The sequence below is a fragment of the Physcomitrium patens genome, chromosome 10 (assembly GCF_059467195.1).
Source record: "Physcomitrium patens ecotype Gransden chromosome 10, ASM5946719v1, whole genome shotgun sequence".
Taxonomy (NCBI): Eukaryota; Viridiplantae; Streptophyta; class Bryopsida; order Funariales; family Funariaceae; genus Physcomitrium; species Physcomitrium patens.
The window spans coordinates 8,139,897-8,284,075 of record NC_143419.1 but is presented as its reverse complement, the minus strand read 5'-3'; the positions used below and the strand labels follow the sequence as shown (position 1 = coordinate 8,284,075).

At 36.1% G+C, this 144,179-nt stretch overlaps 5 protein-coding genes and 1 long non-coding RNA gene across 11 annotated transcripts; 2 read left to right on the top strand and 4 right to left on the bottom strand.

Moving 5' to 3' along the window:
* Positions 1-76,707: 76,707 nt before the first annotated feature.
* Positions 76,708-80,598, bottom strand: LOC112287371 (uncharacterized). Of its 3 annotated transcripts, none has more exons than XM_090253664.1 (3): positions 80,303-80,598; positions 78,495-79,636; positions 76,708-77,774 (listed from the first exon to the last, which is right to left on the bottom strand). In XM_090253664.1, exons 2-3 carry the CDS (start codon positions 78,748-78,750, stop codon positions 77,080-77,082), a joined length of 951 nt encoding a protein of 316 aa, XP_090109790.1. In that variant the 5' UTR covers positions 78,751-79,636; positions 80,303-80,598; the 3' UTR covers positions 76,708-77,079. The 3 variants fall into 3 exon arrangements, with proteins under 3 accessions (XP_090109790.1, XP_073392910.1, XP_073392909.1); XM_073536809.1 differs by lacking the exon at positions 80,303-80,598 and adding an exon at positions 80,203-80,288; XM_073536808.2 differs by lacking the exon at positions 80,303-80,598 and having other exon boundaries at positions 78,495-80,263.
* Positions 80,599-81,119: 521 nt separating this feature from the next.
* On the bottom strand, positions 81,120-87,975 carry LOC112287643 (uncharacterized). Its single transcript, XM_024530858.3, has 10 exons — positions 85,576-87,975; positions 85,120-85,288; positions 84,518-84,756; positions 84,288-84,351; positions 83,722-83,939; positions 83,279-83,392; positions 82,900-83,005; positions 82,481-82,692; positions 82,163-82,275; positions 81,120-81,974 (listed from the first exon to the last, which is right to left on the bottom strand). Exons 1-10 carry the CDS (start codon positions 87,466-87,468, stop codon positions 81,821-81,823), a joined length of 3,282 nt encoding a protein of 1,093 aa, XP_024386626.1. The 5' UTR covers positions 87,469-87,975; the 3' UTR covers positions 81,120-81,820.
* A 26,444-nt stretch (positions 87,976-114,419) lies between these two features.
* On the bottom strand, positions 114,420-117,150 carry LOC112287410 (uncharacterized). 3 transcript variants are annotated; one of them, XR_002971251.3, is made up of 5 exons: positions 116,414-116,981; positions 115,816-115,953; positions 115,183-115,377; positions 114,874-114,942; positions 114,420-114,711 (listed from the first exon to the last, which is right to left on the bottom strand). XR_002971251.3 is itself a non-coding variant. In XM_024530353.3 (5 exons), exons 1-5 carry the CDS (start codon positions 116,827-116,829, stop codon positions 114,604-114,606), a joined length of 810 nt encoding a protein of 269 aa, XP_024386121.1. In that variant the 5' UTR covers positions 116,830-117,148; the 3' UTR covers positions 114,420-114,603. The 3 variants fall into 3 exon arrangements, 2 of the variants coding, with proteins under 2 accessions (XP_024386121.1, XP_024386123.1); XM_024530353.3 differs by having other exon boundaries at positions 115,299-115,377; positions 116,414-117,148; XM_024530355.3 differs by lacking the exon at positions 115,816-115,953 and having other exon boundaries at positions 115,299-115,377; positions 116,414-117,150.
* A 394-nt stretch (positions 117,151-117,544) lies between these two features.
* Positions 117,545-120,734, top strand: LOC112287411 (uncharacterized). Its single transcript, XM_024530356.3, has 8 exons — positions 117,545-118,025; positions 118,540-118,686; positions 118,867-118,964; positions 119,286-119,358; positions 119,654-119,714; positions 119,853-119,938; positions 120,060-120,149; positions 120,321-120,734. The coding sequence occupies exons 1-8, from the start codon at positions 117,840-117,842 to the stop codon at positions 120,381-120,383; spliced, it is 804 nt and encodes a 267-aa protein (XP_024386124.1). The 5' UTR covers positions 117,545-117,839; the 3' UTR covers positions 120,384-120,734.
* Positions 120,735-121,227: 493 nt separating this feature from the next.
* On the bottom strand, positions 121,228-125,360 carry LOC112287409 (uncharacterized). 2 transcript variants are annotated; one of them, XM_090253662.1, is made up of 3 exons: positions 124,618-124,753; positions 122,524-124,312; positions 121,228-122,081 (listed from the first exon to the last, which is right to left on the bottom strand). In XM_090253662.1, exons 2-3 carry the CDS (start codon positions 123,949-123,951, stop codon positions 121,962-121,964), a joined length of 1,548 nt encoding a protein of 515 aa, XP_090109788.1. In that variant the 5' UTR covers positions 123,952-124,312; positions 124,618-124,753; the 3' UTR covers positions 121,228-121,961. The 2 variants fall into 2 exon arrangements, with proteins under 2 accessions (XP_090109788.1, XP_024386120.1); XM_024530352.3 differs by having other exon boundaries at positions 122,524-125,360.
* Positions 125,361-127,993: 2,633 nt separating this feature from the next.
* LOC112287928 (uncharacterized) lies at positions 127,994-129,452 on the top strand. Its single transcript, XR_012218403.1, has 3 exons — positions 127,994-128,037; positions 128,233-128,613; positions 128,948-129,452. It is a non-coding gene; the product is annotated as an uncharacterized LOC112287928 (long non-coding RNA).
* The last annotated feature ends 14,727 nt before the right edge of the window (positions 129,453-144,179 follow it).

The window sequence follows — 144,179 nt, the reverse complement described above, 5'->3', positions numbered from 1 at the left end:
GTCTTTTGGATTGAAAAATGCACCAATTGATCTTTAATACCTTATGAATGATTTTTATCAAGAGTTTTTAGATGATCTTTTAATCAATTATCTAGATGATATTTTAATTAATTAAAAAAATATAAATTCCATATTTATTATGTATTATAAAAAATTAAAGATACATAATTCTATGTTTAGATAGAGAAGTGTATATTTCATACTACTCAAGTTGATTTCTTAGAATACATTATTTTAAATGATAGTCTTATGATGGATCTTAAGAAAGTTTAAACTATCAAATATTAGAAGATTCAAAGAATAATAAGAGATATGCAATGTTTTTTGGAATTTGTATCACGAATTTAGAATACTGACCGGAACTCTAAACAAGAAGCTTAAGAAGAATCGGCAAGACCTAGATTAATCAAATGAGTATAAGAACAATACTAGAGATGTGAGCTAGAGCTCCAAGAGGTGTGTTGTCAAGACTGAGGATCTTCTCAGTCTCGGCTCCTATATATACTACAAGCTAAGAAACTTCTCAAGTAGCTTCTACAAACTAGGAAGCTTCTCAAGCAGCTTTCACAAGCTAAGAAGCTTCTCAAGTAACTTCCACGAGCTTGAAAACTTCTTAAGTAGCTTCTACTAACTACAAAGCTTCTCTAGAATCTTCTAAAATCTTCTACAATTTTTTAGTGTATATCCTTGACATCACCCCCTTTTAGCTTTGAGGTCTCTGAGAAGCACTCCTATTGCGAGTCAGTACCAACGTAAGAAGTTCAAAATTTGTTGCATAGTATTTATAATATACTCCAATTGTTGTTTACGTGGCAAGTAATTCATTGGTCCTAGTAACCAACGATAGTGTCCTATGCCTTCGATTTTTGATTAGGCATGAACTTCAGTGTCTTCATTGTAAAAATGCCCTGCAAACACTTCTTCAGGAAGATCACCATAGGCAGGTTCTACCTCAAATACAATCACTAGCAACGTGTTACTAGGTATCATCTGTCGTCTTTGTGGTATAGGCAGTTCTTCATCTCGAGGTCATCTTCATGAGATACATAGTTGAGAGGATATGATTGATATGGTATCTATCTCTAAATTATCCATATCAGACAAAAAAAATAAGAACTAAACATGGAAGAATGGACTCAAGTTACAAATTTATAGTCTCTAACTATATCTTTTAGAGGTTCCTTCTCCTTCTTCTTTGTAAGGCCGAGGATTAAGAGGCTTTAAAGAGAAGGAACTTCACTGAAAAACTTTCATCGAAAGGGCTTAGGTTTCTGAGGATAGCATTGATGAAACTCCTGTACCTTTTACAATACATTGATAAGATTTTTTGTTGGTTTCCATGTGCACTCATTCATATCATAGCCGCTGTAATGCACTAGGTATTCTAATTTTTTCCACTTATGTCGTGAATCTAGTATCTTTTCCACTTTGTATTCCTTGTGGTTTTCAATTTCAATATTAAGTGGCAGACATTGTACTCTTTTAGAAAAAGATGACTCTTGATAAGGCTCCAACAAAGAAATATGAAAGATTGGATGTACCTTCATAGCAGCTAGTAATTCCAAATAGTACGCCACTGGATTGATTTGCTTCTAGGTGACAAATGGTCTCAATCTTCGGTAGTCCAACTTATCACATGACCCATTTGGTTTTAAAATTCCGTCGAAGCAGCTATACTTTATCTTCAATTTTGAAAGTAGGTGCCTGATTCCAAAATTTGTTTGTACACGCCTTATAAGCTTCTTGTGCGGTTTGTAATTCAAGCTTCATGTAATTTGAAGCTCCAGTAGTTGTTTCACAAATCCTTCAGCTGTTGGATTATTATTAATTGACGGACTCAACAAATCAAGCTTCGGATGATACGCATAGTTGAAAAAGAATGGTGTTTGTTGAGTCGATGCATGAAAGATGTTGTTATATGTAAACTCGACTAACGATAGATATGCAGTCCAATCATCTTGTTGATAGTTGATGCAACATCGTAAATACTACTCAAAAGTTTGATTCACCCGTTCCGTTTGGCCGTCAGTTTGAGGATGGAAAGCCGAAGAAAGCTTGATATCCACCTTTAATATCTCAAAGAGAGATCTCCAGAACTTTGATATGAATTAGATTCTTCGATCTAACATGATATCATCTGGTAAACCATGATATCGATACATACTATCAAAGAAGAGCCTTGCTGTGTCTTTGCTTGATGATATTTTCTTACAAACTACAAAGTGTGCCATCTTTGTAAGTCGATCTACCACAACAAATATGTTGCCAAATGAATTTGATGGTGGCAGGTTCGTAATGAAGTTCATGGAAACTAAAGACAATGGTCGACATGGAATAGGCAATGGCTGAAGAAAATCATAAAGATGATGTCGAGGATTCTTGGATCTTGAACAAATGTCAAAGAAGTGGAAAAAAATCCTTGACATCCTTTCACATTTGGGGCCACCAAAAATCTCGAAAAATAAGTTTCAAGGTCTTATTGAATCCAAAATGTCTCCCAATTAGAAAGTCATGTCGAGATTGGAGAACTCGGAGTCGTGCTGGTCTCTTTGGAATATACAACTGTTCTTCAAAGTATAAAAGATCTCATTCCACCTTGAACTTGTCATTATTGACACGTTGTGTGATATTGAGGGCTACAAAATCTCCAATAGTCGTAGTACATACCTGGTTGAGGAAGTCAGCATCAATTGGCATTATAGCAGAGCAAAGCTTGAATTATTTCAACTTCAATAATGTTGTAGATTGTTGATCAAATGTTGCTTCTCTTGTCTTTGGTGCTAGATACAATCTCCTTGACAATGCATCAGATAGTACTTGTTGCTTCCAAAGTCAATAAGTAATAACAAAGTCAAACTTGGATAGCAACATATTCCATCAAGCTTGATGACGATTCAAAACTCGAGCCGACATGAAATACTCCAAATTCTTATGATCCATGTATACGGTCACCGGATGCGAAGTTCCTTCGAGAAAATGACGCCACTCTTAGAAAGAATCCACTATCCCAAGAAGTTCTTTATCATAGATCTCATAGTTGATCTCGATAGTAGAAATCTTTTGAGAATAGAATACAATCAGATGAAGCTTCTCGTCTATGTCTATATGCAAAAATACAGCTTCCATAGCAAAATCTGAAGCATCGATCTCCAAATAGAAGGCCTTTGCAAAGTCCAGATGTATCAAGATTGGAACCATAGCAATTGCCATCTTAAGATCTTGAAATGCTTTTTCCACTAGAGGTCCCTATTCGAGCTGGTCTTTACATGTTAATCGAGTGAGCGAAGTAGTAACTTGAGAATAATTCTTGATGAAGATTTGATAGAACTTAGCAAAGCCAAGAAAGCATTGTATATCTCTAATCGTCTTTGGAACTTCCCATGATATGATTGCTTCCACCTTCTTAGGGTCCATCTTTAAGCCTTCTATAGTTGCAATGAATCCCAAAAATTCTATCTCAGTTTGGTTAAACAAGTACTACTCCAACTTGGCGTAAAGTCCTCGCTCATGGGGTTTTTTAATGACCAAACGAACATGTTTTTCATACTCTTCTATATTCTTGGAAAATATCAAAATATCATCTAGATAGATGACAACAAAATTGTTAAGGTGCTCCCAAAAGATATCATTCATCATGTGTTGAAAGATTGCCGGAGCATTGATAAGACTGAAAGGCATGACATTATATTCAAAATCGCTATACCATGTATGGAAAGTTGTCTTCTATTCGTCTCCTTCTTTGATTTGCACGAGGTAGTAAGCTCCCCTTAGATCAATCTTTGTAAAGATCCTTGCATGCCCAAGTTGCTCTAGAAGACCTGATATCAAAGATAATGGATAACGATTCTTCTTTGTCACCTTGTTGAGACCTCGATAATCTACGCACATCTCTAGGGAGCCATCTTTCTTCTTCACAAATAAGATTGGTGCCTCAAATGGCAACTTCAAATGACAAATGAAATTCTTGGCTAGATTCTTGTCAATGTACTTTCGTAACTTCACTAACTCCATTTGCAACAAATTGTAGATTGGGCCAAAAGGTGATTGTGCTCCTAATTGCAAGTCTATGGCACAATCGTATGGTCGATGCACTAGTAGGATGTTGGTATTTTTCTTTTGAAATATGTCTTCAAAATCCTCATATTGCTCCAGTATATTTGCTGTCAAAATCTTCTCTCCATTAGTTAGAGTCGCATAAATGATAAACGGTGTGCCATCCTTGGACGATGTTACAAACACTCTTGCTCCAATAAGTAAGGATTTTTTGATTTGGGATCTTCTAATAGGCTTATTTTTGGAATGTTCTATAGAAAATGTCATCCTTCATAATCTCCAATCTATGGATGGATTATGCATTTCTAACCAAGAAAGACTAAGAATAACATGGTTTAACGGGGTTCTAAAAATATTGAAAATAATATAACTACTATGGTCTTTAAACGTCACCTCTATAGGTTCTGATTCATGGGTGACACTACTAGACAATAAAGGTCATCTATCTATTACTTCTACGTGAATGGGTTTAGGTTTATATAGTAGAAGAATCTCATAACGCTTAACAAATTCTTCATCTAAAAAGTAAACAGATGCTGTTAAATCTAATAACGCTAAGGTTTTTAGTTTTTGAGGGCCAAAAGATAGAGAAATGATAAAGCAATGGGCAAGTTGAGCCAAAAGAGAAGAACTTGATTATTGTTGTGGTATTGAATCGTTCAACCGCATGGTCCCTACTGTGGCTGGGCATCTTCATTTTCTTAAACAAACGCACCTTTAGTCTTGACAATGCGTCGATTTTGCTTCTTCGAGCATTTTTCAACTTTGTGGCCTTCTTCACCACAATACAAGCATAGTCCTTCTTCCATACGCTATTTTTTTTTTTCTAAAGTTAGAGATTTAATATGTATCGTGTCAATTTACATGTCTTTTATCTCTGAATGTGAATTCAAGCTGCGTGTTGATATACTTGGAGCAAGGCAAGCCGTATATTATCTTAAGTGTTGGTTTTGGTGATGTTGGAATAAGCGGTTATCGTACTTCACAGCTTGACTAATAGCTTTGTTGAGCATTCGCGGATCAGGAAGAGATAATAACAAATCCTTCATATGGTCCCTCAAGTCCCAATAAAATTGACTCGTCAATGCTTCCTCATCCTAGTTGATGTTGCATGCTAATTGTCTAAAATTTGATACGTAGACTGACACGGAGCATACTTCTTCTCATAGTGATCAGATCTTTATTGTAGTCCATCGCGCCTTATCATATTTACCAAATGCTTCTGCAAATGCCTCCAAAAAAGCTTTGAAGTTTTTAGAAATTGACAATCCTTTTTCAAACAAAGCAGCAAATCATGATAGAGCTTGTTCCATGAGCAAAGTTCCAACCAGTCCAACACGTGACTTCTCCGTTGTTGTATTACGTGCTTTCCTGCTCGAGAGCGCATCGAGCGTCTGGCTGTAGAAGGTAGTATGGAGATTCACCAATAGTCAAGCAGTCTATCAGTTTTTGACTGCTGGAATATAAATGACTGCAAGAATACATCGTAAATCTATACGGATGCCCTTTGACTGCTTGTCGAAGTCTTTTTTGCCCCAACCGGTAGGTCTCTAGACATTACACAAAACCCCGAACAACCCAAACTGTTAATCTTCAATACCGCTTTATACTTACAATTTTGTATCCACTGACTGTCTTGTTAGATTAACCCAATAAATTTCATTCACTCTGCATATTCAATCCTATAGACACCCTTTTAACTCTTCATCACAGACGTAACTCGATCTCACAAAAAAATCAAGAGTAATCAAACCCACTTCATTAAAAAATCCCGATTCACCATTACAACACTGACTTCAGCAACGATTGCTTCAGTCTTCCCAAAACTCTATGAAGAAGAAAAATCCAATTCTCCGTCTTTTCTTCCCCGACCCGAAGCATGAAGCTCCTCTCCAATCCCCTTGATCTTCAAAAACCTCCAATGAAACCGAACTAGTAACCTTGAAAAAGCTTGAAGCTAGCTCCTCCATCAAAAAAAAACCCCCCCAAAAACTTATTCTCCCCCTAACCTTATGCTCTGAATTTCTTCAATCTTTCGTCTTGGATCCGGAATTGGCTCCGATCGTTAGAGCTTAGATCCAAAATTTGCTCCCGTCGTCAAAGCTTTTCTCCTCCGTTTTTACCTTTAGGAGATCCATTTATCGAAAACAACGTTCCCTGAAACGGCACAGAGAATAGGATAGCATGAAACAGAATGGAAACCCCGTACTCGGGTCCACATTGAATCGCCCGACCAATTCAGGTCTCATATTGGATAAGAGTCCAGTAGGAAGACCCGGATTTCCTCATAATTAGACTGCATTGGGTTGCCCGACCAATTCAGATCTCATATTGGGTAAGAGGACCCGGATTGGATTCTCGAAATTGGATCCAATTGGCTCTTCGAACCAGGCTCACCCGTCGCGTGAATTGGTCCTTTTCCTTCCTGCTGACTCCCGTTATTGGAATCGAATGGAGCATTTCAGTATGCCCCGGTTGACTGTAAAGAGGTGACTGAACCTGGCCACTCAGTATTTGTACTGGAGTTGGTCGTTGCTCCCAATATTCGAGGTAACTGAACATTAATAAAAGTCCCATTTTTTTATATTTTCACGGTATACTCGTGTTACAACACGACATCGTCGGATAGCGTTTGGACTGTAAAGCTATTATCAATCTAATTTCATTGAGAAAACCTCAAAACTTAGAACGTGTACCATTGAACTTATTTGGAAGGCTAATTAGGGGCTCTTTTTGTTGTAAAACCAATGGTCTTTATTGAACTAGAGGCAAAGTTGCTTCTCTTGGTACTGAAGGTTGAGGCTGGTGAATCCTCGATTGTGCCATCCCTGATGCTCCATCATTATAAAGTCTTGCAATGACTCCTTCAATCTCTACAATTTTTTGTAATAATGTAGCAAGAACATTCATAATGGCGTCCAACTTGGACTCCGAACTTTCAGTCATACTAATATCTTAACCTCCGGCCATTCTAAGAGAAAGAAAGAAATGACTCTATAAGAAAGTAGTATTGATTTAAAAGAGGGTACTCTGCAACCTCTAAAATATCTTAAAACCTTTAAGAAGAAGAAAAATCCACTCTCTCCAAGAAAGATAAGACTCTAATATTATAATAGAAGAAATATCAATTTAGAGGAAAGTAATCTGCAACCTCTAAATTGCCAGCACCTTCAAGTAGAGGAATAATCCACACTCTAACAAGAAGGAATTAGCTCTGATATGAAAGATGAATGCAGTCTCGACAAACTGTCACAAATTTAGAATATTGACTGGAAATCTAAACAAGAAGCTCAAAGAGAATCAGCAAGAACTAGATTAATCAGATGAGTACAAGAATAACACTAGAGAGGTGAGCTAGAGCTCTAAGAGGTGTGTTGTCAAGACCGAGGATCCTCTCAGTCTCGACTCCTATATATACTACAAGCTAAGAAACTTCTCAAGTAGCTTCCACAAACTAAGAAGCTTTTCAAGCAGCTTCTACAAGTTCAGAAGCTTCTTAAGCAGCTTCCACAAGCTATAAAGCTTTTCAAGCAACTTCCACAAGCTTGAAAACTTCTCAAGTAGCTTCTATCAACTACAAAGCTTCTCTAGAACCTTCTAGAATCTTCTACAACTTCCTAGTGTATGTCCTTGACAATTTGTCAATTACTATTGAATCTTTATTTAAAACTTTTTTCAATTATAACTTTACTTATGCATTTGATTTGTAAAATCAAACTTGAATAAAATAAAGAAACATATGTATTACTTAAAGTATTGAAGGTAGCTTTTACTTTCATATTAATCTAATATTGTGTCAATTTTTTTTAAGATATATACTTTTTATAATAGATGCATCAATCTTTGCCTTAGATATAATATTATTAAAAATTAAAGCAAATAATAAACTTCACTTTATTTCTTTTATTTCTTTTAATTTTTTAACAACCAAGATTAATTATAAGATTCACAATTAAAAAAGTCTTGCAATTTTATATTTATATTAAAAATGGTGCTATTATCTAGAAATTACTTTAAGTGTAATTCATGTTTATATTAATCAAATCACTTCTAATATTATATGACAATACATATTTTAAATTATTACCAAACTTATTAAATCATACTTTTATAAAAGTTTGAATTCAAAAACATGTGTTGGCCTAGAAAACAATAATTTTTTTTAAATGTCTTTTTTCAATATTCTTTCCTTGCACTAAAAGAAGGAGATGTATCTTTTGATCAATAATAAATTATTTTTTTAGATCCAAAGTAATTTTTCTCTTTGAACAATAAAATCAATATTAATTATTGCTTCAATTTTTTTTAAGCAAGTTTAATTAAGTATGTCTTCACATCTTTTTATTTATGATATTAAGAACAATCTTTTTAAAACTTATAATACTTCTAAGTTTAAGTTCAAGAAAAATCTATTCTTTTTAAAGAGACGCTTAGATATTTCAGAAGATAAAGCACAATTATGCGCTTTTAAAGCTCATTATAATTTGTAAATTTTAGAATATTTTAGATACAATAAGACTTTAGAGATAATATCTAGAGATTTTTGTTTATTTAGAATAATACATATGACCATTTGTTTCTATTTCTTTTAGAAGGCTTTTATAAATAACATTTCTAAAAGACAACTAATAACTATCTTTGGCTTTATATGTACATATTAAGTTTTTTTTATTAAAAATATCTAATATATTTTAACAAAGTCTTTATCTAAAAAAATTGAACCTCCAAAATATAACTAGGCAAAGGCTTTATAATTTTTTGGTTCTAAATAAACATCTATTATAAATTAAGAAGAAGATTCTTAGAAAAGAATATGATCTCTATTAGATATTATATAAGATTCTTACCAAATTATTCTTATTATAGGTGGATAAATTTATTTTCCAATATATTATCTTCTTTGACAACTATACTCTTTATTTTGTAATTGGATTGTTTCATTAAATAATATTAAGAAATATATTTATATTTTTCACAATATAAGTTCAAACCTTCTTTAATAACAAAAAATCTTTTTTTACACAATAAGAAGTTTAAAATATATTACATCAATTTGCATGTCTCTTACTTTAAAATATATATGTTGAAAAGTCATTGGTGTTGCCATTGATTGTAAAAACATTTAGGCTTACTTATGCGTCTTTGAGATTAAAATTCAAAAAGTCAATTATTTTACTTTATATCAAAGTTGATTGTTTGACTCAATGTTTAAGAATGAAGTAAATTTAACATCAATTTCTTAACTTCATATTGTAATCCATAAAAAAATTAGTTAATGAATGCAACATCATTTCATATGATATTAACTGCAAGTTGTTAAATTTTTAAAGCATATAATATTACTAATTGATTTTATTGTCATAAAATATAATTTATATTGATTGGAATAGAAATTATAACTTATTGTCCATATATAGAGTAAATTTTTCCAAAAAAATCTTCTAAATTACCTAATGTCGGATCCTAACATTCAAAAAATAAATAAAAACCATGATAAAGTAAAATTTAAAAATAATATTCTAATAAAATATAACTTGTGATTATAGATGTAAATGGCTTTGAGGTTGAAGTTCAATGACTAGTTGCATTTGATTAAAGAATCCTTTAAACTTTGATCTTATGCTATCAAACTACTCAAGCAAGGCAACTCTTGGTTTTCTAATGCTTGAATAATATTTGACCATATACGAAGTAATATGATTTAGTATAGATGTTGAAGTAGCTTCAATCATCTTTGTATCTTTACTTCCTACCAATCTCATTACTATATGTGGTAATAAATTGAGTTGATTGATTATAAGTATTAATTCTTTCATTTGCTATTATATTTGTGTCATTGAATTCTTTACTTTAACAAGCTTTTTCATGATAACACAATAGAAAAAAAGATATCTAATATGAGTTAAGACAAGTAAATAAAAGGACTTGAAAATAAAGAAAATTCTAAGAATAATACAAGTTTAGAAGTGGATATTCCAAAACTTCTAATTTGCTTATATCTTATCAAGATAAAAGAGTTATTTAAAGTTAGTAAAGAAAAGATAAAGCTCTAAGATTGTAAGTGTAATCTTATCAATCTATCAAAGATAAAAACTTGAAAAATATAAATAAATAAATAAGTGAGATGTTTTTTAAAGAAAGATATATATATATATATATATATATATATAAAAGAAAAAAATTTGGAATAGCTATTGCCAAAGACTTAAAAACTAGAGACTCTTGAAACTAGATTAGAAATAAATAAAGAAATTAACAAGAATGAAGAAGATTTCACTCTTGTTTTTATATATACTATTTAACTAGAGGCTATGTGGTGACATTCTATAGGACCTCTAACACATGTTTATCTTATTAAGAACAAGTCTAATTTGTAATACAAGTTTCTTATATATACACCACATATCTAACTTATACTAAGTAGTCAATATTTGCAATATAAGACCAACTTTTTGGCCAAGTTCTCAACCTAGCAATCACCTATAGACATGTATAAAGATAAAGCTTTTAAGAAACTTTTAAGAAGTGTTTTTACAAGATATTATCAAATTATCTATTACTACTTAGTTCTACCTACTCATATTATTTGGATAATTATTGGAATAAAAATGTATATATGTGACATGTATTCACTTCAAATATGACAAGATATTTTGTAAATTAATGTCTAAGGTTAACATATTTTTTAAAAATATTTTAAGAAGTAAATTAATAATAATAATTTTTAATTATAAAAATATAACTTATGTATTGATTACTTGATGTAAATAATAAAAGACCCAAAAACATAGAATGATATATCTAAAGTGATTAATTATAAAAAAATTGGCTTAATGATATTATTTTAATAAAATAAATATTATTTCAAAAAGAAATTTTTTTATCCATTTTTAGATTCAATAATTTTAATTATTTTATAATTTAAAAAAAATCTTTCAAAAGAATCAAAAATCATATTTATATAGAAAGAATCTTTAATAACATTCTTAAAATAATCTTATATATATATATATATATATATATATATATATATATATACTATTTTCTATAAAAAATCTTATAATCATAATCTATCATAAATATACCAATTTATATAATGATATAACAAAAAGTATTATAAGAAATTCCAAAAATAAGCTTTTTAGCTTGATTTTTGGTATTCTTGCCTCTATTGCTTATATGGCATTACACAAAGTGTTTGCAAGTTTGTCGTTACTATTTTTCTTTTAAAAGCTTCTCCATTACTTTGAAATATTGCACATGCTTCTCATTTTCAATCATATTTTATTCAATGCTGACATTTTTATTATAAAACATATTTATTATAAAAATTTAGATAAAAATAAATCATAAAAAAGCAAGGAAATTTAAGTTGTTATTAGTCATCTTCTTTACAAGTATATTTTTTTTTGGTTCCAAACGTCAATTTGCCTACTTCTTACATCACATTCATAAAAGTCAAAATTCCAACATATTAAAGTTTAATATGTATATATTTATGATAAAATATTTGACATAAAAAATATAGAAATTTATCAATCAATGAAAATAAGAAAAAATATAATAAAATAATATGAATTAAATCTTAAGTTTATTAGTATATATATATATATATATATATATATAAAGAGAAAGAGAGAGAAAGAGAGAGAGAGAGAGAGAGAGAGAGAGAGAGAGATTAATAGCATTTATAAAATTTTAAAAAATTAATATATTATTATTTTTTAATTTAAAAAGAAAAATACTACTTCAAATATACTATTATTTTTCTTATTTACCAAAAATAAATTCTAAAGATAAGAACATCAACATTCATTTTATAAAATCAACTTATTTCAGTACATATTAGCAGACATAGAAAATCATTTTAATTAATTAATTTGATTGTATATTATTAGATGAAATTCAAACTAATTGGTATAGTTTTTTGATTTATAAGAATTATTATAAAATTAATTTAAATTCATTTGATATTGAAAAATTTTAAATGATTTTATTAATATTATTATTTATCTCTACCAAAATTACATACCAATACCATCTTCAAACCAAATCTTCAAAACAAAAATATTTGCACTTTATGCAATAAAGAATTAGTAGTAAAAGTGATTTTAGTTTTTCTAAAATGAATGATAAAAACCTAGATAAAATATGATAATTTTTATTTGATACATTAATAGAAAGATGAATTTAGACAAGATAAAACATAGTAAAAGAAGAAACTATAGAAATAACTATTGATCATAAAACAAAATTATAATATTTGATTTAAAAAAATTTCTATTAAAATATATCATATATGCTATTTATGAATATCAAAATAGTCTTTTGTGATGAAGTAGTTACATTGATAATGAAAGAGTTTTATATAATTAAAAAAAATATTGACTTGGATTGGCATGGTATTGACTTTTAAAATATTATCAACCATCTATATAAATACTTCGATATAATTTAAAGAATATCAATTAACAACAATATATTAAGATAAATAATTTTTTAATAAATATAAATTAAATATGTAATTAATTATAATAGAATAATTTTATTTTAACAAAGGTTTTTTTTTTTAAAAAAAATTATTAAGATTAAAAATAAAGAGGTAGATTTATATCTATCTATAGCCCAAAAAGCCTAAAACTTTTAGATCTTATTTATTTAATATTTTTAGTAATTATCACATATCTAAAATTGAAACAGTCAAATTTCTAAATACAAAGAATTGATTAGTTAATATTTGGTTCAATAATCTCAAATAATCATATACATTGATTTGAATTACATCTTCAAAATAATAAGGATAAATAGATTTTTAACTTTTTTTTAATATATATTTATTTAATCATGTAATTCCTTATTTTGATAGATTTTTTTTTGAAAAAATATTTAAAGTTACATTTGCTTAAGTTTTTGAACAGCTACATTATTTTAAAATTCACATTTCTAAAAGTGGATTGGATCATAATATATACTACAAATGTTTTTAAATAATTTGAAATAGAAAAATTAAACATGATATGCATTAAAATAATTTAATATTGATCCAAAAATTAAAATCAAGTATATTCTAAATAGGCATCTACATTAGTAATATACTTGTATAATTATGCATTTTTGAGATAATATTCAATCTATTAAGGCTGATTGGCTAAGATTTAATTTAATTTATATATATATATATATATATAGATATATATATATATATATATATAGATATATATATATATATATATATATACATATATATATATATATATACATGCATATATTTTTATTTAAAATTAGTTGTATATATTTTGGCACATCTACTTAATTTTTACTTCACTCACATTAATAATACAACAACAACCTTTATTTCTTTGATTACTCTAAGATACTTTTAAGGATCCATTTATTATTTATAATTAATTTTGTCATTTCATGTTATTTTTATAAATAGAAATAAAATTCAAAAAAATTAGATAAATAATTTATAATATTGAATAATTCTAAAATATATTAAATATTATACATATTTCTTAAATTTTCATTATATATATATATATATATATATATATATATATATATATATAATTTATTTAGAAATTAATATTTAACATATAGTATTCCAATTTTTTCACTTAGATTATGTGAAACATGTAATTTTCTATCTTAGTGTATAGTCTTAGATCTCAATAGTTTTGTAATACAAGGCAAGCATGTTATTTACATTAGGTATAAATAAGATTTTTGTCTAAATAAGAAGAAAAAATTCTACTTAGGAATTCACAAATTATATCATTTATTAAGATTTAGAAGAGAAATAGAATAATTTTAAGCTCAGAATACATGATATTATATTCAGAATGGCCAAACTTGATTTAGAATACAATCTGTCATTCATTTCTTTTTAAAATGAGTCATATATATCTTCTTCTTTATAGGTCTATTTTAGTGTATATCTCATCATTATTTAGTTTTTTAGAAAGCTGTTATATCTAATACTAAGGATTACTAGTCTTGATGATGAATTTGTTGAGACAATAATAATCTAGACATATTTATAAGGATCAATATTTTTTTTCTTTACAAAGTATATTTAGGTACATACAAGAGATTTTGATTATCAAATGAAATAATTTTAAAGATTTATTCAATTTATTTCTTAAAAAATATTATTTTTCTAATAATAAGTTATACACTAGTCTATATGGTCTATTAATATTCTTTTGAGAATCAATTATATAATTACAAAGTTGATATTTTGATATTATATTAATATATAAATATAAATATATATATATATATATATATATATATATATATTGATATTTCTTATGTTGTTTTAAAATTTTGTTATATTTTCTATTTAAATGAAGAATTGATGTAATATAAATAATAAAAAAAAAAAAAAATTTTGCAACTTATATAAATGTCTTAGTTCCAATATGTAGAGATTTGATTTTTCCAGATAAAAATTATTTTTTTTGGTGTAATTTTAGGAAAATTGAAGAAAAATTCAAGTTTAAAAGATATCCAATGTATGTATAGATTATATATTTTTAACCATGATGATTTTAAGATAACAAGATTGGTTTGAAATTTTATAAGATTTAATATTATTGTAATTTCATAAATTTTCAAAATTGCTTCTACTAGTAGGATTTCATGAGTAATATCTTCAAAACATAAATATTATTAATCTGTAATTTTTACATGTATAATTTTGATTTATTTTACCCATAAATTTTTATGATATTAAAAAAAAGATTATTAATAAAACAAGAAGAGGTACTAAAATTTTACAATTCAAAGGATTTTGGATTAAGGATTGAAGATTCTAGATAGATTTCTACTAAATGAATAAAAAATAAAATAATACAAGCCCTATATAAAATAATGTTGTATAAGAGTTTAGCCACATGGTCTTTAATACTACAAAGAAAACTTGTTTTGTGCCAGATTATTCTTTTTACGAATTCTATTTCTTCTTGTGTAATTTTGCTTCTTTACACGACAATAATATGTAGTATGTTTGAATTCTCTATAATATAAGCATAATTTTTCTTATTGGCATTAGTATTATTTTAAAATTGATGTATAAATTGCATCATGCTTTCTATACATAAATTCATTTTTTTTTTTTTTTTTTTTTTTTAGTATTTTTTTTGTATTTTCTAAATAATTTTTTTATATATAAATTATATTATGCTTTCTATACAAAAAAAATACATATAATCTGTCCGATATAAGATCTTATTGATCTAAAATGATAAAAAAAACTAAGAACAAACAGATTTATTGATAAAATTTCTACTAAATTTGACTAAAAATATTGAGGTTAAATAATTAAAAGGATGTAGTTTAATATAAAATTATGCTTGATAAATGAATTTCTAAAATTTGGATCTTCTACTAATAAAATGATTTAGAAGAACCAAATCTTTATTTCTTAGTTAGTGCAATTAGATTTGTATGAGTTATTTGAAGTATTGCAATTGTTGAAGAAAGTCTCATGATTTCTATATCTTCTTAATTAATTGATTTTGATTTTTATTAAGATGGTATAAAAATTTGATGCTTTACAAGTATCAAATCTTTGATTTTTTTATCTATTTATATTATAGAATTCTTTATCTATTAAAATTTTTAAATTTTTAAAATATCTACATAAAAAATAAAAATAAATAAAAAAAAAGAAAAATAATATTAATTTAGATGAAGATTATATAAAAAAATTTAAAGAAATTTTATTTAATTAAATTTTTTTAATCTATTCTTTATTAAAATAAAAAAATATAAAGATCAAGTTATAATATTATGGATGTTAATCTTGTCAAACTATCAAAGATGCAAATCTAAATAAATTTTTTAAAAAATAATATTTTTATATATTTTTAATTAAAAAAAATAAGAAAAGAATAGATAGATACAAAATATAAAAGAAGTAGAATAGATATTATCAAATATTAAGATATTAATTTTTTTAAAATAAATATTAAAATAAAAGAAGTATATTGATAAGACTAAAGATAGATTCAATCTTCTTTCTATATATACTAGCTACCAAATTGGTATTATTAAATATTTCTAAAAACTTCAAGATTTATAGTTCAAATGTTAAATTATAAATAACTTTAAATGTAGTTTCTTAATAAAAGAAACTTATAGAACTAGTTTTAATATCTACGTGGCATATCCATAGGAATCTAAGAATTCAATCCACATCTAAGAAACTCCTTCAAAGTTTTTTCATGAAGATATTATCCACCTTATATGTTTATATCTACTTCTACTTACTTTTGTTTATTTAAGTAATATTCTCATCTATTACAATAAAAGTAAATAAAATGAATTGAAGTCTTATAGAAACCTTTCAAATTAAAGCAATTAAAAGTAAGTATAATGTTGAAATTCAAGAAAATATAACAAATAAGCACCAAACTATTGAGAGCATTAAATCTAGCAGGCGCTTTTCAAAATATTTATTATAGTTTATAATAAATATTATAGCTATAGTATTTGGAATGTACTAAAGAGGAATTGTTTATCTTCTTCCCTTCTCCTCTTATATATAAAAAACAACCAGATCAATAGACTTTTGTATGAAGCTCTCTATCTTTTTAGAAACTCTCTTGTAAATATGTATTACTTACTACTACTCTTGTGTCTTTCTAAACATTTTCAACACATTATTAGTACGATTCTCTTCTATATACTATTACAATTTTTTTTTTTTTTTTTTTTTTTTTTTTTTTGCTCTAGTTTTGACTCTTCAAACCTGAACCTATTCTTCCTTCCTATGTAACTTATGCTCTTGCTGTACTTCTTGCTTGCTCTTCATGCATTAGCTGCGTGCTTAGAGTACTTGCTCCACTCCGTGCCCTACTTACTTAGAATATTTGTTTGAGCCTAGCCTCCCAACTGCGCCATGTGCCTAGCCTCCTAACTGTGCCAAATTATTGCCAAATTATTGTTGTTGCTTGTTGCTGATCCTATCATTGATATTGTCCTACCACCATCGTTGATCGTTGATTCTGCTATTGACTGTCACTATCACTGATTGTCAACTGCCACTAATGCTATCGCTGCCTTGTCGCCATTGACTACCACTACCATCCTATTGTTGCTCTACTGTCACAATCCACAACCTTGTTTAAAAAAAATAAATAAAAAAAATAAATTATTAATTAATATTTTTGATTTCAAGTTCAATTTTATCATTTTATTTGACTTTGTATTTCAAGGTACATTTTATTCAACTTTTCTACTTGATCTTATATTTTCTTTACAGATTTATTTATAATAAATGCTTCAACATCTTCAACTGCTTCTACCATGGTTCCAACTATTACTAGTACATTCCAATATTTTCAAGCTCTTTTATTTCTACCATTAATTATGGATGGAAATAATTATTTATTATGGGCAAAAATAGCAAAAATAAATTTATTTGTAAAATAAGTCTCAGATGCCATTATGTTTGAAGAATCTTCTACAATAAGTATTTTTATTCTTCTTGCTATCCATTGGAAAGCACTTCTTGTTCTTTTTCATCATCTTGTACTTATATTACAACATCAATATTTGGAAATGGAAGATCTTATAGAACTTTGGAAGAATCTTAAATCCAAGTTTGATCATCAAAAGACCATTTTCCTTCCATATGCACGTCATAATTGGACATATTTACGTGTCTTGGATTTTCCAAATTTAAATGCTTTCAATAGTGAAATTTATAGTATTATTTCACAATTACAATTGTGTGGATAAAACATCTCTGAAGAAGAAATGATTGAAAAATTTCTCTCTACATTTCCTCTTGTATTTGCTGTCCTTGCACAAAAATACAAGAATATGAAATTTTAGAGTCATTCTGATTTCAAGTCCTATCTATTTCTTGTGGAGAAGAAAAATGAGTTACTCTTATGCAATGCAATACCTCATCCTATTGAAACCATAGTTCCAAAATCTCATGCACTTAATATTTTAAAGTCTAAGAAAAAAAATATATAAACATGGAAAACGTGCTCATAAGTATAAAAGTAGTTATAGTCATGACCATTTCTACCTATATAGAAAGAATAAACGTTCTACTATTAATTTTAGTAGAAAAAAAAATCAGAGATGTATTTTTGCCATAAATGTGAAATAATTGGATATTTAACACATGCATATCATATTTCAAAATATTTTATTAAAATATTCCAAGAAAATAAGAAACTACGAGCTGAGGCTCGTGAAGTTTATACCATAGATGCGTCCATGGATTCAATTGGTGTTAATGATTTAGAAGCTTATATGAATGATAAAACCTCTAATGATGAATTAAATGATGTGCTCATTGATTCTGCAACAACACATATTATCCTGTGGGATAGATGATTTTTTATTGAAAATTCTTCAACTTGAAAAACTAAAAATATGATGACCATGATTGGAGGAAATGCATTTTGTTTCCAAGAGGGCACATTGATGGTAAAATTACCTGCAAGTTCCATCATAAAATATAAACATGTGATGTTTGCACCCTGAGCACCTCGGAGTCTGATCAGCTACTCAGATGTGCATATCAATGGTTATCACCTCTCGACTACCATTTTAAATAAGAAAGAGGTTTTGATTTTGATAAAGAATTATAAATCTATTGAAAAAACTTTTGTTATAGAAAATGGTTTATACCAAATTATGATTCAACCTCTCATTATATTTAATTTTGCATCATCTATCACAGAGAATCGTGCTTCTCTCTAGTATGGACGATTGGGACATCCAAGATTTACATTATTTAAAAAGATCATTCAATGTATAACTGGGTACAATGAACTAAAAGATAATGGATAAACCAATGAAATCCGTGTCAAAGAAAGAGTGATAAAATAAAAATAAGAAAGTATGTACATAAGAAGAAATTGGAAAGGCTTATTGTTAAAATACAAGAAAACTAGAGACCCTTGAAACTAGACCAAAAGTAAGAAAGGAGTTGATAAGAGTGAAGAAGGCTTCACTCTTCTCTCTATATATACTATCTAACTAGGGGCTACATGGCGGTGTCGAAATAGAGAGAGTTTGCCTCAAAAAAACGCTGGGCTTCTGGCTGTCACTAATTATTCAATCAAGCTCGAAAATAAGGGAAGTCCTAATTTTATATATAAATTTTTCCTTTTTGAGCAATTACATCAAATACACAAACCTCAAGTAACCAACAACACTCAAAATATGATAAAATCCTCTAAAACCTTGTATATTCTTATGTGGAGTTTTTTTTGAACTTCAATACCTCATATCTCTTAATCCGACCGTCCAAACAAACTCAAATTTTACATGAGGTACTGATATATTCTTATTAATTTCTACAACAATTTTCAAATGCAAATTCGTTGCAAATCTTGAGATATCTTGAACACCCTAATAGTCACTTCAAACCCTTGTCTTTATATATCCGCATGCAATTTTCTTTATATCTCACAAAATATAAGCTTAAATGCCACAAAATTTGTATGTATAACTTTTTAACACAATAATCTACATTCTCCAAAAAGTTTGAGCCAAAAATTTGTCCGAATACTCAAATTATGGCTCCAACCATTACTACAAACAAAACCACTTACTTATTGCCTTTGATTTGAAAGCGCCACCTTCAACTCCTTCATATGAACTTCAAAAGCAATAATTCTTTTATAAAAAATGTAGGCCTTGAAATTGCCATTCCAATCGTACCTTCCGATCTTCAAAACCTGCTGTAAAACTCCTTGTATCCTCAAAAGAGTAATGGTATGTCTTAAATTAAGACCTTAACTTCAAATAGCTATAACTTCTTCACCCTAAATCCAAATCCTCTAATTTTTGCACACAAATTGTATCCCAAATCCTAAACTTTACAACTCTAGCTTGTAATCTCTGAATGTCCTCTTTGAAGTCGCCGAAACCCTTGTTAAGGTCATGGGCAGCCTCGTCAAAGCCCATTGGGCATGGTATTCGATCAATAGGGATAAAGTTCCCCATTCCTTGCCTCATCCAACCATGCCTTGCTTTCACCCCTCTCAATTAGCCTCCTACTAGTTTAGATTTTCATCCTTAGGTTTCCACCTTCTTCTAAGGCTTCATACTAAAAATTTAGGTCCTATATATATATATATATATATATATATTTTTAATGTCAAAATCAAAAGAAGTAAAGAAATAAAGTAAAGTTTTCTTAAAGCAACTCCTTTTAATTTAATCTACTAGCCATTCTAACACACATCTAGATTTATTTACATATAATATGTTTTAACTAATTTTTACATATTATAAGCATTTACAGTATGACAACAGTATTCTATAGGACCTCCAATATGTGTTGACTTTGTAAGATACATACCTTGACTTACAAGGGAAGTTTTTCTATGTGTAAGCTACATAGTTAGTTTGGCCTTCAAGCTAACAACATGTGTGGCCTATGGCCAACTTTTTGACCACGTTATTAATCCAAAAAATCAATTAAAGACATCGTTAAAGTCAAAGTAGAGTCTATAAAGCTTCTAGGAAGCTTCCATAGAAGATATTATAGAATTAACTTGCTTTTATCTACTTATACTTACTTCTTTCTATTTGTACAGGTAATTACTAGCTTACATGCATATGTCTGTGACATTATCCTCCCTTCTAGGAACGAGTTCCACAAGGAGCAGTTATCATATGTTGAAGAAATCTATGATGCGACAAATTATATTCGCCACATATTGAAATTTATTTTCTTTAAAGATGGTTGAGAGGGCCTTTCAACCATTGATAGTATTCCATGCTAGGCGAAAAGATCACCCTATTATCTGATTGTTATTGAGGCCTTCTTAACTTTCTTCAAATAAAATATTTAGAACACCGTCAAGAGTGGTTCCTACTTCTAATAAAATTACCAAACATCGGGAGTCTCTTCCTAGGTCGTGATCTTAAATGAGTTGTATCTCGCCATCTATTTGAAAAAAAACATGGTATTCTTGAGGATCTTCATCTCAATTGCGTCGTCTTGAAGATTGTGACAATCACAATGTCTCATTCGACAGATCAGCAAACAAAGGCTCTTGAGTCCAATCTACTTGTTATTGGTTCTCTATCTCCTCAACATCACAACTACAAAGAAGCTACAAATAAGGATTGAAAGTAGAATGTTATCTTGCCTAGATCTTGTTTCTTTTATAAAGAAGGTTTTCATCTTAATTTTGATAGATGTCATCGATGAAAAGCCTCCACCGCCTTTGATGCATTTATAAGATTCTTTACTGGCTTCCATGTGCATTCACTAATATCATATCCATGCCAATGGACAAGATATTCTAATTTATTTTGACATTGCCTTGAATCTAAGACTTCTTTTACTTCAAACTCTTTATTATTATCCACTTCTATAAGAGGAGGTAGAACTTATCTTCTTCTTGATATGTCCAATGTCTTATATAGTTCAAAAAGAGATATGTAGAATATTGGATGGATTTGTATTGACTCCAATAGGTATAAACGATATATAATTGGATTGATTTATATAAAAATAGAAAATAATTCAAGCTTTTGATAGTCCAACTTATCACAAGGACGAGTGGTTTTGATATTGTGATAAAGTAACCATACCTTGTCATCCATGTGGAATGGTGGTTGTCCTTTCAATAGACATCCACATTCATCTTTTGTTGTTCTTGAGCTTCTTTTAATTACACCTTCATTGTTGCATGTAGATCTGACAAATCATTTGCCAAATCTTTTGTCACAGGATTATCAACTTTTGAAAAGTCAAAAGTATCAATTCATGGATGATAACCATAATTGACAAAGAAAGATATTTATTTTGTAGAAGAATGTGCCATGTTATTATAAACAAACTATATTAATGGCAATAGAGTTGTCCAATCATCTTGTTGGTAGTTGATGATATATCTTAAATACTGCTCCAAAACTTAATTAACACACTCCGTTTGTCCATCAGTTTGAGGATAGAATGTCAAAGGTAGTTTTATATCCACTTTTAAAATCTTGAAAAGAGTCCACCAAAATCTTGATACAAACTGAGTTCCCCTATCTAATATAATATCTTTAGGTAATCCATGATAGTAATAGATATTGTTAAGAAAGAGCTTAATTGTTTCTTGACTTATGATAGATTTTGTATATAATACAAAATATGCCATCTTGGTAAAATAATCTACTATCACGAATATAAAGTCATAAGAACCTGAGATTGGAAGATCTATGATGAAATCTATAGAAATAGAAGACCATAGTTGTTCTAGAATAGGTAATGGCTAAAGAAGTCCGTAAGATCGATGACGAGGAGTTTTTGATCTTGAACAAATATTGCCAAATCTTTTGTGGCCACTAAAAAAGCTACTAGGTGAAGTTTATCATCTATTCTCATTTGTGATAATACGACATCCAAAGCAAAATCTAATGTGTCTATTTTCATAATAAATGCCTTAAAAAAGTTGATGCAATATAAGATTGGTGCAAAAATAATGGCCAACTTCAAAGTTTCCAAAGATGCTTCATCTTCTTTGCTCCACTCAAGTCTATCTTTGCAAGTCGAACGTATAAGTGGAGCTACAATTTGAAAGAAGTCTTTGAAGAAGATCCGATAATAATTGGCAAAGTACAAAAAGCATTAGACATGTCTTACCTTTTTTGGAATCTTTCAATCCATAATCGTTTGAACTTTCTTAAGATCCATCATAAGTCCATCATTTGAAATGATGTATCTTAAGAAGTCGACTTAATTAGTATAGAATACACACTTTTTTTATCTTGGCAAAGAGTCTTGTATCTCTTAATTTTTGTAACATACAATGAACATAAAGTTCATCTTTATCTAAGTTCTTAGAATAGATCAAGATGTCGTCCAGATAACAGACAATAAAATCGTCTAAAAAATCTTAAAAAATATCATTCATTAAATGTTGAAAAGTTGCTGGTGTCATATTGTAACACAACTATATAGTAAAAGATGATAATATGGATCTTATTATAGAAGAATCAAGTTAAAAGATAAAATAGAAAAATATGGATAAAAGATAAGAAGGTAATAAAATTTTTAGTAGTACTACTACTTTTTTATAAAAATAACTTCTATTTACTTTATAAGGCCATAAATAATACAAAATAAGATTGATTGAAAAAATAAATGATATAAGTATCTTTAAGAGGAAGTTAAAAGTAAATTCTAGCAAAAATTACTTAAAAAAATTAGATATTGATATTCGAAGAGGGCCAGTTAATAACCTGGGTCAAAATCAGACCCTAAGGCACAAAATTGAGTACCTATGGTAAGTCATGGGTTCTTTTACAAATCAAAGAATAGGATTAGAGAGAAAATTGAATAAAGTTTCTATGAACATTATTTTTAGGAAATTTGGATTTGTAATTACTTTGTAAGAGCTTTACAAAATCAAGTTTGTTTTCAGATGACTTCGGTTTTGTGAAATAAAATAGGATTGACATTTCTAGTAATTTTAAGATTTTTGTAATAAATCTACAAGTGATATTTTATAGATTAATGGTCATAGTTGTACTTAATATGTGTTGTGAATCTTAGCTTGATTTAATGGTTGAATTGAGGATTATTGAGGTGTAAATGGGTCAAGGTCTTAGAAAGTAGAATTTTAGGTCCAGTGAGAGTTTTTAAGATTTCTTGCAATCTACTAATTGGATTGGAGTAAAATTTATGTGTGAAGATATTAGACTTGTTTTCCTATATATATGAGAATTTTGAAATCAATCGAATGGTGAAAAAGAGAGATATTGTCTCTGAAAGATTAGCAATAAGGTTGGAGAAGGAGGCTAGCGAATATCCAAGCACGTTTTTGAGGCTATCATCTATTTGGTAATTTCAATCCTTTTCAAATTTTTTTGTATTTTTTTTCAACTTAATTGTTAAAAAATATGCAAATTTTGAATTAAGATCAATAGTTCATTTATTAGTAATTGAGGTTTAAATCTATTATAGGAATTACTAGAATTTGATTTAGGATTTAGGGTTTGGTTAGGATTTGATTTAGAGTTTGATTAGGATTTGATTTAGGATTTAGGATTTGGTTAGGGTTTGATTTAGGATTTAGGATTTAATTAGGATTTGATTTAAGATTTGATTAGGATTTGATTTAGAGTTTAAGATTTTATTAGGATTTGTTTAGGATTTAAGATTTATTTAGTTTTTTTCCTAAAGTTTGAATGAAGTCCAATAAGATTTAACTTGGATTAAATTAAGATTGAATTGAAATATATTTGAGATATATTTGTGATCATTCTGATATTTCTTTAAGATTTTTTATTATTTCTTTGTAATTCTTTTGAGATTTCTTTGAATTTGATTAAAGCTTGCTTAGCATTGTTATGGCTTAATTAGAGTTTAATTAGTATTCTATTAGAATTAAGATTTTGTTGCTGTAATTTCCATTCTACCTTCTACAATCAAGTATCTGGAATATTTTTAAGCAAGACTTCACATATTACAACACCAATATATTTGTACGTTGTCGTATTACGTGCTTTCCTGCTCGAGAACGCACCGAGCGTCTGGTTGTAGAAGGTAGTATGGAGATTTGCTAATATTCAAGCAATCTATCGATTTTTGACTGTTAGAATATAAACGACTGCAAGAATATATCGTAAATCTATACGGATGTCCTTCAACTGCTCACCAAAGTCCTTTTTGCCCCAGCCGGTAGGTCTCTAGATGTTACAAAGAACCCCGAACAATCCAATCTACTAATCTCCGATACCGCTTTATACTCACGACCTTGTATCTACTGACTGTCTTGTTAGATTAACCCAAAAATTTTCATTCACTTTGCATACTCAATCCTATAGACACCCTTTTAATCCTTCAATCACAGACGTAACCTCGATTTCAAAAAACAATCAAGAGTAATCACACCCACTTCATTAAAACTCCAAATCACTAATACAATACTGACTTCAGCAACGATTGTCTCAGTCTTCCCAAAACCCTATGAAGAAAAAAAAAAAAAAATCCAATTCTTTGTCTTTTTTCTCCGTCCGAAGCATGAAGCCAGCTCTCCGACCCTTCTAAAACTTATTCTCCCCCCTTCATTTCTTAACCTATCCTCCCCTTTAATCCTAATTCTCTCCTCTTTCAAATCCTAGCCTTTGAATTTCTTCAATCTTCCGTCTTGGATTTGGAATTGGCTCCACCGTCAGAGCTTTTTTCTCCATTTTTACCTTTAAGAGATCTTTTTACCGAAAGGACGTTCCCGGAATGGCACAAAGGACAGAACAGCGTGAAACGGAATCAGAACCCCCGTAATCGGGACCACATTGAGTCGCTCGACCAATTCAGGTCTCATATTGGGTAAGAGGCCTATAGTAAGACCTGGATGTTCCCGTAATTGGACCGCTTTGAGTTGCCCGACCAAGTCAGGTCTCATATTGGATAAGAGGCCCGTAATAGGACCTGGATTGGATGTCTTGAAATTAGATCCAATTGGCTCTTCGAACCAGGCTCACCCATTGTTGAATTGGTCCTTTTTCTTTCTGCTAACTCCCATTATTGGAATCAAATGGAGTATTTCAGTATGCCTCAGCTGACTGTAACAAGGTGACTGAATCTGACCTCTCAGTATTTGTACTGGAATTGGTCGTTGCTCTCAATATTCGAAGTAACTGAACATTAATAAAAGTCCCTTTTCTTTATATTTTCACGGTATATTTGTGTTACAATACGATAACGTCTAAAAGGCATGACGTTGTATTTAAAATGCCATACCTAGTTTGAAACACAGTCTTCTAATTATCTCTTTCTTTAATACGTACTAGATTATATGCTCTTCGTAGATCTATTTTTGTATAGATCTTAGTTTGATTCAATTGATCAAGAAGTCCAGATATCAAAGGTAGAAGATACTTATTCTTGATGGTGATCTTGTTGAATCCTCGATAATCAATACACATCTGCAATGACCTATCTTTCTTCTTCACAAATAAGATTGGAGCTCTTGTTGGTGATTTGGAATGGCATATAAAATTCTTGACCAGATTTTCTTCAATATATTCCTTGAGTTCAGCCAATTCATTTTGTAATAAACTATAGATTGGTCCAAGTGGCGATTGAGCTCTTTTTTGAAGATCAATTGAGCAGTCATAGGGATGATGTTTAAAAAGAGTATCTATATTTTTCTTCTCAAATACATCTTAAAATTCTTGATATTGACTAGGAATGCTACTTAAAGTCTTCGCATCATTAGAAATAGGTGTGGCATAAATGACACAAAGTGATCCTTCTTTTGTACCATATAAGAAAGCTCTTGTACCATATAAGAAAGCTCTTGCACCTACAAACATAGGTTTAATTGCAGTAGACTTATGACTTTTTATTGGATTAATTTTACTCTTAATTATGCTTTTAGAGAAGTCAAGAGTATGAGAAATCCAATCTATGCAAAGATTATACTTTTTTAACCATATTAAACCTAAAATGACTAAGTTAGAGGGAGATCTAATTATATTAAAGATTATGCAACTCCTATGACCATTTATTTCTACATCTATAGGAAGTATTTTATGAGTAACATCTCCAGAAGTGTCACGGACACAGAAATACAGGCTCGAGATCTAATAAGAAGTTCAAGAAGAACTGACAAGAATTAAATTAATCAGATGAATACAAGAACAACACTAGAGAGATGAGCTAGAGCTCCAAGAGATGTGTTGTCGAGACTAAAGAACTCTTCAGCCTCGATTCCAATATATACTCGTATTTAGGAAGCTTCTCAAGCAACTTCTACCAACTAGGAAGCTTCTAGCAGGTTCCAGAGACTTACTTCTAGAAGGTTCTAGAAACTTGTCTCTAGAAGGTTCTAAGGATTATGTTCCTAACATCACCCCCTCCTTTAGCTTTGAGGTCTCTGAGAAGCAATGTTGTTGTTAATCAGTACCAACACAAGAAAATGAAGATCTGTCGCATAATGTCTGCTATGAACTCCAACTCTTGTTCATGAGGCAAGTGGTTCATTGGCCCTTGAAGCCAACGATAGTGGCCCACGCCTTTGACTTCTAACCAAGCATAAACTTCAGTGTACTCATTGTAAAATTGTCCTACAAACACGCCTTTTGGCTGACCATTGTAAGCAGGCTCGAACTCAAATATAATAACTAATGCTTAGTTACTCAGTATCCTTCGTCGTCGTCATGGTGTAGGCAGTTCTTCATCTTGGGGTCGCCTTCGTGAGCTAGTTGGTTGAGATAATCTTACTGGCATAGTATCTATCTCTTGGCTATCCATATCAGAAGACCAAACTATGGCTACTGAAAAAATTCTACTTTATCTTAGAGAAAATAACTACATCAACTACGAATTTTGGTGGTGCTCTCTCCCTTTCTTATATTCTTGTGTGAGCAAGCTTCAGAAGGAAGCTATCATTGAACCGGCTTAGGTTTATGAGGATTGTGGTTGATCGTTTTACTTATTCCGAAAGGAACCTCCCAGAATAAATCTGTATAGGGGAATTCGAACACGGGGAGTGACTAGTTGCTTAAGCGTTCACGTTAGGGTCACACAATTAATTACCTCCAATGTATCGTCTCTATTTCCATTGTCTAAGCACACAAGGAAACTATAATCTCTCCTTTCATCTTATCAATCTCTTCCTTACAATAATTCAGTCATACCAATAACTGTTATTTCCACCAATATATCTTCACTCTTATAATCTCTAACTGTAATACCGCAACATCACAGCTTCAGCACACAATTATCTTCATTCCAATTACTGGAATTCTTTACACAGAACTACTATTCACATTATAGTATTTCACACAACCACAGATTCATTCTTTCTGCTGAACTACATTCAGATTTCAGCATTCAATCTCTCTTCTTCTCATTCAATAACATATAATTCCAATCACACTTTCATTCCATGATTCACTTCACAATATTCAAAAACTCTCAATACTCTTATTTCAAAGAACATAACAAAAAAAAAAAGAGGTAGCACCAAGCTTACCTCGGCTCACACTATCACAGTAATGGCCGTTTCTTCCTCTCTCTCATCCTCCTTATCCTACCACGAGATACCAACTGCTACATCTCTAATGAAAACTGCTTTTCCTAACTATTCATCCATTTTAACTACTGAACTACCTTTCCAACAGTCATCTATCCCTATTTATATTATAAACTAAGTATCTAGAAATCAGCAAATAACTACTTATTCTATATAGCCCCACTCCTAACTGTGCAGCGTCCTCGCAAACAACTACTTCGAAACAAGAACTGATGACTCCTTAACATTGTCCATACTCATAGCTACTGATTACAATTCTAAAGTCACTTCTTCGTCTTCCCCGTCTGATACATTTATTGGTACTATGTTCAATTTGGCTGTTAAATCTTCATTAAGTGCTCCCAATTCACGGACTTGACTTTCCAATTACAGAATTCGGGTGTCTTTCGCCTCTAATTGGTATTATTGTTGCTTCACCTTCTGTTTCAATTCGCCAATTGAACCTTCAATTGACCCTTGTGGCCGTCGAACGCTGACTAATTCTTCCTCCAATTTCTTTGCAACCTCCTTCAGAGTGTTGATCTCCCCTTGCATTTCCTCTGTTTTCACTCTGAATTGGTCACTCATCATCTTCTTTTCCTGTTCCAAAGTTACCATCTTTGTCTGGTTCAATTCCAATTGTTGCTTCATTTTTTCAACTTCCAGTTTTGAATGATTGAGAGAATTGGAGAGTTCTTGTTTCTGATGCGCCATTCCTTGGTGAAGGCGCTCTCTTTCCTTTTCCCATGCTTGCTGTTTTATTCTAAGGGCATGCTCCAGTCTCGAATTGGCTTCTTTGGTGGCCCTATTCACCCGATCTTGTTCCAACAGTTTTTGACGTTGTTCTACCATCTCCCTCTTACACGCCACCAATTGCTGCTTAAAATTCGTGTGATCAACCAATTCGTTTGCCGTCTGCTGCAATTGAGATAATTACACCAAAAATCGCTCTTTCACACTGTTCTCCTCTGGTGTTCGATGTTGAATGTCCACTGGCCTATTGTCTCTCTGAACCATTGGACCCCTCTCCCGAACACTGATTGGTTCTCCCGCTTGCTGGCTTGTTTCTCCTGGTCCCCGTGGAAGTGCCAATAAATTGCTCATCGGTTTTGGTAGTACTGGAGCTGCTATCGTCTTCCCTTTCTCCGGCAACGGTTGACTCAACTCATAAGCTATTGCAGACTGTATATAATTCGAATACAGAAGCGTTGCAATTCTACCTGACCTGCGCTTGTAACTCAACTCTGCATGAATACTGGTAACCACGTACGCTGCCCAATTGAACACCATACCCTCGAAGGAGCCTATTGTCGCATATAATAATCGTTTAGCTATATACGTCGTATGTCTATTTAATCCCAACCTCTTCTGAACGAAGCGCATCCACTCCATCAATTCTAGTGTAAGTGCATCCGTCGTCCGCCATCCTTGATTCCTTTCTAGTAATGTCATACCTCCTTTAAAATAACTCCCCAGATTGAAGTCTGAAGACTCTTCTGCGGCAACCGCTAACTCTCCTATTGGTAACTGTAATGCCTTATGCAAGGTATTCTCATCAATTCCCAAAGTCCTCCCTTTTACAACACTCGAACCATCCTCAGGATCATAGTTCGTCAAGTATTCTTCCAATAGTTCTACATCGATTGATGGTAAATTATCTGCCGCTCGCAGAAAAGGATATAGCTGCACACTTCTAAAGTCCTTCTGCTGTGTTGCATTCCAGCAAATTTCTAACCGCATGGGTTCCATATTTGTGAGTATACAAAGAGAAAGCTCATCCATATTACTCCTTGACCTCATCCTTCTACCCTCTTCCTCCTTCTCCGAGGCTCTCTTCATCTTCTCCCTCGACATTATAAAGCTCTGCGTATTTGCACTAATACTATGATTTGCTGTGAACTCTCCTCTAACAAACTATGCTTCAACAATTCTAGACAAAATACTCAAGGCAGCTACACAGAGTGCCTCTCTCCTCACTATTTAACCAATTATGAAACAAGAATCCCTAATCTTGATTGCTGATGTTCTAATACACTAATCAACCACCGTCATTTGCTTCTGATTAGACACTTATGATGGTAGGCAAGTCATCATGAACGGCACGTCTGCCCCCTCCAATCTTGATAAACCCGCCCCCGGGTTTATGTATAATACAAGCGTAGTCGGTTTCCATTGATACGGGTTGTGAATTTGGTTCCCGTGAAATCTTCCAATTGGACGGAACCATTGGGAAAGGCTGCCAATACGCGATAGGGTCCATGCCACCGAATTGAAATTTTCCCGGGATATTGTGAAAATGGCTATCGTACAGCAGGATAAGATCACTAGGCATAAATGATTTTGTGCGGAGTTTACTATCGTAATAACTCTTCCGACGGCGCTGAATAGCTTCCATGGTCATCAAAGTCGAAGCCCTAATCTCATCCAATTTTTCCAATTCTATTAATCGATATTGGAGAGATTCTTTGTTACCCAACCGTTCTTCCAATGCAATTCTTAAACTGGGAACCTCCAATTCTATTAGTAAGATGGCTTCCTGCCCGTATACCAATTGAAAAGGTGAGGAATTGGTCATTACTTTATACGCAGTTCGATATGCCCACAATGCTGCAAATAATTTAATATCCCAGTCGGTTCCCGCTCCTGAAATAGTCTTTGTTAAGATTTTACAAAGGATACCGTTGGTCTTTTCGATCTACCCATTGGCACGTGGATGATAAGGGGTAGTTTTTTGATGCTTGATCTCATACTTCGTTGTCAATGCTTCAATGGTTGCATTAATAAAATGGGTTCCTCGATCACTAACCAATTCTTTCGGACAACCAAAATGAGTGACAATGTTCTCATATAAAAATGTTGCTACAGTAGTGGCATTATCAGTTTTTATTGCCGTAGCCTCCGCCCATTTGGTGACATAATCGGTGGCTACTAAAATATAACGTTTTTGTCCATTTCGAGAAGCAGGTGCAATTGGTCCGACGAAATCAATACCCCATTTTTCGAATGGTGCCTGCGCCAAAACTGGTACCAATGGCATTGCAGAAGTTCCAGTAAGTCGACCAATTCGTTGACAAGGGTCACAACGACGAACATATTTGTGAGCATCCAAAAACATTGTTGGCCACCAATAACCAGCCATTAAAGCTTTATGCGCGGTGCTATCACCTGCAAAATATCCTCCACAGCTATCCAAATGACATCCTTCCAATATGGTACACACTGCACTTAGAAATATGCAACGTCATAAAATACCATCCCGTCCTTGTTTGTATAATGCGGCTCCAATCATGGTATATGGCGCACTTCTTATAATCAGACACTTCTTTAATTTTTCATTATAAGAAATTGGAAAAGTCTAAAATGTGAGATATTGGATCAGGTCACCATATTCGTGTGTAATAACCTCCACAGCGAATAATTGTGCATCCGAAAGGGCGTCGTTTATCGGCTCGTTATCCAGTATATTAGATAAACGGGACAAGTGATCTGCATTAGCATGTGTCTTGCCAGGGTGAACATTAATTGTAAAATTGAATTCCTGGAGAAGTAACATCCAGCGAGTAATTCGTCCACTCAATTGGGGTTTATTTATCATATACTTAAGCGCATCATGATCAACGTGGAACACAAACGGGTAGCCCAGTAGATAATGGCAAAATTTCTGTACAGAATAAATCATGCCGAGGGCTTCTCGCTCGGTAGTATTATAATTACCTTCGGCCATAACCAATTATCAACTAGCAAAATATATTGGATGATCACAGTTATTGTCATCCTTCTGACTCAATATTGATCCAATCACGATGTTGGATGCATCGACATAAACCTGAAATGGTTTCGTCCAGCATGAGGCAACCAATATTGGTACAGATACCAATTTTTGCTTTAAGGCCTCAAAGGCAACATTGCATTCTGCCGTCCAAACGGGACTAGATCCATCCAATAGTGGTTTCTTTAGCAAATTTGTCAATGGCTGACATAGTACCGCAAAGGAGTGAATAAAACGCCAATAATAGCTGACATGGCCCACAAAGCCACGTACTTCTAACACCGTTTATGGCTTTGGTAAAGCCAATATTCGAGTTACTTTATCTGGGTCCGTAGCAATACCGCGGCTGGATACTATGTGGCCCAAGAGTCTTCCAGAAGGGACCTCAAATTGACACTTCTCTGAATTCAACGATATACCGTTGTTGTATTACGTGCTTTCCTGCTCGAGAACGCGCTGGGCGTCTGGCTGTAGAAGGTAGTATGGAGATTCATCGATAGTCAAGCAGTCTATCAGTTTTGATTGTTGGAATATAAACGACTGCAACAATGTACCGTAAATCTATACGGATGCTCTTCGACTGCTTGTCGAAGTCCTTTTTGCCCCAGTCGGTAGATCTCTAGACGTTACAGAGAACCCCAAACAACCCAAACTGTTAATCTTCAATACCGCTTTGTACTTACGATCTTGTATCCACTGACTGTCTTGTTAGATTAACCCAATAAATTTCATTCACTCCGCATACTCAATCCTATAGACATCCTTTTAATCCTTCAATCACAGACGTAACTCGATTTCACAAAACAGTCAAGAGTATTCAAACCCACTTCACTAAAAATCCCGATTCACCATTACAATACTGACTTCAGCAGCGATTGCCTCAGTCTTCCCAAAACTCTACGAAGAAGAAAAATCCAAATTCTATGTCTTTCCTTCCCCGACCCGAAGCATGAAGCTCCTCTTCTCTAATCCCCTTGATCTTCAAAAACCTCCAATGAAAACCGAACTAGTAACCTTGCAAAAGCTTGAAACTAGCTCCCCCCGATTCTCAGAAAAAAAAAAAAATCCCCCTTCAAAACTATATCCCCCTAACCTTATCTTCTGAATTTCTTCAATCTTCCGTCTTAGATCCGGAATTGGCTCCCACCGTCAAGCTTGGATCCAAAATTGGCTCTCGCCGTCAGAGCTTTCTCCTCCGTTTTTACCTTTAAGAAATCCATTTACCGAAAACAACGTTCTCTGAAACGGCATAGAGAACAGGACAGCCTGAAACAGAATCGAACCCCATAATCGGGACCACATTGAGTCGCCCAATTAATTCAGGTCCCATATTGGAAAAGATGCACGTAATAATCTGGATGTTTCCATAATTGGGTCTGCATTGGGTTGCCCGGCCAATTCACGTCTCATATTGGGTAAGAGGACCCAGATTGGATTCTCAAAATTGGATCCAATTGGCTCTTCGAACCCGTCGTGTGAATTGGTCCTTCTCTTCCTGCTGACTCCCGTTATTGGAATTGAATGGAGCATTTCAGTATGCCCCGAATGACTGTAACGGGGTGACTGAACCTGGCCACTCAGTATTTGTATAGGAGTTGGTCGATGCTCCCAATATTCGAGGTAACTGAATATTAATAAAATTTCCCTTTCTTTTTATTTTCACTGTATACTCGTGTTATAATACGACATCCACCCCCTCTGAACCTGTGCATCCTCAGGTATGCACAAATTTACCCAATTGCTGTTTGATTCAGAATATATCCTCTATGTCTTTGTCCAGTTTGTCTTCGTCACCTTCATTATCCAAATCACTTTCATCTTCTTGCTGCGGAATCTCTATACCTTCATTAAGGTCTTCCATATTCATCTCTGCGTGTCTTCGTTTAAATATTTTTACTCGCTTCCCTACAATTGGTATTTTCAATTTTGTACCATCTAACTCCCGTAAGTCGCATTATCATGAACTGTTGTTACCACATATAGTCCAAACCAACGTTTTGAGAATTTCCGCAAAGTACTATGTTGATTATCCAGACTATTGTCATAAACAAGTACCCAGTCACCTTCCTCGATTGCTTTTGGTCTCAATCGATGTTGCTTATCGAATCGCGCCTTGTTTTGTAACCTTGCTCTTTTTAACCTTCCCAATGCTATCTGGACATCTTCCGTTCTTTGCTCCAATTGTCGAATCCTAATAGCCAGAAGTTCTTCTCTTGTCAATCCATCTTCCCATGGTAGCATACTCCAAATAAGTACCTTTTCTTCAATCGGCATAATTGATTTTTGACGTGTCTTAAGTTTTACTGGCATATATCCTGTCACTGAACTATGTGTTGTTCGATCAGCCCATAATGCAAATGACAATAGCCCTAACCACTCTTTAACTTTCCTATTACAAGATTTAACCAATGCTTTCACAATCGGTGGGTGACCACGTTTGCTTTTTGCATTCCCTTCTGGATTATAAGTAGTAGTCAGTGATAGTTTAACTCCACATCTTTCAAAGAACTTACGAGCTTCTTGTGCATTTAATTCTCCACGATCCGCAGTGATTTTTCCTATGCACCCGTAACGGCAAATGATATCTTCAAGCAAAAACCTACAAATCCCCTCTGTAGATTTTGTCCTCAATGCTCTTCCTTCTACTTGATTTGATAAATCTTCACGAGCTAAAACCAAATATCTCATCTGCCATAACCCAACTGACATAATAACCAAATCAACAACCCATTTAAAATGAATAGCCAAAAGATACGTAGGATGAAGACCATCTCGATGTCGGATATTAGAATACGATTGACAGATTTTACATGACTCTACAAATGAGAGCACATCTCGATACATATTTTTCTACCAATATCGTTCCCTGAGTTTAGCAAAAGTAGCCCAGATTCTTCTATGCCCTGTCCATAAACTATCATGAAACTCCTTTAATAATTTTAGTTTTTCTTCCCTTTTGCCTATCACTCGTTGTGGCATCCTAATTCCTTTCTTCGGTCTCTTCCATAAGAATCCATCTCGAAGAAAAAATCCATATGCTTTTTTTCTTATTTGTTTGAATTTTTCTGTAGACCAATTCCCTTGCTTAGTCAAGGTATTCAAATAATGACCAATATCCAATAATTCTCCTTCATAAGATTCTTCAAGAAATAGCTTGTCTTCTCTATTGAGATTTGATATTGAATAGAATTTCAATCCGACATCATCAATGTCTTCAACCATTTTGTCCTCCCTCTCCTATCTTGCTCGAGATAGCATGTCTGCTACTAAATTGTCCTTCCAAGTAACATGCTTAAATTCCGAATTTAGTGACTTAATATAAGCAATCCATCTCAACATTGCAATATCTGGCGTTGAACAGTTAATAATCATTCCAAGCAATCGCAAGCAATCTGTTTCAATTACTACTACTACTCCAATCAAATAGTCCTTTTCAGCTTTCATAGCCGAAACGACTCCCCAAAGTTCTCTTTTGACTTGCGAATAGGCACGCTGACGAATACCTAAAACTTTAGCCCCAAATCGAACTGCAAATCTACTCCCATTTGAATCATCTTGACCTACAGTCCATCCAACGGCAATTGGATTAGCGTCCACAGTAAGAATCACTGGTCTATTGCACTTATAATCAACCTTCCTCAATATTGGAGGTGACATCAATAATTTCTTCAATCTTTGCATTGCCTGAATATGCCTTTCTTCCTATTTAAATCGGTAACCCTTGCGTAACAGTTCATATAATGGATCCGCTATATGAGCAAAATGAGGGATCTAGATTCGATAAAATACACATGCACCCAAAAACCTGCGAACCTCTGTTAAAGAATCACAATCCTCTTTCATCCTTCCAATTGCATCAACTTTAGTTGGATCTGGTTTTCTTCCGTAGGATCCATATAAATGTCCAACAATTACAACCTCTCGTACTCCAAATACGGACTTCATACCCGATAATGTAAGATGAACTTCTCCAAGCCGAGTTAAAATCTTTTCACAATCTTGTATATGATCAACAACATATCTGCGACACCCCCTCGTATCTAAAGTTTCATCCTTGTCTCCTTCTCTCTACCCTTTTATAAGAACATCATCCAGAAAAGGCATAATCTTTTCCGGAATAAAATCTCTCAATACCTTATTCATCTCATTCATCATATGCGCAACTTAGTTGGTCACGCCTTGAGAAAGAGTGCACATTCTAATCAATCCAAGTCGTGTCCTCATTGTTGTCATATCTCTACTTCCTTCGGCAAGTTGAAATTGATCATAACCTGAATACAAGTCACCCATTGAATAGATCGCCCTTCAGCAAACGCCTCAGCAAATTCATCCACAATAGGTCCAATTCCTGCATTCCTGACAGTTATTGCATTCACCGGTTGCATATCTTGAATAAACCGTAGTGACCCATTCTTCTTAGGTACCGTAAACCATTGACTAGAATACGGCGCAAATGAAGGTTCCAATATTTTCATCTTTATCTTTTCTTTTAATAGTTCCACCAATTTAGGTAAATGTGCCCTCGGTACTAGAATCGGTCTTAGATTCCAAGGTACATGCGGTACAGTGAAGATAACCATAGGTGTTATAATATTTGGATCCACACACCCAATTTCATGAGATTCGAAGGCAAACGATCTACTTGTTTAGTCAACATCTTTTTGAAGCAAGTAATTTCCTCCGGCAATAAAGAACCATCAGAACCAATCTTCAATTCTTCAAAAGTCTCTTCAGTAAACTGATGTCCAATACTCATTGGATCTCTTAAACTTGCTTCTTTTGATGCTTCTCCCATTTGTTCTTTAGAATCCTCTGGTAATGGTCTGGCAACAGGCTTTACCTTCTTATCTGCCATTTTATATCTCGTCTCTACTGTGACTTCTGGTGCTTGAAAAGATTCAAGCATGGTATAAACCACTCTCGAATGAATCTCAACAATCTTATCATTATCCCCTAACCCAATAGATGTAATCAATTCCAATGAATCTTCCAGTCCATTTTCTTCATAAACACCCAAAATCCTTTCATCATCTTGCAATGTACCTAACTTGTGTAATTGTCCTTCAATATCATATAATCTTTTTCTTTCTTTTCTTTTAAAATCATCAACTTTCTTATACATAATATTTCCATTCTCCAATATACCAATAAAACTCGCATCAAAGGCACCTTCATCTCGTGAGAGTAACTCCTCCTTTGTACCTCCATAATCTCGTTTTACAGTGGTACCTCCCCAAAATCCTTAAATCCTTCAACAATCTTTGGCAATGGTTTTTCCCTCAACCTATCTCGATTCCGTTCATGGTTAGGAGGTACTGTTAGAAATTGTACAGCTTTCCTCCCATCTTCGCTCCGTACCCTTGCATAAGCAGAACCATTGTCAAGTACTTTTGTTTCCATCCGTGTTGCCGTGATATAAGGTTGTCCTAAAATCAACGGATAAGACGTTGTATCTTGAACGAAGAAATATTGCTCTGTCGCAACATCCCTAATCCGAATTTTGACATTTGGACAAGCTCCATATAATTCGCCCCGTGTGTTATTAGCTGCTCGTATTGCCCATCCATGTTCCATATCAATTGGCTATTTTTGCTTCTTATAAAGATCTTTAGACATGAGATTTATTTCAGAACCATGGTCGACCAAAGCAACTATTGGTTCTTCTATATCTGCTACCTTCACCAATACCTCAGTAGTTACCCTTGCCCAATGCTTTCGAGTATAATGGCTCAAAGTTTCTATTTCCTTGTCACTAGAATCTTCGAAACGTACTCATTAATTATACCCATTCTTTTCATTTGTTGGTTGCTTGTAACCAATATCAACCTCTTCTTCATCTCTACATATTCTTGCATCAATAGCATGACTCATTCTAGTTTCGCCCATTAATTGCCTCTTTCGCTTAATGTTGTCAATGATAACATCATGAAATTCCTTCTTTGCAATTCTCAAGACTTCTTTCAATGTGAATTCCACCTTAGCGTTTAATATACGTTCTTCCAACACCCCTTTCAAATTTGTTGCCGCTTCAATGTCAGAAAGTAGTTTATAAGCAATTGATTTGCCCTTATCTTTTGTCTCCTTTGTTTTTTCTCCCAATGATGCTGTGGTATCCTTTACAGGCAATTCTTGTGAAGCTGCCTCCCGAGCCTTGTCTCCTCGAGTTTGCCTCTTAAAAGAATTTCCTTCTCTAGTATCATCAAAATTTCCTCGTCTTTTTTCTTCCATCAAAGCTTCATGTTGGCTATTAGCAATATATGCATGAACTGAAAGAGACTCAACAGGATCCTACCAACCTGTTCTACCTCATATTGTAGCTGCAGTTCTCAATAGCACTTCTCGAGGTAATTTCCCTTCTTGCATTGTAGAAACGGCAGAAGTCCAAAACTCACTAGTTTCCGTACTTCCACCAATTTCATCATCTACTCTAGCACCATAACTTGCACTTTCTCGTGCTACTGTTTCATGCTCATTTAAGTAATATTGAACCAATGCTCTCATTCCTCCCTTGCCAAAATTGGTTTGAAGAAGATCCTCTCTATTTTTCAATGCTATCTTCCCATCTTTCCAGCAAATAATTCCCTGCCGTATCATATTATTAAATTCATTGCAATCTTTTCTAGTGTGTGAAGCATCATCACACCAAATGCATCTTTGTACATATCCTTGTTTTGAAACATTCTTCGAATTGTTTATAGAAGTATTCTCTTCAAATCTTGCTAATTTGATTTGAAGATCTCGCATTCCTCGTATAATTTCTTCCATACCCATATCTGCTTTCTTTGATAAGGATGTCGAAGGTTGAACTGTAGGCATTGTTGGTAGTATTGTACGTACTGGAACTTTGGGTGCTTGTACTATTTTCAGAATATTGCTCCTATCCTTCTTCCTTTCTTTTTTTGTAAGCAACCCCACCACATCTTCAACGTTCTTCCACTTCATTGTCAATCCTTCATCTTCTTCTTTGTCTTCAAGAAGGGGTTCTAATTTCTCTTGCAATTCTCCATCAGCAGCTTGAAGAAATAGATCAACTTTGTTCGGCTCCAATGTCAATTTTTCTACCTTCGATAATTGAGAGTACTGCCTCTCAAATTCCCTTAGTAGCTCCGTTGCTTGCAAATTCTTATTAGGCCGTTCAATCCATCCCAGAAACAGCTTCTTAGTAACGCGATCAGCATCTTTCAAGAAATATTCGTCTTTTAATGCATGTGAAAAATCCTCCCATGAATTCCCATAACGATCCGTAATCGATGTAATATGGTCTCTTATCTTCGGTATCGTGGCAAGTCCAAATAATTCAACCATTTTCTTCTCAAAAATCTGATTTAATTCTATTTTATGAACATAACATTTTAAATACCTTGAAATATTCCTCCCATCAAATTGATCAATTTTATTGACCACTGCTTGCAATGCTTTGGTTGCCAAAGCTTCCTTTCCATCATTGCTTTGCTCTTGCTGCATTGACAATGAGAAGGCTTGAAACAAACTAGCAATAGACGGATCCATGTGCATACCTTGTCCTTTAGAAGACTCCCCACTAGAAACTCCTCCCAAAAATCCTTCAAAATTTTTATTTTCGTTTTCCATAAAAATAAAGATAAAATCAACCGAAATCCAATACCTTCCACCTCAAGCTTTCACGTCGGGTTCACCACTTTTTATCGTATTACGTGCTTTTCTGCTCGAGAACATGCCGGTCGTCTGGTTGTAGAAGGTAGTATGGAGATTCGCCGATAGTCAAGCAGTCTATCAGTTTTGACTGTTGGAATATAAACGACTGCAACAATGTACCGTAAATCTATACGGATGCTCTTCGACTGCTTGTCGAAGGCCTTTTTGCCCCAGCCGGTAGGTCTCTAGACGTTATAGAGAACCCCGAACAACCCAAATTGTTAATCTTCAATATCGCTTTGTACTTACGATCTTGTATCCACTGACTGTCTTGTTAGATTAACCCAATAAATTTCATTCACTCCGCATACTCAATCCTATAGACATCCTTTTAATCCTTCAATCACAGACGTAACTCGATTTCACAAAATAGTCAAGAGTATTCAAACCCACTTCATTAAAAATCCCGATTCACCATTACAATACTGACTTCAGCAGCGATTGCCTCAGTCTTCCCAAAACTCTACGAAGAAGAAAAATCCAAATTCTATGTCTTTCCTTCCCCGACCCGAAGCATGAAGCTCCTCTTCTCTAATCCCCTTGATCTTCAAAAACCTCCAATGAAAACCGAACTAGTAACCTTGCAAAAGCTTGAAACTAGCTCCCCCCGATTCTCAGAAAAAAAAAAAAACCCCCCTTCAAAACTATATCCCCCTAACCTTATCCTCTGAATTTCTTCAATCTTCCGTCTTAGATCCGGAATTGGCTCCCACTGTCAAGCTTGGATCCAAAATTGGCTCTCGTCATCAGAGCTTTCTCCTCCATTTTTACCTTTAAGAAATCCATTTACCGAAAACAACGTTCCCTGAAACGGCACAGAGAACAGGACAGCCTGAAACAGATTCGAACCCCGTAATCGGGACCACATTGAGTCGCCCGACCAATTCAGGTCCCATATTGGAAAAGATGCCCGTAATAACTTGGATGTTCCCGTAATTGGGTCTGCATTGGGTTGCCCGGCCAATTCACGTCTCATATTGGGTAAGAGGACCCAGATTGGATTCTCAAAATTGGATCCAATTGGCTCTTCGAACCCGTCGTGTGAATTGGTCCTTCTCTTCCTGCTGACTCCCGTTATTGGAATTGAATGGAGCATTTCAGTATGCCCCGAATGACTGTAATGGGGTGACTGAACCTGGCCACTCAGTATTTGTACAGGAGTTGGTCGATGCTCCCAATATTCGAGGTAACTGAATATTAATAAAATTCCCCTTTCTTTTTATTTTCACTGTATACTCATGTTACAACACGACATCGTACTTATTGCATTGGTCTAGACATCGTCCCAGGCAGTTCAAATGATCGGTTGTCGTACTGAACGTGCAAAAATCATCTAAGAATATTTCCATTGACACTCGTAAATAATCTTGAAAGGCCTGTGTCATCACTCTTTGAAATGTAGCTGGTGCATTGCATAATCCAAATGGCATCACTTTATATGCAAATGTACCCCAATCTGTCGTAAAAGTAGTCTTGGACTGATCTTCCTTGGCAATTTTGACTTGATTGTAACCCGAAAAACCATCCAAAAATGAATAACATTCGTGTCCTGCTACGGCATCCAATATACTGTCCGTAAAAGGTAGAGAAAAATAGTCCTTCTTGGTAGCACCATTGAGTTTTCGAAAATCTTGACAGATTCTAATCTTGCCATTTTTCTTAGGTACCATTACCATTGGTGAGACCCATTCGCTATACGGAACTGAATAAATGAATCCCATGTATAATAATTTGTCCAATTCCTCGTTTACCATCAAGGAATATTTTGGGTTGAGACGGTGTTGTCTTTGACGAACTGGTGTAGCATCCGAAACCAATGTAATACGATGTTCACACACCGTTTCTGAAATACCCTTCAGATCTACATACGTCCAAGCAAAGGACGATTTATGTCGGAGGAAGAATGCTTTCCATTGACTCAATTTGTTACCTTGAATACCCTTGTATATCTTTATATTCTGGGGCGCGTCAGGGGTGCCTAAGTTCAGAGTTTGGAAAACAGGTTCTTCCACAGCCGCCGATTTAAAATTGCCTGTTGGCCTGTCGTTGTGCAAAGGAGACTGCAACTGCTGGTGACTCATGTCTGACCGTATTACACTCACATAATTGACATCATATTGGGTCATCCATTCGGTAATAACATGATCTGAGTTAGAGGCATCCTCCTGATGCAGTAAATATTCACCGGGGCCACCACATTGGTAGACTCCGCCCTTGGTTGTTGAAGGAGTTTGACCTGCCCCAAATTGCTGTGAAACTACAGCATCGTCATCTTCCTCAATCGAATGACTCTCGTTATCTGATGTAAATTCTGATTCGGGCAATGGGGTTTCTCCGTGATATTGTACCGGATACATTTGTAGAACAATCTGATCACTGCCTTTTCCAATTGTCAATGTGCCACGGCCCCAATTGTTCTTAGCCTTGGCTTGATACAATCAAGATCTGCCCAATAAAATGGGATACGATAACGTAGAACTCTGTAACCGAAATACAACATAATCAATTTTGTATGTCAATTCCGTAATTACAGTGGCAATATCGCGTAAGATTCCCATCGGCTTAACTCGACTATGATCTGCCATTTACAAAACTAATGTCGTAGGGAGCAATTGCTTTAGATCCAAGTCTTCTATTATATCAGCGTTCATTAAATTCACACTGGAGCCACCATCGACTTGTACTCCTTGAATTAAAACTCCATCGATTGATACATCGATTGTTGGTGCTTCCCGATCTGGGTTTAAGCTAACTTCATGTATTTCTTTAGTGCGGGATCTTCACCGTACTAACGCTAAATTCAATGTTGATCGATATTCCGGTGCTACAGCCAAAAGTTGCTTCATTGTAATTGAAGGCTGGATAACATCCAAATCCTTCAATATGTCGTAGGATTGCATATTGAGAATAACTTTCAATGCTCTTTTGCGTTTCATTAGTTTCGTTTTGACTCTGTTCGGCAGCAATTCCTTCCTCTTAGTCTACTCTTCTACCACTAAAGGTTCCTTCAATAGGTAAGAGCTTATATTGGGTTGTGCGGGTATTGGGACGTTGTCATTTGGAATTGATCTTGATGTCCCCGAAAAATTGGTACGTGAAACTGAATTGGGTTCCTCGTCCTATTGAGGTCCCAATATTGGAATACGGTCGAATATCAGTATTGGTTCGGTTCGCCTCATGGACGGCGCTACTGTTGTAACTTCGATTGGGTCATCCAGGTCCTGAATTGGATTCTTGCCTTTTTATTGGCCCCTGGTAAGCACTGCGTTCACCACCTCGATGCGATGTACTGGTGAGTCCCATTGAACAGGACCTTTGTCCTCCGCCGACTGGCTTGTTTGCATCTGCTGGTCACGGTTATTATAATTAAATGCTGCGTTGCACTGTTGATAAGTATGACCAGACTGCTTACAATTTCCACATATTTGGGTATAATCATCACTTGCTCTTGGATTAGGACATTCACTCGCATAATGTCTGATTTGTCTGCACCGATAGCAACGAAGTGGTCTTCTGCCAGCTCCTTCAGGGATATTGGGTGTCTCTACTGGTATATAACGACTCGGACTATTCCATGTCGGTTGAGTGAAGGATCCTGGTTGACCCATTGGTACTGTAGATTCTGGCATTGGCTTCTGCATGGTTGAATATTGATGATATCCTTGTTGATTCAGCCCCAAGCCATGGGTATTGGATACACCTTCTTGGTGAAATTTAGAGTTTTAGAAATTGGAATAATTCTTGTTTTGTTTATTCGCTCGATTTCCATTCCAGCCGAACTTATTATTCGTTTGTACTTGATTTACATCCCACGAAGTTGGTTGACTCATGGTCTGTTGTCCGACTTGTTGTTGTTTCCTTAAGTTCCAACAATTGGCAGTGGTATGCTTACCCCCACAAAAAGTACATAGAACCATCATTTGGAGTGGTGAAGAACATTCGGTTACCAAATGACCTTGTCCCTTACAATTGCTACACCAAACATTGGGTCGCATATTGGTTGGTTTATGCCTTTTCTCTTTATCCTTGGCCACATTCACAGCCAATTCATCCATTTTCTTCGTTAATGTTAACAGCAATGACTCATTGGGTCCCTTGATATCAATTCATTGGTCAATTCCTTCGTAGGTATTGGTTTTTGATACACGGAATAAGGCACATACAGTTGTGACGATGATGGTAGTATAGCTTGCAATGGAACGACATTCATTATTCCCTGTGGAATTGTACCATAATCACTCCTTCCCGGATAACTTTCCGATGCATCATTCCAATTTGTCATTTGATAATCGCCTTGCGATAGAATCATCGTGGCACCAACGATTAAGTGCTGGTTGTAATGACATTCCTCCCATACTTTTACTCGCTCAAGAGATGCTGCAATGGTAGCTAATTGGGCCTCCTTTACAAACATCTTCAATTCAGGTGGATGTAATCCATTAACCAATATGGACAACACAAACGATTCCGGTATTTGGTTATTTGGCCATTTCCGAAGTATATCTGCTACACGACCATAATATGACTGTACCGCTTCCCTTGGTACCATTCTGCTGTTCATTGATCTTTCTTGAAGATGTTCTTCAAAACCAATTGGTCGGAAATGGGCTAAAAATGCCGTTTTCAATGCCTCCCACTTGATAAATTGACCTGCAGGTTGGCGGTTATACCACTCGAACGCTGTGTCTTTTAGTGTCGTTGGCAACCATCTCAACCAAATGTCTTCTGTCCTTCCATTATTGGCTACACACGCCGTCAAGAATTGAGACAAATGTTGATCTGGGTCCACACCTGGCAAACCACGAAAAGTAGGTAATGGTGCGACGCTAGTCGTACGATCGCCCAAGGTACCCATTTGAACTACAATCGGAACGGCTGGTCCTCCTGCCGCCATTGAATTTTTTGTTCCTCTGAAATTTGTTTTAAAATAATCTCTGCTTTCCCTTACTCTAGTTACCGAGCTCTCAGCGGTCCTTGCTTTACTGTTATTCTCCGCAAATAGTTTTGTTGGTTGACTTGCAAGTGAAAAAGTCGGATTTTGAAATACGATATAGTTGCCTTTATTGGCGACCAATTCATGCCAATCTACAGAGCCCCTATTGCTCGTTTCAGCGATACCTCCTACTAAAAAATTACCCAATGGAGTATCAAATACTTCTATGCCTCCTTCTCTTTCAGTTAAAGGCCTCAAGATTTCCACTAGAATGTTAACAAAATTTCCCACGAGTGTTCTTGGCAGTTTTTCTAACGGTACATATGACTGCAGAATTAACAGTCTGTCCTGTTCTTGATATGTTTGGATGCGCCGACAAGCTTGCAACCATGGTTTAATCCAATTCTGTCGATGCTTCCTTTTAAGATTACGTTCTTGCTCCTCTCTAAGCAAGTTCCTTCCTTGCGCTCTTCCCTGTCTTTCTCTCAACTGATTTAATTTCCTCGATGCAATGCTCTCGTTCTTATTAACCATAATCTTTCTTCAAACACTACTGAAATTGTCTTCCATTGCCCATTTTTTCACACGTTTGTAATTAATTCCTAACACTCAAAGCTATTATCACTCTCCGGCAGCGGCGCCAAAATGTGGTTCCTCGTTTTACTTATTTCGAAAGGAACCTCCTAGAATAAACCTGTATAGGGGAATTCGAACACGGGGAGTGACTAGTTGCTTAAGCATTCACGTTAGGGTCACACAATTAATTACCTCCAATGTATCGTCTCTATTTCCATTGTCTAAGCACACAAGGAAACTATAATCTCTCCTTTCACCTTATCAATCTCTTCTTTACAACAATTCAGTCATACTAATAACTGTTATTTCCACCAATATATCTTCACTCTTATAATCTCTAACTGTAATACCGCAACATCACAGCTTCAGCACACAATTATCCTCATTCCAATTACTGGAATTCTTCACACAGAACTACCATTCACATTATAGTGTTTCATACAACCACAGATTCATTCTTTCTGCTGAACTACATTCAGATTTCAGTATTCAATCTCTCTTCTTCTCATTCAATAACATATAATTCCAATCACACTTTCATTCCATGATTCACTTCACAATATTCAAAAACTCTCAATACTCTTATTTCAAAGAACATAACAACAAAAAAAAAGAGGTAGCACCAAGCTTACCCCGGCTCACACTATCACAGTAATGGCCGTTTCTTCCTCTCTCTCATCCTCCTTATCCTACCACGAGATACCAACTGCTACATCTCTAATGAAAACTGCTTTTCTTAACTATTCATCCATTTTAACTACTGAACTACCTTTCCAACAGTCATCTATCCCTGTTTACACTATAAACTAAGTATCTACAAATCTGCAAATAACTACTTATTCTACAAGGATGTTGTTGATGAAACTCCTATACCTTTTGCGGTGCATTGGCGAGATTTTCAGCTGGCTCCCATGTTCGCTCATTAATATCGTAGCCGCACCAATGAACAAGATATTTCAACTTGCTCCACCTTCGTCGTGAATCCAGCACCTTTTCAACTTCATATTCCTTGTGGTTCTCGATCTCAATACTAGGTGGTAGACATTGCACTCTTTTAGGAAAAGACGACTCTCGATAAGGCTCCAACAGAGAAACATGAAAGACTAGATGTACCTTCATAGAAGCCGGTAATTCCAGATGGTACGCCATTGGATTGATTTGCTTCTGGATGATAAATGGTCCCAATCTTCGATAGTCCAACTTATCACATGGTCGCTTGGTCTTGATATTTCGTCAAAGAAGCCATGCTTTATCTCCAGTTTTGAAAGTAGGTGCTTGATTCCAAAATCTATCTGCAAATGCCTTGTAAGATTCTTGAGCGGATTGTAATTGAAGCTTCAATGTATTTTGAAGCTCTAATAGTTGTTTCACAAATTCTTCAGCTGCTGGATTGTTATTTGTTGACAGTCTCAATATATCAAGCTTCGGATGATACCCATAGTTAGAAAAGAATGGTGTGTATTGAGTCGACGCATGGAGGGTGTTGTTATATGCAAACTCGACTAGCGACAGATAAGTGGTCTAATCGTCTTGCTGATAGTTGATGCTGCATCGTAAGTATTGTTCCAAGACTTGGTTCATCCGTTCCATTTGGCCATCAGTTTTAGGGTGAAAAGCTGAAGAAAGCTTGATATCCACCTTTAGTATCTCAAAGAGAGATCTCCAAAACTTTGATACGAACTGGGTTCCTCGATCTAATACGATATCATCTGGTAGTCCATGATATCGATACACATTATCGAGAAAGAGCCTTGCTGTGACTTCTCTGGATGATGTCTTCTTGCAAGGAACAAAGTGCGCCATCTTTGTAAGCCAATCTACTACGACAAAGATGCTGCCAAATGAGTTTGATGATGGCAGGTCCGTGATGAAGTCCATGGAAACGGGAGACCAAGGTTGACATAGAATCGACAATGGCTGTAGAAGTCCATAAGGGCGATGTCGAGGATTCTTAGATCTTGAACAGATGTGACAGGAGAGGACAAAATCTTTTACATCCTTCTACATTTGGGGCCACCAAAAATCTCAAGAAATAAGCTCCAAGGTCTTGTTGAATCCAAAATGTCCCATAGTTGGAAAATCGTAGTGAGATTGAAGAACTCGGAGTCGTGCTGGTCCTTTTGGGATATACAACTGCTCCTCAAAGTATAAAAGATCTCCCTCCACCTTGAACTTGTCGTCATTGGCACGCTACTTGATATCAATGGCTACAGAATCTTCAATGGTCACGGCATGTACTCGATTCAGGAAGTCAGCATCAATTGGCACAATAGTAGTACAAAGTCGAAATTGCTCTGGCTTCAAGAACATCATATATTGCTGATCAAATGTTGCTTCTCTAGCCTTTGGTATAAGATACGATCTCCTTGATAAGGCATCAGATAGTCTTTGCTGCTTTCCAGGTCTGTAAATGATAATAAAATCGAATCTAGATAGCGACATACTCCACTGAGCTTGATGTCGATTTAGAACTCGAGCCGACATGAAATACTCCAAATTCTTGTGATCTGTGTGTATGGTCACTGGGTGTATAGCTCCTTCAAGAAAGTAATGCCATTCTTGAAAAGAATCCACTATAGCAAGAAGTTCCTTATTGTGGATCTCATAATTGATTTCAGCAGCAGAGAACTTTCGAGAATAGAATGCAACCGAATGGAGCTTCTTGTCTTCTCCCATTTGTGAAAGTACAGCTCCCAAAACAAAATCCAAAGCATCAGTTTCTAAATAAAAGGCTTTTGTAAAGTCTGGATGTACCAAAATTGGAGCCGTAGTAAATGCGGTCTTCAGGTCTTGAAACGCCTTCTCCGCTAGGGGTCCCCATTCCAGCTTATCCTTGCATGTCAATCGAATGAGAGGAGCAGCAACTTGAGAGTAATTTTTGATGAAGATCCGATAGAAGTTGGCAAAACCAAGAAAGCATTGTACGTCTCTAACCGTCTTCAAAACCTCCTAGAAAACGATTGCTTCTACCTTCTTGGGGTCCATCTTCAAGCCTTCTGTAGTCACAATGAAACCCAAAAACTCCATCTCTATTTGGTGAAATAAACACTTCTCCAACTTGGCATATAGTCCTCTTTCGTGTAGTTTTTTCAAGACCAAACGAACGTGCTTTTCATGCTCTTCCTCATTTTTGGAGAATATTAAAATATCATCCAAATAGATGACAACTAAATCATCAAGGTGCTCTCAAAAAATGTCATTCATCATATGTTGAAAGACTGCTGTCGTATTACATGCTATCTTGCTTGAGAATGTACCGGACCTCTGGCTGTAGGAGGTAGTATGGTGTTTCGCTTGTACTCAAGTAGTCTATCGGGTTCTTGACTACCCAAATACAATCTATATCGGATTGCAATGTAAAAGCTTAATTTCAATATAAAACACCTAGAGATCCTATATAACTTCAATCTCTTTTGTTATTTTTATTTTATTTATTTATTTTATGTTTTTTATTTTATCTTTATCGTTAATTACCTTAATCCTAGACCGTGAACTTTGACAAGTTGTGATCCTCAATCTGCCCTTCCAACTTGTTGTCAAAAACATCTATCGCTAGTGTCTCTACAAGCCCTTTCGAATGCTCAAGAAGTCCCTGTTCAACCTCGCTTACAGATTGTGAGGCTATGCTGTAATTTATACCGATGTCCCTTGGTCGCTCGTCGATATTCCTCTTATCCCTATCGGTAGGTCCCTAATTATCATAGAAACCCTAAACAACCTCCGATTTGCCAACTCCCAATACCTCTTTAAACTGTTGGCAGATATCCTCTATCCGTTCAGTCAGATTAACACAACCACACATGCATTCAACATACTCAACCTTCTAGACAACTCTGAATTTCAACCACAAAAGTATCTTCCATTCCATCAACAATCAAGAGTATTAGCCTTTCCTCTCTTACGAAAAAATCCAGTTCACCAATACAACACTGACTTTCAGCAACGATTGCCTCCGTCTTCACAAAATCCTATGAAGAAAAAAAAACCCCAATTCTCTGTCTTCTTTTTTTTGAGCATGAAGCTAGCTCTCCGTCCCTTAAAACCTTGATTTTCTCCTTCCCATTTCTTAACCTATCCTCCCCTTTAATCCTAAGAAGATCTTATTCTTCTACCTTAGACTCCTCGACTTGGAATAGCCAACGGAGCTTTCTCCTCCATTTTTGCCTTTAAGAGAACTTTTTACCGAAAGAACGTTCCCAGAACGGTACAAAGAATGGAACAACCTAAAACGAAATCGAAGCCCGTAATCAGACCATATTGAGTTTTCCGACCAAGTTAAGTCTCATATTGGATAAGAGGCCCGTAATAAGACCTGAATTAGAGGTCTTCTGAAATTAGATCCAATTGGCTCTTCGAACCAGGCTCACCCATCATTGAATTGGTTCTTTCCCTTTCTGCTAACTCCCGTTATTGGAATCAAATGGAGCATTTCGTTATTGGTAAGTATGCCTTAGTTGACTGTAACGGGGTGACTGAACCTGGCCTCTCAATATTTGTACTGGAATTTGCCACCGCTTCTAATATCCAAGGTGACTAAATATTAATAAATCTTCTTCATTTATATTTTCATCATATAGACGTGTTACAACACGACATCCACCCCCTCTGAACATGTGCATCCTCCGGTATGCATCAATTAACCTAGTTGCCGTTTGATTCATAATATATTCTCTAAATCTTCGTCTAGTCCATCTCCACCATCCCTGCTATCCAAATCAATTTCATCTTCCCATTTTGAAATATCTATGACATTATTAAGATATTCTATATTTATTTTTGTATATCTTTATTTAAATAATTTTACTCTCTTCCTTGCAATTGGTATTTTTAATCTTGTACAATCTAACTCCCGCAATGAGTAAGTCACATTATCATGAACAGTTGTTACCACATACTGTCCAAAGCAACATTTTGAAAACTTCCATAAAACGCTATATTGGTTGTCAAGAATACTATCATAAACAAGTACCCAATCACCTTCTACAATTGCTTTAGGTCTCAATCAATGTTGCTTATCGAATCGCACCTTGTTTTGTAACCTTCCTCTTTTTAACCTTTCCAATGCTATTTGCACATCTTTTGATCTTTGCTCCAATTGTCGAATCCTAATAGCTAAAAGTTCTTCTATTGTCAATCCATCTTCCCATGGTAGCATACTCCAAATAAGTACCTTTTCTTCAATCGGCATAATTGGTTTTCAACCTGTCATAAGTTCTACTGGCATATATCCTGTCACTGAACTATGTGTTGTTTGATCAACCCATAATGCAAATGACAAAAGCCATGGCCACTCTCTAACTTTCCCATCACAAGCTTTAACTAATGCTTTCACAATCGGTGGGTGACCACGTTCCCTTTTGGCATTCCCTTCCGGATTATAAGCAGTAGTCAGTGATAGTTTAACTCCATATCTTTCAAAGAACTTACGAGCTTCTTGTGCATTTAATTCTCCACGATCTGCAGTGATTTTTCCTAAGCATCTGTAGCGACAAATGACATCTTCAAGTAAAAACCTACAAATCTCCTTTGTAGATTTTGTCCTCAATGCTCTTCCTTCTACATGATTTGATAAATCTTCACGAGCTAAGACCAAATATCTCATCTGCCATAACCCAACTGACATAATAACCAAATCAACAACCCATTTAAAATGAATAGCCAGAGGATACGTAGGATGAAGACCATCTCGATGTCGGATATTAGAATACGATTGACAGATTTTACATGACTCTACAAATGAGAGCACATCTCGATACATATTTTTCTACCAATATCGTTCCCTGAGTTTAGCAAAAGTAGCCCAGATTCTTCTATGCCCTGCCCATAAACTATCATGAAACTCCTTTAATAATTTTAGTTTTTCTTCTTTTTTGCCTATCACTCTTTGTGGCATCCCAATTCCTTTCTTCAGTCTCTTTTATTAGAATCCATCTCAAAGCAAAAATCCATATGCTTTTTTTCTTATTTATTTGAATTTTTCTGTATACCAATTCCTCTGCTTAGTCAAGGTATTTAAGTAATGACCAATATCCAATAATTCTCCTTCATAAGATTCTTCAAGAAATAGCTTGTCTTCTCTGTTGAGATTTGATATTGAATAGAATTTCAATCCGACATCATCAATGTCTTCAACCATTTTGTCCTCCCTCTCCTATCTTGCTCAAGATAGCATGTCTGCTACTAAATTGTCCTTCCCAGTAACATGTTTAAATTCCGAATTTAGTGACTTAATATAAGTAATCCATCTCAACATTACAATATCTGGCGTTGAACAGTTAATAATCATTCCAAGCAATGGCAAGCAATCTGTTTCAATTACTACTACTGCCCCAATCAAATAGTCTTTTTCAGCTTTCATAGCCGAAACAACTCCCCAAAGTTCTCTTTTAACTTGTAAATATGCACGCTGACAAATACTTAAAACTTTAGCTCCAAATCGAACTGCAAATCTATTCCCACTTGAATCATCTTGATGCATAGCCCATCCAATGGCAATTGGACTAGCGTCTACAGTAAGAATCACTGGTCTATTGCATTTATAATCAATCTTCCTCAATATTGGAGGTGACATCAATAATTTCTTCAATCTTTGCATTACCTGAATATGCCTTTCTTCCCATTTAAATCGGTAGCCCTTGCCTAACAGTTCATATAATGGATCCGCTATGTGAACAAAATGAGGGATCTAGATTCGATAAAATACACATGCACCTAAAAACCTGCGAACCTCTGTTAAAGAATCACAATCCTCTTTCATCCTTTCAATTGCATCAACTTTAGTCGGATCTGGTTTTCTTCCATAAGATCCACATAAATGTCCAACAATCACAACCTCTTGTATCCCAAATACGGACTTTATACCCGATAATGTAAGATGAACTTCTCCAAGCCGAGTTAAAATCTTTTCACAATCTTGTATATGATCAACAACATATTTGCGACAGCCTCTCTTATCTAAACTTTCATCCTTGTCTCCTTCTCTCTACCCTTTTATAGGAACATCATCCAGAAAAGGCATAATCTTCTCCGAAATAAAATCTCTCAATACCTTATTCATCTCATTCATCATATGCACAATTGAGTTAGTCGTGCCTTGAGGAAGAGTGCCCATTCTAACCAATCGAAGTCGTGTCCTCATCGTTGTCATATCTCTACTTCCTTCAGCAAGTTGAAATTGATTATAACCTAAATACAAGTCACCTATTGAATAGATCGCCCTTCCTACAAATGCCTCAGCAAATTCATCCACAATAGGTCCAATTCTTGCATTCTTGATAGTTACTGCATTCACCGGTTGCATATCTTGAATAAATCGTAGTGACCCATTCTTCTTAGGTACCATAAACCATCGACTAGAATACGGCGCTGTCGTGTTGTAACACGAGTATACTGTAAAAATATAAAGAAAGAGGACTTTTATTAATGTTAAGTTACCTCGAATATTCGGAGCAACGACCAATTCCAGTGCAAATACTGAGAGACTAGGTTCAGTCACCCCGTTACAATCAGCCGGGGCTTACTGAAATGCTCCGTTCGATTCCAATAACGGGAGTCAGTAGAAAGGGGAAGGACCAATTCAACGATGGGTGAGCCTGGTTCGAAGAGCCAATTGGATCCAATTTCAAGACATCCAATCCATGTCTTCTTAACCAATATGAGACCTGAATTGGTTGGGCAGCCCAATGCGGTCCAACTGCGGGAACATCCAGGTCATACTACGGGCCTCTTATCCAATATGAGACCTGAATTGGTCGGGCGACTCAATGTTGTCCCGATTAAGGGGCTCCGATTCCGTTTCAGGCTGTTCCGCCCTTTGTGCTGTTCCGGGGACGTCCTTTTCTGTAAAAGGATCTCTTAAAGGTAAAAACGGAGGAGAATTCCGGATCCAAGACGGAAGGAGCTAATTCCAGATCCAAGACGGAAGGAGCCAATTCTGGATTCAAGACGAAAGATTGAAGAAATTCAGAGGCTAGGGTTTGAAAGAGGGGAGAATTAGGATTAAAGGAGAGGAAGGTTAAGAAATGAAGGGGGTTTTTTTTCAGATCGGGGTTTTTTTTTCAGATCAGGTTTTTTGGATTGAAGAATTAGATTCAAGCTCTTTTTCAAGGTCACTACTTTGGTTTCATTAGGATTTGTGAAGGGAGAGCAATCGCTGTTCAAAGTTAGTATTTATTTTGGTGTTTCGGATTTTATATAAAACATTGATGGTTTGCATTCTCAATTGGTTTGTGCAAGTCGTGTAGCATCTATAGGTCAAAATTTGGTATTATCTGAATAGTTGGGTGTGCTAAGTGTATACAAAAATTTGTGTTAATCTAACAATGCAATCAAGAGATATCTGGGTTTTAGTACAAAGGGTTGTCGGAAGTTGGCAGTCTAGGGTTGGATAGGGTTTCTGTGATATCTGAAGATCTACTAGTTGGATCGACGTAATTTTTGGCTTGGTAATAGAAGATTTGGAGATCAAGCAGCTATTTAATTTTGAGTTGGAGTTAACGTTGAAAAAGGAGAAATCACTTCTGGAGTTTCTACATCAAATTTCAAGGTTGCGACCGAGTGTCATCAGTGCGGTTTTTGGGCGTTTTCTTGCAATCTGTAAGTTGGGTTGGGCTGAAATTTTTTGAGCATATAGAAGGCTTATACTGGTATTTAGGTGCAAAATTTCACACTAAGTGGACAGTTGGATCAAAAGTTACAGCTTGTAAAAGCTCACTGGCTAGAATTAGGGCTTGTTAAGAAAAACAAAAACAACTTAATTATAAAAGAAATAAAGCAATTGGAATATTGTATGGTTAAAATGACTATGAGGAGTATTTTTAAATACTTGGAAATTGATATTTCAATTATATTCTTCATACATGGATAAAATCTATTAGGATTTCTTTGTTATTTGCAAAAATAACTATACCTTCCACAGCTAGATACCCAGTGTATTCCCGAACAAGAAAACACGTAATACGACAGCACAAATGAGGGTTCCAATATTTTCATCTTCATCTTTTTTTTTAATAGTTCCACCAATTTAGGTAAATGTGCCCTCGGTATTGGAATCGGTCTTAGATTCCAAGGTACATGGGATACAGTGAAGATAACCATAGGTGTTATAATATTCGGATCCACACACCCAATTTCATAAGATTCGAAGGCAAACGATCTACCTTGTTTAGCCAACATCTTTTTGAAGCAAGTAATTTTCTCCGGCAATAAAGAACCATCAGAACCAATCTTAAATTCTTCAAAAGTCTCTTTAGTAAATTCATATCCAATACTCATTGGATCTCTTAAACTTGCTTCTTTTGATGCTTCTCTCATTTGTTCCTTAGAATCTTTTGGTAATGGTCCGGCAACAAGCTTTACTTTCTTATCTGCCGTTTTATATCTCGTCTCTATAGAGACTTCTGGTACTTGAAAAGATTCAAGTATGGTATAAACCTCTCTCGAATGAATCTCAACAATCTTATCATTATCCCCTAATCCAATAGATGTAATCAATTCCAATGAATCTTTCAGTCCATTTTCTTCATAAATACCTAAAATCCTCTTATCAACTTGCAATGTACCTAACTTGCATAATTCTCCTTCAATATTATATAATCTTTTTCTTTCTTTTCTTTTAAAATCATCAATTTTTTTATATATAATATTTCCATTCTCCAAAATACCAATAAAATTCACATCAAAGGTACCTTCATCTCGCGAGAGTACCTCTTCTTCTGTACCTCCATAATCTCACTTTATAGTGGTACCTCCCCAAAATCCTTAAATCCTTCAACAATCTTTGGCAATGGTTTTTCCCTCAACCTATCTCGATTCCGTTCATGGTTAGGAGGTACTGTTAGAAATTGTACAGCTTTCCTTCCATCTTTGCTACGTATCCTTGCATAAGCAGAACCATCATCAAGTACTTTTGTTTCCATCCGTGTTGCCATAATATAAGGTTGTCCTAAAATCAACGGATAAGACGTTGTATCTTGAACAAAGAAATGTTACTCCATCGCAACATCCTCAATCCAAATTTTGACATCTGGACAAGCTCCATATAAATCGCCCCGTGTGTTATTAGCTGCTTATATTGCCCATCCATTTTTGCTTCTTATAAAGATCTTTAGACATAAGATTTATTTCAGAACCATGGTCGACTAAAGCAACAATTGGTTCTTCTATATCTCCTACTTTCACCAATACCCCAGTAGTTGCCCTTGCCCAATGCTTTCGAGTATAATGGCTCAAAGTTTCCATTTCCTTATCACTATAATCTTCAAAACATACTCGTTGATTATACCCATTCCTTTCATTTATTGGTTGCTTGTATCCAATATCAACCTCTTCTTCATCTTTATATATTCTTGCATCAATAGCATGACTCATTCCAATTTTATCCATTAATTGCCTCTTTTGCCCATTAATTGCCTCTTTCGCTTAATATTGTCAATGATAACATCATGAAACTCCTTCTTTGTAATTTCCAAAACTTCTTTGAATGTAAATTCCACCTTAGTATTTAATATACGTTCTTCCAACACCCCTTTTAAATTTGTTGCCGCTTCAATGTCAGAAAGTAGCTTATAAGCAATTGATTTGCCCTTATCTTTTGTCTCCCTTGTTTTTTCTTCTAATGATGCTGAGATATCCATATCATCGAAATTTCCTCGTCTCTTTTCTTCCATCAAAGCTTCATGTTGGCTCTTAGCAATATATGCATGAACTGAAAGAGACTCAACAGGATCCTACCAACCTGTTCTACCTCATATTGTAGCTGCAGTTCTCAATAGCACTTCTCGAGGTAATTTCCCTTCTTGCATTGTAGAAATGGAAGAGGCCCAAAATTCACTAGTTTCCGTACTTCCACCAAGGTTATCATCTACTCTAGCACCATAACTTACACTTTCTCGTGCTGCTGTTTCATACTCTTTTAAGTAATCTGGAACCAATGCTCTCATTCCTCCCTTGCGAAAATTGATTTGAAGAAGATCCTCCCTATCTTTTAATGCTATCTTTTCATCTTTCCAGTAAATAATTCTTTGCCGTATCATATTATTAAATTCATTGTAATCTTTCCTAGTGTGTGAAGCATCATCACACCAAATGCAACTTTGTACATATCTTTGTTTCGAAATATTCTTCAAATTTTTTGTAGAAGTATTCTCTTCAAGTCTTACCAATTTGATTTGAAGATCTCGCATTCCTCGTATAATTTCTTCCATCTCCATATCTGTTTTCTTTGATAAAGATGTCGAAGGTTGAACTGTAGGCATTATTGGTGGTGTTGTACGTACTGGAGCTTTGGATGCTTGTATTATTTTCGGAATATTGCTCCTATCCTTCTTCCTTTCTCTTTTTGTAAGCAATCCTACCGCATCTTCAATGTTCTTCCACTTTGTTGTCAATCCTTTATCTTCTTCTTTGTCTTCAAGAAGGAGTTCTAATTTTCCTTGCAATTCTCCATCAGCAGCTTGAAGAAATAGATCAACTTTGTTCGGCTCCAATGTCAATTTTTCTACCTTCGATAATTGAGAGTACTGCCTCCCAAATTCCTTTAGTAGCTTTGTTGCTTGCAAATTCTTATTAGGCCGTTCAATCCATTCCAAAAACAGCTTCTTAGTAACACGATCAGTATCTTCCAAGAAATATTCGTCTTTCAATGCATGTGAAAAAACCTCCCATGAATTCCTATAACGATCCGTAATCGATGTAATATGGTCTCTTATCTTCGGTATCGTGGCAAGTCCAAATAATTCAACCATTTTCTTCTCAAAAATCTGATTTAATTCTATTTTATGAACATAACATTTTAAATACCTTGAAATATTCCTTCCATCAAATTGATTAATTTTATTGACCACTGCTTGCAATGCTTTAGTTGCCAAGGCTTCTTTTCAATCATTGCTTTGCTGTTGCTGCATTGATAATGAAAAGGCTTGAAACATACTAGCAATAGACGGATCCATATGCATACCTTGTTCTTTAGAAGAACCCCCATCAGAAACTCCTCCCAAAGATCCTTCAAAATTTTTATTTTCGTTCTCCATAAAAATAAAAATAAAATCAAACAAAATCCATTACCTTCCACCTCAAGCTTTCACGTCGGGTTTACCACTTATGTCGTATTACGTACTATCTTGCTTGAGAATGCATCGGGCATCTGGCTGTACAAGATAGTATGGTGTTTCGCTAGTACTCAAGCAGTCTATCGTGTTCTTGACTATCCAAATACAATCTTTATCGGATTGCAATGTAAAAGCTTAATTCCAATATAAAATACCTAGAGATCTTATATAACTTCAATTTCTTTTGTTATTTTTATTTTATTTTATTTATTTTATGTTTTTTATTTTATCTTTATCGTTAATTACCTTAATCCTAGACCGTGAACTTCGGCAAGCTGTGATCCTCGATCTGTCCTTCCAACTTTTTATAAAACATCTATCACAAGTGTCTCTGCAAGCCCTTTCGAATGCTCAAGAAGTTCCAGTTCAACCTCGCTTACAAATTATGAGGTTATACTGCAATCCGCACCAATGTCTCTTGGCCTCTCGCCAATATTCCTCTTATCCCTATCGGTAGGTCCCTAGTTATCTTAGAAACCCTAAACAACCTCCAATTTACCAACTCCCAATACTTCTTTAAACTATTGGCAGATATCTTCTATCCGTACAATCAGATTAACACAACCACGCATACATTCAGCATACTCAATCTTCTAGACAACTCTGAATTTCAACCACAGAAGTATCTCTCATTCCATCAACAATCAAGAGTACTAACTTTTTCTCTCTTTCGGAAAAAATAATAAAAAAAAAAAAAAATCCAGTTCACCAATACAACACTGACTTTCAGCAACTATTGCCTCCGTCTTTCCAAAATTCCATGAAGAGAAAAAAAAACCTCCAATTCTCTGTCTTTTTTGAAGCATGAAACTAGCTCTCTGACCCTTAAAACCCTAATTCTCCCCACCTTCATTTCTTAACCTATCCTCCCCTTTAACCCTGAGAAGATCCTATTCTTCTGCCTTGGACTCCTTAAATTGGAATAGCCGAAGGAACTTTCTCCCTCATTTTTGCCTATAAGAGATCTTTTTACCAAAAGAACGTTCCCGAAATGGCACAAAGAACGGAACAGCCTGAAACAGAATCAAAGCCCCATAGTTGGACCGCATTGGATTGCCCGACCAAGTCAAGTCTCATATTGGGTAAGAGGTCCGTAATAGGACCTGGATTAGAGGTCTTCTGAAATTGGATCCAATTGGCTCTTTGAACCAGGCTCACTTATCGATGAATTGGTCCTTTCTCTTTCTACTGACTCCCGTTATTGGAATCGAATGGAGTATTTCGTTACTGGTGAGTATGCCCCGATTGACTATAATGGGGTGACTGAACCTGGCCTCTCAGTATTTGTACTGGAATTGGCCACCGCTTCTAACACCCAAGGTGACTAAATATTAATAAATCTTCTTCATTTATATTTTCATCATATAGACGTGTTACAACACGACACCGCTGGAGCATTGGTAAGACCAAAGGGCATGACATTATATTCAAAATGGCCATACCTTGTACGAAACGTTGTCTTCCACTCATCTCCTTTCTTGACTCATACGAGGTTGTAAGCTCTCCTTAGATCAATTTTTGTAAAGATCCTTGCACGTCCAAGTTGTTCTAAGAGACCAAAAATCAAGGGTAACGGGTAACGATTCTTCTTTATTACCTTGTTGAGGCCTCGATAGTCCACGCACATCCGCAACGAGCCATCTTTCTTTTTCACAAATAAGATGGGTGCCCTGTGAATGCTCGTTTTATTTATTCCGAAAGAAACCTCCCAGCATAAATCTGTATAGAAGGATTCAAATACGGAGAATAACTAGTTGCTTAAGCATTCACGTTAGGATCACACAATCAATTACCTCCTGAATGTATTGTCTCTATTTCTAATATCTGAACACACAAGGAAACTATAATCTTCTCCTTCACTTTATCGGTCTCTTCCTTACAGTAATTCAATCATACCAATAATTACTATTTTTATCAATATATTCACCGTCATAATCTCCAACTGTAATACTATGCCCTCACAACTTTCAATACACAATTACCCTCGTTCCAATCTCTGGAATTCTTCACACAAAACTGCCATTCACATTGTAGTGTTTCACACGAACACAAACTCATTCTCTCTGCTGAACTACAATCAGATTTCAGCATTCAATCTTTCTTCTTCTCAAATAATACCAATCACGTTTCCATAATTTACTTCACAATATTCAGAAACTTTCAATCCTCTTATTCAAAGAAAATAACAAACAAAAGAAAAGAGGTAGCACCAAGCTTACCCCGGCTCACAACTCTCACAGTCTGACCCTCGACTTACGACTCTCATAGTCTGGCATTTTCTTCCCCTCTCCCATCCTCCTTATACTACCCTGAGATACCAACTCCTATATTACAGATGATAACTACTTTTCCTGACTATTCATCCATTCTACCTCTTGAATCACCTTTTCAGCAATTATCTATCCGTGTTTACACTATATACTAGGTATCTACATTCTGAAAATAACTACTTATTCTACATAGCCCCACTCCTAATTGTGCAGCATCCTCGCAAACACTCAATTGATACCTATCTAAAAATTATCTAACAAAACTCTACAAAAATTGTGATCGCTCTAGCCTATCTAATTTATCAATTGCCACAGTATCTGGTATTGGTTCCACCGATTTCGGTTCCAACTGCAAATCTTCATCCTCCTCCAATCCTTCCATCTATTCCTGCCTCAACTGAGCTGAAAGGTCTTCATTGTATTCACCCAGTTCACGGACTTGAGCTTCCAATTTCAGAATCTGGGCATCTCTCAATTCCAACTGGCACTGAAAGTGACTCCTCTCTTCTGGAACTTCAGAAACTAGCAACGTCGATACTTGTGCTTGACCAATATGGACTAAATCCTCTGCCAATCTTGTCACCTCGACATTCAAGGCCTCAATTTCAGCTCTTAACTGCTCCGTTTCACATCTGTATTGGTCACTCAATACCAATTTTTCTTGCACCAATAACTCGATCTTTTCTTGTTCCATTACCAACTAACCCTTCACTTCTTCAGGTTCCAAAATTGAATGACTGTGAGCCCGGAATAGTTCTTGCCAGTGGATCTCCACCATGCGCTCTCTTTCATTGTCCCAAGCTTCTTATTGTTCCACAATTTTTTACTCCAATAGCAGCTTGGATTCCACATTCGCTTGGATTCCACATTCGCCTGGATAATCCGTTCTTGTTCTTCAATTCTTTGTGTCTACTACCGTATCACCTTTTTGCTTGCCTCTAATTCCAGTTTACCACTACCTTCTACATCCAATGCTCGTACCATGTAATGTATTTGTGAAATGTACTTCAATAAAGAATTTTTAAGATGTACGCGTTCCGACAGTCGGCCTTGTGGAAACGCTAACTGATTGATATCTAACAACGTCGGGACTTCATTCTCCTCCTCCACCACCAAACGAATCAGATTCATTTCCTATGCCACTGGACGACTGGATTCTCCAATTTCATGTATTACCTCCATTGTATTGACATTTTGTGCCAAAGAATTCCGTTCTTGCTACGGAGGCACTGGCTTTGGTTCAAAACTTCCCTCTACTAGTGATGTTTGTCGCAATGTGTACGCAATCACAACATACACATAATTGACACATAGCAACGCTGTAAACTTTTCTATTTTGTGCTTGGCTCCCATTTCCGCATGAATATGGATTGCTACATAAGCTGTCCAATTGAACACCATCTCTTTGAACGTCCCTACCGCTGCAAACATTAACCATTTTGACATATATGTGTTGTGTCGATATAACCTTAGATGCCTCAGCACGAAGCACAACCATTCCATGAGCTCTGATGTAATTGCCTCAACTGTCTGCCAACCTTGGTTCTTCTCAAACGATGATATGCCACTTTTGAAATAACTTCCCCGTCGAAAGTCACTGGACTCCTCAACACCCACCGCAATCTCTCCAACTGGAAGAAATAATACTTTTTCGAGGATCTTCTCATCAATACTGATAATGCGTCTTTGTACTACGCTCGATCCATCTTGTGGGTCATAGTTCGCGATGTATTCTTTCACTAATGCCACATTAATTGAAGTCAAACTATCTGACTTTTCCAAAAACTGAACTTTTGCACGTTTTAAAAATCTCGTATTCTACTTGGCGTCAAGCAAATCTCCAACTTCATAGGCTCCATATTGGTAACGATTACTACGGATGGTGGTCCTAAATTGCGTTTAGCTTTCACATTTCAGCCACTTTCCTCTCTGTCCATAGCTCTCTTTGCACTCTCCATCGCCATGACGCACACTCTTTCAAGCTCTAACCATCAATACTATACTCCAATACTCCAAAACACCCAAAATTGTAACACCAAAAAGAAACAATAATAGAATGCAACACCTGAGAATGACCGTAAATGGATGCCCCACTCCTATTCTTTTACCTAGTGGTGATAACGACAACATGTTACCCTTATTGTCCATTTCTCACTCCCGTCCCATCTGACACATTAGTAATTACTAACTATCCTTTCAGCTGCTTCTACACCCTAACGTACTTAATTAGGTCTATCCTAAGTACGTTCGACGTGACCTCCTCCAGAAATTGAAAACCCATCCCAGATTTTACGTATGATATAACCGTAATCGGTTCCCGTTAATACGGATACTAAATCGCTGACCCATGAAATCCTCTAATTGAATAGACCCATTGGAAAACCCTTCAATCATACAATATGGCCCATGCCAGTGAACTTGAAATTTGCCTGGAAAATGATTAAACCTGCTATCAAACAACAATACCAAATCATTGGGCATAAAACTCTTTGAATGTAATTTACTATCATAGTAACTCTTCCGCCATTTTTGAGTTGCTTCCATGTTGAAGAGAGCTGTAGCCCGTATTTCATCCAATTTTTCCAACTCTGCCAACCGATATTGAAGTGATTCCTTATCTCCAAGACGTTTATCCAACGCAATGCGTAAACTCTGAACTTCCAATTCAATGGGTAGTATTGCTTCTTGCCTATACACCAATTGGAATGGTGTAGAATTGGTAGTCACTTTATAAGCAGTACGATACACCCACAATGCCGCAAATAATTTAGTATCCCAATCCGTTCCCGCGCCCAAAATTATTTTGGTTAAAATCTTACATAGAATACCATTGGTCTTTTCTGTCTGTTCATTGGCCCGAGGATGATATGATGTTATTTTCCTGTGCTTGATTTCGTATGTGTTTGTCAAGGCTGCTATGGTCGCATTTATGAAATGGGTGCCGCGATCGCTAATCAATTCTTTTGGACACCCTAATCGAGTAATAATATTCTCGTATAGAAATGTGGCCATCGTACTGGCATTATCATTGTGGGTAGCAATAGCCTCCGCCCATTTGGTTATATAGTCTGTGGCGACTAAAATATACCACTTTTGTCCATGTCTCGATGTTGGTGCAATGGGTCCAACAAAATCAATTCCTCATTTCTCAAATGGTACATGTGCCAAGATTGGTACTAACGGCATCACTGAAGTATCCGTGGGTCGACCAATTCGTTGATAGGGATTACAACGACGAACAAATTGGTGCGCATCAGAAAACATTGTGGACCACCAATATCCGGCCATTAAAGCCTTACGAGCAGTACTGTCTCTCGCAAAATATCCACCACAAATATCCAAATGACATCCTTCCAAAATTGTACGAACTTCACTTTGAAAGATGCAATGGCGTAAAATTCCATCCCGCCCTTGTTTGTACAAGGCATCTCCAATAATGGTATACAATGCACTTTTTAAAATCAGACGCTTCTTTAGTTTTTTATTATAAGAAATGGAAAAAGTCTGAAACATTAGATATTGGATCAATTCACCATATTCAGGTGTAATGACATCCACAACGAATAGTTTTACGTCCAAAAGAACATCGTTTATCGACTTATTACCTAATATATTAGATAAACGGGATAAGTGATCCGCATTGGCATGTTTCTTTCCTTGTCGTACATTGATAGTAAAATTAAATTCTTGAAGTAATAACAACCTTCGAGCAATACGTCCATTCAATTGAGGCTTATTAATCATGTATTTGAGGGCATCATGATCTACATAAAAGATAAAGGGATACCCAAGCAAATAGTGCCAAAATTTCTGAACTGAGTATATCATACCCAATGCTTCTCGTTCAGTAGTAGTGTAATTACGTTCGACAGCCACCAATTGCCGACTAGCATAATAGATAGGATGATCCAGACCCTGGTCATCTTTCTGACTTAGCACTAATCCAATAGCCACATTGGATGCATCAACATACACATGAAAGGGCTCGATCCAACGAGGGGCCACCAATATTGGTGTAGAGACCAATTATGACTTCAATGCTTCAAAGGCCATGGTACACTCCATGGTCCAGATGGGACTAGTCCCATCTAACAGAGGTTTCTTTAGTAAGTTCGTTAAAGGTTGATAAATAATTGCAAACGACTGAATAAATCATCAATAATAACTGACATGGCGGACGAATCATCTAACATCGGAGACCGTCTCTGGTCTGGGTAAGTTCATTATATGTGTCACTTTGTTCGGATCCGTAGCGATACCACAGTTAGAGATGATATGTCCCAATAATTTTCATGACGGAACATCGAATTGATACTTATCCGAGTTCAACGATATCTCAAACTTAGTGCACTGAGCCAAGCATTTGCCGAGATAATTAAGATGATCTTGTTTTGTACTGAATACACAGAAGTCATCTAAAAAGATCTCCATAAACAGCCGGAGATAGTCTTAGAAGGCCTGAGTTATCAATCTTTGAAACGTGGCTTGGATGTTACATAACCCAAAAGGCATCACGCGATAGTCAAATGTGCCCCAATCCATAGTAAAGGTTGTCTTGAGCTGGTCTTCCATTGCAATTTGAACCTGATTATATCCAAAAAATCCATCTAGGAATGAATAACATTCGTGACCTGCTACAACGTCCAATATACTATCCATGAAGAGCAATGGGAAATAATCTTTCTTGGTGGCTGCATTAAGTTTCTGAAAATCTTGACAAATTTTGATTTTTCCATTTTTTTTCGGCACCATCATGATTGAAGAAATCCACTCACTATTTGGTATCCAATAAAAAAAACCAACCACAAGAAGTTTGTCCAATTCCTCCTTCACCATGAAGAAATATTTAGGATTAAGGCGATGTTGCCTCTGCCGTACCGGTTTAGCGTTCTCTTCTAAAATGATACGATGCTCACAGACTTCAGCGGAGATACCTTTTAAATCATCATAAGTCCAAGCAAAAATAGATTTATGATGCAAGAAAAATTCGGTCCAACAGGTTAATTCTTGTTCCTTAATACCTTCATAGACCTTAATTGTCCAAGGTTCTACTGTGGTCGCCAAGTTGATAGTTTGACAAAAAGGTGCAATGGCAATGTTTTATTTCAACTCTCGCGTTGGTTTAAAGTCAGTCGATAAGTTTGACATGTATGAAGTACTGAATCTTGTATCCAGGGCACTAACATGGTGCACATCATACTTGGTCATCTAATCAATACTAACATAATCCGAGTTTTCCGAGTCCATCGGGTATATCAAGTACTCCCCCGGACCTCCACATTGGTACACCACTCCAGGGTGTAGTATTATCTCCATGGGCGCCTCCGTAATTGGTGGTACTGCATCATCATCGGAGCTAAGCTCATCGCCCAATATTAATTCAGATGCTGGTAATTGAGACTCCTCGTGATAGCGTACTAGATACATTTGTAACACCATTTTGTCTCTGCGCTTGCCAATTGTCAAAGTACCCCAATCCCAATCGTTCTTGGCCTTTGCTTGATAAAGCCAGGGTCGTCCCAATAAAATTGGATATGATAAAGTCGAACATTGTAATCGAAAGACGACATAATCGATTTTATTTGCAATACCGGCAATCATAGTTTGAACACTCCGTAAGATATCTATTAGTTTAACCCGGCTATGATCTGCCATTCATAATATTAATGTCGTAGGTAGCAATTGCTTTAGATCCAAGTCCTCCATTGTATCTGCGTTCATTAAATTCACACTAGAGCCACCATCGACTTGTACCCCTGGAATTAAAACGCCATCGATTGATACATCGATTGTTGGTGCTCCCAGATTTGGGTTTAAGCTAACTCATCAATTTCTTTAGTGTGGAATCTTCGTCGGATTAATGCTGAATTCAATGTAGATCGACATTTCGGTACTACAGCCAAAAGTTGCTTCATTATAATTGAAGGTTGAATAACATCCAAATCCCTCAGAATATCATAGGGTTCCATATTGAGAGTAATTCCCAATGCTCTTTTGCGTTTCATTGGTTTCGATTTTACTCCATTCGGTAGCGATTCCTTCCTGGCGATTAGCATTGCCGTTGGTAACTTTGCCAACTTAGCTATCACTAAAGGTTCCTTTAATGCGTAAGATCTTTTATTGGGCTGTACAGGTATTGATACTTGATCAGTTGAGATCGATCTTGATGGTTCCGATAAATTGGCACGTGGGACTGAATTGGGTTCCTCAGTCTGTTGAGGTCTCAATATTAAGATACGTCCCAATATTGATATTGGTTCATTTAGCCCCACAGACGACGCTACTTGCTCTCCTACGATTGGTTCATCCATATTCTAAATTGGATTCTTGTCTTTTTGTTGGCCTTTGGTAAGCACTGCGTTCACCACCTTGACACAATGTATTGGTGAGTCTCATTGAACAGGGCCTTTGTCCTCCACTAGTTGGCTTGTTTCCATTTGATGGTCCTGGTTATTATAATTAAAGGGTGCATTGCACTACTGATAAGTGTGACCAGACTGCTTACAATTTCCACATATTGAAGCATAGTCATCACTGGCCCTTGGATTAAGACATTCACTCGCATAATGTCCGATTTGTCTGCAACGATAGCAACGAAGTGGTCTCCTGCCAATTCCTTCAGGGATATTGAGTGTCTCTACAGGTATATAATGGCTACGTCTGTTCCATGTCGGATGAGTAAAGGATCCTGGTTGACCCATTGTTATTGTAGAATCTGGCATTGGCTTCATCATGGGTGGATATTGATGGTATCCTGGTTGGTTCATTGCCAATCTGTGAATATTGGATACACCTTCTTGGTGAAATTCAGAGTTGAGGAAATTAGAATAATTCCTGTTTTGTTTATTCGCTCGATTTCCATTCCAACCAAACCTATTATTCATTTGTATTTGATTGACATCCCACAAAGTTGGTTGAGTCATTATCTGGTTACTGAGATGTTGTTGCTTCCGTAAATTCCAACAGTTGGTGGTAATATGCTTGCCCCCGCAAAAGATACATTGTACAGTCATTTGGGGTAGTGAAGGACATTCTGTTACTAAATGACCTTGTCCCTTACAATTGTTGTACCAGACATTGGGATGCATATTGGTTGATTTATGCCTTTTTTCTTTATCTTTGGCCAAATTCACAGCCAATTCATCCATTTTTTTCATCAATGTTAACAACAATGACTCATTAGGATCCCTTGATACCAATGCATTTGAAAATTCTTTTGTAGGTATTGGTTTCTGATATGCGGAATAAGATGCATACGGGTGTAATGATGATGGTGGTACAGCTTGCAATGGAACGGCATCCACTATTCCCTGTGAAATTGTACCATAATCATTCCTTCCCAGATAACTTTTCGATGCATCATTCCAATTTGTCATTTGATAATCTCCTTGAGATGGAATCATCGTGGGTCCAACTATTAAATTTTGATCATAGTGACATTCCTTCCATACTTTTGCTCGCTCAAGAGCTGATGCAATGGTGGCTGATTGGGCCTCCTTTACAAACATTTTCAATTCTGGTAGGTGTAGTCCATTAACCAATATGGACAATACAAATGATTCCGGCATTTGGTTATTTGGCCATTTTCGAAGTATATCTGCTACACGACTATAATATGACTGTACCGCTTCCCCTGATACCATTCTACTGTTCATTAATTTTTCTCTAAGACGTTCTTCAAAACCAATTGGTAGAAAATGGGCTAAAAATGCATTTTTCAATGCCTCTCAATTGATAAATTGTCCCACAAGTTCGCGGTTATACCACTCAAACGTTGTCTTTCAATGTCGCTGGCTGCCATCTCAGCCACATATCTTCTGTTCATCCATTATTGGCTACACACGCCGTCAAGAATTGAGACAAATATTGATTTGGATCTGCACCTAGTAAATCCCGAAAAGTAGCTAATGGGGCGACGTTAGTCGTTCGATCGCCCATTGTACCCATTTGAACTACAGTCGAAACTGTTGGTCCTCCGAACGTCATTAAAGATGTTGGTGTTCTGCTCAATTTCTTATTAAAATAAAAATTGTCTCCCGCAAAAGTCTTTTTCGGACTTCTAGGCCTTCCCGATTGACTATTATTATCTCCAAATAATTTTACAGGTTGAATATGAGGTAAAAATGATAGGTTTTGATATACTCTAAATTGATCTTTATTGGCAAGAGATTTATGTCGATCTTCAGAACCAGTCTTGTTAGGATCGAACGTATTTCCAATTGAGAAGATACCTAGTGAGGTACCTAATTCCTCTGTACCTTCCTCGTTTTTCGTTAACGGCTTTGAGAGGTTTGCTGGCCTAATAGCAGCGCTTTCCACGAGTGCTCTTGGCAATTTCTTTAACGGTATGTACTTTTGAAATATTAGAGGTCGATCGTCTTCTGGGTACGATAGAATATGCCAACAAGTATGCAACCATGGCTTAATCCAACTTTATCGATGCTTCTTTTTTAATTTGTGATCTCGCTCATTATGCAACAAATTTCTTGCTTGCGATCGTTCTATTCTTTCCTTTGATTGCTTTATTCTCTTTGCTGTTAAATTCTCATTTTTAATAATCATACTCTTTCCTCAAACACTACTGAAATCGTCTTCCATTGTCAATTTTTTTACACGTTTAGTAATTAATTCCTAATACTCAAAGCTATTATCACTCCCCGGTAGCGACGCCAAAATGTGATTACTCGTTTTACTTATTCTAGAAGAAACATCCCAAAATAAACCCATATAGGGAGATTCGAACACGAAGAATGACTAGTTGCTTAAGCGTTCACGTTAAGGTCACACAATCAATTACCTCCTGAATGTATCGTCTCTATTTCCAATATCTGAACACACAAGGAAACTATAATCTCTTCCTTCACTTTATCGGTCTCTTCCTTACAGCAATTCATTCATACTAATAACTGCTATTTCCACCAATATATTCACCCTCATAATCTCCAACTGTAATACTGCGCCCTCACAACTTTCAGCACACAATTACCCTCGTTCCAATCTCTAGAATTCTTCACACAGAACTGCCATTCACATTATAGTGTTTCACACAAACACAAACTCATTCTCTCTACTGAACTACAATCAGATTTCAGCATTCAATCTTTCTTCTTCTCAAATAATACCAATCACATTTCCATAATTCACTTCATAATATTCAGAAACTTTCAATCCTCTTCTTCAAAGAAAATAACGAACAAAAGGAAAGAGGTAGCACCAAGCTTACCCCGGCTCACAACTCTCACAGTCTGGCCCTCGGCTTACAACTCTCACAGTCTGGCCTTTCCTTCCCCTCTCCCATCCTCCTTATACTACCCTGAGATATCAACTCCTATACTACAGATGATAACTACTTTTTCTGACTATTCATCCATTCTACCTCTTGAATCACCTTTTCAGCAGTTATCTATCTGTGTTTACACTTTATACTAGGTATCTACATTCTGAAAATAACTACTTATTCTACCTAGCCCCAGCTGATGATTTTGAATGACAGATGAAGTTCTTGGCTAGATTCTCGTCGATGTACTTTCGCAACTCTACCAACTCCGTTTGCGATAGATTGTAGATTGGACCAAAAGGTGGTTATGCTCCTTCCTGCAAGTCTATGGCGCAATCATATGGTCGGTGTTCCGGTAGCATGTCGGCATTCTTCTTTTGAAACACGTCTTTAAAATCCTTATATTGCTCAAGTATACTTGCTGTCGAGATCTTCTCTCCAATAATTGAAGCCACATAAATGACAAACGGTGTGCCTTCCTTGGACGATCTTATAAACGCTCTTGCTTCAATGAATAAGGATTTCTCTATTCGGGGTTTTCTACTAGGCTTGCTCTTGGGTGGTTTTGTGGGAAAGGTCATCTTTCGCAACCTCCAATCTATGGATGGGTTATATTTTTTTAACCAGGAAAGACCAAGAATAACAGGATTTGATGGGATTCTAATAATATTGAAAATAATATGACTACTATGGCCCTTAAACGTCACTTCTATAGGTTCTGATTCATGGGTGACACTACAAGACAATAAAGGTCGCCCATCTATGACCTCAACGTGAACAAGTTTGGATTTTTGTACTCGAAGGATCTTATGATGCTTCGCAAATTCTTCGTCTAAGAAACAAGCAGATGCTTCTGAATCTAATAATGCTAAGGTTCTCAGTTTCTGAGGGCCAACAACCAAAGGGATTGTAAAGCAAAGGACAGGTTGAGCGAAAAGAAAAGAATCTGGTTGTTGTTGCGATATTTCATTGTCTAGCCACACGGTATCGTGTTGTAACACATCTATATGATGAAGATATAAATGGAAAAGATTTATTAATATTTAGTCACCTTGGGTATTAGAAGCGTTGGCCAATTCCAGTGCAAATACTGAGAGGCCAGGTTCAGTCACCCCATTACAGTCAACTAGGGCATACTCACCAATAACGAAATGCTCCATTTGATTCCAATAACGGGAGTCAGCAGAAAGGAAAAGAATCAATTCAACGAGTGGTGAGCTTGGTTCGAAGAGCCAATTGGATCCAATTTCAGAAGACTTCTAATTCAGGTCTTATTATGGGCCTCTTACCCAATATAAAACCTGACTTGGTCGAGCAATCCAATATGGTCCGATTTGGACTTCGATTTTGTTTCAGGTTGTTCCGTTCTTTGTGCCATTCCGGGAACGTCCTTTTGGTAAAAAGGATCTCTTAAAGGTAAAAATGGGAGAGAAAGCTCCGTCAGCTATCCCAATTTGGGGAGTCCAAGGTGGAAGAATAGGATCATTTCAGGATTAAAGGGGAGGATAGGTTAAGAAATGAAAAGAGGGGGAGAATCAGGGTTTTAAGGATCGGAGAGCTAGCTTCATGCTCAAAAAAAAGAAGATAGAGAATTGGGGTTTTTTTTCTTCATAGGGTTTTGGGAAGACGGAGGCAATCGTTGCTGAAAGTCAGTGTTGTATTGGTAAACTAGATTTTTCCGTATGAGAGGAAAGGCTAGTACTCTTGATTGTTGATGGAATGGGAGATACTTCTGTGGTTGAAATTCAGAGTTGTCTAGAAGGTTGAGTATGCTGAATGCATACGTGGTTGTATTAATCTGATTGTACGGATAGAGGATATCTGCCAACAGTTTAAAGAGGTATTGGGAGTTGATAAATTACGGATTGTTTAGGATTTCTATGATAACTAGAGACCTACCGACAAGGATAAGAGGAATATCGACGAGCGACCAAAGGACATCGGTGCGGATTGCAGCAGAGCCTCACAATCTGTAAGCGGGGTTGAACTGGAACTTCTTGAGCATTCGAAAGGGCTTGCAGAGACACTAGCGATAGATGTTTTTCAATAAGTCGGAAGGACAGATCGAGGATCACAGCTTGTTGAAGTTCACGGTCTAAGATTAAGGTAATTAAGAATAAAGATAAAATAAAAAACATAAAATAAATAAAATAAAATAAAATAACAAAAGAGATTGAAGTTATATAGGGTCTCTAGGCATTTTATATTAGAATTAAGCTTTTACATTGCAATCTGATATAGATTGTATTTGGATAGTCAAGAACCCGATAGATTGCTTGAGTACTAGCGAAACACCATACTACCTTCTACAGCCAGATGCCTGGCACGTTCTCAAGCAAGATAGTACATAATACGACACCGTGAATGCATAATCTTGTCCTCAAAATTCATCTTGCATACTATTTGCATTCTCCTTCTCCATCTTTCTGTCTTTGTAGTAATTTTGAATAAAATGGCCTACTTTGCCACAAATGAAGCAAGATTTGACATTACCTCGTTGATTTGGATACTTGCCCTTGCCTTGATGTGAATAGAGTGTTGAATCTTCACTTTGGAGCTCCTTTTTTTTTTCTTGGTTACTTCATGCACAAGTCTTGTCGTCACATACTCCATTGTAAGCTCTTTTAGCTTAATGGAGTCCAATGCTACAATAAGGTAGTTGTAGGATTCATGAAGACTCATCTACATGATCATGATAATATCTCTTTCTTCTAAAGGCTTGTCAATAATTGCTAGTTGGTTTGAAAGAGCCTTTACCTTATTAACATGAGCCATGAGGTCTTCACCTTCTTCCATCTTGCAAGTGAAGAACTTCTTTCTTGTATAAATGATGTTGGATAAGTTCTTGCTATCATAGATGTTATAAAAAATCTTCCATGCTTCCATTGGTCTTTTGCAAGAGAAAATATCGGAGAAGTTGGCTTCATCCATATTAGTTGCAATCAATCCAAAAGCCTTCTTTTCATGGCGTTTAAACTCCTTCTTTTCCTTCATATCAGCATCTATACTTGGAGCCTCTTCACTTTCATCTACAATATCCCAAAGATCCAAAGATGCCAACAAAAGCTCAATTTTTACCTTCCAATGGTAAAAATTCTCACCTCTAAACTTTTCAATAACTCTCAATCCTTCACCCTCACTTGAATCTATGTCTAAGGAAGAGTTGTATTAAAAAAGATTGTAAGAAGAAGTCCTGATGCTCTCAAAATCAGTAAGAAAGTTTTGCTATTTTAGAATCACAGAATCCTTCTTTGTGAACTAACTAGTATTCTTACTCTCAAAAAAACACTCTTAACTTCACTTCTAAGACTTCTCACAAGTTTGATGATCTATCTAAGTGTCTCAAATCTGATTTGCTACTCTAATATCATTCTTATGCTCACAAATCACCTCTATATACCATAAAAAGCCTTTTAAGTACAATCAATATCTTTAGGACATGAAACTACAAAGTTAGACTACCAAAGATGTATTTCAGCAATAGTATAATGCAAGTATTTTATAACTTTTCCTTAAGGTGAAAAACCAAACACCAACACCAAAATGCTCTTAATCACAAATAAGAGCAAACCAAGATCTATATCTAGATCTAAATTTGAAAGTTAGGTACTTCTAAATCCTAACATTAGCAACAACAACTTGATCTACTCCACACTTACACAACCACTTCAAAGAACTTCAAAAAATACTCAAGCAAATGTGAGTGGCCTCATAACATATTGAAGAAAAGAAGTCTAAAAGCTACAACCACTTAGTATTAGCAAGAATTGCACTCTAAAAGAAGTATGGAGAAAGATATTTCTTACTTCCAATACCTTTTACTTACAGGTGGAGTTTACATCCTAAGTACATGGATTTCATCCAGAGTCACCTTCATCCTTCCACCTAGAGCTAGATTCATCTTAATCTAACAGCCACCTTAAAACCCTAGCCGCCTCTATAGTAACTTGTTTTAATCTTTTGCTACCTTTTGACTATTAGCAACTGACAATGATTAATCTTCATGTGGTGGTAACTAAGTAAGAACTTCTTGATCTTCAACAACTCCTCCTCCACCCAAATTTACCTGCATCTATGTGGAGTCATTTAGTTTTATATGCTGCAGCATTAATATGTCTCCTCCCTTCTTCTCTTGAAATTATTTCACTACATGAGCTCATTTCGAGTTGTATTCCAAATGTATTTCACTTATAAGTATTTGGTTGCCAAGCTTGGATTCCAGTATTAGAACCTCAATGGCATACCATTGGAGCTCATCGACAAGAAATCATATATGTTGGTTTTGATTCATCAAGCATTATTTGTATTGTTGATCCATCAATTGGCACATTATTACGTGCACGTTTGCAAAATTGCTATTTTGAAGAGAATATATTTCTATTTCTTCAAGGAAGAATATCCAATCAACAAAGAAATAAAATACTTATATTTGAAGCATCGAAAATATTTACAATGAATCTCCATCCAACAATATCTTTAGCTGAAACTGAAGTTGCTAAGATTTTGCATCTAAAATAGATCGCAAATGAAATATCTGATGGCTTCAATGATGTACCTAGAATTACAAGAATTCTTATTAATGAGGCTCACAATGAACTTGCTCAAATTGCAGTGCTATTGACTACAATCCCTTAAGTTATAACAACAACAACTAAAATAACTCATGGACCAGATAAGCAGCTATGTAAGAAGAAAGTTATAATATTGAATAATCCTGGTATTATTTCTCAAGAAATTACCACTCATTTTGTAGAACTATCAATTCATGATGATATATCCATGCATAATGTACCTTCAATTCTTGTGAAAAACAATCTTGGAATTGAAAGAAGTTGAGTAAAACATTATCTATTCTATATTGTACTACAAATGATATTTGGGATAGACGATCTATTATGATAGATGAATCATTTGCATGTATGATTATAGAAGCCCTTTCTTTGGAGAAAGACAATCTTGAACCTCAAACCATCGAGGAAAGGATGCATTGCTTTGATTGGTCAAAATAAAAAATAGCTATTGAGGAGGAGTATGCATCTTTGCGTAAAAAGAAAGTCTTTGTTCTAATTGTAGACACTCTTACATCTAGCCCTATGGGATATAAGATGGTATTAATATGCAAGCAAGATGCTTAGGATCAAATAACCTGCTATAAAGCTTGTCTTATTGCTCAAGAATTTATTCAATGATTTGACATTGATTACGAATCCACATATTCTCTAGTCATGGATTCAATTACATTTCAATATATTATTGGAATGGCAATTTATGCCACCCTTGAGATGCATCTGATGGATGTGATAGCTGCATATCTATATGGTTCTCTTGATACAAATATTTAAATGAAAGTTCTACCTGGCTTAAAAATAGGAACTCCAAATAGACCTGCTTTAAGACAATATCATGGTATTAAATTATGTAAGGCCTTGTATGGTTTAAAACAATCCAAATGCATATGGTATCAATGTCTTAGAGATTATTTAATTACACATAAGTGATCCATTAATCCCTTGTTTGTTTATGAAACGAGATAAAATTAGTTTTGTAATCACCACTGTATATGTTGATGATCTTAACCTAGTGGGTACTAAATCTGCATATATTGTAGCTACTAATCTACTTATTTGTGAATTTGGGATAAAAATGCTAAGAAAAAAAACTTTCTGCATTGGTCTTCAGATTATGCATCTCTTAGATGGTAGCATTTTTCTCTACCAACTAATGTATATTAGACAAATCTTGTGGAGATTCAATATGATTGATGCTTATTCATTGTCCATACCAATGGTTGGACATGGTCATGATGGTTATGATCCTTATTGTCCATACGAGGAGGACGAAGAAATATTAGGAAATCAATATCCATACCTTACAATGGTTGGAGCACTTTCATATTTGGCTACATCTACAAGACCAGATATTGCATTTGTAATTAGTGTTCTTGTAAGACATAGTGCACGTCCAACACTACGACATTGGAGTTGCATCAAACATTTATTACGTTATTTAAAAGGTATTGAAGACTTGGGATTATACTACACACAATCTATAGATCCAAAATTGGTTGGATATTGTGATGTGGGATATAAATCTAATACTGCAATAGCTAAATCTCAAACATGATATGTATTTTTAAGACATGGAGCTATTATATCATGGAAATCAATGAAACAAACAATAACTGCAACTTCATCCAACCATGTAGAAATTATTGCCTTACATGAAGCATCTCGAGAATGTATTTAGTTGTGATCAATTGATAAATTCATTCAAACAACTTATGGATTTTTATATGATGATTCTCCAACTATCTTGGATGAAGATAATAGTACTTGTATTGCATAGATGTAAGTTGGTTTCATTAAAGGCAACAAGACAAAGCATATTGATCCAAAGTATTTTAGTTATATCCATGAATTGATTACTAATCAAGCACTTATAATTGAAAAAATTGAATCTACAAATAACCTTGCTGATCTCTTCACCAAAGCTCTCCCATTGTGCAACCATCGTCGACTTACTTATGGCATTGGTATACGGCGACTTGCTTTTCTTGAATGAGAAAGTTAATGAATTCTTTAAATAATTAAGGAAAATGATGTTGTATTCTTTTTTCATCATCTATGGTTTTGCCCTTAAATACAATAAGGTTTTCCTAGATAAGGTTTTAATGAGGCAACAATTGTTGATCTTGCTACATTACAAAAAATTATAGATCATAATTCTATACAAATTTTATATTATGTAAATATTATGATGAGCAAGGAAGAGTGTTGAGAGCATTAAATGTAGCTGGCGCTCTCCATGATATTTAGTGTAGTCTACAATAAATACTATAGCTACAATATTTGGAATGTAGTGGAGAAGAACTATTTATCCTCTCCCCTTCTCCTCTTGTATACAAGACACAACCAGTTCAATAGACTTTTGTGTGAAGCTCTCTCTCTCTTTAGAAACTCTCTTGTATATATGTATTACTTACTACTACTCTTGTGTGTGTGTATTACTTACTACTACTCTTGTGTGTATGTATTACTTACTACTACTCTTGTGTGTGTATTACTTACTACTACTCTTGTGTGTGTGTATTACTTACTACTACTCTTGTGTGTGTATTACTTACTACTACTCTTGTGTCTTTCTAAACATTCTCAACACAAACCAAGCAATAAGCTTCAAATTTGTTACAACATACTAGAAATAGTTTAGCAAATTTTCTAAACTAATTGAACTAGTTAATATTGAACCAATTTGATGCACATTAGTCTCACAAATTTGAAACCAATTTGGTGCAAATCATTACCACCCATAGATGCAAGTGCCAATACATTTTCAAATTTCTGTCTTCTTACAATAATCTGATAGTTCGAAGTTTATTAATTTTTGTAAGAAAAGAACAGCACCATTGACCATGTATATACTCATATTGATAAGGCGCAGTTTTCCAGTGTTCATAGAATCCACTTTGAATAGGTGAATGGTTTTGCATAAGCTGAAGTACAATTTAATTTTTATTTGGCCACCAAGAAACCATTGCTAACTGAAGCTTTAGAACTGAAAATGCCTAAGATACATTATGTTTCACTATTATGCATTTTCAAATTTCTTGTGCATTAAAAAAATTCAAAACTTCAAAAGAAAAATAATAAAAACCACATAGGAATAAGAATAAACACACATAGCACATCCAGAAAATCTTTCAAGAAATTAAAATCCTGAAACGTGAAGTAATCTTTACAAATATTAAAAATTCAACTTTTTTACTCAACCATAGTGAAGTGATTAGACCAAAACCTTCAAGATTCATGTGCAGTTGAGTATCAATATATGTATTTTTTAATTGATTTAACTTCCTTTTGACCATCAAACTTGTCAAGTTTTAAAAAATTCTCAAACTGGGCAATTTCAGCGTTGACAGAATGAATTCCACGTCAAGCACAAAGCAGAAGGATATATGTTTTTTCAATAGCCAAAAATCCTCAAATAATGAAGTATATTTACAAATACAGACATAAAAAAAATATATGTATATGTATACATTGATAGAGGAAAGAATTCGCAATGCATTGTTTTGTGAAACCTTTACAAACAGTTTTTTGTTATGTCGGATCCACTAAACAGATAATTTCCACTAGTTGAATGGTTGTGGGAAACATCGTACAAATCGACCTATGCACCCGCCACATGGGTATTCTACAAGATGCATGTTTCGAATAGTGTGTTCAAAGCAGAGGCAGGCTTCCCAACAGGCACAGCTATGAAGAAAAAATGCCCAAACAAAAAGGATTCGTAATCTTCATTGAAGTGAAAAAAACCAGTTGGGTGGTGATGGAAACCCACCAGTAGTTGCATCCACATCCTGAGAAATGGCCCGCTGGAGTCCCTCCTGCAGATTAAGTAGGAAGGCTCCAAACTCTATGAAGGCGAAGCCTGGTCTGACAGCAATGTTGTCCACGCCTGTTTCTTTTGCATCAAAGGCGAGTTGTCTAGCATCTCCACCTCTGGTGAGTAGGGCGAGACCAGCTGCCCATCGCTAATGCAGATGCCTTCAACGTCATCACACCGTACATCATGTTTCTCCATATTGTTTGCAGTCAAACTGCTGCTATCATTTGATTTGCCCGACTCCAAGGTTCCATCAGAGATCGTCATGTGACATGCAAGTTCCTCCCACAAGTCTTTGGAGAACACACTCGAGTCAGTCATGGTGCTAGAATCGCTGTTGGAACGTAGGAGCCGGGGTAGCTCGGCTAGTTTGGGATCAAGGATATCGAGATCTTCCACATCCAGTAAATCGTTGAACACGATTTGCTCGTTCCTGACCTTTTCCAGGTCAAGCGCCTCATTGGGTTCATGTGCATCATTGTCCTCGAGCCAGCTGCTGGATGATTCGGGAAGTATTGCTTCCGCTGCAAGTCTTCGTGGGGACGTCCTGGACATTTCAGCAATGGATGCCTCCAAAAGTTTGCGTGGAGACCCCGAATCTGCGGTGTCCAACCCCTCATCCTGACCATCGGGTACAGTACCTGATGCTGCACTCTCCGTTGGCCCGCCTCCAAGATTAGACTTGCGGTAGCCGAGGCCACTGTTTTCCTGATTGTTACGACTACCTGAGAAGCACAAATCTAATGATTAGCACATGTTTCATACCACTACAATTGCGGTAAACCTATCGCCATTTCGACTTCGAAATCAGAGGAAGAACTGCAGTGTTATCTACTCCCGTTCTGAATCAAACAATAAACCGTAGGGCGCATCTAGTCATGAACAATACCAGTTTGTTCATGACACAATTATTTAAAGCCTACAAACAGAATATTGCACATTCTGGTAGTCTCGTCATAAATGAGGAAAGCAACAGATAGAAGGTTGGGATTCTAAATCTACATGCAACATAATGGATCAGCGATGAAGTCACAATCACTTCATTATTTTCACTGATCCAGATCTACTTGACAAAGACACTTAGAATAAATGGGTAAGGACGTCACCATTCTGCTGGCTGACAAAAGAGCCGTACTTTACACATGATATAAACCTGGTTAGACGACTAAACTTACACATTTAAAATCTTGAGCTCTATCGTACTTAATATAACTGGAGAGAACAACAATAATGTTGAATAATCAAAACCCAAAGACTAAGAACTTTGGCTGGAGTGAGGAGCAACACTATGAAGACCTCCATGTCGAGCCAATCTTGGTTTAAGGACTAGTTTCACCCTTGGAAGTATCGATCTTTAATTAGATGTGTAAGAAATGCTGCAAAGGGATAGGACGGAAAAAATGTGTAATTAAAATTTAAAAACAGTTTGATGGTCGAAAATGAACCTTCGCTGACGCCAAAATTCGAGGCTGGGGCAGTTGGACCCCTATCTGGCAAATTGAGGAGGGCATTGAGACCATACAGCACTCGTGCGGCTTCATCATAGGCGAGCGCAGCCTCCTCCGCAGTTCCGTAAGTGCCCAGCCACAGTCTGGACCCGCGATTGGGCTCCCGAATTTCAGCCACCCACTTGCCCCAAGTTCTTTGTCTCACTCCTCGGTAGCTGCATTGAGCATTCTCGGGCCCTCCTTTCCCTTTCATACACCCTTTCTTGGAGCCCTTCGCCGGTGCTTTCCGGATGGTTTTGCGAGGGCCATGGCTCACGCTAAAATCAGTAGCATCCCCTTGCGGCAACAACGTCCCAGGTCTAGTGCCGTCGTTTTGGCTCGCCCACCATGCTAGAGTTTCTGCCACTGTGCTGCCATGTTGTGTATTTGCCAATGAGGCCCGCTTCCGACGCCGGCCCCGCGTAAAGTTGATGCTTTGCAGACCCAACTGCTGAGGCTTGTTCACCCGAGGATCCAGTGTGTACCAATTTTTCTACTCCCCTTTTTCTGTCTTGGTTGCGCAATGCAATCGTCACTACGTCGTCCCTACAACTGTAACTCAATGCCGTTTCCTACACTGACCACACCTCCTCCGCCTCACACGATTCCTTGAATCTTTGTGCAAATCCTATATGTTCCGTGGCGTAACCATTAAGTGCTGATCATTCTTGCAGCTTCCAGCAGCTTTCTATAGTTTATGGTAACAAGACTTCCTCCCTATATTCTGGTCTATGATCAGGGTTTCTCAACCTTTACTGAAACCTCTACCTGAGACTAGTCAGTAAAACCCCAAATTAGGACTCCCGGCAATCAGATTTTCTCGTTCGTCCAAGTTTCTTTTAACGAGACAGTGCTTAAAAAGCTGTGATGACCAGTCTCTTGCAGAATCCTCTACACCAGAACAATGATGTTGGTTACAGAAAGAAAACCTTGGCTTAGTTTCACAGTGCTCTGCTACTTGATATCAAACGATCGTTTCAAATACTTGAACATTTATTTTTTCATCCTGTGCGGAATAACTACTTCACAAAGACCTTCCGAGCCGCCTGTGTCTGCTCCTGCTACAAGTGTCTTCTCCACTTCCGCAGTAAATACAATTCCTGCTACCACTCACGACACTGCGTTTCTCAGTTTAAGAGAATTGCCCAAGAAATCTTCACCACTGACCCGGAAGAGAACGACCCACCAGCGATAATTTAACAGGTATGAATATGAGAGAGAATAATAGCCGAGGACCAAAGCTGATGCTAGTGTCCAAGGGTGTTTCGAGAGAGACAAAAATTTGAGATGTGGACTACTTAGCATGACACAGACGACCAGACTTAGCAGAAATACCCTATATGACTGGAACAAAGACCTTCCAGTGCCATCGCCCATGTCGGATTTTCTCTCCTAAGACTTCCAGGGAGATCGATATTCACATGCAGGATCAGAAAAAAAGCTCTCATTTACAACCAACCTACCACACGTAGCTTTCAACACAAAACTGCATACAAAACTGCAAAAAACATCACTACCCTGACACAGTCAAGACTCGAAACGTCAAGATATTCAATCCAAAGTCCAAAATACTTCAAAAGCTACACTACACATACGGGTAGACGAAGAAATCTGGCTTAGGCGAATATGAAGAAGCAAAGGTTTCATCGTGCAAAATAAACATTACCGGCTAGTGCAAATGCAAATGAGATCGAAGAAAGAATGAAGCACAACAGAACCCCTTGGAAAAGAGGAAAGAAAGAAGGAGGAGATGGAAGGCAAGCTACCATGCAGAAGAAGTAGGCGCGAGGTGGCAGGCATACGTGGCGAGCCATTAAGCCAGGAGGACGTCACTGCCCCTTATTTTATCATCCAGGAAAGCGCGAAACCCGAAAGGACCAACCGTGCGTCTCTGCTTGTGGGTTCTTTGTCAATGCGCACACAACACTTTGATAAGGCCAAGGGCATATCATTCCGCTCTGACACCTCAGAGCTTCACATCCCTGGGAGCGCAGCCTCGAAATATTGCATCGACCACACCATGGTCTGCAAGCGTTAAACGAATGAAAAACCTGCCCTACAATGGAACGTCTTATCGCTCCTGCCTTGACACTGCTTGCCTTGCATCACAAATTCCAGGAATTGGGCATGGATTGGTGTAAATCATTTTAAAGTCGTGATTGCAATTCGACACTAGCGTGAAGAATACAACCATCACTGAGCACTAAGAAATTGGAATGAATGTTCGAGTCGAATTTAACTCACGAGCGGAAGCCGTTTTTTCTCCTCGTGACATGTCGGCCGGTGAGGTGGAGGGGTCAAGCTATAATCGATGATCCATGTTGAAAGCATCAAGAGAGCTGCACACCTGACTTTTGTATGTTCTCGTGGATACAATTTTCACTATGTCATTTGAGCAATGATGACGCTCCAAAACCATAGTCCTAATTAAAGCCTGTGGAAAGGGACCAGGTACAGGTACGTTACGTTGTAGGTGAAGTTGTGATGACAATGCTTTGACAGGAATTAGAGTCATCGGGGGTAATAGGGTGGTCCAGGAGTAGCCAACACATCAGCAGCATTCACGGTTTCTTGGGTACAGTATTTAGAGCAGGTAAAAAGCACAGTTGAAGATATTTTCAAAACGAGTTAGGCAGGTCCAGAGCCCAGGATTACACAGTGCAGAATAGCCGGAACAGTATCTTGAGGTTTATCCACAAATAAACAAGTCGAAGGAAAGGAAGTCGCCTAAAATAAACTACTACCACAAACAGCAAGAAATAGAGTCGCTGATGTAAGTTCAATCTGGACCGCGATAAGGCCTTGCGGGCATAATGCCCTAACGTGGCAATCAGAGAGAGTCAAGTAAGCGTTTTGGACTTGAGGATCTGGCCCAATTGGCACTTGGCACAACGTCCGACTCCCAAGTGTGAGCACCTGGGGCACACGATATGCCACTTGCAGACTATCGGTATTGAACACATCTACCTCTACAGTGTCCAGCTGGAAGTAGCTTTCCTGTATCAAATCTGTTTGCTCTCACTAAATTTTCTGAATTGGCATTAGAAATACACCGGCTTCAGATTTTGCACTGTCGGTAGAAAAAACACATCATTGCTGCGACCGAAATGTGCAGGAAGGAGTTGACATGGCCTGCAAGCAAGAGTTTAAAGTTCCGCACTGGTGAAATCCAAGTGGACTCACCTTTATCCACTTGAATGTACCGCTGTGCAAGCACTAGAAGCGCAAAGTGAGAAGTTTTCCAAGTTTGCAACATAGAATACATGAAATATTTAATACCAGCCTCAACTTTCTTCGTTCAGTAAAGTTGCGACCATGGCATCTGCGGTCGGGCCTGTGCTGCTTATAACACTAGGGATGATGTTTTCTGAACCAATAAATCGAACGAATTCCTTGAGTTCAGTAAAACTGGAGTGCTCGCTATATGGCACCTCGTACCTGCCAACGTAGCCGTTGAAAATATCAGAAAGAAGTTTTCGTGCTCCAAATATTATTATGACTTGCTTAGGAGAGACTTTTCAAGAGAAAATAGTTTAGCAGTATCGAGTCAAAATGCACCACGTCTTCCATACGTACATAATAAGGTTGAAAAAGAAATATTCTTTGACCCAAGCTGGATAACGAACCGGATTATGCTGCCTTGCTGATAGCGTCGACCAGGGCGGCCCTGCACACGTTTCTTGTCCTTCCCGAAACTACATCCAGTTGGTGAGAATGCAACAATAGAATCATATCGACCCTGAACAAAACGGATATCACGACATTATGATAAGATCAACTTGAAAATGTTTAGTTGGCAGATCGCTCAAATAAGTACATAAAAGGAAACTCATAGTGTTCGATCCTTTGGTGTTACACGCACTTAACGCATCACTTCGACACGAGCACATTTTTTCAGCTGAAAAGAGAGAAAGCACTAGCGAAAAAAATAAGCCATAAAGTACATGGTAATGGCGAGAGATTGAGCCCATTCGTTTGAAGCTAGCAACGCTCCATAGCGGCACCACATGAATATGACTCTCTTGATCTTTGGTTGTCAACCATCTTTTATCTTCTTCAGTTAGGTCCATACAGTCTAGCAGTCGCTGCTTTGCAGATCCTACATAAACATACTTCTGAAGAGCTTTCCCAACCTCCAGGAATAATTTCTCTTTACCTGGAAATAAACATCTTAGTATTCGAACATGAGCTTTTCTGTACATGGATACGACTGACAAAATGCCTCGTGCAGATTGATTGTCGCCATAAGTGACTGGTAGTGCCAATAAGTTGCGGCAATATTAATACGACTCCGCTTCAACAAAGACGGCATAATTGAAGATCGTGAATAGAAAGCGAGGGTCATCAGAATAAAAGCACTTACCTATCGTATACGTGCCAATGAGAAAAAGAGTCTTAGGATTGAAAGCTTCTGCTTGAATCGCATCAATGACGAACTGTATCACTGAATCTTGCTTAGGAAAATCATGCTGCATAACCAAAGAACAAATTAAAGCCGTCACAATAAATTCAAGCACGCCTTGATAAATCCCACTTGAAGAAACTCAGACCGAATTCCACTCTTACCCCCATCTATTTGCAATTCATGAGAGAATCAAAACAAACAGACAGAACCTGCTGGTACAAAGTTTCAAAGAGAAGAAAATCATGTCAAATGTTTTAGCATGAAGTTCTTGCCTAGACGTGAAGGTGATTGCCGAAGGGAACGTCTAGTGAAAATAACTGGGGAACATGCATCTCACCTGTGGATCGCAGTAAGTAGTGTCAAGTATAAGGGTGGTTATTCGACATTTCCGCAAAACATCGTTAGAAGCCATGTCTGAATAATAGCGAAAATCTCCAGTATGCAACACAACCTTAACAATATCCACAAACCAAGTATGACAAGATTGGTCAGATGTTTGACACAAGAGTGGACTAAACGTTTGAGAGCGACAGTTGATCACATTCTAATGTACGTGAACAATTCAAAAAAATAAACAGATACTATCATCAAAGATTGCGGTCGCAGTGATTGTTAAACTTTTAACCAGTGATATTTCAAAAAACCAGCATGACAGTGCGCGATATATTAAGGGTTCAAAACCAAAACCTGAGTAAGGTTCATACTTCATTCAACTTCACATAAATTCTTAAGAGAACTCAGATGAGAATGACTTAAGGCATAGTCGTCATAAAATCTTACCTCACCGTTAGGCGGTTCAAAGAGAATCATGACTGATCCTGGGCAGTGATTAGCATCTATAAATGTCACCCGCACACCATCTATAAGGACCGTTTCATTCAAAGGCAAAGCTTGAATGCGGTCCAAGGGTACCCCAATGCGAAGGCTGATAAGACGCGCTGTAATAGATGAGCAGAATATTTTACCGTGTCTAAAACCTCGTGTTAGTCCTTGGTAATCTGCACAATTCAGCACCTTCTCAATCAACTTAAATGAGCACAAATTATTAGATGTATATCAACAACAAAGTGTACTCAGAAGTCTTGTACTTGATTGCAATGTACGTAGTCCATTCCATTTAAGGGGCTATCATGCAATAACTGGGCTAAAAGTATGTGCAAAGCACAAGACTTCGTCCCATCAAGGCTACACACCATTCTGCAAATTACCCCCAATAATTTGTATGAGAGATTGTCGCATATATTACGATACAGCAGCTGACGGCCATAGAAATGTCAGATGAACTTGTACAAATCAAGTCTAATAGGAGTTCAGGATAGCATGCTAAGGTGTGCAGAAATGCTTACGATCAGTGTGAAAGTGAGTTAGAAACCAGTTGGAGCAATTTCCTGTAGTGTGCTTGAATGCATCCTGTGACATAGAGCTCCACAATCAGCGATTTGAGATGGAAAAGAAATATGAAACCATAAGCACGGTGACTCCTCAGACTCCGGGCAGATAATGAATATTTTACTATTAGCATGCAAACTTAAAATTCATATCCAGCATCTACAGGGTACTCAAGCCAACGTCATACCACTCTGAAGGAAGTGCCAGGAATACACATCCACGTTGGAATACCACTTGTCCCAATAGCTCTCGAATTCCTTACAGCAGAGATAGCCCTTCTCGGATTGGTGTTTCTCCACGGCATTTCTGTAGTGCTAGCATTACCTGAAGCTTTTGGACCAGCAAGAGTGTGATTATCTGGGGCTGGGACTCGCCGCTCAGTAATTGGAGGAGGAATAAAGAAGTCCGCGATGGATTTTCTGGATCCTGACGAGACGGAACATTGTGGTGAATACCGAAACTATTACACAGTGGCACTTGATCAATACTCAGAAACCAAATCCATCATCTTTGCAGACAATGATGATGAATGCATTGGTAAAGATCGAACAGAACTATTTGAAGTCCAACAATTTGAAGAGACAGTCACAAGCACTTTCCATTTCATTTACGTCTAAAGCAGCATGGTACTGAATTTAGCACTAGTAAGATGATGAATCGCACTGCTAAAAGTTAAACCCAGATGTGATACAGCTGTTGTGACGCTACTAAATTTCAACAATACGAGATTACAATCTAATTTCTTGCAAAAGTTAAAATGCATGTAAGTATTGTTAAGAGTAGTGATACCTTGCGATGTATCAACAGGAGTAACCGGCAAGGCCGAATCTGAGAGTTTTTGACCCTCTTTTATGGCCGTCATATGCTGTGATGTGGAAGGGACGTTTCTTAATTCGTTAATTGCAGAGAGTATCTTCCTCCTTGGTCCAAGTGCTGAAATTCCCAACGAGTTAAGATCCTGCACCACAGGTCGTTGAAGCAAAACACTTTACGCCAGTATTCCAGAATCTAAAGCTACAATAAATATGGCAGCATATTGGCACCTGATCAAAGTAACCCTAAATTGAAGTATACCGGAAGACTTTTACCCAATTGAGGAATGAGAGAAAATCGAGGAATCGATATGCACCACTTCAACAATGAAACAAATTAAAAACCATTTTGTTTTAATTTAAAAAATGCGCAACTCTTCCGCATTCGTACTCGACATCAAGTTACCTCAGAAAATAATTAGCAGGACTATACCTCCTCAGTGAGCCACTTCAAAGTATCCCAATCAATCTCCTCTTTCACAAAGATGTCCACATACTTGGCCAGATTCAGGTTTGTCAACCACGTCACAACTGGAGCCATATCTGGTCTACCTGCGGCCTGACCCATTGCAGCTTCCGCAAATTCAGAGACTTCGCCTAGTTCTTCTTCTTTACACTTATCTAGGCATGCATTCGTGTGTTCTTCTCGTTGGGCGGTGGACAATCCCCCTATGCAAATTTGACAGACTGGACATTCAAGATTCAAATTCATCACATTGCTTTGGCTACTCAGCAGCTGCCCAATTTCAGCCGCTTCAGGGGTTTCAGCTCCACCACCTGGATAACTTTCTGCATATTCTCTGTCACATGATATATTATCCTTCTCAAGACATGAATTAGTATGCGTTTCTCTTTCTGCGTTGGATAATTCTTGTATGCAAACCCCACAGACGGGGCATTCAAGACTCTCGATTATCACATTTTGTTCACTAATCAGCGGCTGTACACTTCCAGTTGCTTCATCTCTTTCAGCTTCACGATCTAGACAGTCTCCAGCATTTGTTCGCCCACACGAAATATTGTCTTTGTCTAAACAACTGCTGACATGCTGTTCTCTGTCACTAACGAAAAGGTCGACTAAGGCAATTCCACAGACTGGGCACTCAAATGAATCCATGCTTTCATTGTCATCTTCATTGAAACCAAGACCTTCGTAATCCAACTCTGCTTCATCTACTAAAGCCCGCATGGCTGTCCCTGGGGTATCCATGTCCTCAACTTCACCATCGGTCGTTGGCCCCTCCTCATTCATGGAGTCGGGAAGTCGGTACATTCTGCATTTACCTAACAAGATGTCATATATATTCTTACGTTTAGGTCGACCCTCAGTAGTCTTCTCTCTCACATCAACGGCAATACCACATCGCTCCAATACGGATGGACCGAATTTCATCCTAACAGGCGCATCAACTTGTGTACAGATAACCATGTCTTCATCAACTGCAGCCCCACAATCACTTTCAGCAACTTCATCGCCTTCAGAATTCGAAGAGCCCAGCCGAGCAATTCCTTCAATTTGTTTATGTCTTAAGGTATCATCATCGTCCGACACCCTTGCAGTCGTCTTCACTTTCTTAGCACTATCAACATAAGTATTGCATCCAGCGCCAAGGCTACTACAATTTTTTTCTCTCTTTGAATCCAACTTTAAAATGCTGTCTGTCTGCCTCTGCTGCTCAGGCTGCTCACATGGTATCGGACCATCTGTACCCCTGTCCGTGTTTTCCTTACTACAATTTCCCCATAATTTCGAATTGCTATGTATCAAATTTTTCTCAACCTTTCCTGATCTGGCTACGATGCCGTCCTTGTCTCTTTCTGCTAGAACAGAAGGATCTGTAACGGAACTAATAAGTTTAGCACCATCACTGGATCTTGAATTGTCATCTCTCAAGGCTCTCTTGTCAGTCACTTCAGGCTCTTTACGCTTACGCTCTCCTTCATTTGAAACTAGATTTTCAATTTCTACAAAAGTGGCAGTACTTTCCAGCATGAATTTAGTGATATCCTCACAATGTACCATAAGCTCCTTTCCACGGCCAGCTCTACTTCCCAGCTGCGCGGCATCTCCAATTTCGTTACCACCTCCTCGCTGTTTCTTTTCCAAACTTAAATTCTTCCTAGATACTTTCTTCTTCACCTGTTTCTTCTTGACACAGTTCAACAGAGCCAGTGTCTGGTTGAAAATTACTGGCGCGGGTCCTGTAGTTTGAAAATCATCATCGCTGTTGCAAATCTCAGCTTCGTCTTCCTCCAGTGCCATCGCCAGAGCAAAGTCTGTATCAGCGTCAACATCCCTAACACGCTGCGTGTACTTGATCTTCATAATTTACACCATCCACAACTCCGCGACAATTCAAACTCTTATCCCCTGCATCTGCATGTACAACCACCCTAAAACCCCTATCCAAACATCAACTCCCACCACCACCTCCCAAAGGGCCACACAAATCAACTGTACAAAACTTGAAAGCTAAATCAACTCCGCGAACCATTAATTCCGACCCAACAGCGACTCTCCGTAACGTCTGAAACCGCGCCCTTCTGCTCATCAGCAATTCAACTCCTCGTGATTTATCTCCGCCTCCAAACTGAAAACTGCCATAGCTGAACTAAAATACCAATAACCTTACTAACGAGACCTAGAAGTGGTGTACATAAAGCATCCGAGAAAATTCAAAAGAAATCCTTCACCCAATTGCAGGAAAAGCGAACCCAGACCGAATACGAGGATGGGCATCCGCGGACAAGGCATCCATTAAATGCGGTGACATGAATGCTGTGACTAAGGCGATGGTGATGGTGAAAAAATGCGAAGAGAAAGAATGCGAGGAGCGAGGAGCAACAAACGAGGGCGGGGCTGGGCATGGTGGAGTTCGAATACCACAAGGGCTTCAAAGCAATGGAGGGAAATTCGGATTTTCTGTTAACCCTTGTCTGGATGAAAACCCATGACCAGAATCATTCATCTACTCCTTGCACTCTAACTCTTCTACTGCCACATTTTTAAAATCTTGTTGTTTTGTTTATTAATGCATTCATTTTACACATTGAAAACTCCTTTGTGTGAAAAATTCTGGGTGCTATTGTTCCCTTTATCATCTTGTCAGTGAATTCCAAAAAAGTGACAAACTACAAATAGATAAAAGTTATTTGTTTCTCAAAGTATATATAAGTATTTGATGATAAAGTCTTTAATGTCTTTAATGTCTCTTCATTTGTAAATGGGATTTATTAGCATGCGATGTCGGAGTAGAGAGAGTTTGCTTCAAGAAAGCAATGGGTTCCTAACTGCCACTAATTGCTCAATCAAGTCTTGAGATAAGAAAGACCAAGTTTGTATTATATATAACACTTTTAGGAGCAATTACACCAAATATATGTCTTGAGTTCCCAAAAATACCCAAAATATGATAAAAAAAAACTCTAAATCCTTATATATCCTTATGGGGTATTACTCTCAAACTTCAACAATTCATATCTTCCAATCGAACTATTTAAACACACTCAAATTTTATATGAAGTACTGATGTACTTCTAACAACTATCACAACAAATTTCAATTGCAAATTTGTAGCAAATCTTAAAATATCTTCAAAATTCTAATAGTAGCTTCAAATCCTAGTTTTTATACACCTATATGCAATTTTCTTCATATCTCACATAATTAAGCACTCAAATACTATTAAATTTGTATATATAGCTTTTTAATACAATAATCTATCTTTTCTAAAAGGTTTGAGCCAAAAATTCGTATAGAAACTCAAGATATGGCTCCAACTATTGCTATGAACAAAATCACTTACTTATTGCCTTTGATGTGGATGGGCTGACTTCAACTCTCTATAACTATTTCTTTCAAACTCTAAATTCATTAAAGAATATATGAAAAGTATATTATATGTTCTAACTAATATTTACATATTATAAGCAATTACATTACGATAATGTGTCAAAGACATAAATTGGAACAAGTTTCAAGGACAAAAATACAATAAAGACAAATAAACGAGTGAGACTTCTCTCAAAGAAAGATGAAAAAATAGAAATAACTTGATATACATATTAAGAAAGAAACTAGAATGGCTATTGCTAAAAAGCCAAGAAAACTAGAGACCCTTGAAACTAGACTGGAAGCAAGAAAGGAGTTGACAAGAGTGAAGAAGGCTTCACCTTTGTCTCTATATATACTATCTAACGAGGGGCTATGTGGCAACCTTCTATAGGACCTCCAATATATGTTGACTTTGTAGGACACATGCCTTGACTTACAAGGCAAGTTTTTCTATGAGTGGGCTATATAATTAGCTTGGTCTTCAAGCTAACAACATGTGTGGCACATGGCCAACTTGTTTACCACGTTTCTAATCCAAAAAGTCAATTAAAAATACCTATAAAGCAGTATCTACAAAGCTTTTAGGAAGCTTTCATACCAAATACTATAGAATTAACTTATTTTATTTCTACTTTTATTTACTTTTATTTATTTATATATGTAATAATTGGCTTACATGAGTATGTCCGTGACATTACTGTAGAATAAGTAGTTATTTTCAGAATGTAGATACCTAGTGTATAGTGTAAACTGAGATAGATAACTGCTGAAAAGGTGGTTTAGCAGGTAGAATGGATGAATAGTCAGGAAAAGTAGTTATCATCTGTAGTAAAGGAGTTGGTATCTCAGGGTAGTATAAGGAGGATGGGAGAGGGGAAGAAAAGGCCAGACTGTGAGAGTCGTAAGCCGAGGACCAGACTGTGAGAATCATAAGCAGAGGGCCAGACTATGAGAGTCATAAGCCGAGGGCCAAATTGTGAGAGTCGTGAGCCGGGGTAAGCTTGGTGCTACCTCTTTTCTTTTGTTTGTTATTTTCTTTGAATGAGAGGATTGAAAGTTTCTGAATATTGTGAAGTGAATTATGGAATAGAAATGTGATTGATATTATTTGAGAAGAAGAAAGATTGAATGCTGAAATCTAATTGTAGTTCAGCAAAAAGAATGAGTTTGAATTTGTGTGAAACACTATAATGTGAATGGCAATTTTGTGTAAAGAATTCTAGTGATTGGAACGAGGGTAATTGTGTGCTGAAAGCTGTGAAGGCGCAGTATTACAGTTAGAGATTATGAAGGTGAATATACTAGTGGAAATAGTAGTTATTGGTATAACAGAATTGCTATAAGGAAGAGATCGATAAGGTAAAGGGAGGAGATTATAGTTTCCTTGTGTGTTCAGATATTGGAAATAGAGACGATACATTCAGGAGTTAATTGATTATGTGACCTTAACGTGAACGCTTAAGCAACTAGTCATTCTCCGTATTCAAATCTTCCTACATGAGTTTATGCTAGGAGGTTTCTTCTGGAATAAGTAAAACGAGCAATTACATTTTGGCGCCACTGCCGGAGAGTGATAATAGCTTTGAGTGTTAGGAATTAATCACCAAACGTGTGAAAAAATTAGAAATGGAAGATGATTTCAATAGTGTTTGAAGAAAGAGTATAATTATTTAGAATGAGAATTTAACAACAAAGAGAATAAAGCAATCAAAGAAAAGAACAGAGCAATCGCAAGCAAGAAATTTGTTACATAATGAGCGAGATCACAAATTGAAAAAAAAACATCAACAAAGTTGGATTAAGCCGTGGTTGCATGCCTGTTGGCATATTCGATCGTACCCAAAAGACGATCGACCTCTAATATTTCAGAAGTACATACCATTAAAGAAATTGCCAAGAGCACTCGAGGAGAGCGCTGCTAATAGTCCAGCAAACCTCTCAAAGCCGTTAACGAAAAACGAGGAAGGTACAAAGGAATTAGGTACCCCACTAGGTATCTTGTCAATCGGAAATATGTCCGATCCTAACAAGACTGGTTCTGAAGATCGGCATAAATCACTTGCCAATAAAGATCAATTCAGAGTATATCAAAACCTGTCGTTTTTACCTCATATTCAACCAGTAAAATTATTTGGGGATAATAATAGTCAATTGGGAAGGCCTGGAAGTCCAAAAAAGACTTTTGTGGGAGACAGTTTTTATTTTAATAAGAAATTGAGCAGAACACCAACATCTTTAATGACGTCCGGAGGACCAACAGTTTCGATTGTAGTTCAAATGGGTGTAGTGGGTGATCGAACGACTAACGTCGCCCCATTACCTACTTTTCGAGATTTGCCAGGTGCAGATCCAGATCAATATTTGTCTCAATTCTTGATGGTGTGTGTAGCCAAAAATGAAAGAACGGAAGACATTTGGCTGAGATGAAACCACCGGCATTGAAAGACATAGCGTTTGAGTGATATAACCGCCAACCTATGGGACAATTTATCAATTGGGAGGCATTGAAAAATGCATTTTTAGCCCATTTTCCACCAATTGGTTTTGAAGAACGTCTTAGAGAAAAACTAATAAACAGTAGAATGCTACCAAGGGAAGTGGTACAGTCATATTATGGTCGTGTAGTAGATATACTTCGAAAATGGCCAAATAACCAAATGCCAGAATCATTTCTGTTGTCCATATTGGTTAATAGACTACACCCACCAGAATTGAAAATGTTTGTAAAGGAGGTCCAATCAGCCACCATTCCATCATCTCTTGAGCGAGTAAAAGTATGGGAAGAATGTCACTATGGCCAAAACGTAAATAGTTATACCCACGATGATTCCATCTCAAGGAGGTTATCAAATGACAAATTGGAATGATGCATCTGAAAGTTATCTGGGAAGGAATGATTATAGTACAATTTCACAGGGAATAGTGGATGTCGTTCCATTGCAAGCTGTACCACCATCATCATCACACCCGTATGCACCTTATTCCGCATATCAGAAACCAATACCTATAAAAGAATTGTCAAATGCATTGGTATCAAGAGATCCTAATGAGTCATTATTGTTAACATTGATGAAAAAAATGGATGAATTGGCTGTGAATTTGGCCAAGGATAAAGAAAAAAGGTATAAACCAACCAATATGCGTCCCAATGTCTGGTGCAACAATTGTAAGGGGCAAGGTCATTTACTAACAGAATGTCTTCCACCACCCCAAATGACTGTACAATGTATCTTTTGCGGGGGCAAGCATATTACCACCAACTGTTGGAATTTACGGAAGCAACAACATCTCAGTAACCAGATAATGACTCAACCAACTTCGTGGGATGTCAATCAAATACAAATGAATAATAGGTTTGGTTGGAATGGAAATCGAGCGAATAAACAAAACAGGAATTATTCTAATTTCCTCAACTCTGAATTTCACCAAGAAGGTGTATCCAATATTCACAGATTGGCAATGAACCAACCAAGATACCATCAATATCCACCCATGATGAAGCCAATGCCAGATTCTACAATAACAATGGGTCAACCAGGATCCTTTATTCATCCGACATGGAACAGACGTAGCCATTATATACCCGTAGAGACACCCAATATCCCTGAAGGAATTGGCAGGAGACCACTTCATTGCTATCATTGTAGACAAATTGGTCATTATACCAATGATTGTCCTAATCCAAGGGCTAGTGATGACTATGCTTCAATATGTGGAAATTGTAAGCAGTCTGGTCACACTTATCAGTAGTGCAATGCACCCTTTAATTATAATAATCAGGACCATCAAATGGAAACAAGCCAACTGGCGAAGGACAAAGGCCCTGTTCAACAAGACTCACTAGTACATCGTGTCGAGGTGGTGAACGCAGTGCTTACCAAAGGCCAACAAAAAGACAAGAATCCAATTCAAGACATGGATGAACCAATCACAGAAAAGCAAGTAGCGTCGTCTGTGGGGCTAAACAAACCAATATCAATATTGAGACGTATCATAATATTGAGACCTCAACAGACTGAGGAACCCAATTCAGTCCCACGTGCCAATTTATCGGGACCATCAAGATCGATCCCAACTGACCAAGTACCAATACCTGTACAGCCCAATAAAAGATCATACGCATTAAAGAAACCTTTAGTGGTAGCGAAGTTGGCGAAGTTACCAACGGCAATGCCAATCACCAAGAAGAAATTACTGCTAAATGAAATAAAATCGAAACCAATGAAACGCAAAAGAGCATTGGGAATTACTCTCAATATGGAACCCTATGACATTCTGAGGGATTTGGATGTTATTCAGCCTTCAATTACAATGAAGCAACTTTTGGCTGTAGCACCGGAATGTCGATCTACATTGAATTCAGTGTTAATACGACAAAGATCCCGCACTAAAGAAATTCATGAAATTAGCTTAAACCCAGATCCGGGAGCACCAACAATCGATGTATCAATTGATGGCATTTTAATTCCAGGGATACAAGTCGATGGTAGCTCCAGTGTGAATTTAATGAACGCAGATACAATGGAGGACTTCGATCTAAAGCAATTGCTACCTACGACATTGGTATTACGAATGGCAGATCATAGCCAGGTTAAACCAATGGGTATCTTACAGAGTGTTCAAACTATGATTACCGATATTGCATATGAAATCGACTATATCATCTTTTGATTACAACGTTGGACTTTATCATATCCAATTTTATTGGGATGACCCTGGCTTTATCAAGCAAAGGCCAAGAACGATTGGGATTGGGATACTTTGACAATTGGCAAGCGCAGAGACAAAATGGTGTTACAAATGTATCCAGTACACTATCATGGGGAGTCTCAATTGCAAGCATCTGAATTAAAGTTGGACGATGAGCTTAGCTCTGATGACGATGCAATAGCACCAATTACGGAGGCGCCCGTGGAGGTAGCACTACACCCTGGAGTTGTATACCAATGTGGAGGTCCGGGGGAGTACTTGATATATCCGACGAACTCGAAAAACTCGGATTATGTTAGTACTGATTGGATGACCAAGTATGGTGTGCACCATGTTAGTGCCCTGGATACAAGATTCAGTACTTCATACATGTGAAACTTACCGACTGACTTTAAACCTGTGCGGGGATTGAAACAGAACATCGCCGTTGCACCTTTATGTCAAACTATCAACTTGGCGACCACAACAGAACCTCAAACAATTAAGGTCTATGAAGGTATTAAGGAACAAGAGTTGACCTGTTGGACCAAATTTTTCTATCATCATAAATCCGCTTTTGCTTAGACTTATAATGATTTAAAACGTATCCCCGCTGAAGTTTGCGAGCATCGTATGATTTTAGAAGAGAACGCTAAATCGGTACGGCAGAGGCAACATCGCCTTAATCCTAAATATTCCTTCATGGTAAAGGAAGAATTGGACAAGCTTTTTGCGATTGGTTTTATTTACCTGGTACCAAATAGTGAGTGGATTTCTGCAATCATGATGGTACCGAAAAAGAATGGAAAAATCCGAATTTGTCAAGATTTTCAGAAACTTAATGCGACCACCAAGAAAGATTACTTCTCCTTGCCCTTCACGGATAGTATATTGGACACTGTAGCAGGACATGAATGTTATTCATTCTTAGATGGATTTTCCGAATATAATCAGGTTCAAATTGTAACGGAAGACCAACTCAAGATGACCTTTACTATGGATTGGGGCACATTCAATTATCGCGTGATGCTTTTTGGGTTATGTAACGCCCCAGCCACATTTCAAAGAGTGATGACTCAGGCCTTCCAAGACTATCTCCGGCTATTTATGGAGATCTTTTTAGATGACTTCTATGTATTCAGTACAAAACAAGATCATCTTAATTGTCTTGACAAATTTGTAGCTCAGTGCGCTAAATTTGGGATAGTATTGAACCCAGATAAGTGACAATTGGATGTTCCATCAGAAAAATTATTGGGACATATCATCTCTAGCCATGGTATCGCTATGGATCTGGACAAAGTGACACATATAATGAACTTGCCCAGACCAGAGACGGTCTCCGGTGTTTGAGGGTTCATCGGCCATATCAGTTATTATCGACAATTTATTCGGTAGTTTGCAGTTATTTATCAACCTTTAATGAACTTACTAAAGAAATCTCCATTAGATGGGACTAGTTCCAACTAGACCATGGAGTGTACCATGGCCTTTGAAGCATTGAAGTCAAAATTGGTCTCTATACCAATATTGGTGGCCCCTCGTTGGACCGAGCCCTTTCATGTGTATGTTGATACATCCAATGTGGCTATTGGATTGGTGCTAAGTCAGAAGGATGTCCACGATCTGGATCATCCTATCTATTATGCTAATCGGTAATTGGTGGCTGCCGAACGTAATTACACTACTACTATACGAGAAGCATTGGGTATGATATACTCGGTTCAAAAATTTTGGCATTATTTTCTTGGGTATCCTTTTGTCTTTTATGTGGATCATGATGCCCTCAAATACATGATTAATAAGCCTCAATTGAGTGGACACATTGCTCGATGGATGTTATTACTTCAAGAATTTAATTTTACTATCAATGTACGACAAGGAAAGAAACATGTTGTCAAGGACAAGAACTCGATGAAAAAAACAATTCAGACAAGTGAACCTTCACTCAAAGAGAGGTAACAAAATATATATAAATAAGTATATATATTGAAAGAAGAAGTGGAATGGCTATTGCCAAAAGACAAGAAAACTAGAGACCCTTGAAATTAGACTAGAAGCAAGAAAGGAGTTGACAAGAGTGAAGAAGCCTTCACTCTTGTCTCTATATATACTATCTAACTAGGGACTACGTGGCGACGTTCTATAGGACCTCCAATGTGTGTTGACTTTGTAGGACACATGCCTTGACTTACAAGGCAAGTTTTTCTACATGTGGGCCACATAGTTAGCTTGATCTTCAAGCTAACAACATGTGTGGCACATGGCCAACTTGTTGACCACGTTTCTAATCCAAAAAGTCAATTAAAGACACCTATGAAGTCAAAGCAACGTCTAGGAAGTTTCTAGGAATCTTCCATATTAAATATTATAGAATTAACTTACTTTTATTTACTTTTACTTACTTCTACCTATTTCTATATGTAATTATTAGCTTACATGATTATGGCCATGACACATGCCAATGCGGATCACTTATCCCGTTTATCTAATATACTAGGTAATGAACCAATAAACGATGTTCTTTGGGACGTACAACTATTCGCTGTGGATGTCATTACACTTGAATATGGTGAATTGATCCAATATCTAACGTTTCAGACTTTTTTCATTTCTTATAATAAAAAACTAAAGAAGTGTTTGATTTGAAAAAGTGCATTGTATACCATTATTGGAGATACCTTGTACAAACAAGGGCGGGATGGAATTTTATGTCGTTGCATCTTTCAAAGTGAAGTTCGTACAATTTTGAAAGGATGTCATTCGGATAGTTGTGGTGGATGTTTTACGGGAGACAGTACTGCTCGCAAGGCTTTAATGGCCGGATATTGGTGGCCCACAATGTTTTCTGATGCGTACCAATTTGTTCATCATTGTGATCCCTGTCAACGAATTGGTCGACCCACGGATACTTTAGCTATGCCGTTAGTACCAATCTTGGCACAGGCACCATTTGAAAAATGGGGAATTGATTTTCTTGGACCCATTGCACCAACATCAAGACATGGACAAAAGCGGTATATTTTAGTCGCCACGGACTATGTAACCAAATGGGCGGAGGCTATTGCTACCCGCAATGATAATGCCAGTACGGTGGCCACATTTTTATACGAGAATATTATTACTCGATTTGGATGTCCGAAGGAATTGGTTAGCGATCGCAGCACCCATTTCATAAATACTATCATAGTAGCCTTGACGAACACATACGAAATCAAGTACAGGAAAACAACACCATATCATCTTCGTGCCAATGGGTAGATGGAAAAGACCAATGGTATTCTATGTAAGATTTTAACCAAAACAATTTTGGGCGCGGAAATGGATTGAGATATTAAATTATTTACGACATTGTGGGCGTATTGTACTGCATATAAAGTGACTACCAATTCCACACCATTCCAATTGGTGTGCGAGCAAGAAGCAATACTACCCATTGAATTGGAAGTTCAGAATTTGCGCATTACGTTGGATGAACGTCTTGGAGATAAGGAATCACTTCAATATCGGTTGGCAGAGTTGGACAAATTGGATGAAGTATGGACTACAGCTCTCTTCAACATAGAAGCAACTCAAAAACGGCGGAAGAGTTACTATGATAGTAAACTGCGTCCGAAGAGTTTTATACCCAATGATTTGGTATTGTTGTTTGATAGCAAGTTTAATCATTTTTCGAGCAAATTTCAAGTTCGTTAGCATGGGCCATATGATATGATTGAAGGGTTTTCCAATGGGTCTGTTCAATTGGAGGATTTCATGGATCAGCGATTCAGTACCCGCATTAACGAGAACTTATTACGATTATATCATACGTAAAATCCGAGATGGGTTTTCAATTCCTAGAGGAGGTCACGTCGAATGTACTTAGGATAGACCTAATTAAGTGCATTAGGGTGTAGAGGCGATTGAAAGGATAGTTAGTAATTACTAATGTGTCAGATGGGATGGGGATGAGAAACAGACAGTACGGATAACATGTTGTCATTATCACCACTAGGTAAAAGAATAGAAGTGGGGCATCCATTTACGGTTATTCTCAAGTGTTGCATTCTGTTATTGTTTCTTTTTGGTGTTACAATTTTGGGTGTTTTGGAGTACTGGAGCATAGTATTGACAGTTAGAGCTTGAAAGAGTGTGCGTTATGGCGATGGAGAGTACAAAGAGAGCTACGGACAAAGAAGAAAGTGGCCGAAATGTGAAAGCTAAACGTAATTTAGGACCACCATCCGTAGTAATCGTTACCAATATGGAGCCTATGAAGCTAGAGATTTGCTGGATGCCAAGGAGAATACGAGATTTTTGAAACGTGCAAATGTTTCAATTTTTACAAAGGTCAGATAGTTTGCCTTCAATTAATGTGGCATTAGTGGAAGAATACATCACAAACTATGACCCATAGGATGGATCGAGCGTAGTAAAAGGCGTGTTATCGGTATTGATGAAAAGATCCTCGAAAAAGTATTGTTTCTTCCAGTTTGAGAGATTGCGATGGATGTTGAGGAGTCCAGTGACTTCCGACCGGGAAGTTATTTCAAAAGTGGCATTTCATCGTTTGAGAAGAATCAAGGTTAGCGGACGATTGACGTAATTACACCAGAGCTCATGGAATGGTTGCACTTCGTACTGAGGCGTCTAGGGTTGTATCGACTCAACACATATATGTCAAGACGGCTAATGATAATAGCGACGTTTGAAGGGATGGTGTTCAATTGGGCAGCTTATGTAGCAACCCGTATTCATGCGAAAATAGGAGCCAAGCACAAAATAGGAAAGTTTACAACGTTGCTATGTTTGAATTATGTGTATGCTATGATCGCGTATACATTGCAGCAAACATCGCCAGTAGAGGGAAGTTCTGAACCAGTGCCAATGCCTCCGCAGCAAGAACGGAATTCTTTGGCACAGAATGTCAATACAATGGAGGTAATACATGAAATTGGGAAATCCAATCGTCTAGTGGCACCGAAAATGGATCCAATTCATTTAGTGGTGGAGGAGGAGAATGAAGTCTCGACGTTGTTAGATATCAATCAGTTAGCGTTTCTATAAGGCCAACTGCTGGAATGTGTACATCTTAAAAATTCTTTATTGAAGTACATTTCACAAATACATTGCATGGTACGAGCATTGGATGTAGAGGGTAGTGGTAAACATGAATTAGAGGCAAGAAAAAAAGTGATATCAGAGCAGACATAAAGAATTGAAGAGCAAGAACGGATTATCTAGGCGAATGTGGAATCCAAACTGCTATTGGAGTAAAAAATTGGGGAACAACAAGAAGCTTGGGACAATGAAAGAGAGCACATGGTGGAGACCCACAGGCAAGAACTATTTCGGGCTCGCAGTTATTCAATTTTGGAACTGAAAAAAGTAAAAGGTCAGTTGGTAATGGAACTAGAAAAGACCGAGTTATTGGCGCAAGGGAAATTGGTATTGAATGACCAATACAGATATAAAACGGAGCGGTTAAGGGCTGAAATTGAGGCCTTGAACACCGAGGTGATAAGATTGGCAGAGGATTTAGTCAATATTGGTCAAGCACAAGTATCAACATTGCCAGTTCCCAAAGTTCCATAAGAGAGGAGTCACTTTCAGCGCCAACTGGAATTGACAGATGCCCAGATCCTGAAATTGGAAGCTCAAGTCCGTGAACTGGGTGACTACAATGAAGACCTTTCAGCTCAGTTGAGGCAAGAGCCGATGGAAGGATTGAAGGAAGATGAAGATTTGCAGTTGGAACCGAAATCAGTTGAACCAATACTAGATACTACGGCAATTGATTAATTAGATAGGCCAAAAGGATCGTAATTTTTGTAGAGTTTTATTAGATAATTTTTATATAGGTATCAATTGAGTGTTTGCGAGGATGCTGCACAATTAGGAGTGGGGCTATGTAGAATAAGTAGTTATTTTCAGAATGTAGATACCTAGTATATAGTGTAAACAAGGATAGATAATTGCTGAAAAGGTGGTTCAGCAGGTAAAATGGATGAATAGTCAGGAAAAGTAGTTATCATCTGTAGTATAAGAGTTGGTATCTCAGGGTAGTATAAGGAGGATGGGAGAGGGGAAGAAAAGGCCAGACTATGAGAGTCGTAAGCTGAGGGCCAGACTGTGAGAGTCATAAGCCGAGGGCCAGACTGTGAGAGTCATAAGCCAAGGGCCAGATTGTGAGAGTTGTGAGCCGAGTTAAGCTTGGTGCTACCTCTTTTCTTTTGTTTGTTATTTTCTTTGAATAAGAAGATTGAAAGTTTTTGAATATTGTGAAGTGAATTATGGAATGGAAATATGATTGGTATTATTTGAGAAGAAGAAAGATTGAATGTTGAAATCTGATTGTAGTTCAGCAGAGAGAATGAGTCTATGTTTGTGTAAAACACTGTAATGTGAATGGCAGTTCTGTGTGAAGAATTATAGTGATTGGAACGAGGGTAATTGTGTGCTGAAAGCTGTGAGGGCGCAGTATTACAATTGGAGATTATGAGGGTGAATATATTGGTGGAAATAGCAGTTATTGATATAACTGAATTGTTGTAAGGAAGAGACCGATAAGGTGAAGGAGGAAATTATAGTTTTTTTGTGTGTTCAGATATTGAAAATAGAGATGATACATTCAGGAGGTAATTGATTGTGTGACCTTAATGTGAACGCTTAAGCAACTAGTCATTCCCCGTATTTGAATCTCCCTATACGAGTTTATGCTGGGAGGTTTCTTTCGGAATAAGTAAAACGAGCAATCACAATTATCCCTCCTTCTAGGGACGAGTTCCTCGAGGAGCGGTCATCATATGTTAAGGAAATCTATGTTATAATGAATTGTATCTGCCACGTACTCTGATCTTTATTCTCTTCAAAGATGATTGATAGGGCCTCTCAACCATCGATAGTGTCCCATACCAGGGTAGGAAGACCACCCAATTATTTAATCATTATTGAGGCCTTCATAACTTCCTTCGAATAAAACATTTGAAACACCATCAGTACCTGTTTCTACTTCTAGTAAAATCACCAAACATCGAGAGTGCCTTCTAAGGTCAATATACCAAACGCATTATATTTTGCCATCTATTCAAGGAAGAATATGTCATTTTTGAAGATCTTCATCTCGATTGCGTCATCTTGAAGATTGTGACAATTATAATGTCTCATCTGGCAGGTCAGTAAACGAAGGTTCTTGAGTTGAATCCACTAGTTGTTGGCTCTGTATTTCCTAAGCATCACAACTACAAAGAAGCTACAAAGAAGGATTGAAAGTAGAATGTTATCTTACCTAGATCTTATTTCTTTTATAAGGAAGATTTTTAACTTGATTTTGATGGATGTCATCGATAAAAAGCCTCCACCGCCTTTGCTGCATTTGCAAGATTTTTTACTTGCTCCCATGTGCATTCACTAATATCATATCTACTCCAATGGACAAGATATTCTAATTTATTTTGGTGTCGTCTTGAATCTAAGACTTCTTCCACTTCAAACTCTTCATTATTTTCCACTTCTATATGAGGAGATGGAACTTGTCTTCTTCTTGGTATGTCCACTGTCTTGTATGGTTCAAGAAGAGACATGTGGAATATTGGATGGATTTTCATTGACTTTGATAGATGTAAACGATATGCAAATGGATTGATTTGTATAGAAATAGAAAATGGTCCAAGCCTTTGATAGTCCAACTTGTCACAAAGACGAGTGGTCTTGATATTATGATGAAGTAATCATATCTTATCACCCATGTGGAATGGTGGTTGTTCCTTTCGATAGACATTCGCATAAATCTTTTGTTGTTCTTGAGTTTCTTTTAACTGTGCCTTCATCGTTGCATGTAGCTCCGACAAATGAATTGCTAAATCTTTTGCAGCAAGATTATCAACTTTTGAAAAGTCAAAAGTATCAAATCATAGATGATAACCATAATTAGCAAAGAAAGGTATTTATTTTGTAGAAGAATGTATCGTATTATTGTAAGCAAATTCTATCAAAGGTAAAAGAGTTGTCCAATCATCTTGTTGGTAGTTAATGGTACATCTTAAATACTCCTCCAAAACTTGATTAACACATTCCGTTTATCCACCAATTTGAAGATGGAATGTCGAAGATAGTTTTATATCCACTTGTAGAATCTTGAAAAGAGTCCACCAAAATCTTGATACAAATTGAGTTTCCCTATCTAATATAATATCCTTGGATAATCCATGATAGCGATAGATATTGTCAAGAAAGAACTTAGCTGTTTCTTCACCTGTGATAGATTTTGTACATGGTACAAAATGTGCCATCTTGATAAAACAATCCACTATCACGAATATAGAGTCATAAGAACTTGAGATTGGAAGATCCGTGATGAAATCCATAGAAATAAAAGACCATGGTTGTTCTGGAATAGGTAATGGCTGAAAAAGTCCATAAGGTCGATGACGAGGAGTTTTTGATCTTGAGCAAACATCACAAGTTTATACAAAATCTTTGACTATTTTCCACATTTGTAGCCACCAAAAATCCTTAGATATTAATTCCAAAGTTTTATTATACCCAAAATATCCTGCTCCCAAAAAGTCATGACGAGCTTGAAGAACACGTAATCGAGCTTCACCTTCTGGAACATATAGGTGTAATTCAAAATATAGTAGATTTTTGTTGAATTCAAACTTGGAAGTATCATGAAACTTTGAAGGATTTCCTTTAATATCACGAATAAGAAGATCAAAAGATATACTTTACTAAACTTGCTTAATGAAAGTTGAATCAACAGTTAGTGTTGATTTCATTGCTTGAAGTTAAAGATGCTCTCGCTTCAAAAGAATTGTCTCTTGTTAATCAAAAGCAGCATCTCCTTCCTATGATACAAGATAAGATAGTCTAGAGAGTACATCTGACAAATCTTATTATTTTTCTAGTCGATAAGTAATCTTGAATTCGAATCTTGACAAAGACATACTCCAACGGGCTTGGCAACGATTCAAAACACGTGTTGACATAAAATATTTAAGGTTCTTGTCATCCGTATACACTGTAACTGGGTTAGAAGCACCTTCTAGATAATGGTGCCATTCTTGAAACAAATCCATGATTGCAAGAAGTTCTTTGTTGTGGATCTCGTAGTTGATCTCGGCTGCTGAAAATTTTCTGGAGTGAAAAGCTATTGGATGAAGTTTATCATCTATTCCCATTTGTGATAATATGACACCCAAAGCAAAGTTTGATGCATCTGTTTCGATAAAAAATGGTTTAGAAAAATTGACACGAAACAAGATTAATGCAGAAACAAAGGTTGTCTTCAAAGCTTCAAATACTACTTTTGCTTCTTGAATCGTTTGAAGTTTGTCTTTGTAAGTCAAACGTATAAATGGAGCTACAACTTAAGAGAAGTATTTGATGAAGATCCGATAGTAGTTGGCAAATCTCAAAAAACATTGAACATCTCTTACTGCTTTTGGGATCTTTCAATCCATAATAGTTTGAACTTTCTTAGGATCTATCATAAGTCCATCATTTGAAATGATGTATCCTAAAAATTCAACTTAAGTAGTATGAAATATACACTTTTCTATCTTGGCATAGAGTCCTACATCTCTTAGTTTTTGTAATAATTGGCGAACATGATGTTCATGTTCTTTTGAGTTCTTAGAATAGATTAAGATGTCGTCTAGGTAACAAATAACAAAATCATCTAAAAACTCCAGAAAGACATCATGCATTAGATGTTAAAATGTTGTCAGTGCATTTGTAAGTCCAAAAGGCATGACGTTATATTTGAAATGTCTATACCTTGTTCAAAACATTGTCTTCTATTCATATCCTTTTTTGATGCGTACCAAATTGTATGTTCTTCATAGATCTATTTTTGTATAGATCTTAGCTTGATTCAAGTGATCAAGAAGTCCAGATATCAAAGGTAGGAAGTACATATTTTTTTATAGTGATTTTGTTGAGTCCTCGATAATCAACACACATCCACAATAATCCATCTTTTTTCTTCACAAATAAAATTGGAGCTCCTACTGGAGATTTAGAATGGCGTATGAAGTTCTTCGCCAAATTCTCTTCAATATACTCCTTGAATTCAACCAACTCTTTTTGAGATAAATTGTAGATTGGTCCAAATGGTGGTTGTGCTTCTTCTTAAAGGTCAATTGAGTAGTCATAAGAACGATGTTTTGGAAGAGTATCCGCATTCTTTTTCTCAAATACATCTTGAAAATCTTGATATTGACTTGGAATGCCACTTGAAGTCTTTCCAGTAATAGAAACACGTGTGGTATAAATGACACAAGGTGATCTTTCTTTTACAGCATGCAAGAAAGCTCTTGCACCTAAAAATATAGGTTTAATTATACTAGACTTATGACTTTCTACTTGATTAACTATACTCTTAGTTATACTTTCAGAAAAGTCAAGATGAAAAATATTGAGGCTCTTGAATCTAGTAAGGTAGAGGCTTTGAGATATTTAGATCCTAGAATAATATTTATTGTAAAACATGGAGAGGGTTCTGAGGAGAGGATAGGACCTTCACTAGGCGTTGTATAAGGTTCTAGCTGCATGATTCTTATTATAGCTAGACAAATATGTTTTTTGACATGCTATCTCCTTTGATTGTCGTACTCCTCATTTTATAGTTGCATTATTTCTTTGGACAATGTTGAGAAGTGTGCTTAGGTTCTCCACAATATAAGTACAAACCTTCTTGATGACGACGAGTCTTTTTTTGCTCAGTAAGAGCTTTGAAACATACTACATCAATTTGCATATCCTCTACTTCCGAATGTATGTGTTGAAGAGATATTGGTGTTGCTATTGAATTGAAGTTTCATTGAGGTCCACTTATATGATTCTCAAATCGGGATTCAAAAAGGTGATTGTCGCACTCCATAGCAAAGTCAATTGCTTGACTCAATGTTTGAGGATCAAGTAAGTTGAGCATTAATTTTTTTACCTCATATTGTAATCTATAGAAAAATTGGCTAATGAATGCAGCATCATCCTACTTGATATCAGTTGCAAGTTATCAAAATTATGAAGCATACAACGTTATTGATCAATTGTCTTGTCGTAAAATATAAATCTTATTGATTGTAATACGAATTGCATCATGTTCTCCATACATTAATTAAAACTCTGCCAAAAAAACCTCTAGATTATTCAATATTGGATCTTGTCGTTCAAAAAAAGATGAAAACCATGATAATATTGAACCTGAAAGAAGCGTACCAATCAATCTAACTTGCGATCCTGGAGTTGGATAGCTTTGGGATTGAAGTTCAATCTTAAGTTGTACTTGATTGATAAATCCTCTAAAATTTCATCTGGTGCCATCAAACTTCTCGGGTAGGGCAATTCTTGGTTTTCTAACACTCAAAGGGTGTTCTACCATAGAAGAAGGGACATGATTTGGTACAGATGTTGAAGCAGCTCCGATCATTCCTATATCTTCACTTCGTGCCAATCTTGTTGCTTCTTGTGATGGTAAATTGAGTTGATGCATCGCAAGCATTAACTCCCTCAATTGCTCTTGCATTTGTGCCATTGCACTCTTCATTTCAGCAAATTCTACCATGATAACACTTAGAAAAGAGATGTCTAATATTGCTCAAGATAAATAGAAGGGAGGACTTGAGAACAAAGAAAATACTAAGGACAATATCAGTTTAGAAGAGGATAATCCACAACTTGTAATATGCTTATGTCTTATCAAGAAAAAAGGGTAATCTACTCTTAATCAAGATTAGACAAAGCTCTCATATTGTAAGTATACTCTTGTCAATCTGTCAAGGATAAGAACACAATAAAGATAAATAAATGAGTGAGACTTCTCTCAAAGAAAGATAACAAAATAGAAATAACTTAATATATATATTAAGAAAGAAATTGGAATGGCTATTGCCAAAAAGCCAAGAAAACTAGAGACCCTTGAAACTAGACTGGAAGCAAGAAAGGAATTAACAAGAGTGAAGAAGGCTTCACTCTTGTCTCTATATATACTATCTAACTAGGGGCTACATGGCAACATTCTATAGGACCTTCAATATGTGTTGACTTTATAGGACACATGCCTTAACTTACAAGGCTAATTTTTCTATGTGTGGGCCATATAGTTAGCTTGGTCTTCAAGCTAACAACATGTGTGGCACATGGCCAACTTGTTGACATCGTTTCTAATCCCAAAAAGTCAATTAAAGTTATCTGTAAAGTCAAAGCAACATCTATAAAGCTTTTAAGAAGCTTTCATACCAAATACTATAGAATTAACTTATTTTTATCTATTTTTACTTACTTCTACCTATTTATACATGTAATTATTGGCTTACATGAGTATGTCCATGATACATCATTGAATGAGCTATATATTGTAATCAAGTAGTATAACTTAAAAAATGTCTATAATGTGGATAAAATGGGTTTATTTTATCAAGTGCTACCAAGATACACTCTCTTCATATCGCCTGAAGATTTTAATATTCCGCAAGATAAGAAAAAAATAAAAGACCAAGTCTTGCTTGTTGTTTGTGCCAATGCTACTAGAACACACAAAATTTTATGCACATTAGTTAGAAAGCCTAAAAGTCCAGCCTATATCAAAAATCATCAATGGCATCTGAAATTCTTTAATTAAGGCAAAGCACAGATGCTTCACTCTTGCCTCTGTATATACTATCTAATTAGGAGCTATGTAACAATATTTTATAGGATTTCTAATATGTATTGACTTTGTAAGATACATGCCTTAGCTTAGAAAGGAAGTTTTTTATATATAAGCAATATAATTAGCTTGTTCTTCAAGCTACCAACATGTATAGCACATGGCCAACTTGTTGACGACATTTTTAACCTAAAAAGTTAATTAAAAACAACTATAAAATCAAAGCAGCATCTATGAAGCTTCTAGGAAGTTTTTATAGAAAATATTATGGAATTGACCTACTTTTATATATTATTATCTAAATCATATAAGTAATTATTGATTTATATGTGTATATCCATAACATTATCCTCCTTTTTAGGAACGAGTTCTACAAAGAGCAATCTTCATATATTGAAAAAATCCAAGATGCAGCAAATTGTATTTGCCACATATTTCAAACTTTATTCTCTTTGAAGATTATTGATAAGTCCTCTCAGCCATCAATAGTATTCCATATCAAAGCACAAAGACCACCTTGTTATTTGGTCATTGTTGAGACCTTCGTAACTTCCTTCAAATAAAACATTTGGAATACCATCAAGTGTTGTTTCTACCTCCAATAAAATCACCAAACATTGAGAGTCTCTTCTAAGGTAATGATATCAAACTTGTTGTATCTTACCATCTATTTGAGAAAAGACATGTTGTTCTTTAAGATCTTGATCTCAATTTTATCGTCTTGAAGGTTGTGACAATTACAATGCCTCATTTGATAAGTCTGCAAATGCAAGCTCTTGAATTGAATCTGTTGATTGTTTGTTCTCCATTTCTTCAATATCACAAATATACAAAAGCTACAAAAATACATAGATAGTAGAATGCAATCTTCTTTGGACCTTGTTTCTTTTATAGTAAAGACTACTATTCTTTATCTTGATTTAGATGAATATTGTCGATGAAAAGCCTCCACTACTTTTGCTCCATTTGCAAGATTTTTTATTGACCCTCATGTGCATTCACTAATATCATATCCTTGCCAATGGATAAGATATTCTAATTTATTTTGGCGCTGCCTTGAGTCTAAAACTTCTTCTACTTTAAATTCTTTATTATTGTCGACTTCTATAGAAGGAGGTGGATCTTGTCTTCTTCTTACTATGTTCATAGTCTTGTATGGTTCAACAAGAGGCATATAGAAGACAAGATAGATCTTCATTGCCTTCGATAGATATAACTAATAAGCAATTAGATTGATTTGTCTACAAATAAAAAAAGATTTGATCCAGCGATAGTTCAATTTATTATAATGACAAGTAGTCTTGATATTACAACAAAGCAACCATACCTTGTTATCTATATTGAATTGTGGTTTTTCCTTTCGATAGGCATCTAAGTTGATCTTTCATTGTTTTTGAGCTTCCTTTAATTACACCTTCATTGTTGCATATAGCGTTGATAAGCAATTTGCCAAACCTTCTATTGCATGATTATCAACTTTTGAAAAGTCAAAAGTATTAAGTCAAGGATGGTAACCATAATTACAAAGAAAGGTGTTTGTTGCATAGAAGAATGCATCATTTATTATAAGCAAACTCTGCCAATGGTAAGAAGATTCTTTAATTGTCTTGTTGATAATTGATAGTACATCTTAAATATTACTCCAAAATTTGGTTTATTTTCTTTGTTTGCCTATCAATTTGAAGATGAAAGGTCGAAAAAAGCTTTATGTCCCTTTAAAATTTTAAAAAGAGTTCTCCAAAAACTTGATATAAATTGAGTCCCTTTATCTAATATAATATCTTTCGACAATCCATAATATCAATAGATATTATCAAAGAAAAACTTGGCAGTTTTTTCACTTGTGATAGATTTTGTACATCATACAAAATATGCCATTTTGATAAAAACGATCTACTATCACAAATATAAAATTACATAATTCTAAGATTAGAAGATCTGTAATAAAATCCATAGAAATAGAAGATCATGGTTATTCTGGAATAGGTAATTCTTGAAGAAGTCCATAAGATTAATGTCGAGGAGTTTTTGACCTTGGACAAATGTCTCATGATTGAAAAAAGTTTTTTATAACCTTCTACATTTGCGACCACCAAAAATCTTTAAATATTAGCTCCAGAGTCTTATTGTATCTAAAATATCTTGGTGTTGAAAAGTTGTGATGTGTTTGAAGAACACATAAATATGCTTCTATTTTTGGCACATATAGGTGTCTTTCAAAATAAAGTATGTTGTTCTTAAACTCAAGCTTAGAAATATCATGAGGCTTAGAAGTAGTATTCTTAATATCATGAACAAGAAGATCAGAGGACATTCTTGATTGAAGTTGTTTGAGAAAAATTGAATCAATAGTCAATGTTGATTTCACTACTAGAAGATGAGATTGTTCTAGCTTCAATAAAATTATCTTTTTTTGATCAAAAGCTGCATCTCCTTCTTTAGGTGCAAGATAAGAACGTCTAAAAAGAGCATTAGACAAACCTTGTTGTTTTCCTAGCCAATAAGTGATATTGAATTCAAATCTTCAAAAAGACAATCTCCAACAAGCATGGTGACAATTCAAAACATGAGCTAATATGAAATACTTGAGGTTCTTATGATCCGTATATATGATGACTAGACAGAAAGTGCCTTCTAGATAATGATGCCATTCTTGGAAAGAATCCATATTTACAAGAAGCTCTTTGTTGTGGATCTCATAATTAATCTCGATTGCCAAAAATTTCTTGGAATAAAAAGCTATTGGATGAAGTTTATCATCTATTTTTATTTGTGATAATACGGCACCCAAAGCAAAATTTGATGCATCTATTTCCATAAAGAATGCCTTAGAGAAGTCAATGCAATATAAAATTGGTGCATAAACAAAGATTGTCTTTAAAGCTTCAAATGCTGCTTCTACTTCTTGATTCTATTGAAGTTTGTCTTTACAAGTCAAACGTGTGAGTAGAGTTGCAATTCTAGAGAAGTCTTTGATGAAGATCTAATAATAATTGACAAATTCCAAAAAACATTAGACATCTTGGACCATTTTTGAGATCTTTTAATCTATAATCGTTTGAATTTTCTTGAGATCCATCATAAGTCCATCGTTTGAAATGATATAACCTAAGAAGTCAACTTAAGTAATATAGAATACATACTTTTCTATCTTGGCATAGAATCCTACATCTTTTAATTTTTGTAAGACACAATGAACATGAAATTCATATTCTTTTATGTTCTTAAAATAGATCAAGATATCGTTTAGATAATAGATAATAAAATCATCCAAAAACTCTCAAAAAATATCATTCATAAGATGTTGAAAAGCTACTGGTACATTTGTAAGTCCAAAAGGCATGAAATTATATTCAAAATGTCCATACCTAGTTTGAAATGTAGTCTTCTATTCATCTCTTTCTTTCATGCATACCAAATTGTATGTTCCTCATAGATCTATTTTTGTATAGATCTTAGCTTGATTCAACTCATCAAAAAGTTCAGATATTAAAATTAATAGGTACCTATTTTTTATGGTGATCTTATTGAATCCTTGATAATCAGCACACATCCACAATGATCCATCTTTTTTCTTCACAGATAGAATTGGGACTCCTATTGGAGATTTGGAATGGCGTATGAAGTTTTTGGTTAGATTTTCTTCAATATATTCTTTGAATTTGCCTAACTCATTTTATAATAAATTGTAGATTGGTCCAAATGGTGATTGTACTCCTTCTTGAAGATCAATTGAATAGTCATAGGAATGATGTTTTGAAAGAATATTTACATTTTTTTTTTCAAATATATCTTGAAAATCTTGATATTGGCTTAAAATACCACTTGAAATCTTTGCACCATTAGAAATGGATGTGGCATAAATGGCATAAGGTGATCCTTCTTTTGTAGCGTGCAAGAAAGCTCTTGTGCCTATAAACATATGTTTAATTGTACTACACTTGTGATTTTTTACTTGATTAACTACAGTCTTACTTATATTTTTAAAAAAGTTAAGAGTAAGAAAAATCTAATCTACTCAAGGGTTGTATTTTTTTAACTATGATAAATCTAAAATAATTAGATTAGAAGAAAATCTAATGATATTAAATACCACAAAGCTATTATGACTATTAATTATTACTTCTATAGGAAGAATTTTGTGAATAATATCTCCAGAAGACAATGGGTGACCATCTATGACTTCTATGTGAACAAGTTTAGTTTTGCTTACTAAAGATATGATAAGTCTTTTAATTAATTCTTCATCTAAAAAACATACTGAGGCTCCTGAATCTAATAAGGCAAAGGCTTTGTAATGTATAAGTCCTAAAATAATGTGTAATGTAAAACAAGGAGAAGGTTTTGAGGAGAGAATAGGACCTTTATTAGGTATTGTATAAGGTTCCAGCTGCACAATCTCTATTGTAGCTCGACAAACTCGTTTTCCAATATATTATCTTTTTTGACATTTGTACTCTTTATTTTATAATTGTGTCGCTTCTTTGGATAATATTGAGGAGTGTGCTTAGTTTCTCCATAATATAAGTATAATCTTTCTTGACAATGATGAGTCTTTTCTTCCTTAGTAAGAGGTTTGAAATGTATCCCATCAATTTGCATATCTTCTACTTCTGAATGTATGTGTTGAAGAGGCATTGGTGTTGCAATTGAATTATAATAACATTGAAGCCCACTTATTTGACTCTCAGATGGAGATTCGAAAAGTCAATTATCACACTTCACAATAAAGTCAATTGCTTGGCTCAATGTTTGAGGATCACGTAAGTTGAGCATCAATTTCTTTAGCTCATATTATAATCAATAGAAAAATTTTCTAATCAATGCAACATCATCTCACTTGATATCAATTGCAAGTTATTAAAATTGTGAAACATATAATATTACAGATCAATTACCTTGTTATAAAATATGAATCTTGTTAGTTGCAAAATGAGTTGCATCATGTTTTCTATACATGGATCAAAACTTTACTCAAAAAGTGTCTAAATTATCCAATATTGGATCTTGTCATTCAAAAAAAGATGAAAACCATGATAATATTGAATCTAAAAGAAGTGTACCAATAATCTAATGTGTGATCCTAGAGTTGCATAGCTTTGGGATTGAAGTTCAATGATAAGTTGTACTTGATTGATAAATCCTCAAAACTTGGATCTTGTGCCATCAAACTTTTTAGGCAAGACAACTTTTAGTTTTCTAGTATCAAAAGAATGTTCCACTATAAGAGAAGGGACATGATTGGGTGCAGATATTGAATCAGCTCAATCATATCTAAGTCTTCACTTTTTGCCATTCTTGTTGCTCCTTGTGGTAATAAACTAAGTTAATGCATCATAAGCATTAACTCCTTTAATTGCTCTTGCATTTGTGCTATTGCTCTCTTCATTTTAAGAAGCTCTATCATAATAATATTTAGAAAATAAATGTCTAATATTGCTCAAGACAAATAAAAGAAGCGACTTGAGAACAAAGAAGATGAAAAATATAATATTAGTTTAGAAGAGGGTAATCCATAACTTCTAATATGCTTATGTCTTATCAAGAAAAAAAGGTAATCTACTCTAAATTAAGAGAAGATAAAGCTCTAATATTATAAGTATACTCTTATCAATCTACCAAGGATATGAACTGAAGAAGATGCATAAACTTAGAAAATTTGTATCAAAAGAAAAGTGGCAAAATAAAAATAAAGTAGTATGTAAATGAAAAGAAAATTGAAATAGCTATTGCCAAATGACAAGGAAACTAGAGACCCTTAAATCTAGATTAAAAATAAGAAAAGAGTTGACAAGAGTGAAGAGGGCTTTATTCTTGCCTCTATATATACTATCTAACTAGGAGCTATATGGTGATGTTCTATAAGACCTCTAATACGTGTTGACTTTATAAGATACATGCCTTAGCTTATAAGGCAAGTTTTCTACGTGTGGGCCAAATAGTTAGTTTATTCTTCAAGCTAATAACATATGTGGTACATGGCCAACTTGTTGACCATGTTTCTAATCTAAAAATTTAATTAAAGTCAATTATAAAGTCAAAGCAATATCTATATATAGAAGCTTTTATAGAAGATATTATGGAATTGACCTACTTTTACATATTATTATCTAAATCATATAAGTAATTATTGGTTTACTTGTGTATGTCTATGACATAGCGTAATAATAGATGTTGTATTATATAATGGTTTGTATATATTAGTCAAGCATATATATATATATATATATATATATATATATATATAAACATACTTACTAGTAGAAAATTATGTTATTGGCCACAAAAAAACATTATAAACTTTGTATTGTAAATTAACCTTTTGTTTGAAGCTTCATATGACATGAAACTCTATGTTGTTACCATTTCACATTGTAGTGCTTCCAAATCCCACACCTAGTGATCTCACAATGCTACTCTAAGCAATCTGCATCAACATCATGCAAATTTTGATCTTTGATTGATCAACAATTAGATTATTGCTTCACTTTTGTTTTACTTTTGATGAAAACAATAAGATATGTAGTCAATCAAAGATGGTTTTTGTCTCCTCTTGTTTAACCCATTGATTTACCTCATAGGCTATTTTATATAAAAAAAATTATATATATATATATATATATATATATATATATATTCTAAATTATTAAATTAATCCAAAGATTTACAAAATTGGTCTATCCCATCCTAACCATTATCAATAAATTTTTCATTACCAAATCCGTATTAGTCAATAACCAATGAAAAAATAGTAGGATCTTCAACCAATAATGATGGATGGATTAATTTAATAAATAGGTGGGTTATTTTAATATTTAATTATATATATATATAATTAAATATTTATAATAGTAATAGTAATAATTATATTATTATTATTATTATTATTATATACAAAAATTACAAAAATAATTCTTATAATAGTATGTAATACCATAAAAATAAAATATATGATTTTAAAGAAAATACTAATAAATTTATATATAAGTATAATTTTATTTGATATTAAATTTTTTATTTTATATTTTTAAGTTTATTTTTTATAATAACTCTATAAGTAAGATATAAAATAATTATAAATAAATAAACAATATTTTTAATATTCAAAAGTAATAAAATCATTGTCTTAAAATATTATGATTTATAATATTTCTAAAACTTCTATAATACTTATAAAAGCCTGTAAGGTTAATAGAATTGATTTCATGTATAACCACATTTCAAATCTTGTTTTCTATGTGGATTGTATCTTAAGTCCTAATAGGCACTTTCTTTGACAAACTTTGACAAATGATAATATAATTACAAATCATAGATTGTAATTCTTCTTGTCTTTCTTTAGTTGAGTCTTCAAAAAAAGTTAGACTTGTGTTAAGTATTTAGGCATCTCCTAGGAAACTCTTGTGTATTTATTGTATTAAAATTAGATATTTATTCTATAATATTGTTATTTTTTATTTTTATTTTAATAAACTAGAAATATCTAATTTTACAACAACAGCAAGGACAAGAAAAATCTGTTCTTTAATAAACCAAAAATGGATTAGATTAGCAACCAAGAAAAGACTAACAACATTCCATTACATTTTTGTTTTTATAGAAGAACTAAACTTAAAATAAGAATCAAAATTGTAGCCAAGAATGGAGGTAGTAATTTCAAGACAGATTTTACTTAATTTAATTTTTAAAATGTCAATTCGTATTCTTTACATTATTTTGTACTTACTATTAATGTATTGTAATAATACATCAGATCTATCAAATACATAAACAAAATAATTTTCAAATTTTGCAAAATTGGATAATTTCACATTCTTCTTTTGAAATGTCTTGGCACAAAAACGTCCGCTGCAGTCGTACATAAAAGTTAAAGAATCCATAGCAGCACTGAATGCGAATATTTTCATGTTTATAAATCCGTCAAATAAGAAACAAAATTAGTAACCACTGCAGAGACTCATGCTTGGACGAGTTTGATTCAATGAACCCACAAAATATTTCTTGGTTAAACACAGGTCTTTTCTGGCTCAAATTCAATTAAGTACTGTGTATACACAAATGTAAATTCCATGCAATACAAATAAAAAAGCGTCGATATCACTGGAAGGCAATACCATACTGAATGTGAATTCAATCCCAGCTTCATCATTGGTATGATAAATGGTGGCTACATGCATGGAGCTTCTGCACGTGCACAAGCCACGAAATAGCATTTTTGGCACTATTGAGGAGCTAAGTACTATTTGCAGAATGTTTGTGCGTTACCGAATTTTTCCAAAGCTCTTCTAAGAAATACATTATAACTAAGGCTCCTTGGACTTTGTTTGAGAAGATTGGTAGATTCGAAAAGCAGCAGCCCACATTGTAAAATTCCCTATCACAGTCAGTGCAGCTTGTAGTACCACCAAAATCTGCAAAACAGCAAACATTGTTTTCAGAATACATATACACACACACACACACACAGGTTGTGATGTACACAATTGACAAAAATATGTAAACAACTATCGGTTAACCATCCAGGTTGAGCAATTAAAAGACGTAAGGATTTTTCTTGGTAGAAATCATTATACTTCCAAAGCCGGGGCGTTATAGAAAAAATGCCAGGTGCATGCGCACATAGCTCCGCCTAATAAAGGAACCTGCCAGGAAAAAAACAGATGTGCTCAGAACTGAGTGCAAAATCAGCCTAAAAATCAACATTACTTATAAAAACTTAGCAATAAGTAAACCAGCTATGCAAAAGTTGACAGGTTGCTAATCCCCATTTCGATGGTTCTCTCTATGTCAAGTTCACTAGATGACACGGTTCGCTAGAAAATCTATGAAGCGAAAACATCATAAGCAATTGCGTAACATCCCAAGGCGCAAGGAGCCTCTACTTGATATCTCGTATACATCCTCCAATTTGGTCAGGACCACATGAGCATGTGCTATCAAGAAAACCTCCTCTATTCGAAATTGAGGAGACTTGTGAAAATTGAGATAAACGTTGTACCATTCCCCACGAAAGACCTTTCCATGAAGAGTTGCCAGGGGTGTCCCCGTATTGCCAGACAAGTGCCATTGCTGTGATCCTGCAGACAACACCATAAGCAAGCAGGAAATGCATAAGTACGTTGACTTGCTTAGAGCCTGCACATGTAATAAGTCCTGCGTTCACAACACACTGCTAGGACAACCCTTCGAAAGTCCTATAATGAGCTAGAAATTCAGTATACTCGAGATATTTCCCTCACAATGCAGAAAGGACGTTGTAGAATCAGCAAAAATCTGAAGAGCAAATCTGCACTAGCAATATAGCGGATAATCATAATCACCGCTTCAGAACCAAACTTGTTATGAATGTTGACAGTGGAAGTCTTTCACACAATGCATCAAAATCAATATGATGGTCAAGATAACTCAGCAGGTTACCTCATACAACCCGCACAATGAAGGATAATCTAATTTATTGTTCCTAGACCCGCATGAAAGATTACCTACATGTCCACACAGGGAATGTGAAGTCTCACCATTCGACAACGCTGGCCACATGGATGAACCAGGTGGGCAGAGATAGAGCATTTGTAAGCTCCGTCTCACGAAACGAGCTCTGAACCTCACCAGAATCAAATACACTCCCTAACATCCTGCAAGGCACTGGCAAGCTGCTGCCTATCCCCAACTCCCCACTCTACAACATCAGATCGGTATTAAGAACTCGTTAGGATTTCGACAGATTTCATAAATTTAATTTATCAGTTGATAATCGAATCTCTTAAACATCGACCATCCAAAGAACTGCTGAGAATGATTCATAATCGCTGGAATAAAATGCCTATCAGTATCGTGAGTTTACGCAGATTTTACTTACAATTCCATAAAACACTTGGATTTCACACAACCTAAAACACATCATTTGAAGGTACTTTGAAGACGAGATAACCCTTTCATAATCTCCACATCCTATCCCGTACAAACTAAGCTCCAGCCCAATTAATTCCCATAAAACTGAAGGTTAGCGAAATCAAGATATTGATTCATAGCCCAGCGTGATAAGACCCTACTACTTTCTCGAACAATGCCTGAATTCGATTCCTAACATGTCCAAGAAAGGTAAGAAATACGCACCACTCTGCAACGCTAGCCACATGTATCACCCACGTCGGCAAAGACAAGGCGTTCTTCGGCTCTGAAGCTACCAGCAATGACCAAGCATCCGAATTCGATACAATCTCCGCCGCATGAGCATGCTCTGGGAACACCATCATTGCTCCCGCAACTGCACCTACCCCCAAAACACAGCGGGCTGGCCTATCCAGACCTAACGGGCGCCCTAATGGCATCAAGGATGTTGAAATCATGTCTAAAGTGCAAGAAGTAGGAGTTGATTCCAGGAGTGGAGTGTCATTAGAGAGGGCAAGGGGGACATTGCTGCGAAGGCTGAATTGAGGAGAAGCGATACGACTACCTGCATTCTTTGCGGCTGAATGTTCACGTCCAAGGATACAAGCATTCTTAGAGAGAAGAGAGGGCATAGTCGCCATTGCTGCAACTGCCCTTAGCTTAGCCCAACTCGTGAGCAATTTTGACTAGCTCATAACTCAAACACCGATATCCTGACTCAGTTGCTCCACATCAATACTCTGCATCAGCTCATTTGAATCACAGAAGGGAGACAGAGAAAGTCGTCGCATTAATTGTGAATGCCTATCACCATTAAACAACTTACGTAATCGAGAGCACTTCACTCCAAGCTGGTATAGAAACCAGTCTGAGTGGCTTCGAATTGACGAGTGCTCCTGTTGGCTGTCTTGCTGAGGGCAAGGCAGGACCAAGTTCTCTGACCAACAACTCAAAGAACCAGACCTTCATTCCGGCAGGAGCCAATACTTCCAACGATGATATCGTCATCCCGACCCTTATCTTAGAAAAGCGAGACCACTCCTCAGGAATCTTTACCTGGGTAATTCTGTTCCGGAGGTGTAAATCTCTGCAGCATGCAAGGACGGATTCTAGCGAACATTCACGAACTTTTACTCTGAGGAAATAGAAGGATAAGGTGTGTGCGTTCACACCGCGGGTGGTGGCCCATGAATAATACACTGGAACCCCTGGACTTAAAAATGTTATCACAAATCTACAACCGTAAAATCTTGTGCACTAGATTTATGCCACATCTATATCCCGCAGAATTGCAGGGGATGCGTTGTGCACCCGATAAAGATCATTTTACTTCAGCACTTCACTGTGTGTTGGATTTCGTTCTGCTGGTTGGGTCAATTGGGCTTCGTGGAAGTTGATTGCTCCCGGTAGAGTACTCTGTCCCGGTTGCGGAGTCACTGAGCCTGCGTGAGAGTCTTAGATTGTGGTTGTAGCGGGGCAGGTTGGGGGAGGGGGATTGACGATTATTATTTTTATTTTTTTCCCAGTTTGAGTTGAGGTTAAATGCAAGACGCATGGACCACACGGCCATATTCTAGGAGGTTGTAAGTTCACGTGTTCACGGTTCAAGGAGAGGAGCTACCACTTGAGGAATCGGAACAGCGACAGAAGCATGATAGCTGCAATGGACATCGCCAGCAGTTGCTGCTCTATGTCTCGTACCTCGGCCATAGCGCCGTCTTCTAGCCTCACGCAACAGCTTGCTCGTCATTCTTTTCGGACAAATCTGCGACTGCAGCAAGTGGGCACATGGCACGCACCTCAGCGAGGCCTTATACAAATCACCAACATTGGATGGGTAAGTTTCCCGAATAATTTCTCCTTTACAACACATTAAAGAGAGGACAGTTTTTTCTGCAACAACTCACAGTAGTGCTGACGTTCCACCATAGCTCTACCAAATGCCTCGAAGCACATGCGGATGCTAGGAATGCTTAGTGGCACCCATAGATTTCTACAATGTTGATGGACTGTCTTCGTGACTGAATCCTGGTCGTCAAGGCCAGGTCATTACCGCCCCACCAACTACTTCGCGGATAAGGTTATGTTAAGAATTAGAAGACGCATCTAGTGATTATCTGCGCTGTATAATTCATGTCCTCGTTGAACTTTTTAGAAATTGCAATTGAATTATGAAACAAGAACCAGTTGAGGCGCGTGTGTGCTTTACCAAAATCTGTTGTATCACAATCTTTCAACACTCCTCGTAATGGTATGAGTTCCAGAGCAGTAGTTGTGATTTAGAAAAATAGAAAATTAGAGGTAGTAGGTTTGAAAATGGATATCAAAGGCAAGCGGTCTTGGTTGTACAGGACCCTGAAGGAATACTAGGAGCTCCTGTTCCTCACCATATTGCTCGAAGGGAATTCGCCAAGAAAGTAGCCGAAGATGCGGAATACAAAGAAAAGGTTGAGAGGCAGTTGCAAGCGGAGAAGGAGGCTCGCAGGCTAGCTCGAGAGGTAACTTATTTTTACTTTCGCGTCATAAAATTGCTCGCCTCGTGCGTTTATCAGCCCTGACGTGCTGGGAATGATTTCATGCATTGAGTCATGTTGGTGTGGTGGGATTTTACGAAGCAAACCTAAAAAATTCTGTTAAGTAGAACAAATATCTGTTGAAACGGAGCCTTCTGATGGCAGGCAAGGGTAGTACCAGAATCACACAAGGATTTGTTAGAATATTTTCTCACAACTGAAGGACCGGAAATGGAGTACGAGGTTGCACGCTGTCGCACTCGGTATGTCAAATTTTCGCTGTTTGTAAATTCTATTGCTTGCATTGGATCATGCACTTTGATGTTCTCACAGTAGCAGACTGCTACAAGAGAACGTTTTAGTTGGTTTAATGAGAGAAAGAAGAATATTTAATATTCATGTTGGGTGGTTCATGACGCGAAGTGATGAACGTACTTGTAGAGGGAAGGGATATTTGCTTTACCTCTTATGAGCACATAAACGTATGTTGCAGCAGACTGACATTTTTAATCAGATGTTTACTGTGGGCTATTAGTGTTTGAGGTCCTATGATCTCAAACTACGGAGTTGGTGTATCTGTGTAGGTTGACACCAGAATTCTTCTCATTTTTGAAGTCGGAGATTGGGAGTTTAAGATTTGCTGTAAACAAGACAGTGGTATGGATAACACTCTTGCTCGATGACGTAGGCGGAATTTTCTTATCTGTTGATCCATTTCTCGAACAGAAACCTTTAATTTGCTCATGGAACTGTTCAATCTCCTTCTGTATTATACTACTATGCCTGGGCCTTTTGATAAGCGTTCATTAGATGGCTAGGGTTTGATATTTGTGAGCTCTAATTTGTGCACTCATAAAATCTGTCAACACGAACTTGAGGAAATTATCGTGGTTGGGTACAACTCTGGATTTGTAATTCCTAAGATGCTCCTATCCTTTTTACAATGGTACAGGAGGTGGAGGACAGAATTGGTGAGCTGGAGGTTCTGCAGAGTGTTTTGCAAGAAGGCGTCGGTACGTCGCTCCACCACATTTCCTTATTTTGTTACAAAGTACCACGAGGACACACAATGTGCTGGACAGAAATAAACTTGAAGTCAGTTATATGATGTTTTGATTCTGTTCTTGCTGTTGCTCGAATTGTGTTTGCAGAAGCGTATGACAAACTGGCAACTGATCTTACTGGAGCTAGGGAACGGTTGTCTCGCATACTCACCGCGAAGGACAAGCGCGCAACGGTATGTTCTACGACATAGACGGACTCCTTGCCTTAACTCACTTCCTCATTTAGTCTTTGGTCTAAAGCTTAAAATACGTGAATTTCTGATCTGATTTCTTCGGTATTCCTTGAACTTGCAGTTGCTGGAGATGGCAGGAGAGAATCAGTTAGACCGATCTCTTCTAGCCCTTTTGGATGAGAATATTGCCACAGCCTCAAAAGCAAATGAGGTATGGTTTCATTTTCTCAGACCAACTGATTTATTTTATACTTTTCTTTTCTTATTCTGCTCTTGAACGACAGTAGAATTAGACTCAAGATTTCAAAGTTTGAATTGCCAATTAAGTCTTGGTGTTGACATAGCATGTGTTTTTAGACTGAAAATGTGAAAACTATTGCAGGTTCAAGCCGCACAATTCATGGAAAAGATTCGTGGCGCTGTTGTGAAGTACATCACTATTTAGTTCTAGGATGATCCAGAAGCTGAGAATTGTATCCGCCCCAAACCAAAGAATTTTTTATTGAATGCAGGGGCGCAAGAGAGTGATCGATGTGTCGTGATAACTTTCAGTAATTTAGTGGGTGTGAAAGCAGAAGTTATAGCTAAGAGACGGGGTTGCTTGCATTTCTACTATTTGAGAAATTAGTTTTGCTAGAAACTTTTCAGGACCTCAGGTTGATTTTGAGGGGCTCCTACGTGATTATCATACTTTCCGGCTGTCCTGGGTTCAGTTGAACAGAATCCTCTTGAGGGAATATTTGTGAACCTTATGATGTCAAATTGCTACTTGCACAATGTGAGGTTTTCGCACGACTATGCTGCTGCAGTGGTGAAAATACCTCTTCACTAGTGAACATCGGATTTGGAGATGATTGAAGAATCCTTCATTCTGCTTAGTGCAAGGTTCTTGTTCTGGGCAGTAATATAATCTGAATTGTCAGAATTACGACTTGAGGATGTACAGCCTTTGTTATTTGCAGAGGAAGAAACTATTGCAACGCTCAAGTATTTCTGAATTACGATAATTGTCCACGATACCTTGAAGTGAGAGTTAAACAAGAAGGAAAGTGAAGATGAAATTGGCACAGGTTGTTAATTGGTAAAGAGTTGACAGACGATTGATCGTTAGAACGAGAAGTGGATTTAGATGTATATTGCCATAGTAAGCTGCATATGTTTCGCACTTTTGCCACACTGAAAAATAATAACCGTAACTGCACTCAGATCAAAACTACTCAATTTGTCAAGGTATTGTAGTTACCTCCAATGAGTGACTGCGACAACGATTATCTTCCATCACACATATATGCGATTTTGCAACTTTAATGTAATTGCCAATAATGCTGTACATAAGTGGTACTAGTGAAATCCTACTTGATTTGCATTTATTTGACTTCCTATCTGAAGATGGGTGCTCAATCCACCGCGACCTATATGGAGCTTACTTCAAATTGTACAACACTGTGTCCTCGTTGCAACAAAGGACGAAAATGACTTTTTAATATTTTCTCTCAAGTAAGACCACATGGCCATATGTGAGGGTCAGCAATGGAAAGATACGTCTTCGCAGATATCCATTGTTGTCTACTCTGCTCTTGCCTTCAAGTGTGCACCAAGAAATACAATCCTTTAAGGCACGCAGCTTCTTCAAAGCCAAATGCAGGATGTGACACAATATGATCGGTAATGTATGATACAAAAGAGCTGCTCCGGCCATCATTACTTCAGCCAGTAGTCTCGCAAGTTTCCTTCTCCCCGTGAAGTCCACCTTCTCATATTCCAAGTGGTATGTATGGTTCATCTGAGAAACAATGAAAAAACCGACAGCAATCCACTTGCTCTGGTCAGGCGCTGATAACTCAACACATTTCGAGCTGGGTTGCACGTTGGGTAGATTGATATCTTCGGCTTCCCATCTTTAGTCCTCAACAATGTGCTGGAAAACCTTACGGTGATAACCCGAGCAGATTGAAGGAGGATGGGAGTAACTTCGGGTAGCAGATGACGAAATTTTGTAGACAGCGTCGTCTACGTCTTAAACTCACCATACAGCATTGAAGCCCGTTTTCATGGTTTCAGTTACATCAGGAACACTCCACCCAGCTTTCTTCAATGAAGTAGAAAGCAGCTCCACTTCCCTAGCTAAAGTGACCAAAACTGCCTGCATGCGTTCGGAGCCACGTAAGTTAGATATCCCATAAGTTTAACAAGCCATAGGCTTCAGAACAGACGGTGTTTGCCGCTAATTAAACGTAGGGGAATCAGAGGTAAGCACAGGCTGCTAGTTCACAGAGACTAATCTAGTGGCCTTTCTCTCAGTGATCCGTTGAAGCATCGCCAGTAAACTTCCCACTAATAGAGGGCATCGAAGTCGAGTCATTTGTGCTCATCCTACGCAAGAACCTTACAAGTGAACAGCAGAAGGGACAACCATCAAGAGGAACCAATGACACATACCTGTCTAACCATGCAAAGCTAGGCTGGGAACCGGTTAGATACCACACACGAACTTAGAGCCCACCTAGCTATGCAAGAAGTCAACAGAAAGCTTCATTACAAGGCAGTATCTAGAGAGACAATCACAGGGAAATTAGTCTGCACACCTCTGCGTCCAATTGTTGATTCCAAAACTCGGGAGAAGCTTTGGGATCCATCATATCAGAAATATCGTTCTCTTCCCACCCGCCCTGCCGGAGCACCAGAGACATCTCTTCAAAATAGCCAGTCAACCACTTCGAAGACTTCACTGCTGTTCGTTCCATTCTGTCAACATTCACGATCGACGGACACGAGGGAGTAGTCACTTCTAAATTCGGGGTTGGAGGAAGAGTTCGGCATTCCTTGAGCGAGTCGTTTCTCTGTTTTTGATACTTATCCACGAGCTCACTCCAAAATTCTATCCTACGAGGGGATCGAGCAGCCCAAGGTGGGATTGCCATGGAAAGGTTTATCAAGGCCTTGGGAGGCAAAGACTTTTCTATGATCTGTCCGTAGCGAAGCAAATCCTCCTGGCATACGGAGGATCGTGGAGACTCAGTTTCTTGCGCCAAGTCGTCCACAGTGCTAGAGGCCTTTAGACAATTCGCCCTCTGTGATCTGGACCGCCCAAACCTAGAAAAGAGACTTCCCTTCTTCCGCGGGCTACCGAGATTCTCTGCATTCTTTGCAAGGACGTCCAAATTGCGACCCCATGTCTCTCTCTGGCCCTCCGCGCTCCCAGACCCTGACAAGTCCGACAGATCTGTTACACACGAAGAACTAGAGGTGCGATGTGTGGAATCAATATCGGCAGTGTATTGCTCCGCTCGCCGCAGCTCTCCGCTCCCACTGATACTGCTTCGACCACTTGTCATGCTACCCTGCCACTCATCCAATTCGAACGGAGGCTCACCGTCATGGGCACGGAAAGCCTCCCGCTCGAAAAAGTCTGCTACATCGTATCCGCAATACACAACATTATTCTGGTACACTAAGAAAACAGGGTTGCCTGCGTCGTTTGGCGCAGACGAAATGTAACAGTGACCATGCATGGGCACAAGAAGTGGTGCTTTGCGTAGAGCAGACCGTGCTATTCGGACTGCATGATCAATTTCCAGAGGCCGCGGACCCCATGGTTTCCACCAGAATCTAGAATGTGCAACTTCGTGCAACAGCCGAAGTATGGGAAGATTAATGCGCATGCGAAGCTGCTGCACATTTCCTGTCCGCCAGTTCGGGAACCCTGATCCTGTAGGTAAACCTTCTTGAAGTATACCTTTTAGATCGGGAGGGAAAGTGAAGCCATAGGTGGCTTCGATTTTTTCGAACTCTTCGTCGGAGAGGCCTTCAGCGATAGGAACTTCACATTTCTTTAAGTGATCAATCACACTACGGGCATAAGCAGAAAAGGAAAAAAAAACACGCCGCGTTCCAGGAGTGGAAGGACCTGCACTAGCACGGGCAGAGAGGCGCTTAAGACCTGCGAGCTGGGCTTGGTGATGTGTGAGGGTTTCCTTCAAAGCCTCCACTGGTCTGTGCTCCAAATCCAACATTGCTGCGAGACTAGCTCTTGTGATCACCAAACTATAGGCAGATGTTCTGTCCACCCAGAAGACGAGGGCTTGTACTAGAGGTCTCCGAAACTTTTCCGAAAATTTCACAGCAGGAGGATACTGTAGAAATCTCCAACCCAATCCAGGCAATTAAGGCTTCCTTCACCACGGTCCGCTTCCACTATCGCTATACATTCCCTTTAGTTTCGTTTCACAAACAATCTAAGGAACATATATTGCCAAGTTTCAGAAACCTCTACTCCGCCGTTGTACGAATGATCCACCCTGCATTCAAGCAAACTCGACACCTTTGTTTGTTGGGCAGGTTTCACTGGAACTGATTCGCTCTCATTCAAGTTGCCTAATTCCACAAATCAAGTAACATTGATCTCAAATGCTGCACCGTTTTTATCATTGTAATGCACGTCGAGGAAACGACGAGACTTGGGGAGGCCGACGATCACGAGAGTCGGACTCCCATGTAGGCAACAAGTAAGGTGGTAATAATACAGTGTCCAAGGAAGTGCATTACACGACAAGCCGATGCATACAAACCACTGCATATATCTAGGACACACAATGATCAGGTCGCATGTGCTCCGACAAAGCGCCCAGAGGAGGAAATAATAACAATAAAATAAAATAAAATAATGGTCCTCATCTTACTGTTGTAGAACAGTATCAAGTCCAAACCTCCGACAGCAGTTGCTCTCCAAGAATCGTAGAAAGCCGTAATCCCGACAAGGCAAATGCCATATCAGATCAGCGGACATGGTTCCCCCATCACCCACTGAGACTCCAGGGCAAAGATATCAATAATGGAACACAAAACCAATACGGGTCATTGTCGACACCACACAATTCACTCAGTCATATCAGCGGTCGCGAGAAGCGCATCACTGGAAAACTACACGTGACATCCAAAAACTATCCGCACTGCAATGTCAAAGCGACCAGCTAAACCACAGATGTGAGATTTACAACGACGACAGCAATGGCATCTAAGGGAGTAACGCGGCATTCACACATCCCAGAAGGCCTTGAAACCTAGCTACTCCCGCTCCAGTTCTCGAATCACCACAACAACGTCCACATCTCTATGGTGCACCCGCACACTCGAAACCAGTATACCAAGACACACACGCAAACTCTCTCTCTCTCTCTCTCATCCTCCGCAGGCCAGAATCACCAAACGTGCCGCATTGCAAACCGCGTCCTAAGAACTCGCTCAAAAAATCGACACACACACAGCTTCATCACCCAACTCAGCGAAATGGTTTTATAAGCACAAACAGTTACACCGATAAGGAGATAGGAAAATGGCAGAGGTCTGCATGAAACCATTGCCGTGCCAGCCACAAGGGAAAAACTAGTCATTCAACGGACAGATAATTGCGCCCTTCATGACGACGGCCTGTAGCTATGGCGGTAAGTCCGATATCTCTTCAATGATTCTCGACAACGCTCGGTCGCTCCCAACGATCGTAGAAAGTGAGACGAAGTGGGGAACTTGATGAGAACATCTTAGGGAACGACAGATTCACCCCGTTCCCAGTGCCACTGACGCCGGCTCCACACAAGCCGAGGATGTGCTCCAAATGCTCCCGAGCCCGTCATTAAAACCAAATGTCGCGCGTCGGGATCGTTCCCACCCTCCCAGCCACAAGCCACGCTCCCCTCCCGATCGCATGCAATCTCAGTCGTCCGCCCTCATCTCCTTCCCCCTCAGAAGCATATTCCGGAATCTGACTCGTCCTCAGGGGAGATCCGTACCCTGTATCATACCCTGACCCGCTCAAATATTGCGTTTATGCCTCGTGTGTGAATTGAGGCCCGGTGAGACCAGGCCGCAAATCACGCCCGGGAATAAGAATTATTGACACCCGTCCATGAGGTGCGGGATGCTCTGCCGCACACTTCCAGAGCCTTATTCGATGCATCAATTAGGGCTTTTAGGGCTATGGATCCAATCAAGCCCCAAGTCTTTTTGATGTTGCCTCCTTTGGGTTGTGTTTCTGTTTGTTTTTTGTGTGGGGCGATGATACCAAGACGTAGTCACAATTGATGAGCTCGATGGGCTTAATTATGATCTCGTCACTAACCAACCACTTTCATTCTGGATTCGTGGTGCCTTCTCAACTTTGGTGTTGTGTGTTTTTTGTGCTTACTTTAAATGGCCCGTTTTGTAGGTTTTTCTGGGGGGAAAAGGCTACGATGTGGTTGTTCAATTGGATTTTTCTCCATCTTCTTGAAGGTTCCAGCAGCGTTGAGTGGGACCCCATAACTCGCAGTTCAACTCTGTTTTTTTCTCTTCCCAAACTCTACGCGTTAGGTTTTTTATTTTTTATTTTTATTATAAATATATTATTTTGGTTATTGATTCACGTCGAACTTTGAGATGTGTTTTAAAGTTTCATGATTCAGTTTCTGATATCTAGCAAGAGAGGTTAGTCACAGCGTAGATTAGAACAATGTAGCTTATTAGAAAAATCTGGCAGAAGAGCAGTACTCCGGCAGAATAAGTACACGGTTTTCCACTCAGTGGGGACCTGCTCCCGAAATTCAAATGCAGCTCCTCATCTTCTCGGGATTGTTCATGTGTTCTCACAAATCACGAACTGGTCTTGTCCATCCAATAATAACACCATTAGACGAGGTTGCAGAGAAAAGAAACCTCGTTCACATTTACTTCCTTTTTACAGCCGAGAATTTGGATCCCGTGCTCTTTTCCTTATAGACTCCAGTACCCACCAATCATAATGAACCAAAGCAATTACTTATCCACAATTCTTTTCTTTTTCCTAGTGAGATGTTCACTCGGTTTTCCAGCACCATGATGCTCTGACTCCATTTATCCACCTTGTGTGTAAAGTACGATTTCATTTACAATTCACAGATAATCCATAAATTTGGGTAGGAGTTACGCCATCAACTGCAGAATTAATGCTGACTGTTTAAAAACTAATAGAGCGTAATAACTGTTGAGAGATTTAAAAAGAACCGTGTGTGTGTGTGGGTTTTTATATATATCTATATATATATTCCTCATGAAGGCTCTCTGGAACTGTACTTTTTTAGTTGGATTGGAGTCATCTGCTTAGTTGTAACCTTGCTTGATCACGTAAATATAAGATAAGCAAGTGTAAGTAAATTCGTGTGTCGTGAAATAATAGCTTTGGCAGGTGAGGGCGTTGCAGCAGCCATAGTTCAAAGTGATCAAAGCATACTAACACCTACAAGAGTCTTCAGTGTTATTATTAATTTTTATATCTATACATTTGAATCGTTATTTTTTTCTTTTGAAACAGTTGTGATAAACCTTGTACCAGAATCCATTAGGTATGGTTCCAAGTTCCTAATTGGGATATGAGCTACCAATTTTTTTAGTGATATTCTGCATTGAAAAGAATACAACTTGCCACCCCCCTTGTTGTTTACTGTTGTTTTGAAACACAACTGTGTCTATTTGAAATGGCAACATTTACCACTTAATTGATGAACCTTGGAATTCAATGTGTGGACTGAGCATGAGCTACTCTGTTCACATGGGTTGGGTATTGATTAAAATTATATAACAACCATTGAACACAGTAACATTTAAATGGTGTGGAGAATTTGGTTCAAAATAAAAAAAAAGTCAGGTATTTGACTTAGGATTCACATATATATATATATATATATATATATATACACATTCATGGCATCAAGGGGTACTAATAAATGACTGTAGAGGGCAAATCAAGGCTGAAATTTCATTCCAATGTCAGAAATAGATTTCTTGTACTTTGGAACTGGTGCTTTGTAATCTTTTTAACTGACTTTGAGTATCTAGACTATGAAATTGGGTAAAATCCTTACTTATTAGATTAGGTTGTGGATGCATTGTGTGGATTAACACTGTGATGAAAATGTGATGACAACCACACAACATAGAATCCGCTTTCAAAGATTGAAAAAATCTTGGATGGGCAACGTAGTAACTGGTTCTAGACTTGGAGTGAAAATTTTGGGGCATATTAGAACATCAGACAGCAATATAATTGTACACACCAGTTAGGGAATCGAAAGTGTGGACTCGGGGATTACGTCTGTACCGTAGCTTTCCTCAATAAGCACTAACTTTGGAGTATTAGTACTTGGGACGTTTGTACACAGTATCGTTCCTAAATTAAGCAACATGTTTCTCCCGTTTGTGTCAAAAAATTTAAGATAAAACATGTGGACTAAAATGGTAGGTTTACTGATCAGAAAACAAAATGAAACCGTGCATAATGTACGCAGAATTTAAGGGTCATTAAATAATGGCGAAAACCCATCCGCCAATTGGAATTTACCCACCGTGGCGCATTTTTTCGGACCAACGGTTTTGAAAGCAAGAATCATTCCACTGCCGTTTGTTGCAGAGAAACATTCAAAGAGTCTGAAGCCACACTCCCGCCGTTCAAATCCACCACCTAACTTACAAAAATCAGCTAATTTGCACCCGCATCGAGAGACGAAACCTCTGATGCTTCTGCAAGTGGAATCCTAATGCGGGAAACTGGGCGTAGTGCCCACATCCTGCAGCGGCATTGATGAGTCATGATAGTTAGCGAACTGGAGAAAGATTCAGATGGAGAATGGTGCAGAGCGAGGAATTGATGTAGGTGCTTTTGTCTCCAGGTGACCAGTGCCTGCCCCGCTCAGTCGTCTCTTTTTGTCAACTGGCACCACCACAACCCTAATTTTGAAGGCAGCGGCCGACTCTCTCTCTCTTTCGCCGTGTTTATTATTGCAACTTTTCACATGAATTCCTGGAAATTGTTCAAAGACAACCCTTCGAAATAAGCTGGTGGAATTCCTGTCCCATGTTCAGAAACTGGAGAGCAAGAGGATGAATTTGGAGCTCCTGGTGGGACATTTTGGAATTTATTGCTGTCAGTGTCTCCGAAATGGGGCTGATGTAAATGTGGAGACGCAGATTATTTCTAATCTGTGTTGTGGGTGTGTGCTGTAGAAAACAAGTTCATTTTCGTGTTGGGATCCTTCACAGCGTTGAGTTAGCGTGCAATTGATTCGACATCCCATCCGAGGACTACCCACTTTCCTCTTCTACGTCTTCGTCTTCTTCGCATCTGGCTCTGTTTTCGTGGTGCCGTGGAATGCGTGTTGTTAAAGAGGAATGGTCTTTTTAAGATGAAAGTTTCCATTGGATGGTGCAAGATAGACACACAATCTGCATTTCTATTAGAGCCATTTCAGACGAGAATAGAGAGTAAAAAGAAAGCGGTTCAAAAGAAGTAAGGAATGAAACATGCAAAACCAAATAGATGAGGGGGGATGTTTATTTCTCTATCAAGTTAAAATTCCATCAAAACGATGTGAATGACTGTTTTTCTTTGTTTCTTTGTCGTGAAGAGGAAACTCGTCCCATTGTTTTGATGAAAATCAATTAATATTTCATATTGAAGATGCAGAAAACAGCCGCTTTTATCTCGTGTAAATTCTAAAGTGTGCTTTAATTGATAGAAATAGTTGTGTACAAAATTTTCCAATGAGAAAAACCTTGTTATGCCATTAATTTCTATCTTCTTTGTTTATCATAATTCTAAACTTATTGCACCAAAGCTGGTATTATGCAAATGGCTTAACGTTAGCTGGGGTTTAAGATATGCATCACAGCCTAAATCAAGCACTCAAAGACTGCATTTCTTACCGGAAATAAGTTATCTAAATGTTTGAAACAATTCTAAATCGCCATTCCATCAAACAGTTAAATTGATACTTGAAGACAAACAACCATAAAGATCCCCACCAAAACGACTTACTATATGCAAGTTACCTCTTCCAGTATAGGATTCCTTTACATCACTCCACACACACGCACACACACACACACACACATATATATATATATATATATATATATAGATAGTTTGCGAAGTTTCATAGAAGCCAAAACATTGTTATCTTTGTAACTATCATGCAAAAATAATTCGTGCCACATATGCAGCTATGGTCTATCCAGTGGCGTGGTTGTTGGGGTTTGCAGTGTGAATGTAACTTTATTTAGAGCATCAGGGAGTCTACCCCCCTTCCTCCAACTGGATATTGCAGGAACTGCCAGGTAGGATCATTTACAGTCCTACGTGTCGCTGTTCTACGTGTCACAATGTCTGGGTTCAGCTCTCTTCCTCGGACACCTTCGAAACCCTTCCATAAAAGCTTTGTTTAGCTTTGGCTCTACATGAAATCAAAGTTGATATTACACTAACTGTACTGTAAAAGAAGAGAAAAAGAAAAGAAAAGAACGGATTTTCACTTAATTTAGTTTAAAAGAAGTGTTTTTAGGGTTCAGAGATACTCAAACAGAAAATTAGAAAAAGAAATCTCAAGTTTTATTTTCAAATATTCGTAGTGAAAAATGGAATTAAAAATACATACATACATACATACATACATACATACATACATATATTGAGATTGGTAAGTTGCAAATCTGCTAGTTTTATATCAGATTTGTGATTCATTATGATATGAATCAATGTTCATATCGTTGTATTATGTAACTACACAGTAATTGATGATAAATTACTATAAAGCGTTGCGCATGTATTCAAAGAATTACAAGATTGATTTATTAATGGTTGTTGAAAGCCAAAAAATAATTCAATACTTTTTCCTGAGGCCAGGAAAACGCACCCTGTTTCAGCATAGTGTCTTCAACCAAACTCAGTCAAAAGACACACACAAACAATCAAAATCCATGCTTAGAAAGAATGTTCATATATAATTCCAACACGTATATTGATTATTGTGCGAACGTATAAAAGATGTATGAAAACAGTAATAACAAAGTAACAACATGAACAACAACAACAAATGGTGAAAAAGCAAGCTTTACACTGTGTGTCTGTGTGTCTGTCAATGCGTGTCTGCCTGACTCTCTCGGTGAGTGTTTGTCTCTCTCTGCGCGCTCTGTGTGTCTGTGTTTGTATGAGTGTGTTTGTCTGTCTAATCAGGTATTTTCATGTGGTTTGGACTCATCCCAATACGGAGCCACATGGCGACGACTTGCAGCGCGGGACCACGGCTAGCGAGAGAGCACAAAAACAAGCGCCTGGAGGGGATGGTGTTGGCGTAGGAGTTTCAGAGCACACCAGGATGTTGCCAGGTGCACTGGGGACCCGTGATGTCGCCCATAACCCAACGACCTGAAAGCTGCGAAGTCACACCGCGGAACGGGTCTTGCAGGGGCAGCTTTTGGAGGAGGTGGAGGTGGAAGTGGCAGCCGCAGCAGCCCACCAGCCAGTCCCGCACCACCCCCACCCGCCGTGCTCAGCTGCTTACCTGGCGCTGCATGTTCCTTGAGGTGGCGGTAACCTTGTGGGAGGGCATAGTGTGGGTGTGTGTGTGTCACCCTCAGCTGGCGCCGTCTTCGCTACTCCCAGAAATGGAAACAACGCGCTCCTCGGTGGAACCGCTCTTGCAGCGACCCATTGTCCGCCTGCCGTCTCCGTGTGGATAGTGTGTGCCGTTTGTGGGATTCTCTCCACCTGGATCTGCTCCACGGAGTCGCGGTTAATCCTTGGTCAACGTCGTCTGCATCGTTTTCCTTTTTTACTTCTGAGATTCCATTCACGTCTCAGTCGTCACATTCCCAGTCCGTTTCGCTTTCATATCGTTTAATGTCTGCAAATTTGACCGTGAGTCCAGACTGAAGTTTACATCTAGACTGGATAGTCAAGTCAAGCCAAGTGTCATTCACACACACACATATACATATAGGTTGATATTTCTTCCAACGAAATGTACCCACAGAGCGTGGGATATGTCTTTCTTTTTACTCAAGGATTCGTTTACGATGGAGGCAATTATGTTCTGCCCAGAAGTGTGCAAAATTAACGTTGTTTTCATGGTATACACACACACACACACACATATATATATATATACACTTTTTCTTTTAATATAGTAATGATCATTTACATGTAAAGTGATCATCTAATGTTGATTTGGTGTCTGCAGTGGTCTAATAAGGGAATCCATTTCGACCTTTTTACTTTTTACTACACTTGCAAATTATAATCACTGAGAGGTTTACTTGAGGTTTCAAGCAATTGTTTTACTTACCCATCAATTTAATGTTAAACAACACATGAATTCAGATGCTGCCACTTTAAACTATACTGAATTTGTGCATTTTATGAAATTAATTTATTGCACAAGTTGAGAAATAAAAATGAAAATGAAGATAATGTTTATTTAAAATATTGTGCAAGCTATTAATTTTTCCTGACATGAAATGATAATGCACAAATTAATATATCCTCTACAATTGAATGGTTAACAATTTTGTTTTGTAAAAAGTCTTTAAAAGGTGACAATACCCACATTTTGTTGTGGTTTCTTATGTATAATCCAGAATTTTGAACAGACATGTTTGGTCATTTGGTTTTACTGATTTGTCCTAGTGTGTTGTTTTTATTATTGATTGTTTTGATATGCTAAAGTTTCCTAAAACAATATTATTTTCTGTTTTAGATCCAAACCCAGCTATTTATATAAAATCTCAATAATGTAACCTAAATAATGTAAATAAATAATCTCAATGATAACCTAAATCTGTAAACAATTAACTCTCAATCATTTAATATTTTTTACACATGCATACACACATACATACAAAAGGAACCAATTTCTGGTTGATAGTTTAAATAAATGCACAACTTCCTTAAGATTTTTTTCCCACAATCACCAATTTTATTTATTTACTTATTCTTCATTGATCAAGTAATTAAATGAAGTATCATGTCTTCTTTTGCCCAATGTCAAGTTTTCACATTATTAAATGTCAATAACCCCAAAGACAATGCAGGAAGGAGATTTTTTAATTAATTAATTAATTAGTTAATTAATTATAGTACATAAGAAGCAGGACCAATTATTAATTAATTAATTAATATATCCACTTTCTCATAAATCTTATTCTTTACATTACAGACCAGCGTAGATGCATTTGAACACACCACACCTTTTCAACAATTGAAAACTAAAATTCCTTGACTTGTTCTAAACCACGTGTGTATTTAGATAATTGTGCCCTCTTCTTTTTTTTTACGACAAAACCCTTAGAAGATTAAAAAAAAAGGAAATGGTGGTCTCTAATCAAACAACGTGGTGCTTGAGCCCTTTGTTTTTGCCGAAGTATGGTTTTTATTCTATCCACATGAAAGAATATCATATAAGAATGTTCTGTTACCCTTTTGTTGTAAAGTTCTTGTGCCCTATTGACTTTTCTACCGACACGCCTCCCGGTTCCGCACTGATCGAGCTCGTCATCGACTTTTAGTTCGGCACTCCAAATCTGTCGGTAATCCGCCGTGCGAAACGAGTTTCCGTGGAGCTGATCTGTGGGTCTGTGCTAGCGCAGAGCGCGGTGGGAGTCGACGTAGTTCGTGGACCCTGGTTGTCGGCGCACCGCCAGTACGTGCTTCTCACGTCGCAAGTGCAGAACGGAGCTAGTAACTTACATGATGACACCTTCATCGCGTGTCAGGAGGAGCACGTTGGAAGGAATAGAAGGATGAGGAGGATTAATGCAAGAACCATGGTCATGCTTTCAAAGTCTCGGCGAAACCAGACCAAGTGTCAATGCGCCTGGATTCTTCGAAAAGGGACGTGTGGAAAGTGAGATTGTTGCGCTGGGTTCGAGAAAAACTTGTGAAGCAGAGGGGTTCATTTATCGCAGTGGCCATCCAGTGGAAACGAAAGGCCAGCTTGGGCAAACCCTATTTTACCATCTTCGTCGGAAGAAAAAGAAATTTGCTGTGTTTGTGACTTTCTAGGAGAGGTTCGAGAAAAATGTGACGGTGTCGGTGGGTTCTAATCAATCTTCATACGAGGGGTTGGTGGCTTAACACATGGACATCATGTGTGAAGATGGAAGCATTTTAATGTCATGATTAGAAATTTGTTGAAAAAACATCCTTGTTAGCATAAAGTTTATTTACTTATTTTAAGTATTTTTTTTGAGAATTGTTGATCCTACATTCCCGATTGATATTGCAATGCACAACATGACCTCTCTTCCTTCTAGACAACTAGCTAATAATATGTCTATTTATTTTGTACATCTCTCTCTTTCTTTTGCTTTAGAAAATAAATTAGCTAATATTCTCTACTTGGCTACCAATCGCAACTCAACTATTATTTTGGACTCCTTCCGTATGTGAGTTGCCTATCCTAAAACTACTAGGATAACTACAAACATTATGCCCAACTTGACCACATCTCTTATATTTTCTTTACTTAATCTCACAAATCTCTATAACTTCAAACAATAAAGAATCTTGTTGCATAAATGATGTTTGTATACAATTTAAAGCTCTAAGAGTACATCTTCTTGGCTATTTAGGAATTGGATTCTTTGGAGTACTAAAGCGTTGCAATGCCAATTAGATTAGTGTTTCTTGTGTTGCAATCTATTAATTTGGATCCAAATTAGAATAGGTATCAATAAGCAATGTGAGAATCAAAAAGATTATAAGGACTCCATTTGTCAAATAAAGATGAATAATTGGTAGAAGAGGCATAAGATTAAGATGTCATTAAAGATGGAAGTTGTGAATGTGTAATATACCATCTCTTACTAGACACATGTGCATTATATGTTAGCAAGGCATTCCAAATGAGACAATAAAATGTCCAAAATATGTCTTTTCTAGTCTTCTTGGACTATAAGGCATGGACCTTCAATAATGTAAAATGCAATACCTTCTTCTCTACTAGACCATAAAATTGCTTGCCAATATTGAGCCCAAATCAAGTATTTTCATTTCCAATATTTGTTCTCAATTTTCTTTCTTGGTAATTAAGGCACATAATAATCTAATCATAAATATTGTAAAAATCAAGTGTCAATACTTGAAACTATTGTTTTAATGCCAAGTGATTGCTTTGTACTAGAAAAATTTTGATATTGCCAAAGTAGAGATGTAACAAAGACTAGGATGTAATAAGGTGCTCTTTCAAAGATAATTATGTTGCAAAAATTTAAGTTACAACAATCAAGTGATCAACCTCATGATTTATCCTGAATCTTTTCTAATTATTGTTATAGACTTTATTATACAACTCCATATAATTTGGTTCCATTCTTACAAGAAAATAGCATATTTTCCATGTGAAAAGTTGTATTTATAATGTGCCAAAATGTTCTTGTTGATATGCCATATATATAGTAGGTTTATAAATGAGAAAAAGATAATTTGCAATATGGACATGAGTAGAAGTTTGTATTTAGTTACAAAATTTTTCAATAAAGTTCTATTAGTAATTTTTTTGTTGTTTTTCTTCAAGATCCAAGATGTAATTTGCTTCTACTTCTTCTTTTCAAAAAATAAAAAGAAAAAAATAATAGAGAATTTAGTGATGTCATGCCTATGACATGCATCAAAGGTATACAAAATCTATTGGTCTTATAGGTGCAATCTAATAGGAAGAGATAAAGATATTTATAAGTTAGATAAATTAAAGATAGATTCACAAAAAAAAATATGTTAAGGAATTTTTTTTGGAGCCATTAATATAATCAAACTGATAGTTAAAGGCTTATATTGTATTAAATAGTATATCAATGGGAGTATGACCTTATAATCTTTCATATTGCATAGCTGCATCTTCATTATATATGTTTGTTGAAAGAAAAAGATTCAAATGTACTTCTTAAGTATTCTAAAACACTAAAAATATCCCTTCATTTTTTGTAATAAAAAATATATTTCTTACATTATATATGAACAAATATTATTAAAAATGATTCTTACATAATATATTAAAAGATATCACTACCAATTCTATTCAATGATTATGCTAACAAATACTATTGAAGGTCAAATTCCTGATCAAATATCATCTTTTGTGTTGTACTAGCTCCAAATCAATACTCTACATAAATATGGATTTGGTTGTTCATTTGCACAAATATAAATATTAAATAAATATGTGTCAAAACATATCAAAATATTTTTAGCAGATCTTTATGGATAGTAATAGAATGATGATATGATATCACGGACATACATAAGTATTCTAGTAAATATCTATATGATTAGGTAGGAATAGGTAAAAGTAGATAAAAATAGATTAATTTCATAAGACCTTTTAGCCAAGCTCCCTAGAAGCTACATGGACATTGCTTTGACTTTACATGTATTTGTAGTTGATTGATAGGTTAGAAACTTGGTCAACAAGTTAATCACATATTAGTAGCTTACGGAATAAGCTAATTATGTGGCACACATATAGAAAACTTACCTTGCAAGTTAAGATATATGTCTTGCAAAGTCAACACGTTTTGGAGGTGCTATATGACATCGCCATGTAGCTCCTAGTTAAGATTATATATAGAGGCAAGAAGGCAAGAGTGAAGTCTTCTTCACTCTTGTCAATACCTTTCTAGTCTTTAGTCTTATTTCAAGACTTTCTAGTCTTTTTGTTTTTGGCAATAGCCATTCTAATTCAATATTATATCAACTTTGAATGATTTTTTAGTTCCTTTCAATTATACAAGAGTGTGTTGAGGATTTTTTTTTTTTTTTTTTTTTTTTTTTTTGAGATTCATGTCTTTGACATTTGGCAAGAGTCTTAACATACTTTTTTTTGTCTTGTTTTAGAAGTGAATAGATTATTCGACTTCTATTATTGTATTTTGAAGGTTACGGACTACTCACTTTTAAACAAAAAAAATCTTATTTTCTAACATTGATCTTTTCCTTAAAGAGAGTGGATTACCCTTCTTTGTGGAAATTTTTATTAAAGGTTGCGGATTACCCTCTTTTAAATTAACTTTTTGAATTTATTTGAATTTTCTATAAAAAGAAAGATTACCAATATTTCTCTTAGCAGAAGTGAAAATAGGTTCGCAACTATTGCACATCTTCATGAACTTGTCAATTCTCTAAGAGTAGAAATTTCATGTATTTCCAACATGAATTATGGAGGTACTATGCCTATGACTATAGAAAAAATTCGAAGTTTGCAGCAAGAAATTGTACAATTGAAGGAAGTAAGTAGATCGATCTCACAACCATATGCAGTGAGTTTTGCTTCTATAAATATGATGAGGACAAGGATTAGTATTCTTGAAAAATTTAATAGAACTAGATCAAAATTTTGAGATTTTTGCAACAAGACAAGCTTTATCTAAGATTGCATCTTTTCCAATATTTCCATGGATTTATCTAAGTCAAATTTATAGGTGCACTTCTATCAAGAAGTGTTCTCTCTTGATTTGCATATTTAATGGAAAAAGATTTATAACTTCTTTATAATTTGAATTCATTTCTGGAAGTATTTATGACAATATTTGGAGAAAGTAATCAAAAAAGAGTAGCAAAGACCAAGCTTTTATCTTTATGACAAGAATCACAATCAGCCATCATATCAGCTGTTGAATTCCAAAACCTTGCTTGTGACGTGGACTAGAATTTCAAAGTTGTTATCAATCAATTTTGATACGGGTTGAAAGATAATGTCAAAGACTTATTATTGATAATACAAAAATAAAATCTTTGGAATAATTTATTGCTTAAGCCATTACATGTCATAATTAATTATTTAAAAGACGTCAAGAACAAAGATATGACTGGAGTGGAAGAAATCAAATAATGATGGTAGCTCTTAAGTTTTCAGAAACTTATTTATCAATACCAGAACCAATGTAAATTGATACGATACATTTTAAATCCCTCACAAAGCAGGAAAAGAGTTGACAATGTTAAGAAGGCTTATGCTTATATTTTAGATAAACTAAACATACTGCTCAACATTTTCTTAAGAAATAACGCAATTACAAAATAAAAGCATGATTGCCAAAGAAGACAATGTCTTGAAAAATGAGTTGCTTTAGCTACAATAGGGACCATGCAGCTGGAATAATGTGCAACATCTAGTGGAGGTCCTATTCTCTCTTCTGATCCTTCATCTTGTTTTATAATAAAAGTCTATTTAGGACTGAAAAATAACAAAGTATTAGCCTTCTTGGATTCAAGAGCCTCAGCTTGTTTTATAGATGAAGACTTTGTCAAAATACAAGATATATCTTTAATTAAGAAAATCAAACTTGTGCATGTAGAAGTAATAGATGGACGTTCATTATCTTCTAAGGATATTACACATGAAACTATTCTTATAGAAGTAGCAACTAGTGGTAACAATAGTTTGGTAATATTCAATATAATTAAGTCTTCTTCTAATCCAATCATTTTAGAATTATTATAGTTAAAAAGATATAACCCTCAGATAGACTGAATTTCTTGCAATCTTGATTTTTTCTATAGTTTAGTTTAAGGTCCTGCTAGGTAATTAGAAATCCATAAGTCTTGTATATTCAAACTCTTATTGATAGGTGTGAGAGCTTTTATGCATGCTGCAAATGAAGGGTCATCTTTTGCTACATATGCCATGCCCATTGCTAATAGTGAGAAGATATCAAGTGATATTCCTAGCCAGTATCAAGATTTTCAGGACGTTTTTGAAAAGAAGAATGCAAATATTCTACCAAAGCATCATCTTTATGATTATACCATTGATCTTCAAGAAAGAACTCAACCACTATTTGGACCAATCTATAACCTATCACAAAATGAATTGGTTACATTCAAAGAGTACTTCAATAAAAATTTAGCTAAGAACTTTATATGCCATTTTAAATCTCTAATTGAGACTCTTATCTTATTTATGAAGAAAAAAGACGGATTTCTATGGATGTGTGTGGATTATCAAGGATTTAACAAGATTATCATTAAGAATAGGTATCTTCTACCTTTAATTTCAAGATTTCTTGATCAACTAAATTAAAAAAAGATCTATACAAAAATAGATCTATAAAGAACATATAACTTAGTCCGCATTAAAGAAAGAGATGAATGGAAGATTATTTTCCGAACTAGGTATGGACATTTTGAATATAATGTAATGCCTTTTGGACTCACAAATGTACTTGCTGCTTTCCAACATCTAATGAATGATGTCTTTTATGAGTTTCTTGATAATTTTGTTGTCTATTACTTAAACAACATTTTAATCCATTTTATGAATACAAAAGAGCATAAAGTTCATATTCATCATGTATTACAAAAACTAAAAGATGCAAGATTATATGTAAAGATGAAAAAACATATATTCTATATTACTCAAGTTAACTTTTTGAGATACATTATTTTCAATGAAGGCCTTATGATAGATCCAAAGAAGGTCCAAACTATCATAGTTAAAAAGATCCTAAGAATAATAAGAAATATATAATGCTTTTTAGTCTTTGTCAATAATTATTAAGTCTTTATGAAGAAATTTTCTCAAGTTGCAACTCCACTTATACGTTTGACTCATAAAAATAAACTTGAGTGGAATAAAGAAGTCAAAGCATTATTGGTTGCTTTGAAGAAGGAATTTATTTCTATCTAGCTTTATATAGAGTCAAATTTTCTAAGGCAATCTTTACAGAAATAGATGCATCAAATTTTGCCTTGGGTATAGTATTATCACAAATAGAAACAAATGACAAATTCTATTTAGTAGCTTTCTATTCCATCAAATTTTTAGGAGCCAAAATTAACTATGAAATCTATGGAAAAGGATTTCTTACAATTATGGATTCATTTCAAGAATGGCATCATTATCTAAAAGGCGTTTCAAGTCTAATTACAGTATATATAGATCATAAGAATCTCAAATATTTCATATTGGCACATATTTTAAATTGTCGCCAAGCCCATTAGAGCATATTATTATCAAGATTTCATTTCAAGATCACATATTGATCTGAAAAATAATAAGGTTTATTAGATATTCTTTTTAGATGTTCTTATCTTATATCAAAAGAAAGAGATTTATTTTTTGATGAACAATGAACAATCCTCTTGAAGCCAGATCATTTTCATCTTCTAGCAATGAAATCAACATTGATTGTTGATTTGACCTTTATCAAATAAATTAAATCAAGTATGTCCTGTGATCTTCTTATTTATGATATTAAGAATCTTTCGTCTAAATCTCATCATATTTCAAAGTTCAAGTTCAAGAACAATGTTCACTATTTTGAAGGACATCTATATATTCTAGAAGGAGAAGCACGTTTATGTGTTCTTTAAGTATGTCATGACTTTCCAGTAGTAGGATATTTTTGGATACAATAAGACTTTAGAGCTTATATTTAGAGATTTTTGGTGGCCGCAAATATAAAAAGTGATAAAAAACTTTATCTAGTTACATGATATTTGTTCAAGATCAAAAACTCCTCTTCATCAATCCTATAGACTTCTCCAACCATTGTATATACTGGAACAACTATGGTCTTTTATTTCTATAGATTTTATTATAGATCTTCTAAATTCAAGTCCATATGACTCTATATTTGTAATTATAGATTACTTCATCAAAATGATATATTTTATACTATATATAAAATTTATTTTAGGTAAAAAAAATAGCTAAGTTTTTCATTGACAATATCTATCACTATCATGGATCACCAAAGGATATTATATCAGATAGGGGGATTCAATTTGTATTAAGATTTTAAAGAATTATATTCAAGATTTTAAAGATAGATATAAATCTTTCTTTGGCTTTTCATCTTCAAATTGATGGATGAATGGAATGGATGAATGAAGTTCAGGGGTAATATTTGAGATGTACTATCAACTATCATCAAGATGATTGGACAATTCTTTTGCCATTGGCAGAGTTTACATACACTAATTTAGTACATTCTTCTATTTAAAAAATACCTTTCTTTGCCAATCATGGTTATCATCCACGACTTAATACTTTTAAATTTTTAAAATTCGATAATTATATGGTAGAAGATTTAACAAATCATTTATAATAGCTAAATACAAGAATAAAGACACAATTAAAGGAAGCTCAAGAATGACAAAAGACAAATACGGATTCCTATCACAAGGAATAACCACAATTCAATGGAGGTGATAAGGTATGATTACTTTGTTGTAATATCAAGACTACTTGTCTTTGTAATAAGTTGGACTATTGTAGGCTAAGACTTTTTCTTATTTATGTACAAATCAATATTGTTGCTTACTGATTATATCTACTAGAGTCTATGAAGATCCACCATGTATTTCACATATTCTTTCTTAAATATTATAAGACAATGAATATCTCGGAAAGAAGAAAAATGCCTCTTCTTTCTATAGAAGTGAATAATAATCAAGAATTTGAGGTGGAAGAAGTCTTAGATTCAAGGTTGTGTCAAAATAGGTTGGAATATCTTATTTAATGGAGTAGATATGATATTAGTGAATGTACATGGGAGCCATCAAAGAATCTTTGAGATAAGAACAACTCTTAATGGTGTTCTAAATATTTTATTTGAATGAAGTTACGAAAGCCTTAACAATAATCAAATAATAGGATGGTATTCTTATCCTAGTATGAGACACTATTGATGGCTGAGAGGGCCTATCAATGATCTTTGAAGGGAATCAAGATCAAAGTATGTGGCAAATATAATTTGCCTCATCTTGGATTTCATCAATATATGAAGACCGCTCCTTGTAGAACTTGTCTTTAAAAGGGAGGATAATGTCACAAACATACATAAGTATTCTTGTAAATATCTATATGATTAGATAGGAATAGGTAAAAATATATAAAAGTGGGTTAATTTCATAAGACCTTTTAGAGAAGCTTTCTAGAAGCTTCATAGATGATGCTTAATTTTATATGTATTTGTAGTTGATTGGTAGGTAAGAAACTTGATCAACAAGTTAATCATATATTAATAGCTTGTAGAACTAGCTAATTATGTGGCACACATATAGAAAACTTGCCTTGCAAGTTAAGATATGTATCTTGCAAAGTCAATACTTTTTGGAGATTTTATAGGACATCGCGACATAGCTCCTAGTTAAGAATATATATGGAGGCAATAGTAAAGCCTTCTTCAGTCTTGTCAATGCCTTTTTACTCTTTAGTCTTGTTTCAAGACTTTTTAATCTTTTTATTTTTAATAATAGCCATTTTAGTTTAATATTATATCAACTTTGAGTGACTTTTTAGTTCCTTTCAGTTATAGAAGAGTGTATCAAGAATTTTATTTCTTTGAGATTCATTTCCTTAACATATGATCAATTAAGTATTTTTATATTTGCTATAATAATTATATTGAATATTATATTTTGGTCTTTTTATATTAATTAGATAGTACTTTCAATTATCTTACCAATTAATTCTATGTTTGTAATATTTATAGCTATGGGCCTTGAGAATGTAATTCACAACATGGTTCTATAATTTATTAATTGTGCATCAATAGATTATCAAACTGTCTAGGACATGAATCTCAAAGAAAGAAATACTCAATACATTCTTGTATCACTAAGAAGAACTAGAATGTCAATTAAAGATGATATAATATTGAACTAGAATGACTATTGTTAAAAAGAAGAAGACTAGAAAGTCTTGAAATAGGACTAAGGAGTAGAAAAATATTGATAAGAGTTAAGAAGGCTTCACTCTTGCTTCTATATACTCTTAATTAGGAGTTATATGGTAATGTCTAATAGGACCTCCAAAATATGTTGATTTTGCAAGACACATATCTTAACTTGCAAGGCAAGTTTTCTATATGTGTGCCACATAGTTAGCTTATTCTGCAAGCTATAAATACGTGGTTAACTTATTGACCAAGTTTTTAACTTATTAATCAACTACAAATATATGTAAAGTCAAAGCAGCATCTATGAAGCTTCTAGGAAGCTTTTTTAGAAGGTAATATGAAATTAATTTATTTTTATCTACTTTTATCTACTTCTATCTAATCATATAGATATTTATTAGAATACATATGTATATCCGTGACATTATCTCTCCTTCTAAGAACAAGTTTTATGAAGAGTGGTCATCATATGTTAATAAAATCCAAGATGTGGCAAATTATATTTGCCACATATTCTAATCTTTGTTTTCTTTAAAGATGATTGATAGGTCTTCTTTGTTATCGATAGTATTTCATACTAAGGCAAAAAAACTACCTTGTTATTTGATTATTGTTAAAGCCTTCGTATCTTCTTTTAAATAAAATATTTGAAATATTATGAAGAATTCTCTTTGTTTTTAATAAAATCACCAAACATCTAGAGTCTCTTTTTAGGTCGTGAAACCAAAAATATTGTATTTTATCATCTATTTGAAGAAAGATATATCATTCTTAAAGATCTTCATCTTGATTACGTCTTCTTAAAGGTTGTAACAATTACAATGTTTCATGTCATAAGTTAGTGAGTAAAAGCTCTTGAGTTGAATCTATTAGTTATTGGTTCTCCATCTCTTTAGTGTTACAAATTCACAAAAGTTATAAAGAAAGATAGAAGATAGAATGTTATCTTCTTTGGATCTTGTTTCTTTTAAAGTAAAGATTTATAATTCTTTATTTTGGTTTTGATGAATGTCCTTAATGAAAAGCTTCAACTTTCTTTGTTGCATTTACAAGATTCTTTACTGACTCCGATGTGCATTCACTAATATCATATCTGTACCAATAAACAAAATATTTTTACCTATTTTGGCAGTGGCTCTAATCTAAAACTTTTTCTACATCAAATTTTTGATTATTATCCATTTATATAAGAGGAGGTGGCATTTTTCTTCTTTCCAAGGTATTTATTGTTTTATATGGCTGAAAAAGAGAGACATGAAATAAGGGATGGATCTTCATAGACTCCAATAGATGTATTCAATAAGCAACAAGATTGACTTGTTCACTAATACAAAAATGTCTAAGCCTACAATAGTCTAACTTGTCAGAAGAATGAATAATTTTTATATTATAACAAAGTATCCATACCTTGTCATTTATGTTAAATTATGATTGTTCCTTATAATAGGCATCTGCATTAAACTTTTTTTTACTCTTGAGCTTCTTTTAAGTGCATCTTTATTGTTGCATATAGCTTTGAAAAATGATTTTTCAAATCTTCTATCATATGATTATAAATTTTTAAAAAGTCAAAAGCATTGAGTTATAGATGATAACCATAATTAGTAAAAAAAGATATTTATTGAATAGAAGAATGTACTAAATTATTATATGAAAACTCTGCCAATGATAAAAAAAATTTGAGTCCTCCTATCTAATATAATATCTTTAGAGAATCCATGATAGCGATAAATATTGTCAAAAAAAAGCTTAGCTATTTTTTTGCATGTGATAGATTTTGTAT

What these genes read in the sequence shown, in the direction of transcription:
- LOC112287371 (XM_090253664.1), bottom strand. Translation starts at nt 78,750, where the DNA reads ATGAAAGGGAAAGGAGGGCCCGAGAATGCTCAATGCAGCTACCGAGGA. An exon ending in GAATTTTGGCGTCAGCGAAG is followed by an intron (nt 77,775 to 78,494) that starts GTTCATTTTCGA and finishes TGTGCTTCTCAG; the next exon opens with GTAGTCGTAACAATCAGGAA.
- LOC112287643 (XM_024530858.3), bottom strand. Translation starts at nt 87,468, where the DNA reads ATGAAGATCAAGTACACGCAGCGTGTTAGGGATGTTGACGCTGATACA. An exon ending in CATTGGCACGTATACGATAG is followed by an intron (nt 82,693 to 82,899) that starts GTAAGTGCTTTT and finishes GTTTATTTCCAG; the next exon opens with GTAAAGAGAAATTATTCCTG. An exon ending in CAGCAAGGCAGCATAATCCG is followed by an intron (nt 81,975 to 82,162) that starts GTTCGTTATCCA and finishes CTACGTTGGCAG; the next exon opens with GTACGAGGTGCCATATAGCG.
- LOC112287410 (XM_024530353.3), bottom strand. Translation starts at nt 116,829, where the DNA reads ATGGCGACTATGCCCTCTCTTCTCTCTAAGAATGCTTGTATCCTTGGA. An exon ending in GTGGCTAGCGTTGCAGAGTG is followed by an intron (nt 115,954 to 116,413) that starts GTGCGTATTTCT and finishes GGGGATAGGCAG; the next exon opens with CAGCTTGCCAGTGCCTTGCA. An exon ending in GTGGCCAGCGTTGTCGAATG is followed by an intron (nt 115,378 to 115,815) that starts GTGAGACTTCAC and finishes TGTTGTCTGCAG; the next exon opens with GATCACAGCAATGGCACTTG.
- LOC112287411 (XM_024530356.3), top strand. Translation starts at nt 117,840, where the DNA reads ATGATAGCTGCAATGGACATCGCCAGCAGTTGCTGCTCTATGTCTCGT. An exon ending in AAATCACCAACATTGGATGG is followed by an intron (nt 118,026 to 118,539) that starts GTAAGTTTCCCG and finishes TTGGTTGTACAG; the next exon opens with GACCCTGAAGGAATACTAGG. An exon ending in TTGCTGTAAACAAGACAGTG is followed by an intron (nt 119,359 to 119,653) that starts GTATGGATAACA and finishes ACAATGGTACAG; the next exon opens with GAGGTGGAGGACAGAATTGG.
- LOC112287409 (XM_024530352.3), bottom strand. Translation starts at nt 123,951, where the DNA reads ATGTTGGATTTGGAGCACAGACCAGTGGAGGCTTTGAAGGAAACCCTC. An exon ending in ATCAACAATTGGACGCAGAG is followed by an intron (nt 122,082 to 122,523) that starts GTGTGCAGACTA and finishes GAACGCATGCAG; the next exon opens with GCAGTTTTGGTCACTTTAGC.